At 47.3% G+C, this 101,345-nt stretch overlaps 1 protein-coding gene and 2 pseudogenes across 1 annotated transcript; 1 reads left to right on the top strand and 2 right to left on the bottom strand.

The window, feature by feature from the left end:
• The first annotated feature begins 5,509 nt into the window (after positions 1 to 5,509).
• LOC144175395 (peroxiredoxin-6-like) lies at positions 5,510 to 70,572 on the top strand. The gene is made up of 6 exons (XM_077704477.1): positions 5,510 to 5,717; positions 46,720 to 46,876; positions 57,815 to 57,958; positions 63,047 to 63,120; positions 67,545 to 67,617; positions 70,291 to 70,572. The coding sequence occupies exons 1-6, from the start codon at positions 5,626 to 5,628 to the stop codon at positions 70,414 to 70,416; spliced, it is 666 nt and encodes a 221-aa protein (XP_077560603.1). The 5' UTR covers positions 5,510 to 5,625; the 3' UTR covers positions 70,417 to 70,572.
• A 7,286-nt stretch (positions 70,573 to 77,858) lies between these two features.
• Positions 77,859 to 79,662, bottom strand: LOC144156556 (uncharacterized; annotated as a pseudogene).
• Positions 79,663 to 99,114: 19,452 nt separating this feature from the next.
• On the bottom strand, positions 99,115 to 99,826 carry LOC144156396 (uncharacterized; annotated as a pseudogene).
• Positions 99,827 to 101,345: the final 1,519 nt, after the last annotated feature.

Below are 101,345 nucleotides of genomic sequence, written 5' to 3'. Positions count from 1 at the left end.
AGTACGAACATTCCTCCACATAATCGAGGTGTGCGACTTCAGCCCTGAGCACCCTCCTCTCTTTCCGTCGACTTCCCAACAAGAGAAATGGTAGATGCTGCTGTCTAGCCCTTGTCTGCCTACCCAGGTTCAGTTGGGAGACAGGGCACAGGCGCCGTGGACTGCATATGGGCTCCAGTGAAGAAACAACCACTCCCCTGGGACGCACTCTGGGTCGTTCAGAATTCTCAATAGAAGTACTTCTTCCTCCTCCGTCTCCTCCTCCACCTCCTCCTTCTCCTCTACCATCTAGGCTGCCGATCTCGCCGCCTCCGTCCGCGGCGGCAGAGATGGAGAAGTGAGATCGTCTAACACCGGGGTTGAGCGTCCTTTAATTTAAAAAAAATGCTTCAACTCATGTGCTACAGCAATACAACTCAACCAACCACCGTTCATGCATCATCATTCATTTACCCTTACCAAGAATATCTCTTTAAAGTAATAGAGGGTGTGGTTAAGTGCATTTCACTTCTCTCTGGTTTCACTATTTGTAGAGCGACGTGACGGAATTTAAAGACGTCGGGTGGGTAATCTTTGTGGGTGCCTTTTACAGCTTTGCTTTCCGACCACATTCACAGGGTGGATGGGCGCAGTTTTTTCGTTTGTTTTTTTTTTTCTTTTATCTGGTTGTGTTTGTTTTTGTATGCTACTTTGACACATGCGGCCTTGTTTGCCTTTGGTATAAATGTTTGCGCCGGGTTTACAATAAAGTCAGTTGAGAGTCAGCGCTTGTCCTGTGGTTATTCCTCCGTCCCGCCTTTTGCGCTGTGATTAAGTATGAACAGCTACGAACTCGCCCAACTTGCAACTGCCCAACATAAAAGAATAGATACGCTCTGGGGAGCACTCGGCAAGCACCCACAAATGATGAAAAGTAAGTTACCTCTGTCACTCAAATAAATAAAAACAAATGGACTTGGGGTGGCCCTGTAGTGAAACGAACCGACAACCGGTGGACAGTTAGGGTAACATAGTGGATACCAAGAGATGGGGCAAGAAGAAGGGGACGGCCAATAACACAATGGAGGGATGAAATGCGGAACTTTGGGGGTAAACGGTGGACTCGAGTGGCGCAGGACAGGAGCGGTTGGAGGTCAATCAGAGAGGCATTCGTCCTGCCGTGTACCTGAGTAGGCTGGCGATGACGATGATTATTATGATGATGATGATGAAAGTAACGAAGATAGGCGGAACAGCGTTACGTCGGCCCTTAATCCTGTGAACAGCCTCTACCTCTTCATGGCGGGAAACCGGCCGTCTCAGCAACCGGCCGTCTTAACTAACCGGCCGTCTCAGGAAACCGGCCGTCTTAACTAACGATCCCAGAATATTATTCGAAGGTGTTCACTGTCGATTTCTTTAATGCTATAAATCTCCACGTTATAGTTTCGGGAGTTATAGTTATATGTTCAACCCTATCCACTTCATTCTCAAAGAAACAGATTCGGGCGCTTTGGGCAGCAACTATGATTACAAAGTCATGTGTTTGCTTCGTTATGTCTTTTACTTCCTCTTTCTGTCTTTCAAGCGAGCGTTTCAAAGCTCGCTTGCATGTTCCGGATTGTGTCTGCCTGCGTAGCGATAGCACCGTTCATGGCTTGGTGTTTTGCTACTTGGTCTTCCTGATGTCTTTCAAGCGCGTTTAATCACTGAAGAACAGTATCTAGTTTATCCATCCCGCCAGACAAAGTAGGTTCGTCATCACTGCCGGCTGAGTAGGCGGAAGCTCTGGAGCCAGCCCCTTCCCTCCCCAGCCCCCCCCCCCCCCCCCCCCCCCGTGCAGATGTGATTGAAGCTCACGGGAAGTGCGAGTTGGGCATGACCACGTACGTTCCAGGCACTTCCGCTGACATTGCTTTTAAACCCTTCTTTGGGACACCAGAGCATTTACATGCATGGTAGGGATTCCCGCACGGCATACAAAAAAGACACTGACCGTTTGGATCGACAGGCTTCATACAAGCAAGGCAAATAACATCGTCCGACATAGTCAACAAATGGCGCAGTCCCGCAGAGCAACAGGCAAATAATAGAAATGAGGCGTTTTTTTTTTCGAAATAAGCCAGATCCAGAAAACGAAACTAAGTCGGATAAAACTGCAATGGCAAGAAAAACTCGGCAACTTTCCCCTAAAAAAGGTGGCACGGAAATAGGTAAGATAACGCCCTAAAAACGTGTACGTAGATCGTAGTTAGTATCAGAAATGAGCCAGGTGTGCTGTTTCACGGATCAAAATGAACGTTATCCATTTGTCCAAAGGGAGTTCGCTTTTGGCTTGACTGTTCAGACTGTTTCGGGGGTGTTATCGGAATATTTTTTTTTTACTCTTCCGAGCTGGCTTATTAAGAATACAGACGGCAATTACGAAATCGGCGAAACATCTGTCCACAGATGAATTGAACGGAAGAAGAAGTGAACGAAAGGAAACTGACAGATGTAAAACAGTGATTTCATTTCGTCATCCCGTCCCTACGAAATAACTCTGGTTGAATTTATTTAGTTTGCTACCATATTTATCATTATAGTACTTACCTAAATAGCAGCCACTTACAAGCCCTGGCAAATCTCCCCCTACTCCCTCTCTGAGAGTAGGAACCACTTCATTTGGGTGAAGGAGAAGATATCTGCCGCCGTCTCTGCCACGTTTTGGAAATTCCAGGCAAAGCAATGAAGAGCTTGCTTACTTAGCGACTGCCTCCAGGCGTTCCCAAGAAAAGTATCCTGGGGAAGAATTTGAAAAGAGCTGATAATGGTGCCAACAGGACTCACCTGCTCTCGATGTATAGTTCTACTGTTCATCAAACCCTGTTGCATATTTTTAATGCCTTTTATACCAAAACTGAAAACCATGTTTTAAAGTCGCTATAAATAAAGTTTTCATAAGAATGCCGCATCATCTTGGGCATTTTAATTCAATATGAGCTAAATACAAACTTATCACCCCATATTGCTCAAATTTACGACATAATTTTTATTTACTTCTCGCCATAAACTTCCCCGAGCTGACATGTAGAATATATCGTATAGTAGCCTTGACGGCGTTGCATCTAGGTCGACTAATAAACTTCTGCTTGTTTCTCCAATTCGCCTTAGGTGGATCTCGCTCATGTCGAAAAAAAAAACACCTCAAATATGTCACAGCCCCTAAACTAGGCGAGAAAACAAACGACATTTAGCATGGTTCCCCCGCTCCACCGGACTACAGGCGCAGGTCAGTAAGCGACGATTTTAAACCTTGAATGCCTGGTGGCTTGCGCTGACTGGTTGACATCCGGCTGACGTAAGCGCAGATAGCGTGGTGCACGCGGGCGCTTGAATTGGCGATTCCGTGACAAAGTTTCCGACGGCGACAGCAACGAAGGGGGATCCCAGACGAAGAAACAAAATACGTCTACAGAGTAAAGTCATCAAAGTACTAGCCAATACTACAATGGACCACACAGTTTCTCCTTTGCTGAAACAATTTGTATTGATCGAGGCACAAAAGCTGTTCGACTATTGTCTCTATAAAACATTAATAAACAAGTGCCTCCATAAAAGCAATGCACTAGTTAACTTGGCGAATTTGACCCGAAATAATTCCGTGTACAGCATGAGAACTCTCGAACACTGGTTTGTACCCACCAGCCGGGCTAACCATGGGACTAAGATGTTGGGCTCAGTAATACCGAGCTTACTGAACACTCGACACCCAAATGGTGTCGATATAGAAAATGCAACCCCCTAAGAGCCTACCAGCAGCGTTTCTTCAGTGATGTTCACCTTACTGGTGCTTCTGTTGCTTGCACTGCACCCTCACTGTATTTTGTATAGTATACTGTTTTTCATTGTTATATGTGTATACAGTTGTGTCGCTTTTTCATAGTACTGCGATGGTTCCATTGTGTATTGCGCTGCTATTTAATGTTTTTCAGATGTAAATCATGTTACCTGCTCGTATTAAATGCTGCAGTCGAATGGTGTACATGAAGATGTCTGCTCTTGTCGACGCAACCTCTCGACGTAAACGGTTGTCGACGTAACTGCTAGGTGAAAACTTTGTCAAACTGACGTACTGCAGCTTCTTTCCAATCTCATCATGTACTTGCACATGAAATCAACTGAATATCAACCTGAACTATCGTGAAACACCGGCATTAACCATGCGCTTGAGAAATCCCCAAAACTGCTGAAGGAAGCAATGTCGCGATTAACGAAACATGGCACATGACCATCCCAAGTAATAAACTGTCTTTCTGTATACCTAATGTGCAAGACAGGCAGTTGAAGTGTACCGAAGCCTCGCTAAAAAAAGTTAAACTGTGGCCTACCGCGTTTTGCACAGGGAGCATATCTCATGAGAAAACAATGGGCGCGAGGTATTGTTATGCGAAGCAAGGAGTCGAACGCTCATAATGGAACGGGAAGGAAATGAGTGGAAATCTTGTCTACAAAAAAGCACAAAAAGGCACCTTGTCTCCCGAATTTGTGTCAAACGCGACAAAATCATACCACATTTCATACCGGAACAGGGCTCGTAGACAGCCAACCATCTAATTTAAAATCACAAACAAGGAAGTAGCAATAGCTGAGACACATGGCCGTTATCCTGAGTACGTGATGACAGGAACCTAAGCCGCTTGGCAATGCGAGAATTGTGGATGGTATTTCAGGCTGCTCTAGTTTCACGATTTCCCTGCAATCATATTTCTGGCAACGCTGGCATAGACTTTGGACAGGTCGTTGCGCAAGCTGTTGCCATCCGCTTTCAAGCTTCCTTTTTGACTCGCAACCGCTAGCGGGAGCCTACCACCAGTTTTACAACTAAGAGGGGCAAAGATGCTCGATAATATGAATGAAAGTTAGGTCCAGGCTACAAAAAATTGCCCGAAGTAGCCGTATATATAATCGACAGCGCAAAAAAATTCTATACGCTGCTGCAACTTTGCAGCGAAGCGGAGCCTATTTACCACTAGTATTTACTATTGAGAAATGACGGCGCCTTGGAATCACTTCACACGAGTGTTTAGTAGTGCATCCTATGTGTTATAAAGGTGCACGCGAACCGTCTTGAAGCCTATCCAGGCACATAAGAGGATCCTCCTAGCTGCTATGTATTGCACCACGCCAGACCGAGATACCGAGATGAGACTGGCGACGTCTGGGCTCGCAAAAAGCACAAGTATAGCTAGAGGAGGGTAATTACAATTCACCGTGTGAAAAGCGGTTCAAGTTAGGAAGAGGCTCCGTTAAATGGAGTTGCCATGTAGGCGACCGGCACAGCGAGCCACGTTCGCCGAAGAGCCAGCCAAGCCACTTAGCTCCCCTCGGCTCTTTTTCTCTCTGCGTTGTTGCCGTCCCTCTCTCGAATTCCTCTGGAGAGAATGAAAAGCGCCCGACGCATCCGCTCCAAGTGCGCACGCGCGCGCCAACGTGCACGTCCCTGCTCTGCACGGCGCATGCGTCGTCGGGAGCGCAAGAAAAGGGCGTCTGCTCCTGCCTGTGTCTGCCAGTTGTGCGTACCGCCCTTGCGCGCTCGGCTGCAGTGAGCTCGCTTTAACGACGGTGTTCTTTCACGCTTTTTAAAACTATCCAGGCGCAAAGAAGATGCCTCCCTTGAACCTCGGCGACCCCTTCCCCAACTTCACGTGCGAGACAACTGTCGGCACGATCGACTTTCACCAGTGGCTGGGAGACTCGTGAGTGAACGCCCTTTCACATCCTGGCAAACGATTGAATGCGCGGGCCCGGCGGCGGCTGTGCCAACACAGCCTGCATGCTGGCTGGGAGAGCAAGATACGGCGGGAGAGCCGCCGCTGACGCCGGGGGCGCCATGTGGCCCGGTCGCGCTGGTTTTCAGAGGCGGTTTTCTTTATTGTCGTGTTCTAATTGTCCGCACTTCATGTGGGTCAGCGTAAACATGGTGTACCGGCACCGTATTTACGCGTGACATTTTGAGAAGCATTTCGGATCTGGTCTATTTTACCGTTGCGGTATCTGTATTTGGTGAATACCGCTGTGTTGCACGGTAATTATGGTTAGTTTACTTGGAGTTATTGTAAGAGGTCCTGTATTGCAGGCATATAGGCCTCCTGCGCTGCCCAGGGGGCGCTGCGCAAGCGGCTTCCGGGCAGTACTTCCGGGTAGTACAAAGCTGCGCGGGTCCCATAGGATCCCGGGTTGACAGAAGCAAAATGAGTTCGACGCTCCCGAATATTTTGCTACGTGGTCACCAGCTCATCCCCGACGCGTCCGATCTATTTTAGCGACCAACTTGGCATTAGGGGAAAAAGCTTGGCAGCGCTAAACACGTTTACAGCGCCGACGAAAGTGCCGGGACCGTGACGGCGTCTGCTACTCGCAGGTTCACCGATCGATGGTCGTGCAAAGTGAAATTTTGAGTGAAGTTTCTAGTTTAGACTAATACTTTAGGTGACAAAGACTTCTCAAAAACAGCCGATCAAAAAAGTAGAGTGACGCAATCGACGATGATCGCGCTTTAAAAAGCCAGCGAGTCCGGCGTACCGCAGGCTCGCCTGCTGCGGTGCGCCGCTCTTTTGCGTACCTGCACACTATGCGTGCACTTTCATTAAACAGTGCTCGTTTGCGTCTCCGTTACGAATACATGGTGCAGCGTTAGGTTGCCATTTTGTTACGTGTCTGATCAGTGACAAAATGCCGCGACCGTCAGAAGCGTGAAATCTGTTTTGCGATTCCGAAATACATTCCCAGTTCGCACTTAATAGCCTAAAATGAGGGTCAGCAACGGCCGAGTTCCATGCAGCCGACACGGCGGAGGGCTGGACGGCAAATCGGGTGGGAGGAGGAGGAGGGGGGCTTTGAATTCCAAAGAGAAAAAATTCAGCGAATTTCTAATAATATTTGACAATAATCTGGCGAAGTGTGAAGATGGGGAGGGCGGGGGGCAATTCAACTGGAGGACGCCAATTCTCAGTTCTTGTCTCGCTGTATAACTCCATTTGAAGTCAAAACTGGCGTGTCGGCGTTCAAATTCGACGACCCCTGCACTAGAAAACCAACACAGTCGGTGATGATCGTATGTAAATATCCGGGGCCCCGCGCCGTATATGCGGCTGTGTTATGTGATGTTATAGAAGTACACATCTCTGCAGGCAGCGGGCGTGTAATTTCGTGGATGTTTTGCGTCCTTTAATAGCGCATAATTTGTTTATTTGGCGCGCCCCATTTGCTCGTTAGTATACATGTACCCTGCCGTTCGTAAATCGTGCGGCGTAAAACGTTACGCAAGAATCACTTAGTTTGCGAAAATACAAAACAAAATTTCTACTCGTTTCAAAGGCGGTGCCAGGCCAGCAGTATCAGCTGAGTCGGCTGCGCAATTCTTGGGTTCGCTTGCATGCTCCCGCTGAAGCAACCTTTTGCAGTTACCTCAGGATATAGGATGAGCAGCGTTCCGTGTTTATGCTACTCGTGAACTTCCCCTTGTCGACCGCACGCAAGAAAAAACTGCAACTGTCGTCAAACAGTTAAACCACCCGACCTTTCGATACTGTCCCACGCCGCGACCACCACGACAGCTCGCTCAAAAGAAAACCGACAAATCGGCTTCTTTTTGCGGATATTATTTTGTTTAGCCTGTGCAACTACTTTAAGAGCTATTTCATACAGTATGCAGTCATTTAAACGCGCCACAAACCGCCACAACCAACTTTCCCTCTGGCTTGTAATTGAAAACACATGGAGGGCGGTGAGGGTCGTCTGCTTTTGTACTATCCATAGGCGTCGGCCGCTAGGGGCGCTGCATGTCGCCAAAACTCCAGCGCAGTACGCCTATATGTATGTATTAGTTACCAACAGGATTGGGGACATGATCATTCGTTAAAGGGGTCGTGAAGAGAAAATGTATTTGTCTTTGCTTAATTTTGTCTGCTTGAACGACCTTTTAGAACATAAATCCCAAATATTTTCACAATTCATTGCTTCTAGAATTTAGGAGGCGCCGTTGAAATTGTCGTTTTGAGGCGCATCACAAGCGACCATGCGCGCACCGTTGGTCGGCAGCGCAAGTAGAATGACGTCACGTCAAGTACATTCGAGAGTTCAATGCAGTTCAATGTTCTTTGTGTATAATGTTCTGCAAAGCTGCAAACCCGATATTTTAAAAACAATGCACCCTTTATTCGTTGCCAAAAAAACAGTTTTCTATCCACGTGAGCGGTGTCGTGACCGCTTCAGTTGTCTGGCAACCATTGCAGCAGAACTCAGACCTACGGGTGTTTGTACAGTTTGTAGCCAGTTTCCCTGCCTAATTTCACGTTGTTTTGCCGAATTATATTCGGAATCAAGCATTTTTTGTATGAAGTGCCACAAAACCGCTCAAGAAAAAAAAAAAAGTGCCCCGTGTGCGATTCGAACTTGCTGCCTCCGGGCCAGCACGTTATGGCCAGCCTAATCGGACACTTTATCCACTACACTACCGACATGAGAAGCGCGCGCGGAGAAAAACTGCTGCATAAAAGCCTCTTCGCATTTGTAACCCCGACGTCTGCCGTGTTTTCATAAATTCTGATCAACCCAGAGCTTTAATCGCCTACTTACTGTTGAGCGCTTCAGCAGTCAGCCATAGCGGAGCGTATACAATCAACGTCATCGTTAACATCATTGTTTATTCCAGGAAACAGGAAAGCAATCGTCGAACTGCGTGATGTTGGGACGGCGACTCGGCGCTGTATCGCTGCTTCTCGCTAGTTATTTTTGCGCTTGATGAGTGAATGATGGATGAGTTTTAAATTCGGACTACTCGAAGTTCCTTCGATGAACGTTTTTACGTAATAAATTCTCATTTTAAGCGTTTAGTCATTTACCTCGTCAGGTCAGAAGTTTCACGCTCGCGCAACTCACATTACAGGCTACGTGAGACCGACGTCTGCAAACTTGTGCAAGAATATCGGCTGGCAAAACGACAGTTTAGACTCGTGCGAAACAGCGTAAACAGTTTACGAATGCCCAGTTTAGATTAAATGTGGTTTCTTCTGCCTGCGCCACTCGCCGGCGTCGTTGACTGAAAGCTCGACCATGTTGATCAGTCGTATCAGAGATCAGACATCTCCCGTTTAGTTGCAGGGCGAGTTTCATCATGGCGCCGATGCTGTAGCTTTATCTGACCCTTCGCAAGCCCGCTCTATGCCGACATATTGTGCAGACGAGGGAGAACTGTGATTGGCTTCTTACTGACTTACTGAAACGTCACTTCACGAGTTCAGGAGGAAAGCCTCGGTGAAACCGTAACTGCGTTTGTTTTCCTATTTGCCGATATCGGGCAACGAAACGGGTATGCATTGTTTGTTTATCAAGGTTCCACTGTTATATACGCACCAACAGCACAGTTTTTTTTAAATCTCTTCACGACCCCTTTATAGAAAAATACGAAACTGCATTAACTAATGGCGTTCGGGGACTGCTCAAAAGTCGAGAACATAGGAAATGTCCGCACTTGCACCGACATCGCGTTTAACTCTATTCCCCACGCGGCTCCCCTATGCGGGAAGCGCATGTTTGTGCGTGATTGGGGGATTACTTACGGCATCATGGGAGGCCAAATGTAAGAACCTGAAAGTATCAAGTACGGCAGATAAGATTCAACTAGCCGAGATGTCGAAACTGATTAACAGAAGTAAAACAAACGACCTTCGTGCATACAACATTGCAGTCATCGAGGAAACGCTGCAAATAAGGGGAGTGAGCAAAAACTTTATTAGGGGAAGCTTGAAAGCAACTAAGCGAAAGCTAGTCGTTGGCAAAGACAGGATGTGCGCACTTAGAGACGAGCAGGATAACGTAACGCATAACGATTCTACACAGGCTGTATGCCAGTGATGTTATACCGAGGGGAACTGCTGAGACTACGAGCTTGCGATGTCCCACTAGTAACTAAATGACGTAGGAAAGGCCATCAAAGGCATGGAAATGTTGAAGGGGGAAGAGATATTGTTCTCGAAAACTCTCTGTTCTATTTCTGAAATGCTTGAAGACCCACAGTGCCCATAGCGTGGAAAAACGCGAACATTATTCTGATTCATAAGACGGGAGATCCCCAAGTGCCTCAGAAATTACAGACCTATCAGCCGGCTCTCTGTTGTGTACAAGCTTTTTGCCAAAGTTATAGTTAGCCGCATAGGTGATAGCCTGGATTTCCCACCCAGAGAGCAGGCTGTGTATAGGAAAGGGTATTCAACCATGGATCACATTCATGATGTCAATCAAGTGATAGAAAAATCCGCAGAATACTCTAAACCTCTTTACATGGCATTTATAGCATTTTAGAAAGCATTTGATTCCGTACTAACCACAGCCGTTCTGAAGCACTAAAAGACCGGAGAATAGAGAAGACTTCATAAGTCTTCTAGAAGACATATATAAAGAATGCACGGGCATGATAACCCTCCACAAGCAAAGCGATAAGTTCCCGAACCAGAAGAGAGTGAGACGTGGCGATTCCATCTCGCCAACACTATTCACAGCATGTCTGAAGGGAGTGTTTAGAAAGCTTGACTGGGAAAACATAGATAGGATAAAATATATCGGGAAATACTTTAGCCATTTGAGGTTTGAGAATAGGTGTTTGTTGGCGAGCACTCCCAAATAATGAAAAGTAAGCTACCTCTTTCATTCAAAAGAAAAATCTACAACCACTGCCTACTGCCGGTTATGATGTATGTAGTTGAAACTTTGCGCCTTACTAAACTAGAAAGCAAACATAGGTCGGCTCGACGGGACATGGAAAGAGAAATGTTAGGACTAACACTCGGCGACAGGAAACGAGCTACCTGGATCAGAGAACAAACTAAGATGACGCAACACAGGGGGCTAAGAAGAAATCATAGTTGAAATTTAGAAAAAATAAATGGGCTTGGGCTGGCGATCTAGGGAGACGAACAGACAACCGGTGTACAATTAGAGTAACAGAGTGGATACCAAGAGATGGGTCTAAAAGAAGGGGAAGTGCAGTAAACCGTTGGAGGGATGAAATAAGGAAAATCGAGGGTAACTGTGGACTCGAGAAGTGCAGGAAAGGAACAGTTGGAGGTCAATGCGAAAGGCCTTCGTCCTGCAGTGGACCTGTGCAGGATGATGATGATGATGATAATCACGGCATCAGTGGCACAGCCACCGTTCGTCTAAACTCGATCCGAACGATTATGTTATATGTACGGAAGGGGGCAATTACGTCGACGAAAGCCAGACAGAAGAAACCACTTTCCCGGTTTTTCGTCGACGGCTTCGAGATGTATGATATGTAACCCACCGGCCTGTGGTGCTTCGGTCAACATGTTCATTGTCTTTGGGGTGGTCAGGACGGTTATAGTACAACTTTTTTTATTTATTGCTATTGCGGACGAAACGTTTTTGATCAGGACAGGTACCCCGGGCTTCCCGTTCCCTTATGTGTTCTCGTGAGCGTTCGGCTGAATGTAAGTGAAGGTTTCGCATTCTCCGTATTTCGTGTGTTGTTCAGATATCTCTGCCACTGTGGTCTTCCGTGAGGTGGTTACGCCTCCGCTTCCTGACCTTGTGTTCCCTGGTTTCAATGTCTCTGGAGTTTTTTTTCTGTTATTTTGTTTTGTGGCCGTGGCAAGCGTTTTTCGTCCGCTTTTAACTGACGCGGGGACAATTGTTTGTCGTGATTTTTACTCAAATCGCCGAGCCGGTGCCCCTCATTGAAGAGGTAGCGATTCCGTGTGGACGGAATAGTACGGACAGCTGGGCGCCGGCTTTGTGTGTGGATGCAACGTCAGTTATAACTATCGTTCCGTCTGGACAGAATGCTATCTACGGCCATTTCGTGTACTCTTGGTCTGATTCTCTTCCGAGCAGTTGCGAGAACTGTTATAAAACAAGGACATAGGGAATGCTTTGTACGGTAGCCTTGTAATTTGCTACAGTTGGCACCGCCTCATAATGTAATAATCACACAAGGAAATGCAGTCTCAGCAGTCTACTTATCTGCGAAAGCATTGTTACCGTAGCAAACAGGATTTCACCGTTCTTTATAATTTATTTATAAGTCAGCCTTCGCTTCAGGTTCATAACAGCGTGGAGGGGAAACACGGAGCATACACACACAAAAAATAACAAGGCAATCACGAATAGATACCCACAAGAAAGCAGCGTTCGCAGCACCTCAATAGAAACTGAAATGAGCATCAAATTTAGTCTCTAATGCTTGCACATTTGTACTAACAACATTCGTATTCATCAACAATGAAGGCTGTTCTAGTGTGAAAAAGGAAATGAAAACGCTGCCCGGGACGGCATGGAACCTGCGTCTTGTTTGTTGCGAAGCCGATGCTTTACCACTATGTAAGGCTCTTGTTCTCAATGAGCAAAGTTTTTGGCGCGTTGATAGAAACCCTGCCACCCTCCTGTGCGGAACGATGCCCGGTTGCCTAAATGGGTCAAAGAAATAGGAAGGGAATCGGAATTGGCACCTGAAATTGTCCAAACAGAGATTTATCGCACCAGACGCCTGACCACACAAAGGGGGTTCGATTCCCGGCCGCGGCGGCCGCTTTTCTGATGGAGGCGAAAAGCAACAACGCCCGTCTGTACGAGATTTCCGCGCACGTTAAAGATCCCCAGGTGGTCAAAATTAATCCGGAGCCCTCCACTACGGAGCGCGCCTGCGTTGCGTCGGCGCGTTAAACCCTACAATCAATCAATCAATCAATCAATCAATCAATCAATCAATCAATCAATCAATCAATCAATCAATCAATCAATCAATCAATCAGTCAATCAATCAATCAATCAATCAATCAATCTGACCTCACAAACGGCTCATTTCCCCACAGCAGATTGACCGAGAAGGGTATACCTGATGTCGGCAAGGGCATCAGTGTTTAAAAACATACCCTCGTACGAACATGCCATATGGCTGCACTGAAACAACATCGCGACTGCAAAGCAACCCGCTGCGGTGGCTCAGTGGTAAAGGCGTTGCGCTGCTGAGCACGAGAACGCTGGTTCGATTCCCGGCCGCGGCGGCCGCTTTTCTGATGGAGGCGAAAAGCAAAAACGCCCGTGTGTACGAGATGTTGGCGCACGTTAAATATCCCTAGGTGGTCAAAATTAATCCGGAGTCCTCGACTCCGGCGCACCTCATCGCCTCCGTTGCGTCGGCGCGTCGAATCCTACAATCAATGAAAAATCAATCAGCGACTGCAAAGCAATCAATAGTAACAAATGGAACTGCGGCCTAGCAATGCCTAACTTGGTGCGAAAAAATGGCTGATTTGGTCCAATAAAATAAGCATTCGCGCGACATTCCGTAGCTGGCGCAGCCAAACAGCGTGCCATTACTTTTCTTTAAGTTCTTGCGTCACTGTTGTCGAGGTGTTTCTCGTAGTACAAGTCACAATCTTCTCACGTTTCTGGAACGCTTTGGCAGCTTGGTTGTGGTATAACGGGTTTCCGTTCCCTTCATCATGTCGTGTTTTATATCTCCGGTCGTGGCTACCTAGGGGTTCGCAGCTGAGCGAGCTTTGGCCACATGCCACTTCGGATGATTTATTTACTCAGAACCACGGAGTAAGAATATTCTTGCTCCGTGCTCAGGACGCACGTGCAGAAATTTTGCCGGCGCATGCGGCGTAACGACGTGTTATGGTCATCACGTCCGAACGATGTGCGGCCGGCCGCAGCTTTTCGGGTCGCATCTCTCCGGCTGGTCAATCCACATGCTGTCGCATCTCCGGTTACTCAAGCTTTATATTCACCGAAATGAAAATTTTGGCGTGAAGCAATCAAAAGAATCAGGCCGAAGAAGCCCCGCAATACTGCGCATAACTGAGCCTAAGATTTAGCGAACAACAATAATGCAGAAACTCAGCCCACAGACTTTATGCAGGTTTACATAAATAACCCTGTAACGACCGTGCCAGTTTGGCACTCTATTTACCGTTTGTTAGCTTTTATACGAAAGCTTTCGTTGTAGGACGATGGCTTTCTTCTGTAAAAAAAACTAATGCATTTTCCCATAGACGGTTTGGTCGACCGAAAAGCTCTGGTAAAATATTTGGACACGCGGCACTTGCGTGAAACCGGGCTTCATTCTGTCAAAGCGGTTATTTAAAAATCGCGAAAAAAGGCACGGTCCTAGATAAGACAACACACGCATCGATCTTCACGAAAGAGTACAACAGTTTACCTTTATCTCATGACCCGCGTGTCGGTATACATTTAGAAGGATCGTAGACGCGTTTATTTGGTGCGGGAAAAGTCGTCGCATGGGTTCGTTCTTCGTTTTCGATTTGGGTCTTTGCAGTTTTGACGATCGATTAGACGCACTTTCAGCGAAGGTTTCGATGCAAGGAAGCTTTCGCGCTTCTTAACTTCCTTTAGAAAAGGTTGGTAAACTTTTTATCTTGTCGAACCATTTAAAGATTGGAGTGCCTGGGGCACTTTATTGAGAAGTTCAAAATACTTGCTGCTTGTCTCACACCCCTTTGATATGCAGAGCTGGCCTTCCGTAGCGCCTTTTGACACTTTCGGAAGTAAAATTGAAGTACCGTCCCACCCGACATTGAAGCCTAATTCAATTTTGTCCTTTTCATAGCACTATTGAAATAATGGATTTAAAATTCGTACTTAGGTGCTCTTCAATCAAAGAGGCAGCAAGAAAAGTTACGGGGGATCCGTAGAACCATCTAAAGCCCGATCTACATGGTGCGTTTTTTGTGTGCCAATTCGGTGGAACGAAGTTCGCAATGCCTGGAAATGTCTACAGGGTCTGCGAACGTCGGGATTTTCTTATTTTGGAAGCGCATTGTTTGCAGACCGAATTAAGCCTCCTACTCGCAAAGCCAGTATTGTGATTGTAAAAAGTAGGTTTTATTTTTCTTTCTAGTCAACTTGTTTCAGACTGTTTTGCAGTAAATATGAGTTCATTTGCGGTTTTATATACGAATCGCCAATAATTTACCAATATACGCGCACATAGCAGAGAAAACAAACACAGCAAGTAACTCTGGGTTCACTTGTTGTGTGCGCCTAGTACACCTTTGGTATACCTCGCACAGTTGTTCTTGGGTTCTTCCGTATTCCACAGAGAGGACCTTTTTTCCACTTCAGCGATTAAGCATTCGTTGAACACGGCGCGCGACATCGAGTTGTGAATGCACGGGCTACGGAGCAAGGTACGTGCGTTTGCTTGGGTGCGTGCCGCGTTTAAACCGTGCCTATACAAGCAACGCGATGTGGTTTCCAAGCGTGCAGATGGTGGTGCCGTAGCTTTCACCTAGTTTCCATCGAGTGGCCGTGACCTAGGGCTGTTCCTGTTGGCCGCACGTCCGGCCCTTCCACGCCGTACGAGCGGCGTTCGCGGAGGATACTCGACCGTTCCAAACATTTGACACTTTGCCGCCGCAACGCAAAAAGGTCTTTTTGCCGCACAAGCGGCGCCGCATCTGCGATTTCGCAGGGAACGTTGCGCCATGTAGAACGGGCGTAAAGGAGTACGGACACGAAATTCTTGTTACGTTTTTTTTTACGTGGCTATTGGTCCCTACGAACCCATTCATCATGAAATGATACATTATATTGTCGAACGCAGCACAAATATTTCTTCTTGTCGGTTTCGGTTTCGATGAAGTGAACACCGAGAGCCGCCATGACAGGAACGGGCATTTGATGTCACTGTTCTCGTCGCACCACAGCCGATGGCGGTTAGGGCAGGGGAGTGAAACTTCCTATACCTTGCATGGGACGCGAAATTCGCTCGCAGCGCCAAACAAACCCCTGGTGTTTGGGGGCGGTACAAAAACATGGTGGCACGTGGCAGACATCCACCGTGAGACGCCATCTTAATTAGGACTGAAAAGCCGAGCGAGAGGGGGGCAATTTAGTGCCAAATTCAATTGGGACGCACATGCAAGGTAAATTGAGCAAGTCGAAGGTATTCAGATGGCCAGCGCACGACCTTGTTTCTGTTGCGCATGCTCTGATTGATGAAGTTTTGCGCGTCCACTTCTTTTTGCACCACTTTTTCTAAGTACGACATTGTTTTGGTTTATTGGTACACACAATCTAGACAAGAATAAAGAGTAGAGTAATTTTAATTTTTATTGCCTAAATTTACCATTCATACAGTAAAAACACAAATTGGTTATTTTGCGCTTTCAGCGGCAAACAAAAGTGTATGGCACATGGCCGCATGCTAATAATAGGTATCCAGCCAGTGCATATGTGTCCTGTGCCTTGTCTGTCCAAGGTCCGCGTAGTCTCTGGTGGTGAAATGGCCAGGACACAGCCGGTAGCTGCTGTAGATCTATCGAGGTGGTAAATGAGCCAGGTCCTGCCTTCTCGCATACTGGAGCCAAACGCGAGATCTGGAACATCAACAAGCACGTTTGTATATTTGGGTTAGAATGAATACTAGCTTTAATAGCTTTAAATAAATACTAGCTTTAAGATGATGATGAATACTAACTTTAATGCTGCGTTCAGACGCACATAGTTTTGAGGGAAATCTGGCATCTGTATCCGAAATAAGCGTTATCTGATATATTGGGAATCTTTCTTTCTTAAATTGATTTTGGCTACAAAGATGACTTGTGACAACACCAATCGTAAGGGCAAATTTTAAATTAAAATCACTCTTTATTATTAAGAGACGCGGATACGCTTTTCTATTTGTGTGATCATAATGGTCGGTGGCAACGACCCACCTTTACTCCTAATCCAAAATACATTTCTGCAGACAAAAGCAGCCGTCCCACACCAGAATCGCTAAGCAATTATTCATGCATATACTTTCACGCACTATGTATTCCTCAGTTATTTCTCGGGCCATGCAGTAAAGTGCTTATAAAGACCTTATTGAAAAACTTCTAAACAATTACTAGCAAAGGTTAAGCTTGCATTGTCTAAGTATTTATCGGCTTATAGCTGTGACTGAGTTTTTTTTAATATATCGTTCTTGTACTTAAAGCTGAAACTCGAAGCACGGAACTGAAGCGTAAATTATAAATTATAAGTGGCGGTATCATAGTTGATTGTATTATAAGCATATACAGTAATTGCTTAGTTTGTACATTTATTGCTACAAATTCATTCTGCTATGTTTCATTGATTCACGTGAAGAGAAAATGCAGAACACACAATTAAAACGCAATAAAATAACTTACGTAGTCACTAATTAGTTAACCTAGTGCTAACAACACAATATGAACCTGCGGACCCACCATTTCAGCCATAAGTGTATGGGAGATGCCTTCCTCCAGCTGTAGACCCAAATAGGCTGATAATAAAAACGATAAAAATACTGAAAATATTTATAATATTCACAATAATATTAATAATATAAAAACAACAACAATCCATGCTACGAAAACAAACTAAACGTAGGCAATCAAAAGCTAATAAAAAGAGTGCAGATAGGCTCACACTGTTAGTTATTGTATATGTTGCCTCACATACATATTGCTGCATACCGTGCATTCACTTGCGCTAAAACGCAAAACACGCATTTGAAACGCATCAAATAATAGCCCACGTATAAACAAACGTGTGTAGCTAATGTAGACATTGGATTAATTACCAGATGCTCTGTCGCGCATTTCATGGTCAATTAAAAGTCAAAGAAGACAATCAGAATGTAATAAATAAATAGTGCACGTGTATGCTCACTTAAATTATAAAGCTACTGCTGCAACCGCATCCTGCTTTCTCGTGCAAGCGTAGAAAAGAAAAACGAGTAGCATGCAGATCGTACCTTTCGTCCGCCGGGATCCAAAAGAATTTTATGCGGCCTGGCGTGAAGAATTTTGACACCACTCAGAACAGCACAATCTTTGATGACGGCGCGAATCTATTCATATGTCTGTTTCGATGGAACGAACTTTACGGTGGTAAAAACGGCCCTCTGAACACTGTGGATCGCAGCAGATCTGTGGGCGCGACAAGAAACGCCCCTTTCCAGCGCGGTGCGAAGCAGAAAGGCGCGGTTCCGGTTTTCTACTCCGGGTGGCGCTCGTATTTTCGCAGTATCGAACTTCAACTTTTCAATTCACTTGTATATTAAAAAAATCCGTAATTAATAAGTAATCTGGTAATAAATATAAAATACAACAACAACGTTCATTTATGCTCGTATGTATGTATGTCCCCAAACGTTAGGATCTCTGCAGTCACGGGACAGAAAAACGGCGGAGTGTCATCCCCCTGGTTAGGGTGCGCGCGCGCCAGACGAGCCCGACCGGCCATAGTCACACGTGACGTCAGTCCCAAAAACAGTGACGTGTGCGCAAGGCGGAAAAGCGCCTGCCAACGGCACCGCGGCCGCCTCGACAAGTCACGCACGGGAGCCCCGACGTTGCCCGGTTGCGTTGAAGTGCAGATGACGTCATGAGCGCGCTCGGTGGCGCGGATGAGCTTTCGCGTGCGCTAACGGATTAAAATACCTTTAAGATTTGTTCTCGATTTTGATTGCAGGGTTTAACACGCCAACGCAACGCACGCAATGATGCGAGCCGTGGTGGAGGGCTCCGGATTTATTATGACCACCTGGGCATCTTTAACGTACGGCGCAATCTCGTACACACGGGCGTTTTTGCTTTTCGCCTCCATCAAAAAAGCGGCCGTGTCCATTTAAAATGGGTTCTACATAAGGGTTACCGTTTACACATCCCGGTGGGCATCTTCATATACAAAGGAAGCTATTTACATAATTATCTCAGCTTTGCAATTTCGTCTCAGTACTCCTGTAAGAGTGCGAAAGCGAGAGCCTAGTTGGACCTTCTGTTGATCTGCTCTTGAACGTTCCGGTATACTTGTGGCCGCGACCGTCACCCCTAGACCGGCCCCATGAACTGAGAGCCTGGACAGCGCCCTCCTAAGCTCCTTCCGCTCGCTAGCCGTCGCCTGGAACCGCCTGTTCACCCTGTCGCTACCCTTTCCCCAGCTCGTATTGCACGTGCGCCGGGGCCTTCCCTCCCTTGGCGCAGCGGTTTCCCTTTCCCGGCGCACGGTGTCGCCCTTTTTAGGAGCCCTCCTTCGACCTTCCTCCTGCACTACTGTTTCCCTTTCCTGGCGGGCTACCCGCTGCTCGCGGTTCCCGGCTCGCAAAACCTATCAAGTTTTTTTTTTTTTTTTTTTTTTTTTTTTGCAGTGAAGCTGTTAGCCTCTAGTTGGTCGGAAAATCTCGTGTCGTAAACAAAAATACCCGCGCAGGACCCAGCAGTCTTGCACAAGACGCCGAGCGCATTCGTCGGGCTAGGCAGGCGTGAAGCATAAAGCTCAGTATTCGTGTATAGAAAAAAAAAAAAAACACAAAGCTGGCATCAAAACTGCACGACGGATAAGGCGCCGTTGAATAATTGGAACCCCCTCCCCCCACCCCCTATGTATTCTGGTAAAGATTAGGTTTGCACCTGCTCTCAAAAAGAGAGGATGTTTTACGTAATTCGACGGCTTGCGCATGCGTCAGGCTCAGCAGGACTAAGCAGTTATCGCTCAAGGCGCCGAGCGCATGCGTGAGAACCCAGAATTTGCCGCCAGAGAAGCCGAGTGCAAGTTACAGGTCGGCTGAGACAACGAGGAATATATTATGCCCTCTATCATCAGCATGCGTAGTGGTTTGCAACAGCTGCGCTGGGCATCCACTTTCGCAGGGCGGGATGGCGCCCATTTCTTTGGAGACGATTCTGTGTACCTTACAACTTTTTTTTGTTTGATACGTTCCATGAACAATAGCAATTTAAGGCTTTCGCCTTTGAAAAAAAGTGAGGCTGGAAATGAACCCATATAGTGTCTACCATATGACCGATTCCGTGTGGCGGACGTAGTATCGGCGTCAAATGAAACGCCAACACGAAAATATGAGCCTGAACACACAAATAGCGCGATTTGTTTCCACGCAAGCTAAAATGACGCGTGGCTTAGTTACAAAAACAAAGTTGGGAAGTGTATTTCCAAACATACCAATACCAAGCCATTATATGAACTCTACGAAGAGTATTTTTCAATTTTGCACATTCTGGTTCATATTTTCGTGTTCTCGTTTCATTTGACGCCGATAGCACGTCTACGCCACTGGCTATTTTTACATGGTACTGGTTAGTGTAAGGCACTGCTATTTTCATACGTGCGGGATTGCAAATTTTTGTTCATTGTTTCTTTAGTTTGTGCCATAATACCGCCTGCAGTATTTTAGACCTATGCTTTGTATAATAAATGGGAAATGAATTAATGACTGCTTTTGTGCTACTGTACTATTATGATTGTGCTATTATGATAAAATGTGTTTAAATGTGTGAACATCACTTATATGGCGTACACTGTTAATCGGGTGGCAGAGGCCTCTGTAAAGCCACATGACCGGCTTTAGTCTCAGCCTCCCTTTGGTTTTGCCAAGAAATAAAAATAAAATGAAATATGCCGTACCACCGGGAACTTTTCTTTCGTTCTCCCTTGGCTCAATGAAAATCATCGTAAGATGAACATACGTACTCATTCATTAAGACGAACTTTCACAGTCATCGCCATCCTTGGCGATTCCGCGAAGAAATATCAAAATATCGGTGGAGAATAATTGAGACCAAACGTGAGCGCAAAAAAGACAGACAGAACCGCCCTGCAGCGATTATTGCTGTCTTGGCGGCATCTATTTCTTAGCAAATGTAGGTGTCTTTAAAGATACTTTTGACAAGAACCAGAACTTTAGTATGGAGCTTACAAGCACCGATGACGTTTGACGCAGCAGATGATTATTTCAATTCTTTAACGGACATCTTTCACCAGTGCAAAGGCAGTTTTTACGGTCCCGTCAATGTTATCTCAGCTGGCTTTCTGTATGTAGAAATAACGATGCTTTAAGTACGAGGTGCAATTACCAAGCCTAAAACCAAACCCTAAAAAGAAAGTACATTCCACGTCTGACCAGCGGTGGACAGAGTGTATTGGGGTGTCGTTTAGATAATAGCTGTATCTCATGTGATTGACCGTTTCACTAAGATGGATGTTTGGGTGAAACCGTTGACTCCAGGTGCCCATCTAACATTGGGGCTTTCCATTTAAGGAAAAAAAAACATTTCAAAATGCCGAGCCGCTTTTCAGCAATAAAAAAATTCTTAATTACGATTCTATCCGAGTCTGCTCTAGAGGAGGGATCATTGGTTTGGATTTTTGCCCGATACAAAGGCCATTCATTTTGGCATGTTGTAGACGTTCAAATTATGACCTTAGAGTCAGCAAGAAGGCCTTCTTCGCTCCGAGTCATTGGAGTGGTGTCAGCTACCATCCCCTAAGCGCTGTTAACACTCCCATAGTTCACATAAATTTACCACTAAGAGGAGGTCTATACAGGCACTCTGTTTCTATTACTTTTGATTTACATTGGACGCGAAAACGCGCCGGAGGCACGAAAAGCCCACTGAGCTAGCCGCGCGGTCGCTGTGCAGGCGGCCGCCACGGCCGCGAAGTGGCCCAGGCCGGCGCCGGTAGCTCGAGTGATAGCTTGTTACAGCTGCACAAAATTGCACCCAAGTCCCAACCACGGCAGTTTATATGAGAAAGGAGTTAATGATGCGATGGCGGGTTGCGTTAAAAATTGTCATCTGCACCGCTTACGAGAACGGCAATGGAATATCCGCCGCAGTGCTAAGCCGAACATATCTGTAGGCGGACCTGTAGGCAGGCCGCACGGCTGCTCCCAGCGCGCGTCGTTCTCTAGCCGCGGCAGCATTTGCACTCGCAGCGCCTGCGTCACGTCCACGGTCGCTTTTTAATTAAGCGGCTCACGAGATCAGTACGTGGGGGCATTGGCAGAAACTGCCGGCGACACGGATTCGACAGGGCTACGGCAGCTTTTCTCTGTGATATCCCTCCGATGGTCAAGTGGTCAGCATTGCTCACACAAAATCCATCGTTTCGCGGCACCCGCTGAAACCGAAACTCCGACTGGCCGTATTGAAAATGCCTCTAATTAAACAACGGTTGCACGCTGAAGCAAATGAGGTTTCTACAGGTGATAAGTAGGTCACTAGCTACTTATCGCAACAAGAAAAACAAGATGCAAAATTTTTGTGTCAGTGCCCCTTTAACGTGTCGAACTTCATTTTACCGATATAAGACTCTTTATGGAATAATTCGCTCTGTGGCTTGCCTACTTATGTCAATTGTTAAAACGCGTTCAAAACCATGCACCCGCTTTGTGTCGGGTGATAACAATTTCTGCTCCATTACATTACTCAAAAAACAGCGTAACGGGAACCCCTGAGAGAACACAGGCAGCATATAAAATTCAATTTGCTTTATCGTATCTATTTTCATTGATTGATTGTAGGGATTAACGCGCCGACGCTGCAGCGCAGGCGATGAGGAGTAGTGGAGGGCTGCGGATTAATTTTGTCCACCTTGGGATCTTTAACGTGCGCCGAAATCTCGTTCACACGGGCGTTGTTTTTCGCATCCATCAGAAAATCGGCCGCCGTGGCCGGGAATCGAACCCGTGACCTCGTGCTCAGCAGCGCAGCGCCTTAGCCACTTAGGCACCGCGGCTGAGCCTGTTGTATCAGTTTACAGAAACTGGCATGAATTCTAACACCTTTTTGTTTACGGCACATTTTATACGAGGACGATGTGAGCATAGGTGGAAAATTTGTAAAATATCTTCTCGGGCAAACGTTTTTAAGGACGCGGTTTTTTCCTCACTCCATTAGATGTGGAATAAGCTGCCCAGTGGTGTAGTCGACTGTACCTCTGACGCGCTTTTTAGGAAATTTCTGTCAGACTCGTACTTTTTAAAATTTTTTCTGTGCGCGTGTGTAATGGTATTAGTGATGTATTTTTTATGTCTGCCATTTACAGCTACTATGAATAGTTCAAAAATTCCCCCGTGCTGTAATGCCTTCTTGGCGCCCCAAATACTATAAATAAATAAATAAATAAATAAATAAATAAATAAATAAATAAATAAATAAATAAAACCAGCAAACAACGCTGTCAGTTCAGTTGTGAGGGTAGAATGTACACGTGGTGTGCTCCACTTTTCTGGGCTGATAGCAACGCGGGCTCGTACAACCAGACCAAGTGGGGGGTGTGCACGGAGCTTAGGGGAGCAACTCACGAGCTCGACGTATCGTTTTACGAGCTCTTGGCCTTTGGCGCTATCGAAGTGTTTTCTAACTGTGTGGCTTTATTCTTATCGCAAAGTGTTCGCGCTCGCCATGTGTTTGAACTCCTAATCTTTTGCAGCGCCGCCGCGTTAGTAGAAGAGCCGACTTCATCTTGCGACTTCAAGGTCCGCGCTGAGTAGTCGGGCCAGTGGGAAGGTGTTGTGAAGATGTAATTCCTTGTTCAGTTTGAGGCTTCGCCCCTCCGCTCCCCCCTCTTCCTTTCCTGGGGTTAACGTGTTGAGGGTCCTGTTTTTTACGAAGTGTGCCTGCCGTTCTATCCATTCTGTTCGTGGCACTTTTATGATACTGCTACTGTTGTTCGCTGTTCAGCCAGTTTATTGTATCAGGTGGCTGAGAGAGTTTCACGTACGCAACATAATTAACTAGCAATTTGCCAAGCGTAGTTGTAATCATGCAGTTATTCCCTTCATATCCCCTTTCGACGGTTTCCCTGCTGTGAATACAAATCACGCGCGAGTAAAGTAGCATTCACGTGACCTGCCCAGCCTGCCACTTTACTGGCACTAGACGTGGCAAAGGCATTTCACTCGAAATAGCAATGGCACGCGCGTGTGCGCGTTTCATTCGTGGCGTACGTTGGGGTGCCTTATAAAAGCATCTCCAGCAGAATGCAACTTTGTTCGGTTTGCCTGAATGCTTGGAATAGCACAGCGGACTCCCCTGCCTTGCAACGTTTGTAGAACCATTATATTCCTCTCGCGTATTGTCAGAATTGCTCGTGGCCTTATTATGCTCTGCGGCATATATTTTTAAATTTCCTTAAACCTACCCAGCTTTCTCGCTCAAAATTCCGACCTCTCAGGCACCTAGCAAAACCACTTCAGGAAAGTGATGTTTGGCATAAAGCAAGAAGCCAACGTGAAGATAAATACACTAAAAGAACTTTCCAGAGATCTAAATATTTTTTGTGTAATTCGCTGTCGAATCTTACTCCCCATGCATTTCTATGGGATAGTGTCCATGGCTCAGGAACTTTGTTGAGCAACGTGCGAGACTTGAAACTGTGCACCAAGCAAGATTTCACACCCAATATTAGCTGCGCAAGAACTTTCCATTTCCCAAGAAAACAACAGAGTAATCACTGTTGAAAGGACTGCCAGGAGCGGGAAAGCTGCAAATGTGGGAAAGGAGTGCTCCTTTACCGCCACAATTTTTTCTAACTTGAGAATAAAAAGAGGAACGCGAACACCAGGAACTGCCTTACCGGATTGAGCGTCAGTTCCACTTGAAGGAGTGCTCTTTCTCTGAACACGCGTCACCAAGGCAGGCCAAGGGCCTGCTGATAAGGGCAAGTGTGCTAGCGTAGCTTCTTACCCCAGCGGGGACTTATCCGCGGAGTGGAGAAGTGTATTCTTTGATTAAGTTTTTTTTCTCTTTGATGTTGTTGAAGGAAGGGGGGGGGGGCAAGGGGGGCGTGAAAGTTCATCTGTGAAAAACGTGCACCATGCCCTGAGTTCAGGGAATTCCCTGCAGATATGACTGTTTCCTCTACCTCCATTCTTGGGAGGAGTTTTGAGGGCCTCTTCGATGAGATGTGGCTACGTGCGAGAGCTATGCGGCATGTGTGCCCTCACGTTCGTTTCAATCGAGCCTGAAACGCCGCCGCAGCGGCCACTCGACGTAGCAGGATAACACAGCTGGGTGGGAAACAGGGCGGAGAGCTCAGCCTGATCCGCAAGTGCGCTTAAGCGGCCGTTTTACAAGTGCCGCCAAGTGTTGCCATTCTACGGCTTGTTGCGAGGTTGGCCAGACTGCGGACCGGTGACGATGAAAAGAACGTTTATTTTGTCCTACATCCTAACCAAGGAGGCCCCAGGCCTTTCGTCGTTCGGACGAGCGTTCGGTGAACAGCTGTTCTCTACCGCTGCCCAAAGACGACTCCCCCGCTTCTCTCTCCTCCGGGGGTCCCGAGTCGCTGGCCCCGCGGTTTCGAGAAGCCGGCCTTCGGTCTCCTCTGAAGCCGCGACCCGCTGTCCCCCCGATTCCGCCGGAGCCCACACGTGTTCCTATTTTACGACCGGACACCCAGCCGACGGTCTAAACACTTGCTTCTGTTCGGCCTTGGCTCCCCTCCCAATGTCTCTCCGACGCGACAGGGATGCGCAGGCGCGCCCGAGTTTATGGCCGCAGAGGTACCCCCTCAGAGTCCCGCACGCAACAGACTCCTCCCCCCAATAAAGTCCTTCGCCGAGGCTGCGTCCCCCGATGCAGGGTCGAGCGAAGAATGTTCACGGGTCGCACCAAACACTCTCGGGCCCACACCGCACGCACACACGCACAAAAACAACGCCAGCCAGCAGTGCCCGAGCGACGCCGCTGCCAGACAATTCACAGAAGCACTTCCTTGCCTATCCCCTTTTGTATTCAGCTCTCGCCAAGCAGGGCAGCGTCGATACAAAGTAAAAAGTCACTACTGAAAAAAAAAAATACTACCTAAAGTAAACAAACACTCGTAAAACACTCCCTTTTTAGAAGCCTCTACTCAGGCCATCCGCATTCTTGTTTCCTGCCCCTTTCCTGTATTTAACCTCAAATGTATACTCTTGGAGAATGAGGCTCCATCGCAAGAGCCTACCATTCTTATCAGACATTTGCTTCGGCCACGAAAGGGGACAATGGTCGGTTTCTACGGTGAATTTGGTTCCCTGAATATAACAGGCTAGCTTTTGGACGCCCCAGACGATACACAAACATACTTTCTCGGAGGTGCTGTAGGCTTCCTCACGGGTGGTCAATTTTCGACTGAGGTACAGCACGGGGTGTTCCTCACCATTTTGATCAATCTGTGATAGAACGAAACCTAGCCCACGGTTGCTCGCGTCGCGCTGAAATACAAATTCACGGTCGAAATCCGGTGAAGCTAACACTGGTCCCGAAGCCAAAGCTTCCTTCAGAGGTTGAAACGCTGCTTCTTTGGCCGCCGTCCAAGTTACAACCTCAGGTTCTAGCTTACGCAAACTATCAGTTAAGGGACTGGCCACGTCCGAGTAGTTCGGGATGTAGTGCTGATAATAGCTACACTACATCCCGAAATTCCCAGAAAAGACCTCACATCCTTCTTTGTCAACGGCTTGGGAAATTCACGGATGGCAGCAACCTTCGTTGCCATAGGCTCACGCTTTCCCCGGCCTATCGTGTGTCCCAGATAGGTGACACACGCCCTTCCCAACTGACATTTTTCCGCCTTCACAGTTAGGCCCGCAGTTCGGAATCGTTCCAGTACCTGTCGTATATGCCCCAATGCGTCGGCCAGTCATCCGAGAAAACTGCCACCTCATCGAGATATGGCAGTGCATATTCACTCAACCCTTCCAGGACCCGATCCATCAGCCTTGAAAAACAAAAGGGCGCATTTTTCAGGCCAAAGCTCGTGGTGACGGGCTGAAACACTCCGAACGGCGTGATGAACGCGGCGTACCGGCTAGTTCGTTCCGTTGGAGGCACGTGCCAGTACCCGCGCACCAAGTCAAAGGTGGAGATGAACCTTGCTCCACTAACGAGCTCTACCCTCTCCTCAATATTAGGCAAGGGGTAAACTTGATCTTTGGTTATGGCGTTTATTCTCCTGTAGTCGACGCAAGGTCGGGACTCTTTCCCAGGCACTTCGACCAACATGAAAGGGGAGCAATATTCGCTGTAACCTTCCCTTATCACACCCATCTCCAACATGTGGTTGATCCCCGCTTTCATAATCTTCGACTGCTTGGGAGACACCCTATAGGCTTTTGACCGGAAAGGCGCTTCGGAGGTGAGCTCGATGTCATGCATGATCAAATGGGTTTTCCCTGGCTGTGCCGCAAAACATTCGAGGAATTCCCGAACACCTTCTAAATCCCGCACCTGGTTATCGTCTAAGTCACTTTTGTCGACAGCGCGAAACACAATTTTCTCTACTGACGGATTATTTTTGCCCCCACAACTGGGAACCTCGACCGAAATTTCCGGTAGGGTGTTCAAAGCGATGCTCACGATTTCCGTTCTTTCAAAGAATGGTTTCATCAGATTCACATGGTAAACTCTCTCTTCACGTCTCCGCCCTGGTAGTCTCACTGAGTAGTTCACGTCAGAGATGCGTCGGATAACTTCCGCTGGCCCATCCCAGTGGACCTCGAGACGATTCTGCCTATTCGGTCGCAGGATCATCACCTTGTCTTCCTCTGCGAACGACGTGCTCTTCGCATTTCGGTCATAATAGCGCTTTGAGACTTTTTGCGCCGCTTCCAAATTTTCTCTCACCAATTTACGAGCATGACTCATCCTTTGCAGTAGTTCTACTACATACTCTACCACAGTCCGGTCAACCCTTTGATCCTCCCAAAGCTCCCGATTCAGTCTTAGGGGGCCCCGAAGATTTCTCCCAACACTAACTCGGCAGGAGCGAACCCTGTTCCCTCGTGCAGCACCATTCGCAAGGCAAACAAAGTGCCCGGAAGGCAACAGTCCCAGTCCGCTTTCCTTTCGTGACACAAAGCCTTCAACACTTTCTTGTGCACAGCGTGCCATCATTCCACGCTGTTGCTCTGCGGGTGATAAGCTGAGCTGCGATACATCCGGATTCCACATTTTTCGAGGAAAGTGGTGGTTAGCGCACTCGTAAAAGTCGTGCCCTGGTCTGATTGTATTTCCGCAGGAAATGCCAACCGCGAAAATCTCCCAAGCAAAGCATCGACCACTTCGACGGAAGTCGCTTCCTTCAACGGTATGGCCTCCGGAAACTTGGTTGCCGGGCACAGTAGCGTCAGTAGGTACCTGTATTCCGACTTTCCACCACATCAACTACCACTCGGTGGAATGGCTCGGAAATGATAGAAACACTCACCATTGTGGCCTTGAGCCTATCGTTCGACTTTCCCACCCTTTGGCAGGTCTCGCAAGTTCGCACGAACTGCTGCATGTCTCGAAAACACCCTGGCCAATAAAATTCCTGTAGTAACCTTTGTTTGGTCTTGTTTATTCCCAAATGGCCTGCCCACGCGTGATCGTGGCACAGAGCGAGCAAACCTTTTCGATACCTATCCGGCACCACTAATTGATCGTATTTTCTTCCGCGCTTGTCTTCGTACTTGCGATACAGAAGTCCCTGTCTGTCTTGGAATGTCATATTCTTAGACGCAACACCTTCCTCTGAGTTAACTGCCAGAACCTGCAGTGACGGATCACTTTTCTGCTCCGCTATAAAAGCTTTGCGGTCAGTATTCAGCAACTGTTCGTAAATGGGCGCAGTGGGCGTTAACACTGTTGTCTGAAGCTCCCCCTCGCTTACCCTTTCTGACAGGCCCCCTTCCGGAGCCTGGGATGCCCCTGAGTCACCGTCGTACGTTTCTGTTATCTCGGGAACAGAAGCATTAGATTCTGGTTGCGCAACCATCTCGGCCAAACTCTCCGACTCGTCTACTTCCACCTCACTTGGCTCACGGCTGTAACATAGCTCATGCTCAAGTTTCCGCGCCTTAGATCGTGTCAGTGCCATTACTTGCGTTTCTGTGAAGGCGCATCCCCTTTCGTTTAGCAACGCCTCGGCGCTGTTCGAGAACAGGTACGGATAGCTTTCCGGCAGCTCCTTTGAAACAGCGGCAATAGTGTCCAGGACCCCGAACGGTCCTTCGATTTTCACCTTCGCTGTAGGTAAACATACTTTATCCTCACTGACTGCCTGTCTTATCCACGCACACCCTGACACGTAGTCTTCCACTCTCACGTAACTCGGGTGGACCACGTCCATGGTAGCTGCCGAATCCCTAAGCACCCTGCATTTCTGCCCATTTACCATGACTTCCTTAGTTTACGGTTTCAGCAGGTCATGGTTGTTTGGATGGCTGCTCACGCACGCAAAAGCTGGCCCCTCATTTCGGCAATTTCGAGCAAAGTGTCCCGGCTGTTTGCAGTTGTAACACATTACATGTCGCCTGACATCAAAATTTCTCGGCGGGTCTTCGGGCTCTCTGACGACTTTTTTCGGTATCGTGTTCGGTGCACCATTGCTCCCCTGCTGTCCTTTAGCCTCCATGAAACGGTTCTGTGGCGCCGGAAAGAAATTTCACTTTCTCAACTGGTCCTGGCGCGCATCCTGACTGACTCCACCTTCTTTGATGTTTCGGCTAGCCACGTATTCATCCGCCAGCTGGGCTGCCTTCACGCATACGCCAACCTGCCGGTCCTTAACCCACAGGCGCATGCTTTCCGGCAAGGTCTCGTAAAACCCCTCTAAACACATGAGGTCTTTCAATTTAGAAAAATCCCCATCGGCGTCAGGGCCTTTCACCCATTCTGTGAAGTTATCACTCAGTCCGCAAGCAAACTCAACGAAGCTTTCATTTGGCTTCTTTTTGTCTTGCCGAAACCTCCTTCAAAACTCCTCTGCCGAAATCTTGTACTTCGAGAGCAGGCTCGACATCACCAAATTGTAGTCTTCTGCATTGCCAGCACTTAGGCGTGCCACAACCTGCGATGCTTCCCCCGGAAGCAACGACAACAACCTCTGTGGCCAGGTATCGCGGCTAAATGATTGCCTCTCACACAATCTTTCAAAATTTACTAGGTAGAGACCGATGTCATGTCCCGTCTTAAATGGCTGAAGCAAATTTGTCATCTTAACTGCGCCTCCTTGGGCGACTGAGGAATCCCCATTTGCCAGCCTAGCTTGCTGAAGCTTTATTTCCTCAAGCTTAATCTGTGCATCTCTGGCATCTTTCTCTTCCTGCCTCTTCCGTTCCTCATCCTGCCTCTTTCGCTCCTCTACCTTTTCCTTTTCCACTCGGCAAATTTTGGCCCACGCATCTGAAATTTCGTCCTCCTCAAAATTCACCTCCTGAATGACGCTGCGAATTTCCGGTTTTCTCATTCTTGCATTCACCTCTAGCCCCAACTCCGCTGCTAGCAGCAGCAACTCATCTTTCGTGCACTTTGCTATGTCCATGCTTGGCGAGAGCTTTCTGCCCGCAAACAAATTAACTTCACACCCGGTGGCAGTCAATTTAGTGCCTGATTTGAACCCTGTTCAAAATCGTCTGGAAAAGCGTAGTCGCTCAAGCACTTACCAGCGTGGGGTGCCTGTGTCTCCCGGAGCCACGTTGCGCCGGTCGATCCCGGATCGCCGTTGCCGCACCTTCTCTACACGTCAGGAAGGCCTCGTTGTCTTCCTCCTCGAGTCTTCCGTCCGCTCTTAACTCGAACCTTCCTCGTCGCTCGTGTCTCCCGGAGGCCACGATGATGAATCCGCGCTGATCCCGGATCAGGTGGTTCTTCTGCACGAAGTTCTTTCGTCCGCCTTGGCTTATCCCGCCGCTGCCAACCAGTTTGTTGCGAGGTAGGCCAGACTGCGAACCGGTGACTATGAAAAGGACGTTTATTTTGTCCTACATCCTAACGAAGGAGGCCCCAGGCCTTTCGTCGTTCGGACGAGCGTTCGGTGGACAGCCGTTCTCTACCGCTGACCAAAGACGACTCCCCCGCTTCTCTCTCCTCCGGAGGTCCTGAGTCGCTGGCACCGCCCTGGCCCCGCGGTTTCGAGAAGCCGGCCTTCGGTCTCCTCTGAAGCCGCGACCCGCGGTCCCCCTGATTCCGCCGATTCCGAGTCAAGAGGTCCAATGAGTCAAGAGGTCCAACGCGTCAAAAGGTCCAATATTGGATCTGTTGACTCGTTTAACCTCTTGTCCCGTTATACCTTTATACCTCTTGACTCCCCGTGGACCTCTTGACGCGGCTGAGGCAAGTCAAAAGGTCCAACGAGTCGAGAGGTCCAAGCTGTAACAAATCACCGCTACAAATCTCCGCCACGTTTGGGCTTCAAGTCGCTGTGTTATTACGAAGAGTTGAATGTATAACGCATCGGTGTATATAAGTTTTGTACGTAAATAATAGTGTATCAGTTAGAATTTTAACGCCTCTGTGTATTAAAGTTTTGTTCGCATGCAATTGTGTATAGGTTGTGTATATATTGCCGCGAGCATGTCTTGCCTTTATTTGCCAGCGTCTAGCCGCGGCAGGCTATTTTAGCTTTTTAGAGCGGAGCCGAGGTTTCCTCTGTTTATTGGGTGCCGCGACGGACGACCTGGTTTAATATGAAGATGGTTTCCCCCTTTCGATACTTTTGTCTATCAAACGTCTCTTTGACGAACAATGTTTCCGATCCAGTTCGATTGTTCGGGATTTAATAACGCTGAAAACTAGATGCTCACCGGGCAAGCACCGCTACATTTTAGTCGACGACGCTCGACCGTGCACGTCACTTTGTAGGGCGCTTCTTCAACGATTGAGTTTACTTGATTGTTCCGGACGTGTCATTCCATTTTAATATCATTCAAATGTTCAATAAATGGTTCCTGTAACTATGCGTTTCTGTTTCAATAAACCAAGGCCGGTCTAGAGCGGTGGCCCGCGCTGTGTTGATACCAACATGCGCATGCCGCTGCTCTAGCCCGGCCGTGAATAAATATTTCTCATTAACCTTTCTTGAGTAAAATATAATTAGCATAGCGCTTAAAGTGTAGCTAATTGAAAGGGTGTGTCGGCGTTGGGAACTTGATAGATTGAAGCTGAAATATTTTTCTTGACAAGGATGAAGAAACGCGTATATCGTGCTGCGCGTTGAAAGAAGATTAATTCGGTTTTGGGGACTACAGCATTCGGCAACCTTTCAGAAGAGCCCCGATTGCTAGTCACGATTAAAAAAAACAGAACACACCAGAACCCGGGACTGGTTAAAGTTACGCAAGGAAGTAGTACTGACGATTACGAGTACTGAGATACTAACAGGGAAGGCTCTACGTAAGATGCTAAAGTTCATTTCTATAAAATTGGTATAGTATGTTTCGTAGAACGGGTAGACTGGGACACCGACCCTACATTTTAAAACTCCAAAATATGTCACTCAGGCAGTCGGTAACCGTCCCCAGGAGCCGTTATTAGCAATATAACCGTGCAATCCGGAAAACAGTCTGTCTACTGTTCGCCAATAACCATATAGTAGTCGTATAGTACAGAATCATCAAAATAGCGAGAACAGTCAGCAGCCATCACAAGCAGCCATTAATGGCAATCTAGACCCGCATAACTCAAAGGAGTACTGACACGAAATTTTCGTGTTACGACGTTTTTTCGCTGCTATGTTTACCTATTAGCTCACATTAGACGGTCGATAGCAGCCTAAACAATCATTTACGGCGTCGGTTATTCATGTAAGTTTCGGTTTCACAAAACGAATGACGAGTGGCCCCGTGGCAGGAAATACCACTTGACGTCACCATTCTTGTCGCACCACTGCGGGTCTGGACGCGCGCGCGAGCGACCTCACGCAATCGCCCAGACCGGCCGAGCTCTTCACCATCTCCGCACGCCCTGGCAGCAGGACCTCCGTCCCAAAACCATGACCTGTGCACACGGTCTGGCAGCGCGCGCCAACCGCAGCCAGTGCGTCGGCTACGTCACGGGAGCCCCGACGTCGGCAGTTTGGGGCAAGTAGCAGATGATGTCATGCTGGCCCGCTTTGAGCTTTCTCGTGCGGGCAGAGATTAAAATGGATTTAAAATATGTTATACGGAACGGCTACCGCTGGAAGTTGCTGGGAGATGTTTCCTGATAAAAAAGAAGCAATTTACATAGTCATCTCCGCTTTGAAATTTCGTGTCCCTACTTCTCTAAACGCCCAAATATTACTACGACATTTTATTGGATCCAGCCATTTTATAAACTGAGCTGACGGGTTAATGTTTTAAGAACGGCTGAGGGCAAATTATAAATGGAGAAGACAAAACAAAAGCAAGGCTTGTTGGACCTTTTGACTCGTTGGACCTCTTGACGCGTTGGACCTTTCGACGCGTTGGACCTCTTGACGCGTTGTACCTCTTGAACCAAATTGGACCTTTTGACTCGTACTTCTTGACTCGGCTGTCACGTGACTATTGGACCTCTTGTCTCATTGGACCTCTTGACTCATTGGACCTCTTGACTAGAAGCGGATTCCGCCGGAGCGCACACGTGTTCCTATTTTACGACCGGACACCCAGCCGACGGTCTAAACACTTGCTTCTGTTCGGCCTTGGCTCCCCTCCCTATGTCTTTCCGACGCGACAGGGATGCGCAGGCGCGCCCGAGTTTATGGCCGTAGAGGTACCCCCTCAGAGTCCCGCACGCAACAGGCTCCTCATTTTTACTGGTGGTTCCGGAATTTTCGGGTTACATTAATAATTTTCACTGAGACGCTTGTTTTTATTTAAAACTGTTGTCGTTATAACGCTTGTTTTTAGTTATAACACTACTACACTGTTGGACACGGGCCATTTCGCTTCTACCCCCCCCCCCCCCCTCTAAAAAGCAACCACCGCGGCTGGAATCGAACCCGTGTCCTTGGGCTCAGCAAGCAGCACAGTTCTTTAGTCACTGAAACTCCGCGGTGGGTAATCATTATAAACTAACTGTTCATGCAGGCAAGTACTCGCTGCCAAGTTTCATTTTCAACTCCGAGCCGATTTCTTAGGTTCGCTTGTTTCGAATCTTGTGCTGTCGAGAATGTGGGGATTTACGAGGGGAGGATTTATGGCCTATCTCAATGGGCCAGGTTACTTCAAGACGACCCTCCGAAATCGCGGCGTCTGAAATAGATGATCGGCTTGACCGCATGGCGCCGGCACCGTGGGTGCTAACAATTTTTTTTGTATATCACTCAGTGTTAGGGAGAAATCAATGTTCCTTCTAGAATACACTTTTGAAATGTTTACCTACAAGATTAGTATTCCTATTTTTTTAGTGTCGCGGGATTGTTAACATCATTTAGGAAAAGATTATGGACAATTGTTAAGTTCGGGCTCATTTAATTAATGACAGCCGCCGGTGGCTCACATATCAGCGTTGCCTCTGCTCGTAGCTGTCATGCAGCCTTCTTTTCATGCAAGCGCAGGGACGCGAAGTTGGGGCCCGCTGAGACCATGCTTTGTGTTCCTTCCGTTTGTGTGGCCAAAGATGGGGGTGCTTAGCCCGACTACCTCTGTTGCGTTGGTATGCGGTAAGCTCGACCGGGCGGTCTCAGTGAACGACGGATGGGTACACAGCAGTGAAAACAGTTCCAGCGCGGGGTTCCCTCTCGGACAGCGCGCACGCCGCTGTTATAGCTTGTCGACATTGGGAAGTGGCTGCGTCGTTCTTCAAGGTTGACGAGCTGACGGGAAGCCCCGGATACATGGAGTCGACGAGAAAGGGTCGAGTCGACTGGCGGGTTCAGCTACCTCGACCCCTCGCGAGTTAATATGAACCCCGTTCAAAGATTCGAGGTAAGGGGAGCGGAGTGGTTCCCGGAAAAAGAGTTAACGTATTTTCATGATTCTAATGCGCACTCTCTTTTGCAAAAAGGTAGCCTAAATATTTTGTGTGCGCGTTATAATCGGGCTCAAAACTGAAATAGGCTTTAAAGCTGCCAGCAACATTGCCATGCGGTGGACACGAAGCCCCCCCAAGATCCAACTCAATCCAATAAAAACAATCCGTCAACCCCATGTGAATGAATTTCGGCGTACTAATTCCTCAGTGGCATGCCGCGTACCTTGGTAAGCTGCTTTTTGTTGTGCTTCTGAAATTAGCCCGTAACACATAGAATTATGAAGATCAGAACACCTGAAATCGTAAACAGCTTGAATGCTCCCCGGTATAACTTTATTTCCATCAGGAGCTCTTTGAGCAATCTTATGAAGCACAATCATTTTTGGCTTCCACAGCTGCATACGCCAAATAAAATCTCCCTCTTCCAGGTACGTGGTGTCATGTCTTTTTCATCTGCGCAGCACCGTCACTGTGAAATTATTTTTGTTTTTCGAATTTTCCTTCGCGAACTTACCGCGCGTTACGATGGGTGGGGGGAGGCGTTAGAATCGCGCAAATACGGTATTCGGCTCCCGCGGCCCGTCGACTCAGCCCGAGAAGGAGCCAACCCACCCCCTGCCTCCGGGTCGACTGGACTCGCCGCGACAGCTCTCCGAACCAACCCCTGTCGAGTTCCAAAAAACCTGTTTATTTCAACTCAACGCGCCCTCGTCGGTTCAATACCCCCGTTTACATTGACCCGACGAGGGCGCGTTGAGTCGAAATAAGCAGGTTTTTTGGACTCGACACCCCCATGTATAAGCGGACGGGGTGGGTCAGAGAGCCGTCGCGGCGAGTCCAGTCAACTCGGAGGCAGGGGGTGGGTTAGCTCGCTCGTCGGGCTGAGTCGGCGGGCCGCGGGGAGCAGAATACCGTATTTGCGCGGTTCTAACGCGCCCCCAATCGTAACGCGCGGGTAACCTCGCGCAGGAAAATTCGAAAAAAAAAAAATGTGACACTGACGGTACTGCGAAGATGGAAAAGACACGACACCACGTACCTGGAAGAGGGAGATTTTATTTGGCGTATGCAGCTCTGGAAGCCCAAAATGAATTGTGCTTCACAAGGTTGCTTATCCAGCTGCTGCTGGAAATAAAGTTATAGCGGGGAACACTGAAGTTGCTTGCGATTTCAAGTGCCTTGATCTTCATAATTCTAAGCGTTAGGGGCTAAGCAGAAGCACAAAAAAATTTGCAACAGCTGACCAGGGTATGCGGCATGCCAGTGAGGAATCAGTGCGCCGAAATTAACTTTTATTGGATTGTTTTTATTGGGTTGAGTTGGATTCGTCGGGTACTTCGTGTCCGTTGCGCATGGCAATGCTGCTGGTCGCTTTAAAGCCTATTTCGGTTTTGAGCCCGATTGTAACACGCACACAAATATTAAGCTACCTTTTAGCAAAAGAGGGTGCGCGTTAGAATCGTGAAAATACGGTAGCCCCTTTTCCGTGAACCCCGCCGCTCCCCTCACCTCGATTCTTTGGACGGGGTTCATATAAACTCACCCCGCCCCGGTCGCGTCCATGTACACGGGGCTAATGTAACCGGGTATTTGGTGACGAAAAGGCGCGCGGCGTAGCATTTGAGGATTTGCGAAGCCGGCGTTGGTGCTGTTCGTTTATGGGCCATTCGCCTCGAGAATGCTCGCCTAGGTTTGGGGCAGCTCTTCCCGCCAGTCCTGCTGTGGGCGTGGCGTCCCTTAGTATGGGGAAGGGGTTAGCCCACGACTCCTTCATTGTGCTAGCGCGCGCGGGGACAAATGCGAGGCGGCAAGGCGAGGATACTGTAAGATGTTAGCCGCGCGAAGACCGCTCTAAGCGTTCGGCTTTGGCTTTGAGCAGGTGCCGCCCGGTTAACGTAATGGTTCGACCAGTCCGCGCGGTCAGTGACTTTAGGTAGCAGATGTCTTGCCTTGAATGTTGGTTGCAATAACGTGCGCGGGAAACTTACTAGGAGTTGCATAAGTGTTGGGTCATGGGACCGCAGGTGGGGACATGTTTAGGATTGCTTGGTTCTTGTGGCCAATCTGTGCTCCATATGAATCATGTTGAAAAGGGCTTTTCGCTCTTTCTTAAACGCCCCCTTTGGAGGCGTGGTTTTTGGGATCAAAACCATAGTTTCCGGCTTTGTCCAGTATCGGTCGGTCGAGATGGATCTAGTTCAATCAATCAATCAATCAATCAATCAATCAATCAATCAATCAATCAATCAATCAATCAATCAATCAATCAATCGATCGATCGATCGATCGATCGATCGATCTTTATTTCAACAACATCTGTATAGATCACGGCCGAACAGGCTAGTGCGGGCAGAGTGACAAAGTAACCGTCATTCTGTCCTGATGTAAATACTGCGAGTAATGAAAATAGTGTAAATAAACCTAATAAACAGCAAGAAAAGTAGTCCTCATCTTTCACCTGCTTCAAGCATCGCACGTCGGTCATCGGAGCGAGTCGAGATCGTCCCCTCAGCTCAAGCATAAAAAGAACCTAATTATTTCGTCTTCATCGTTCACCAAGAAGATGGAGAGGCGAAATCTGACTACTATTGTCATTAGAAATGCCTATATGCTGAAGCAAAAGTATTAGCCCCGCCAGAAATATTTTCTTCGACCCATAAAAAGCGGCCAATTTTCTGGCCGTTACGAAAGAGGGAATTCGGACGCCACATGTGTACAGAGGTATAAACATGCTCCTTGCAGCAGCAAAAAAACGAAATGGAAATTCCAGGACACCTGACCACTCCCCGTGATGTAGTGAATGTGGAAGCCTATACGCCGGTATTGTGAGCGCCGCCGTGTTTAACAGCTGCTCTTGATGTAGGGGGTTGAGAGTTTGTCGCCGCATACAGCGAACCAGTCAAATTTTGTTACGTGGAAGGCAGCGCGTTAATTCTATGCGGGGTAATGACGCGGCGCGTGCAGTGGCACGTGTCAAGCGGTGCGCATCTGCCCTCTCATTATCATCACCACCTATTTTCCATTTGCGACGTTTTCTTCTTCTTTCGGTTACAATATGACTGATGGGCTTAGGCAATCGCGTTTGTTAGGCCTACGTACTTACCAAAATCACAGAACGTGTATTACTCACCTGACTATCACCATGCTAAAATTTCTCCCGCGAGTACGTGCTTCTAATGCCCGTTTCTAAGTCAAAGGCCACAATCCTTTAGCTACGCTCACCTTTATTCAGCTGGAATCATCCAGTCTAGAAGTGTTGCTGGTCTCGGTACACCGCAAACCCCGATTCGCACCCCACCCGGCGCAAATTTGTTGATACGAGCTTTCCTGCGAAATGAGGCGTCGTTCCTAGCATTCGTTGGCCTATTCTATATCTATATGAAAGCTGCCGGCCATAGATTGTGTGCCGTGCGTTAGCCATATTGGTACCACCTGTCGACCATTCTGTGTGTAATTAGCGCCGGATTTTCGATCAACATGGTGAACAATACTTTACTTTTCTTAGTACATATAGAACAAACCAGCCGGTGCAAGCAGCGTTTTCAGTCGCTGCTAGCTTCACAAGTATTCTCCGCAGCTTGTACTAAATTAGGCTGGCAGGTGCGGATGCAACGCCGACAAGACTCCTTTATTTCGAGCGAGCACATTCTATGCTCACGAGCGTCGCTTGCTCCTCCTACGCCGGTAAAAAAGCCTCAGGGGGATGTGGCCGGACCCTGCCCAAGGCTGCGTCAATTAAAGGGGACGAGGGGCGTGCCTGCCACCAGACTCGTCTTTGTTCGTCGCTCAACGCCGGCAGTTGCCACGTTCGCCGCCGACCGACGACTTTTATTGACGGCCAAACCACGCCCTTTTCCTCTCTACGCTTCAGGGCTTAGCGCTGACAAATAGGGTTCTCGCAGAGCGGCACGCTGAGCTCCTTTGTTTATAGCCCCGGCAGACCGCAGTTCATGCTGGCGGCCCACGTAGTAGGGGGACGGACATTGTTTCCAGCGAGCAGAGGGAATGCGGATGTAACACTCGCGAACAATGACCGAGCACAACTGCTACAGCGGGAGCGAAAGGTAGTCGCCGGGATTGATGCCAGGTTCTCCTTTTCACGCCAGGCTTCTAGCACTGCTGCAACGTTGCAACACCGTGCAGTTTGGTTAATGTGTGAAATACTCGGCAATTTCATTGGGGAATGAGTATGCCGGTATTAATTGTATGCGCCGCCGTGTTGTAGTGTGGATAATGTCATGCGTGTGTGGTACGCCTTCTACGCCTTGCTCGCCATCCGTTAGGGCAGCGCCTTGCGATTTCAATTGTTGCACAGCTCTGTTGAGGTGGGTGCCTCGTAGACCATCGCAGCAGTTTCAGCCTTTCGGTGTCGCACTTCCTGGTTCTCCCTTCCCGCCGTCTGCGCTGCTCCATAGGTGGTATTCAACGTGTATTCACTGAAAAGTTAGGCGGTAAATTTCTTCGCTTGGCAACACTGCAAGCGGCCATGTCTGTGCCTTACAGACATGGCGCGGCTTGTGTCAGTGCGCCCGCACCTCGCAGAAAAAAAGGCGTGCGTCAACTGCCCTCAACGCGATTCTGCGCGGTGGTGTCAACACATATGTTATTAATGGCACTCACGTTGGCGTCGAGGCATTACTTTGCGCTCGGTGGGGGACAGTTTGAAACATCAAACCACGACCGCCTTTATAGATACATATAGCCGGTCGTGCATCAAACACGCGTTGTGTGCGTACCACGGACATGTACCCCCATCTCGCGGAGCCCGGAGTAACCAGGGACGGCGCACACACATGGTTGCCCGCATGCGTACCACCCCAGTATATACGACCTGACTGATTTCACGTTCCTGCGCGCTGAGTTCCCTGCTGGTTTGGCCCTCTTCGCCGCGTTGCGCCACTCGCACTCCTCTTTAACGCCACTTTACCGCGGCCTACCACGTTTCACAGCAGCTGTTGGCGTACGCGGCTCAGAAATTAGGTGTCGCGTGGAAGGTAGCGCGCTCATTTAATGAACAGTCGTTAGGTGGTCCTTACAGCCTGGGCGGCTCGTGTCCAGTGATGCGGCTCTGTCCTCTCGTTATTACCACCATCGTTTCCCTCTGCGTCTTCGTTCTTCTCTTTGTTAGTGCGGCAGATGGGCTAGGCCAGTCGCGCTTGCTTGCCCCACTAGCGGGAACGTGCTTTGCCAGCCTACCAATGGCTGCTTCTGCAATAACACGCCCAAATTACTCCTGTATGTCGCAGCGGGTATATCTCTAATGCGCGTTTATAAATATGAGGCCACAACTCATTCAATATGTCCACCTTTAGTCAGCTAAAACCATCTACCTGTTTAGGGATTTCGTGATCGTCTCGCATTGTGGACGACCCTGGATGTAATACCGTCGGGAACGAAATTTACCCAATTTTCTTCTCCACTCAAACTTTTACTTTTTATTATTAATTTCTGGCATTCAGTGACCCGGCTTTTCCATTTTGAGCAGTATATTGTGCACCATTTGCCAGGGATTTTGTGTGCTAGGTGCGCCGTAATTTCGCCCTATGCAGTTAATGCTGTTGCATCATACAAAACACATCTCAGGCCGTGCTTCCTCGACGCGACGTACGTCACTTGTTCAAAGGCTGTTCTTGTTACTTCACGCCTCGATTTGGGTGTGAGGACCAGTCACTCGTTGGGTACTTTAATGCAAAGAAATTCCAGCTGAATTGTTCGCATGCGGTACCTTATAAATAAAAATACAACTTAAGAGGCAACATTTAGGGTAGTTGTGCTTGCGCTGTCCTTGTGGTGCGTGGTCCCGCAGAATACTAGTCTGACCAGCAGTGGTATACAGACTATACGAACCAACCGCGCAGTGGCCTAAGCGAGGAATATTTGGCCTTTCATATGGGCGCTAACTTCCGTGATAAGTAGTCTCCGATATATTGTAACGACGAAATTTGGTCAACGCCTGCCGCTACGGTAGCATGATGAACGCAATGAAGAACTCGAGACGTCGAAGTTTTAAAGTTAACTGACTTACTTTACTGATGGCATTTACTGATCTTTAGCACTCACAAATTTGAACGAATACACATATTAAATCAAATGAGAAAAACAGACAGGAGAACAAGAGTACTCAACGGGACATGGCTGACTGGGTCGCTGTCTCCCGGCGAAAGCGCCCGACGACGGGCGGCAGAGCTTCTGAAGTGAGTACAAGCTGCGGTCATCCAGCTGGCGGAAGACGCCGCCAGGGTCCATGGGCTCCTGGCCGCCGTCTGACGAAGCGCCCACCCGGAACCTCCCTCTCGGGTGGTTACGCTCAGCAAAGATGACAAATAAAGTTTTATCTCTCTCTCTCTCTCTCTCTCTGAAGTGAGTTCTAGTGCAGGTCACCCGCCACGTGAACTCAGCGGAGAGGGTTTATATTCGCTTCATGCGGACTCGTGGGAAAAAAAGCGCACTCTGGCCCCACTTTCTGCAGCCAATCGGGGAGACGCTTGTAAGCACCAATCAGCCAAATTGAAAATGACTAATCAAACACAGACACAAGGTTTGAACCCGAAAACGCACGCGTGGAGAATTATTGACGTAGAGAAAGTAATTCAGACAGTGTAAAAGGCAGAAAGGTTGTCTGAAGTACACTGAGGACCCGGAGCCCGAAAGCGACCATCGCACATGCCACGGGGGCTATGGAATTCCGCGGCCGCGCCGAAACCCAAGCTGGGCCTGGTCCCCATTAACAGCCGCGTCTTTCGATGGGTCGGTACGCCCGCCTGATGGTTTTCTTAGAAAAAATAAGGCTTGGCGACCTAAGAAGGATGGTACAAAGTAGAAAAAGCAAACTGAACGGCGGATTCGCGACTATATTGATTCCGTCTCGATCGAGTTTGTGTTCTTTTTGTAGTTAGAAATTGTCGAAGTATCCTGGGACCGTTCTAGGATTTTTTTTATCCGTAGAATCTCACTTGGCGAATTCCTTTCGGGTGACTGTGCTAATGAGGGAAAACTACGACAAAAGGCATTCACTGAAACAAGCGTGCGAACGTGTATACGCGCCTTTCCGCTTGTTAGGCAAAGCTACCACAGACCGACGAAACTTGCGGCTTCTCCCTTTCGTCTGTACCGGAAAACAAAATCTTCGGCGCCGGAAAACCGTCAAGGAAACAATGGATCTTCCCTCCGCTGGGCGGCAGGCAACTGGAAAGCGCCCTTTTCAAGTGTCGCATGGTGTTCTTTGGTTGCCCCAACAAGGCATTCTTCGCGATGTCGTTTGAATGAGCTGGAGGCATGTGGCTGTCACAATGCGTTCTGTGTATTCTTTAGTCGAAGCACGTCGCGCGCACCTAACTATGAATTTCTATTTGGTTTTCGCGAGCGCTGGTGTTTAGTTAAATAGACTGTGTCAGTGATTTTGCCTGAAATAACTGAGGAGCACCAATTGAAACAGCAACCCCACATTCTAGGGTAACGCGGTATTCAGCATAACATCCTGGAAACTTGTGCGCTCATACCTGTATGATAACAGTTTTCGTACACTGGCAATTTAAGCACTGTATCCATTGCACTAGTGCGTCTGAAACATTCTACTGTATCCCAGGTAACAACATTCTGCTTTGAAATGCAGGGATTTATCCACATCCCCAAGCCCCCCCCCCCTCCGCTCCCCGGAGGATTTCGACATCGTCCCCTCAAAGGAAGGTTACACAACGATGAGCACCCCGCCCAGGGATTTATACACCCCCCCCCCCAAACGCTTATGGTCAAAAGATCCAAAGAGTCAAAAGGTCCAAAGAGTCAAAAGATCCAATAATCACGTGACAGGCGAGTCAAAAGATCCAACGGGTCAAAAGGTCCAATGTGGGTCAAAAGGTCCAAAGAGTCAGAAGATCCAATGAGTCAAAAGGTCCAAAGCGAGTCAAAAGATCCAACGAGTCTGGAGATCCAAGGGGTCAAAAGGTCCAATAATTCCGAAACCGCGTCAGAAGGTCCGACGAATCATGAGAACCTTCGGAGCCATGGCTAGGGTGTGCAATTTATAGACTGCGTCATTTTATTGTATTTTTAGTGTTATTTTCGCTCCCATACTTGAACTTTCACTTCTAAATGTAGAAGATATGCACGTGGCGCGCCGAATGAAGCCGTGGCTAATTTGAACGCTATGAACAACACCATTCATCAAGCTTGTTTTTATTTCTGATTATTTTCCAAGGTTCTCGTTTCTCGCTCCTGTGTCATTTGATACTATTACATTAGAATATTTTGGTAGTTATTGCTTGCGTAGAATGTGAGCTTCAGCGATGTCGACGAGCCACGACCACATGTCGCTCATGTTCGGCTACGCTGCGCTGACATGTATGATTGCTGCTGAAAATATTCCGGACAAATGTTCTTGCATCTCGTTTATCAAAGTCAATATCCGTCAAATAAATGACCCTTATATGGTTCATTATTACATCCACAGAAAAATCAAGAGTTCGAATAGCAGTGCTACATTGCTACCCTTTGGGAAGCTGGTTACTAGGTTTCCAGGTGACCTGAGTTGAAGTACGTCATGATAACCTGAAGCCGCTAGTTGCAGTCTACGTGTCTCTTTTTTTACACTCTCGATAGTGTAGTACCAACACCTGCTTGTGTTACTTCGCTTCCATTTTCCATTTTGTGCAGCTAGAGAGCTACAGGCGGTGGGGAGCTGATGCTGACATTGGTCTCGGATAAGAACAAAGCCACGACCAAAGTATGGCCAGTATGCTTTGAGGAAGAACGCCGAAAATGACAAATGACCTCTTCTTTCTGCAAATTAAATCTATGTATGTTCCAGAAAGCATTAACAATGCCTTTGGGCATTCCAAACCACAAACACACTAAACACACCGATTTCCTGGAAATGGGGGTGACGCCGAGACAGAAACGTCCGGTAAGGTAGAGAAGGTGCCCTTGGTAACGCATCCGTAATAAGAAATTATGCGCGTTGTGTTACCAGCAAACAGAAGAGCACATGGATGCAAAATGCCAAAAAATTACAAGTTGTTTGTGATTGAGTTAGAAAGCGACTGGTTCCTGACCCCTAGCGAAGGCGATCAATTACGCAGCTTTATCACAGGTACTCGAAAGTGGAAAAAAATTGTTAGCGTCACTGATTTTTAAACAAAGATATGGTGATAATAAGTCGCTAAAAAGAAAGCGACATACGTAACAATAATATTATCTCAAAGCTACAGTTATTACGGCAACAAGTCCGCAGATAAATAGTGCTTCATTTGGGAAGGCCGCATGACCTTTTCACTACGTTAAAATAACGCAGAATTATGAGCAAGAACACGAGTAATAAATAAGTACGATTTTGTGTCTACAACTGCTACGACGCACACATCTTGCTGCCTACAACGCGCGCTTGAATTGGTTTTTGTGCCAAAAGCTCCGTGTACCGAAAGGCCCCGAAACCGAAACGCCCTATACTGAAAAGACCGGAGCCGGTAAATGGCATTGTTAAAGTTCGCTTAAACACTGAAATAATTTCCCATGCCCGTGACGCAAACGTATTTTTGTATGAGAGCAACATGCATATACTTGAAAGAAAAACTAGCATATATGGCTCGGAAATTGGTGCTTAGAACGAATGAACACGCTCCTTGTAGGGAAAACGAAGAGGCAACGGAGTTATAATCTTGGCCCTTAGCAAACAAAAGTACGCCAAGGTGAGGCTCATAAAGAGACTAGATTACTTGATTGGCCTTAGCCCCGTCAAAAGATAGAAGTCAGAATGTCTAATATTGGACCTCCTGACTCGTTGGACCTTTTGACTCGCCTTAGCCGCGTCAAAAGGTCCAATACGAGTCAAAAGATCCACCGAGTCAAAAGATCCAACGGGTCGAAAGGTCCACAGTGAGTCAAAAGATCCAACGAGTCAAAAGATCCAACGTGTCAAAACATCCAATATTGGACCTTTTGACTCTTTGGATCTTTTGACTCTTTGGATCTCTTGACTCGGAATCCCCCCCAAACAGCCCCCCCCCCCCACACCTCTCTAGGAGGGTTTCAAACCTCCCCAATTGGAATTCTGGATAAACCCCCGATGAGATGGGCACTTTCGGTGCGATGCCGAACGTTGATTGAAAGCGCTGATATGCCGTGTACCGCCCCAAAACCGACCTAAAGGATAAGAAGGCCCTCGCATTTGCGGAAAGAATGCGCAGAATTGGGTGAAAAGAGCACTTGAAAGTAAAAAAAACGGGCGGGCGCGTTGTAGGCGTTGTGAAATCGCCCCCCTACCAGAGACTGTTAATTCCGTGCAGTGCGCCTGGCAGCTATTGTGCTCGCGAGCCATCTGCCGCAGTCGCGACCGTCCTCCTGGCGGCCCGAAGACGAGCGTCATGTCTTGGGACTGTACTCCACCGACCCACGCAACAGACACAACGAAGTTACCCTGGATCGATTACGGGGAGGCCACACACGTGCAACACACTCCTACCTACTCACGGGATCTCTAAGGCCCCTGTGTAGCAGGTGTGGAGACGGCCTAAACATCATCATCATCAGACGAGCGTCGTGATACGCCTGCCGTACTCGTGAAGCTGGGCAACGAAGTCAGGAGCCGTGAAATTGTCGTACTCGCTCGCCAACGTGCTCCGACAGCGTACGCGTCTACTGGGTGCTGGCGGAGTTGTGATAGAAGAAAAGTAGTGAAGAGATCAGAACGCAGGAGGTGTAGTTAAACACATGAGAATTTAGAAAGTGTAGGGGGCAGAAAATAATAGCCAAAAGGGCAGGAAACGGCGAGAGAGTTCGGGCCCCGCGCCGACGAGCCAGTACGGCAATTTCACGACGCTTGACATTGTTGCCGAGCTTCATGAGTATGCCACGCTTATCACTACGGTCGTCTCAGAGTTCACGTCGAGTTCATAGAGGTATATAGTTCACATACGTGGAAATTTAACATGGAATGCGCGCGTATGGCCTCGCAGCGAATTAACATAGTCTTGGGGGGGGGGATTTCACAACGTCTACGATGCGCCTGCCAAAAATCGTAGGGTATTTGGGGAAGAAATTGGCATGGCTGTACCTCGAACCCAAGCTGTTCGCACCAAAACACGTTACTTTTTCGCTGTTCAGCCTTAGTTTCGTCGAGGTTGCTGAAAAGAATACGAGGAGTGTTCCAAGTGAACAAGGAGATGGCGCTAAGTGCGTATGGAAATACCTGGTTTGACACCAGCTGCCAACATATGTCGCCATATGGTGTAACCGCGCATTCCATTGTGTGGCCGGCATATTTAAGAGGGGGAGGGGGAAGGAAGTGAATGCCAACCTTTAGATAGGCACCAAGCAGCCGAAATTAGGGTGGGCCGAATTCGGCATGCCTTATGCTCCTGTATTTAGGTTTTTAAAGGTACATTGCGAACTGGAGATTTGCGTTTGAAGTGCGCACTCGAGCTGCGCTCCTTCGGAAGTTGAAGATGCACTTTTGGGGGCTAAATCAGATGTTGGCTTTGCCCCTTGCACTTCTGTCATGTCATTCAGTGCATTGACTTCCAATATGATTTCATTTCAATAGCAGCCCGGCACTTTCCGTACGAACCCTTTGGGGGGTTAACCCCATTTGCTAGGCGCATGCAGGAGCGTCGGGTGCTGATTTTCATTCCTTGTGGGGAGAGGACATCCTCGCGCGTGTCCCTCTCCCTTAAAGTGGGCTGAGGTTGACCTTTGCTGTGTGATGTGAAGCGAGTCCGGTACTTTTAGTCGAATGGTTTGCACCTATTGCGAACTTTGCAGGCGTCAACATTACAGGCAAGAGCACCTGGAGTAGCCTGGGTATAATGCTGCTGAAGCGGGCCTTTGAGAGCTTTCGGAGAGTGCGCAAAGTAAATAATGCGCAGTCACGTCAAGAGCTTCCCAGGATTTCTTTTTTTTTTTGTCACCTTAGTGTCAATCACCAAGGTAGACGTTCTTTCAGTGGTCTATGCTTCTGAACCACAGCGAGTGCGGTGCTATAGCGTAAAAATCCCCTTAAAACTTATTCCTTTTCGTCAATAAGTTCCAGTGTCAATCGCATCGTGCTTAAGAATTGGAATAGAGTTACATTTTACGCACACTTCAACGGGAAGAAATGAACCCTGAAATAATAGCAGCTCTGAAAATGCAGAAAACAAATGCAGAGTATGCGGAAGCGTAGCGAAAAGTTGCTTTCCGGTCTCATGGTGTGCTGTGCTTTGTTTTCTGCCTTACCCTGCTGTAGATGGGGCATCCTGTTCTCTCACCCGGCTGACTACACTCCAGTGTGCACTACCGAGCTCGCCCGAGCCGCGCAGCTGGCGCATGTCTTCGCGCAGAAGGGCGTCAAAATTATCGCCCTCTCATGCGACAGCGTCGACAGCCACCACGGTTGGATCAAGGTACGTAGTGTGCACCGAATTCCTGGCCCATTCAGTACGCATCTTGAATATCCGCTTCTCGTTGTGTGAACCCTGCCAATCAAGGGCGCGTGCCATGGGAAAATGAATGTGCCGGTGTTACGTATACCCACATCGTAGCAGATATTCACTTATGTGACGCTGTGCAAAACTGGTAAACTCAACTATTTGAGACAATAAATCAACCAATTTCACTGGGTGTAAGCCGTGGGGAATATAAGGTTTTTATTTTTCACAAATTTTTATGTGTACAAGTGCTGTGAGTAGCATCTGGATCCATAGCTCCAAGGCTAGTTTTCGATCCATTCAAAAAATTTCACATTTTTAAAAATCCAAATCAAGAACTCTGTGAGCAACACAAGGAAGATTTCAGGGGTACAATACGTGTAACAACAAAATGTATTGATACAACAACACGAAAATAAAAGACAAGATTTGATCAAGAATAAAAGTACAAAAACTTGCGAACTATACAAGTTATCAGGGGAAAATAGGGATTAAGTACTGCAGAGCAAAGTTTCAACTGGGTGAACTCTATGTGTCAGACGTTATGTAGGTTTTTATTGACTTTTCATTTTGTGCCATACATTTTATTGTTGGTGGTAGGCTATTCCATATATTCGTGCCAATGAAAGGAAGGCTTCGGCACCCATATACATTTGATATCTTGGATAGGTCCACGTTATTATGGTTAGCAAGCCTAGTATTTTTACTAGGAAAGCTTAGAATAGATCAGTGGTATGGAGTATTAGTTCTTCTGACCCTCTTGACCAGTATTGCTGTTTCGTAATCTGGAGCTTGATTGAAGTGCATGATGTTCAGCTCTCTAAAAATTCAAGGTTTTGCAGTTCTCGCTGCTGATGCTATAATGCGCACGGCAATCTTCTGCAATATATTGATAGGTCTGCAGTATGATGTGTAAGGGTAGCCCCATGACTCTACACAGTAGTTTAAATGTGAGTGAAAAATACTGAAGTAAATTTGGCGCAGTGTTGTCTCGGTGAAGAGTTTCCGTGCTTGGATCAGGGTAAAGCATCCAAAAGACAGCTTTCTGCAAACTTTTTTGTGTTAATATGCTAGTGAAAGGATATGCCAGTATTTGAAGCCATTGACGTGCATCCGCGGCAGGGGGGGGGGGGGGGGGGGGACGTCTTTTCGTCTGTCGGGGTGGGAAGCAGGTGGGACTACTGTACCAATGGCGCCATTGTGCTAGAATTACGTTTTCATAAAAAAACCCTAAAAAGTCAGAAAACTGCACCAGTACAACTTAAAGGCGAATTATCTTGTCGCTTACGAGTTTCAGTGTCGACTATCCGAGTTAGCTGCACGCATTTGCTCTGTCAGCGGTGGAATGAGGTAGCTGCTTCAGCATCATTTGCTGCTGCGCGTGTGCGTGTGAGCTCACTGCATTTTTCTGTCATCGGCGCTCAGAAGAAAAGATATTCCAGACTTCGCTTTACACAAACGTCTTTGCTGGCTCCCCCTCACGTCGGTAGGCAGTAATTGTCTTCCGCTCACCTGTGCGGTGCTTATCTCCCCCCGTTTAATCACGTATTGTTCGCTTGCCTTGCGTGTCCCGATTTTGCAAGCGAAGCGTGTATTCAGTCACTTGTATCGTGGAAGCTTTTGTGATGGGTGTTCCAAAAAAGACTCTTTTCGTTGTAGAAATTGAACCTGAGTCCTACGCGTTATGGAGCCGACGTCAATCCGATTGCGCCATTCGGACACGGTATCATATGCAAAACGTTAGAGGTGATCCTTGCGCTGCGTCCTTGCCACGGACACAGCCGTTGCTAGGCCGCACTGCACGCCGAGAGATGAGTGGCTGATTTGAAAGTTCCCGAGAACTCTAGCGGGACACCCGTCACGCCAGCGGAAGTGAATCTGTATGTGATGAGGTGATTCATGTGATGAGAGTGATTCTTATGTACTGTGTGTGGGGTATGGTTTTTTCTATGATTGGGTCAAGCTCAGCCCTTGTTTGGGCTGGGTCACGGGTTGGGTTTGGGTATGGTTAAGGGTTAACATTCAGCTTCAGGTAATGAGTTTTGGTTTGGTTTATACTGACTGCCTTGTGACAAGCTTCGCTCGCACCGGTTAGTTTTTATTGATTTTTTTTGCAACGGAGCTGTTAGAGGCGAACGGGACCCGTTTTCTTTTTGCGTGTGTTTACCGAGAAAGCCGCTACACAGTGTTGTACACGTTTCTCTAAAATACGAACGAAAGCTCGTTCCTCGTTCCTTCCATTATAGGAATTTGTAACGAGTTGCCGTTACAAGTTCCTATATTGAGAAAGGAACGCGTTCCAGTTATATTTCGAACATTGTAACGAGTGGTTACATTAACGTTACGTTTGATGTTTACATTAAAACGCAGTGTCGGATAATCCTGAGGCGAAATAACGTGAGCAATCCTACACATCCATCGAACTACGTATATTATAGGAATACGAACACCACCGGCAACATGTTATCTGGAGATAAAAAGAATCAAACGAAGCTCTCCTAGACTATTCTTTTTCAGGCAGCAGCGGACATATTCCAGACATGCTTAAAAGCAACTGTGGTGCTCGTCTATAACAAGTGCAACATATATGGCGCAAATTTCCACTTTAGTCTTCAGATGGGCAGTCATAACACTGCGTTTCACATGTGAAAAAATAATTTACTCACATGCACGAACATAAATATCTTGATAAACGCATAAAAAAACGCATCGAAAGGAACAATACATATGCCTTTAATGAGTGCTGATTCAATATTGCAGTATGAGTGGGGGGAAAATGTCTAGAACACATTTTCGGAACTTAGAAGTGTCCTTTGTTTGAAGTCGGCAAGAGTTGCATCTCGATGTTGGTGTCGAACAGACAAACCCGTTTTTTTTTTCGTCAACAGGTCGTTGGCAATGTTGGAGAGCCGTTTCTCCAAAGCTCTTGAGGGTACCTCCGTCTTGTAATTGAGGATAAGTTCGTTCAGTCCCTCAGGCTCAGGAGGCCGCCTCCGCTTGTGTCATAGGCGGGTGATAGCATGCAACCCGCCGCTCCAGGGACAGTGGTTTGTTCGCGTATATTAGATGCGACGCTGAGAGGAGCATCTCTTGCCGACGGCCCTGTCCTTCCTGCGTCATTGTCTTCCGCGTCCGCACAGCTGCGTCTCTCCTCCGCTCGCCTCCTCTGCTCTCTCCGATAGCGCCGATAGCGAACACTCTCTCCCAACAACTGCGCGCGGCGCTGCGCGCGGCGCAAGCGCGCTGTTCGCATGTGCAGCGCCCTCTCACTTCGCGGTCTCCTCTCCTTCGGGCGCGCTGCACTCAGCAGCGCGATGCACTCTGCCGTGCTCCGGCTGGTCTCTCAGTCGACGGTCGTCCGCGCTGCACTTGCTCTCCCTCTCTCTCTCTCTCTCTCTCTCTCTCTCTCTCTCTCTCTCTCTCTCTCTCTCTCTCTCTCTCTCTCTCTCTCTCTCTCTCTCGCATTACCCGACGATTGTTCACGCAATTCGAATAATCGACCCAACGGAAACGCACAATGCAACCCCCTTCAGCGTCGCATCACACCAGGGTTCCCGCGAGGGGAGGTGGGCGTAATTTTTTTTTTGTTTGACGGCCGTTTGCGTAACTTTGATTGTTGTGGTTTGCTCGTTAAATTTTCCCAAGCGCGAGCATCGGTGCCTCAAAAAGAGAGCTTCGGAGTATTGCTCTGCCAAATTGATAATTCGTGTTGCCTTTTTGTCGCAGCCTTCTCTGCTGTAAATTTATGCTACAATTTTAAGCTGGCCTCTGGCTTCTCTCGGTCTAAACAAAGAAACTCTGCGCACGGCAGCAACCATTCGCTATGCTACCACGACTCGGCTCGCCATCGGTGCCCGGCTGAAGCCCTGATCGGAACCGGTCCGTTACAGTACACCACAGTCCGTCCGTAACAATACACCACTGCCATGATGCTAAGGAAAGTTGGCACAACTCCCACCAAAATTCGCAAACAAATCGTCATAGTACACCTGCAGCATCCTGAAACCGAAAGTTCGCTTAGTGCGCGAGAAAGTTCACGGCGGCGCGTTCGAGCGCCATGTCCGTCCCTTGGGGCGATGGAACGTCCGAGGTCAGATTCGAATTGCAGATATCAGGATGGTTGCTGTTGCGTATGAGATGTAGCTGTCGTCTCGCTTTGGGTGGCAGCGGCAATATTTCAAGAATCCGATGCTGGGAACTTGATGCATTGTCTTTGCACTCGGTAAGCGCAACGCTGGCGACCCAGCAGAGAAGTCTCGTATGGCCCCTTCGGCTAGCTCGGCAGCCTGTACTGTAGAGAACGCGCGTACAATAGACCGGTGCAGACACGTCTTCTCCTGCTCAGCCTTCACGTTCCACTCTCATGTACAAAACAAAAAGCCGAGGCAGAAGACGAATCAAAGGGGCACCGAAGCACCTATCTCATGCGCATATGCAGACGACGTAGCGACATGGTCGTGCGCACCCGGCGCAACCTGCCCGACAGCCTGCGGTGCGCCGCGTGGTCATTCTTCTGCCTTTGACTTTCGAGGAAGGACGTTCTGCAGAATGGCAGGCACATTGGCCTGTGGCTTTTTACTAGATTCAGCCCTAAATCCTTGGCATCAAAATAGTAAAACCTTAGCGATGGAACGTTTACAGAAGGAACGACGTTCCCTCGGCCGTTCCTTCATAAACGTAACGAGTTACCGTTACAGTTCCACACACCCTAAATGGAACGGTGGCGTTCCTCCGTTTCTCCCAAAAGGAACTAGTTCCAGGAACCCCGTTCCTTGGAACGCTGTTGCGTACAACACTGCCGCTACACTCTTCCCTATTCGGTTTACCTTTAGCCTTCGGCCCCCTCTTCACCCCCGACACTTCATATTTTGATATCAGACGGCGTGTGTGGCCCGTGGAAAAAGTGTCTTCCCAGCAATCCATACGGATTTAGTATTGAAGCGAATTTGAGCAGATCGGTGTAAGTTTGGCCCTGGTATGCTGGCTTTCCAACCTTGAGAGTTTCTCCCTACAGCATACCCATCAGGAAAAAAAATCGCGGTTATAGGGGCGAACACGGCGCAAGGAGGCGACCGACGAGCATCGGGCCGCGGGCGCCAAGCGTAAGCGCGATGCCCGTCGGGACCTCGAATACTGCCCCCGGAACGCTTCCCTCTCTCGACGGCGCAGTTGTAGTGGGAGTTTGTGGCCAACCAATAACCCACAACCAGCTCCGCTAGTCATCCACCTCCACGAAATGGGATTACACCGTGATTTTCCGCGTTCAGTGCTACACCCCAAAGAGGGCTGGTGCGCAAATTTACATGGTGAGTGTAGTATTGGGCTAGTTGGTGATTCATCTTTACAATACAGCGCAACAGAATCAAAGGCTTAAGCTGAGGCACACAGGACAGCGCTCGTCCTGTGTGCCTCAGCTTAAGTCTTTCTTTCTGTTGCGCTGTATTGCTAAGATTTACATGGCGATAAGCGGGTAACATTGGATTTGGAACAGGCGGCCGCAGGGGGTAATGGAGAATAGCTCAGCAACCTCAGATTTGCTGGTGACGTTTCCCTGCTAAGTAACTCGGTGGAGGAATTGCAAAGCATGATTACCGCGCTGGACAAGCAGAGTAGAATCGTGGGCCTGAAAATTAAAGGAGTACTGACACAAAATTTTGACGCCTAAAAAATTATATAATTGGCTTCAGTAGTTTGTACAGATGCCTCACAGAAATTTTTGCAGCGATCCGAGGCCGCAATCACATCTAAAATCGATTTTGATTGTCCTGGCCGCAAGCTTCCAGAAATCGGCAGCACTAGCAAAATCGCTTTCGGCGTGACGAAACATCGGCCTGCGTGTCTGGCCGGTTCAGGGTGACGTCATATAGTCGTTTTCGGAACCGGAAACGATATCCTGCGCTGCTGTTGTCGGTGGTATTCGTTTGGGCAGGAGACGTGGGCGTAGCTGTGTGAGCAATGCTTGTAAACTTTGCGTGTTCGATGTCTTTGCTCTTCAGTTCGTGGCCGGCGCATGGTGTTCCCTTGCACTGGTGCCAAAAACTGCGCGGTGCCGGCACCGCGGCGACGCCGCGGTGCGCGTCGCCGAGCTCGCCCAAGTTGGGCTATGGCAAGCTCGCGGAATGCGAAGTACTGCTCGTGGAAGCCTGTCCGAGCAAATCGACGACGACGCCAACATGCATTATTTTCCACGCGACGACATGCAGCGCTAAACGTGGACTAAGTTCGTGCGCGGCGGCGGCCGCTAGAACTGTCGCCCCAGCCAGCGGGCTCGGGGTTGCTCGGGTCACCTTGGGTGTTGGGAAGTTTAGGCTTAGTATCGTGGCGACTATTTGATCGCTGGTATCTGTACAACTGCGAATGACCACCCCTTACACAACATTTCACCACACTATCATCCCCTTTTTCCCATATGAAGCTTTATTTTGGCGATAAGTTCCGTTTCAGCGATCGGTGACCAAGACATCTGCCGCGGCCTGTTTTGATTCTAGCGCGCAGGTGGCGCCATCTTTCGGCCGCTCGCCGCACCGCGGTGCCGGCAGTGCTGGGTCGGAGCGCCGAACCTCCGCTGCCGGTCAGCGTAGGTTTACCATCGCGGCAAATATCTGAACGCCACTTTTAAATTCAGCGCTGATAACAACCCCTAGCACAATTTTTCAACACAGTAACATCTACTTTCTCGCATGTGGAACTTCTTTTTCGCGATCAGATTGATTAAAAGAGGGGCGACAAGCTGTTGCTATCACGGTCTGCGCCGGTTCGAGCCGCAGCGATATTAAAAAACGGACGCCGGTGAACACATCGCCGGCCTAATCGCCTGGTCAAATAAAGTTGTTCTGTCTGCCGGGTGGCAGCGACTCATCCGAGTCCGAGGATTCAGACGACATGTCGACTGCGCGGGTGAGTGCGGAGCATGTGGAATCGTAGCAGACGATGCGGCGAACGTCGACTTCACGGGTGAGACCGTGACGTAAGGCTGGCCCGCTTGCAGGCTGGCCTTTGAACGGCCATTTTCCCGCGCGGCGACCAAATTTGAAACTGTTTGCAATAAACGTGCTATATTTAATTCTGTGTTGGCGGCTGACGGCCTTCGGCTCGATTTTCGTAATTACTGGGCCAATAGGTATTCTCTACAGCATAAAAACTGAAAGCGAGAAATTTCGTGTCAGTACTCCTTTAAGATGCAGAAAACTAAAATAATGCTTAATAACCTCGGGAGACCACGGCGATTTGAAATAGGTGGCGAGGCAGTGGAAGAGGTAAGCGAATATATCTACTTAGGCCAAGTTGTGAACACGGATTGTAACCCTGAGGCAGAGATAATGAGTAGAATAAGACTGGAGGGGAGTGCAATCGGCAGGCATTCTCAGATAATGACTGGCAGCATACCATTGTCCCTGAAGAGGAAAGTGTATAACAGCTGCATCTTACCGGTACTCACCTACGGGCCAGAAACTTGGAGGCTCACTAAAAGGGTTAAACTTAAATTGAGGACGACTAAGCGAGGCCGAACCGAAGATGATAGGTGTAACATTAAGGGGCAAGAAGAGAGCGGAATGGGTCAGGGAACAAACGTGCGTTAAGGACATATTAGTAGAACTTAAGAAGAAGAAATGGGCGTGGGCAGGGCATGCAATGCGAAAGCAAGATAACCGTTGGTCTTTAGGGGTAACACAGTGGATCTCTATACAAGGCAAGCGTGGCAGCACGTGGCAGAAAGTTATGTGGCCAGATGAGATCAAGAAGTTTGCGGGGATAAATTGGTCGCAGTTAGCACAGGACCCGGGTGATTGCAGATCTATGGGAGAGGCCTTTGCCCTGCGTGGACAGGCTGATGATGAAGCGGGTAACAAGCATGCCTGTTGGGTTGTGGTCAGTCAGTATTAGCCAGTGCATTTCTGAAAAGATTGAAGACAGGCGTAGATTTGCGTTGAACCTGCCCTCCTCTTGTCCGCCAACTTAATTTCCATTAGCAATACGACACTCCACTGGACATTGCATTTATACACGAGTGTCCGTTGCCTGGCTGCTCCAGTCGACAAAGTGGCGAGATTGTTTTTCTGCTTCGCCGGTGTTTTGGTCTTCTTTCGCTGCTATCGCGCGCTCAGTGGAAGAGGATGTTGCGGGATTTCCACTGGGGAATCTTTGCCGGATACTCGGGAGTATTTTTCCGCCATATAATCTACAAAAACCCAAAGCAATAACATGAAACGCGGCATTTTTTATGCTTATTGGAAGCTTCTGCGTAAAAAAGATGGAACTGCGGTGAAGATAAGCCATTGCAAACTCTGCACAATGTAGTACCCAGAATTATAAATTAATTTTCCTAGTGGTATTTATTCTTATCCTAGTGTTAGTATTCTCTTTTCCTAGTGTTATTCATTTTCCTATTGTTATTCAACAAGTGTTAGGTATTCTTCTTATCACGACATTTTTATGAACCTAGTTTGGAGTTTTTTGTTCCGATGTTTCATGTGCTGTCGTACAAGTTACAGCCAGTTTTCAAGAGTAAACGTTCAGAACTCCTCTAAACAATTTAAACCGTAATTGCCTGCTTGTTTTTTGTTGATATCCCCTAAGCTTCCTCAAAATGTCTTTTTCCCCCACGTCACCAAATCATTTCATTTCTTCAGCCTCTAAATTTGATATTTCGTGCCATTTAATGCTTCATATAGGTTATTATGCTCGAAACCGCCAAAACTAAGCTTTCTATGCACTCCCCTTTGCGCCTCCGCCCCCGACACATGTCCCAAGTCCTGTTTCATCTGGCCTACCTTTGATAAAAGGGAAGCATACCGCCCGCGCGCGAGAGAGAGTAAACTTTATTCAGTTTGCCAGCTGTCTTGCTTAGTCGTCGGCCGTGAGCCCTTGGGCTCTGGCAGCGTCCTCAGCCAGCTGGACGGCTCAGAGTTGATCTTCCGGGCTGAAGCTGAGCAGCACGCTCTCCCACTCCTCAATGCTAGTGATTGTGCGGCCATATGTGATCGCCTGCGGACGTTGCGCGATATGAAGGGCCGAGCGGACGGCACTTCATACCGCGCGAACAAAAACATTTTACTCGGCCATGCGCGAGATGTGTGGTGCTTCCAGCGGCACCGTTAAAGCGAGTTGTCTGTTACCGTGCATAATCAACGAGCGCTACCACCCTCATTCACCATAATGGAATGACTTCCACTTGAGCTAGACCCTACTTGAGCGTATACGCCGTTACATCGAAGATTTTTTCTGTGAATAATACTGTGGCTGAATGTCATTCTTTTTTTTTATGTTTTATGTCTGAGTGCTTTTTGTTACTCGCATGATAACGCCCATGCTTGTTTTATTGGTGCCGCCTTCCAGGCGTCGCAAAGCGTTGTCTGAAAGCGTTGAGTCATTGTCCAGCTCTGACCGCGTGTATTCCTTTCCGTGAGTGTTCCATTTTTATGTATAATTTGAGCTGTTGCTCGCTTCAGCCCCGAGAAATATTGTTTCAACTTGATAACCTGCTTTCGAGTGGAACTTTTTGTCCTTCCACCCTGTAACGGCCCACTTCTGGGCTAACAGTATTAATAAATGAAATGGAATGAAATGAATTCGCGCCATGGGTCCACAAAGCGCGGGGATAAAAGGTGGCACACTGCTCCATGCACGAAATTAGCGGCGCACCTCTCACCGTGGTTTCGTAGTTGCGCTTTCTTCAACTAGGCTAAAGGATAAGGAAACAATTAGACAAACCATAACACGAAAAATTCCTTAAACAACACGGGCAAATATTAAACGACGACACAAATGAGACTATCCTCCATGAAACACAGGTTCTTTTTATGGAGCAACCCTCTGGCGTTTTTTTAATGGGAGCTGCCTCTCACTAGAGCACTAGGGTAAACCCAGTAAACCGTCCGCTGTTAAGAAGCAGAAACACTTCCTCAGCGTGGAGTGTGCATGCGAAACAGAAACCGACTGGAAGGGACTCCAAGTCAGAAAGTAAACAAAAGGAACGTCGGTGTCTCTCACGGCGAAACGCATCATGGCTATGTGCTTGTGAAGTTATTGGCGAGCCACAGAATAAATGAGAACGCTCTCGCAGTGAATCGCTCGTTGGTACAAGATCTGACACCGCGAGCAGCGGCAGTGAGAGAACGATCACGCAGCCGTGCCGGTCCGGCTGCCCGGGAAGCAGAACAGGGCCGCGTCGCCGAGCGCAACTGTCAACGTCGCGCCGATCCAACGGCGGGGTGCGGTAGGCAGAGCGCGCCCGCGCGGCCGAACGCAAGAGACAGCATCGAGACGGGGTCGGCGCTGCGGCCAGACAAATCATCATTGAAATAATATTCTCATTGTAGTCGTACTGTCGTACCGTCGTGTCACCAGTGCAGCTGGTATTGAAGAACTGTGTTGCGGGTGGCTGCACCAGATTATACTCTCTGAAATCCTTCTGATGCTGGGAGAGTTTGCTTCTGTATGAGGTTGCTGTTTTAAAGTGAAGTATTGGATGCCTCACTGATGGTGCTGTGCGTCCGAGCAAGACGCACTGCAGCAAGGCGAACTTTAAACCCACTGCAGGGAAACGACGATGATGATGAAATACAGTGCCGGAAGGCCAACTTTAAACACACTGCAGCAAAGCGATGATTATAATGAAATAAATTTTGTAAGGAATTTGTCTAATTGTCTAAATATTTGTCTAATTGCGGTTTGGCTTCATACTTTGGTGGTGTGGGATTGGACGCTAGCTGTGGACTTTAACAGAATTGAAGTGGAATTTGTAAGTTTGGATTTTGGACTTGGGAGGGTGGATTTTGGGCTTTGACTTTGACTTAGGTTGCAAGGGAGCAAGCTTCCCATTTTAACCATCTCTCTCATAGGAAACGGGCTTTGATTTTTAAAGTAAACGCGTACAGTGATCTGACTGCTGCATTTGGTGTTGCCTTCTCGCAGGACATCGAAGCCTTTGGTGAGCTTCCAGACGGGCCCTTCCCTTATCCAATCATTGCCGACGAGAAGCGCGAGATCGCCGTTAAGCTGGGTATGTTGGACCCTGTCGAGAAGGACAAGGAGGGGCTTCCCCTCACGTGCCGTGCGGTGAGTTATGCGCCCCAACTCCAATTTCTGTCAGGGAAGGGAGGGAGCATTTATCACAACGTATCTGTATCTGTAGAGCGCACCTTGGTGGCTCTCCCTCTCATCGAAGGTGTGACATAACCAATTGTGAGTTCGTAAATGGACAATGTTATGTGCTGACGCCATGGCATAAGAATGTGCGCCACCTGAAATGCGATTGTGATTGTGGTACTATGGCGTGGAAGCGCCTTGTGAAACGGACTTTATACCATCATGTTCTTAGACCACCCGACTCCATTGTCTGCAAAGACGCTCCAACTTTTCCGCATTTAGTATGGCTTTCCCTCGATAAATCCAGTCCCCTCACTCCGTAAGCAACACTGCAACGCCCTGCACCTTGTATCACATGGTGTGGGAGTGCCAGCTTAACCCCTCACTTTCCCCGATATCTAATCCCTCGATTGAGCAGTGGGAGGAGCCTCGAAGAGCAGCTTCGGCTGATCCACCGAGCTGAGGCGGCTGGACGCTCCAACGGGGTCCTGAACTGAGGAAACCGCCCGCTTGACTCCTCTCATTAAATAAAGTTTATTCTCTCTCCAAGCCAGGGTGCAAAAGCTCAGCTCAATCGAACATCAACGGATGATAAAAAAAGTACGGATTCCACGTCGAAGCTACACCTGAGGTGTGAGGGGAGGTGCTGTGGGGGGGCTACATATTAATTTAGGCAGCCTGGGGAATCCTTTAAGTGCTTCGAAATCGCGACCACAATGAGGAAAATGGCGATCGCGGCCGGGATTGAAACCACATATAAGGCTATGCAAAGTGTCTGAGCCATTGAGCCAGCCTGGTGGGGGTAAATGCCTGATTAGCTGACCTGCAAACAAAAACGAGATTTTTCGTTTGAAAAAGTAACATTTCCTGATTTTCTACTCGTAGTGTGAATCGGCACTCGGCACTTGCTGAAAGTAGTCATCTCTTCGAGTATTTCGTTGCATAGGCTGAAGGGGGAACTTTTTTCATATATCTATTTCCATTACTTGGAACTTCATGTTTATTTTTAACCTTGCGACTAAGCTTTCTGAGTACAGTTCCTGAAGCATTTACAGCTCTTTTCGCAGATCAGGACAGGGCGATGTCATCTATAAATCTGAAGGGGCTCACATATTCTCTATTCACTTGTATCCCTGATTTCTCCCAAACAAGCTTCCTAAAGAGCCGCTCTGAACATGCTGTAAATAGCCTCCATGAGAGGTGTCTCCTTGTATGACCTAATCTTAGGTTTACCACGTGAAACAAAGCGAAGTTTACAGTGAAGCTGTACACAGCTACACTCCGGTAGTGGTCGATGTCCGTCCATCTACGTGTCGTGTGGACACGGAAAATATTTGTTTCCAGTTTCTCGGGAATGCAGTGTAGCTCTCCGTCTAATGCAGTTGTCTTGGGAAAAACACACCTAAAGCTAAAATTGGTCGCTAAGACGACTCTATTATTAACTTGTCACAATTATTTCACAGTGAAGTTGTAGGCGTTGCACAATTCTCATCTGCTGTCAATACATGGCCTTCTATGGAGGAAGCATGGTTACATAAAATGTCAGTAAGTCTGGTTTTATCGAACGTTCCTGAGACTAATTACGGTATATGACAATTACCCTGTAACGTATTCACAAAGGATATCAAGTAAAACACCACGCCGACCACGCCTCCCCCCCCCCCCCCCGAAACAGCGACGTCACAGCGTGGCGTCACCTCCTCTTCGTGCGCAACTTCATGAGACGTGGATTTTTTTTTCCTCGTTTTAGGCGGCGGCCGATGGTTTCGCTCCGTGCGCGAGGCTGGGCATGCGGCGCTGGGGAGCTGACGCATATGTGGTAGAAGTTAAAGGCCCAACCATATGCAGCGCACTTTCGGGGTTTTCTCGCGTGGCGACGCGAGCTGACGCGCGAGCAACGCCGATGTCTACGCTCGCCAGATATCGGCGTCGACGCAGCGCGAGAAAGCAGCGGAAAGCGGGCAGCAGCGGTCGGGATTCACGTCCTTCTTGTGCTTTGGGGTCGGATCCTTTCAGCAGAAGAGAATCAATTTCTTCTAAACTTGCGGTTATCGGCTGCCTTGAGGCAAATTACAAGCTATTTCTGTTCAAAAGCGCTCATTCATTTGTAGCTTAATTGTTTGGCTTTCATCGGGGAGATCGGGTATTTGCGACAGCTTTTTTTAGTTAAATAAGGGAGCTCTGGCTACGCCCCGTGTAATATTAGCATGATAGGGCTTGGCTGCAAGATTCGTGCGTGACGACCAAGCCTTATCAACTCGAGAATGCTAGCGGCGCATGCCATTCTATTCGTTGCTACCATGGCTTGTGTAGGGGAGACCGAGGTTTTGCGATGGCTTTTCTTGACTCAAATAAGGGGGCTGTGGTTAGATCGCTTGTAGTAATAGCATAACTGTTCTCGGATCTAAGATGGGTGCGTAAGAAACAAGCGTTTCCACGGCTCAAATCTCTCAAATACAACCAAAGCAAATTGCTCTACAATATTCGTTGGCAGCCTCTGTTAGGGTACCAAATTCTTGGGGCCCGCCTCGTCTTCTGGCGTGGTCGAGCTTTTTGTTCTTTATTGCCGGTCATTTATAAATAAACACACACGCTACAGACAAGAAAAGGTACCAGCAACGAAACCTGGTACAAAACATACAATGCATAAGCGGTGGGGCGCTTGGGTGCTGGCGTTTTGTTTTTAAAGTCCATGGTTCGAATCTTGGCGAAACGTCGTTTTTTTTTTTCATCGGCTTTTTTTTTTCAAGTGAAACAAAGGGGCCTAGAGTACCTTGCCGTTTCACCTACAAGTGACGTTCGACGGTAACCTCAGTATCAAGGCAGCCCCGAAATTTGCTTTGCTCACACTTTGAATTCATGAAGCTGCTGTCGGTATATAACATGAAGGTTAAATCAAGTAGTAAGTAAAGTTGTGCTAAGTGCGTCTTCGTTCAACATCCTATCATATTTTGTTCATATTTGACGGTAATGACACAATTATAAAAACGGATCAATACTCTCGCTGATGTTAACAACAGATGAACGACCGCCGCACGCGTGTGCTTTCGACCGATTGGGAGCAAACGCTTTGCGCTTCGGTACGGAATGCAAAAGACCACCCAAGATCAAAAAAACATTTTCGTCTTCACTGTAATGATCGAGAGTGTTCGCTTTCAGGAACGTAAACAATAACCACATGTACGTGAAATAGCGTCCGCCTGCGGGCGCACATAGATCGAGCACCGCGCCCAGCGCTAGCTTAACTTGGAACAGGATGGAAGACGAGCATCTGCAGGCGCAAAGAAGTGCGGTGAGGGAGAAGCGAGAACAGGTATGCAAAGGTTTACTTCGTGCTTCAGCTTCATCGACTGCCGCAAAGCAGCGCGACCACGAAACACCAAAACAAATTTTTGTCTTCACTTTCATGAGAGTGTTTGCTTTCCGAAACGTATAGGTACGAAATGTTAAAGCCCTTACCACATTGACGCGAAAGCACGCGTCGCGCGAGCGTCGGCGTCGTGCGGCGGCAGCGCGCAGACACGCAGGCCCAGGGCGAGTAACCTCATGATACCGGCGAAGTCACGCGCCATCCACCGCGTCGGTGCGCTGCTGGACACGTTTATATTAAACATGCCATTAGTTGAAGTCCTTTACGAGCAGTTATTGTCGATTGTTGTACTGCGATGTTATCAAGACCCTAGCCTTATGAAAAGAAATATTTGCGGCCAAATGTTGACATCCTGCGAAATGTAGTTCAAGCCATTACCGTCAAATCTGAACAAAATAAGATAGTATGATGAACGAACACGCACTTATCACAACTTTACTTGCTACTTGATTTAACCTTGATGTTATGTACCGACTTTAAAAGGGTTGAGAGTTGGGCGAGTTGGTAATGACGCATCTCGAAAAACAAACTCCGCGCAAATTAACGGGGACAAGGACAAATGAAGACGGCACAAGCGCAGCGCGCAAATTAACAGAAACAAGAACACATGAAGACGGCGCAAGCGCAGCTTGTGCCGTCTTCATGTGTTTTTGCCTTGTTGCCCCGTTCATGTGTTGCCCCACTGCAACCAAAAGGGAATCGGGTTAACAGTCCCGAACCCGGCTACGGAGATCGGTCCTTCGGGACCCAGTGCGGCAACGCAAACCAGCTCGTAGACGCCGATGGGAGCCCCGGGAAGAGTTTTCTTTTCTCTGTAGGGAGATCGAGTCGCTGAAATGGGTTCACCCCGAGATAGGGGCGGTGGCTCCGTAGAGCAGTGCGGCTCTTGCGCTGTCCGGAGCGCTCCTGTCGGCCCTCGAAAACCCGAGTGAGGGAGTGTGATTTTCGTGCCGGACCGTACCCACATCCGCAGCAGGTCTCCAAGGTGAACAGCCTCTAGTCGATAGACTAATGTAGGTAAGGGAAGTCGGCAAAACGGATCCGTAACCTTGGGAAAAGGATTGGCTCTGAGGGCTGAGCCGGTCGGGCTGGGGTCCAGAAGCAGGACGGGCACTGCACCCGGACCGGCGTGGTCGGCGTGGTCTTTTACGGGATATGCTTTGTGAATACGCTACCCGGTAAGGTGGCCCTACATTGCACAGTTTCATCTACTTTTCGTAGTTACATTGTTCACAGGGAAGTTGTATATATTGAGGAGTTTTCATCTGCTTTTAATACTTGTTCTTCTCAGGGAGGGGAACATAGAGACCCATGTTTGTCCCCTAGAATGAAACTCTGGTTGTTTTATGTTTCACTGTGCCAATTAACTAGCAAGTATGCTCAACAGCAAATAAAATGCAGACGTGCTTTATTTGATGCATAGATGCGTCGATTGAAGTGAAACATAACAGAGCTTCACTGCTGACCCATTTTTTTATATTGGAGCGTCCTTTTTAAAAGAGGACAGAATATAGGTATATACATCATGTTCATTGTAGTAAGAGCATCTGTTCAAGGGGTGTATGCACTCACATTATGGTCCTCTTTAATTTTGTACTATCCTAACTCTCAATGTGGTAATTTCTGCAAAATTTGTGCTGTATACCGGACGGTGTTTCCTTTGTAAATAATAATGCGTGTCTCTGCAGGTGTTTATCATTGGCCCTGACAAGAAGATGAAGCTCTCCATGCTGTACCCTGCTACAACTGGACGGAACTTCGAGTAAGTATGCTGTGCCATTAAAGTATCTGCGTACTCTTATCTGTAACTGTGTTAAACACTTCAACCTCTGGCATATTTCATTATGAAATTTATAATGTCTACGTTTTGCTCATTTGTGGTGGTGCAATGTGTGTTTGGTGAATTTTTGTAAATTATCACATTAAAGGGTACAAAAAAACTGCGCTTCCAGGACAAGACCACTGCAAAAGGGACAGGACCAGAGCAGCTCCTGTCCTGTTTTCAGTGATCTTGTCTTTTTTGAGCTATTTTTTCTACTCTTAAAATGCAGTACCAACTAGCCCAACAAGATACTGTACTAAGCTTTATCCCATTAAACATGTTTTTGGTTATCTCTTAGCTTTGTTATCTGCATCCAGCACTACCAGTGTCGCGTTGTATAGCCAGAAATACGTAAACATTTTACAGCCAATTGGGAAGCTTCTGTGCAATCGCCGAAACCTTTAATTAGCGTGCGGGAGCAGTGACTTTTTCGTGCTTCAGTGTCATATAACGGAGCCAAGGTACGAACAGGTGGAGGCTAATTGCATGCTCAGAAAGTTCAGGCGGGAATTATTGTCTGCTAGACTGTTCCTTTCTAAGAACGTCACTTCGTATGAGCACACTGCAAACGAGCTGGGAGCGTGAGTTGCAGCAACCAATCGAGGAAATGAAATTTAAAAAAGACGCCAATTATACCCGGTCTTGCAACTATCTGAAGAACAATGATTGCTCATTTGTTACTTCCTCGCGGAAATGTATTTTCATGAGTAGACGGGGCACTTATGAACCATATGAGCTGAAATATTGATCATCGGAACATAATACATGAGTAAAACCTTTCCCTCACTCACACTGCCTGTTCGTTTTGAGTGTGCTCATATGGGATGACGTTTTTAGGAAGGAATAGCCTAGCGGATGATAATCGCAGCTAAGCGGGCTTTCTGAGCATGCGACTAGCCTCAACTTGTTCGCAACTTGGATCTCTCATTTCGCGCTGGCGTACCGAAAAGTCACGGCTCCCGCACCCTAGTTTAAGATTTGGGCGGCTGTACAAGATGTCGCATACATGTAAGATCTCCTGAAGTACAGGATAGCCCCTGTATACAGAGAACACCTGGCATCATTCTCAGCCGTGAGGCATGCGGATTTGAAGTTTAGTTTTATGCTGTCTCAGACTTCTGACACTTAGCGTGGTTCCTGTTATATCATTTGTTGTTATTCTTTCTTTTATACCTGCAGTGCTTTCATTGCTAATATGTGGACTTGGATTGTCGTCTCTCCTAATCCAGCGAGGATTGTGGTGAAAGGAAAATTGAATTTTTGAAGCATTGTTATGCGAAAATTATCTGTAATGGAGTAGAAGAAACGTGTTGAGATTGTAAATATTAACGTGTTGGATTAAGCAAATCTGTCTGCAATCTGCATTTACCTTGCCGACCCATTTATTGGTGTAGAGCTTTGGATGAGTGCAGTGTGTAGACCAGTCTGCTGCTTTACCTCTCCCATTTGTAATGTCTGCTGTTGGTGTGCCTCTTCGCCGATTGCCTGTAGGAGCGACAGGAGGGGTGGAAGTGCAGGGGTTTTTGGGTTTCAGCAATACTGATGTTCGCCAACAGCTATGCAAGGAATGCTTTGCAGATCAACGCTGCTTATTACGCTCAATGCATGTTTACTTGCCTCACTCTTGTTATTTTGGAGCCATGTCGTGTGTCGTACCACTGCGCTCAGTTGTGGCCACGATGGCTCATCAGGGTGTTGATATCTTTGACGGCGAGAGCCATATTGGCAATGCTTTTCTGTATCCTCAATAACAGTGGTACAGGTTCCAGCGCTCTCCTTTGCGGCAAAGGAAATGAGGGGAGGGAGCTGCTCGTCATAAACCTACATGTTCGGGCGGGTCCGGTAGAGCTGCAAAATGGCTGCCTTGTCTACAGACCATGTGCACTCGCTATGTGAGGGCCGCGTGATAATGTGGCATACTACTTACAAAAATAAGCATTAGTAATATTTTATGATTATTACAGTGCACAAAAATGTGCAGGCAGAGGTTCCAAAGTGAACCCTGTAATTTACATTGTGTTGACATGATGACCACGTAACCGGGAATGTAGCGACTGCTAGGCCGAAAGCTTAGTCGGCTGTATGTTCATATCACTGCACAAACTTATGGATCTCTGCTTAGGGTGTAATTGCCAAATGTGATTGGCACTCTTGCGATTACCTTGAACATGCAGCTTACAGTACCAAAGGCATAGTGTAATAGGCTCATTGTGATGTGGGGAACGTTTTATATTTAGCTCATGCGAATGTAAAAAAAAATTCTATCAGGCTTGCCTTTAACAATGGAATTAAAGATCTTTTGCATGGACACAGCACCGTTAGCAATACAAGCTTTTCAAATTCTTGCGAATCAATGAGTCCTTTGTTGAATGTTAAAAGCTCGACCGAGGTGTAAAAAAAGAACCTTCTTGGGCCTGATTTGCTTGTATAGACCTTTATGACCAAGCGGGGCACCCATGGGTGGAATTGTGGCAAGCGATGGGGCACGGTGCACAATTTGAATAAAATTATTCCCACTTATAGTATCGCTGATTGGAAAATGTTGCGTTCGCATCGCCTAATGCCACAGCACCTACAATACTCAAATCGCATGACAAACCTCACCATAGACTGACTTTGCCCCCTTGATGGGGGTAATAGGATATTAATGCAGATTGGGGGTGAGAAAATGGCAGCGGCTGCTTTAAAGGGGCCATTGAAGGGAATGTCTCACTTCTGCTCGTGTCTGTATTCCACACATCGCCTCAAATAAACGTACTTTTTGTCATGTATCTAAACTGATGAAGCAGGATTTTAATTTGTAATGCTGGATAGAAAAAATATCATGCGTAGTCTGCTATGGGCACAACAACCACAGCAGTGAAGTAGAACTAGGCTCAAAGTGCTGGCAATGTGCTTGGACGATGTCCAAGATTTAATAGTTCATTTTTTGGCAACTTACAGTTGTACGTCTTATTTTTCTTCAAGGGAGACTGTTAGCTATACTGGCAACGAGCATATGTGCTGGGATGTAGTTCCTATCATTTTTTTAGGATTGTCCACAGCAATTTCGGTTTCGCCTCCTTGCAACAACATGCTTGGCTTCCGACGTTATCTTTCGTCGGGCATTCTTATGTTGCCGGATGAAGATGGGTCGGATCAACTTGGAAGCACGGCGTAATGTAACAAATCTTGTGTGAAGGAAAGTTTGACATCCACCTAAATGCAGCCATGCGGCTACAAATGAAAGCTATACAGCTTTCTCTGAAACTTCGCAGTTGGAGAAGAATTCGTCCTGGTCCAGGATGAACTTTCCTTCACAGAAACCTACTCCACCTTGGGGATTTCCCCTAAATCTGGTCGTGTAACAAATATTGCACCATTCAGTGCGAAATGATGAACTAATATCACATATTGGCCGAATGCCTTTTACGTCACTAGGGACACTGAACTACAAGGTGTTTTGTCAGCACATTCGGAGCTCTCCTGGCTCGTCTCTAGTGCGTAACAGCACTACAGCGTTGCAATAAAACTCGTATGCGGAAAAGTGTGTGAAAGCCGTATGGAAAACAGTACCTCAATAAAGAAAAAAAGAACTGATCACAAAGTAAAAAAAAACTCCGCCCAGGATTCAAACGTGCATACGGCTCTAAATCACTGAGCCACAAGAACAGTGGGGCTGCCATGGAAAAACCGGTATATCAAGCTGAGGCCACCCTTCAAGTGGTACACTGCTGTTTACTTATTGGATTGTAGCATAATGCTTTGGCAGCAAGCTACGCTCTAGCTTCCAGAAAAAGCTAATCACCAACTATGTTACACAAGGGGCAAAAAACGATTGAAAACGTGTGCTTGTCCGGCATACCGCAAGTTTACCATGCGCAAAGTGTGCTTCTGGTATCTTGGTTTTACGTTTGAATTTCTTATTACCTACATAAACTTCAGAAACTATTTTCCTGCCCTTCGCGTACACCCAAGGAAGTAGTCTTTCGTTGTGAATCAATGTACCTACGTTCTTTGCAGGATGCAGTCATTGTAGTGGCCAGAAAAGGTTTCTGTTCTTAGCGGCGAGGTGCTTCTGTATCTATTATTATTAGCAGAAAACGGGAATCTGGGAAACAAATTGGTGGTGCTTCAAAAGCAGCATGGACTGCATATATGCGGGCTAGAATCTCCGGGAACGATAATATTGAATGAAGTCTAGTGCGCTACGTTTTGCAGTGAGAGTAGACAGTGTTCTCATTGGGGTTGTAGAACGTGTTTTTGGATGCCCTTCACGCTGGTGTCTGCCTGCGCTATGGTTATCACGAGCATCAAGAGTTACATTATTACACGCAGTATTCCACAGCTAAACACTAACCCATTTTTAATATTTCGCAATCCAGCGAGGTCCTCCGTGCTACTGACTCCCTCCTGGTGACAGAGACCAGGAAGGTGGCAACTCCCGCTGGTTGGAAGGTAAGTGTGCCTGAGGCTCTTTTTTCTTAAAACAGCTAACCTGTTGTTCTGTTACGCTTACCTTGGTGAGAAAAATAAATGGGTTAGTAAAATAAATGAAGTCCTCAATTATCGAAATTTTTGTAATGAGGGCTGGTCTGTCACGGTGTGCTCAAGTCACGATTCTGCTATTAAACGATTGTTGTGACATGTTTGGTTTGTCTTGTCCAACTGAGGATGTGCTATTTATGACTGGTGACAATTCCAATGGTATGTTATTAAATCTGATTTAATGGATGGAGTGTGATTTGGTACAAGTATTAGAATGCTTTGCATTACCCGTGTTGTATTTTGTTATAAAGGGTCGTGGAGGATTTGGGTGGCTGGAAGGAAGTTGTGTATAGCCCTTTTGCATTGTCAAATACTGCTTGTGTTCTAATGTGTACACGAGCGGGCAGTGTCATAAGGCTCTAGCGTGACAAGGTCAAGAAAATATCGGTGGGCTTTGAATCTTTAGTATAGTGATGCTGCCAACTTGGAAAGGGCCACCGACTTAGCTAAGCTAAAAGGAGAATTCATTTATTTTAGACTTATGGTTGAGCTACGTTACGGCTACCCTTTAGTGGTTGCTTTGTTGTATTTTGTCGTGTACACATCTCTGCACCTTATGACATAACGTTGAAACATAACATTGAAAAAGAGACACATCTCTGCACCTTATGACATAACGTTGAAACATAACATTGAAAAAGAGATGAGAGTTGTAAACTTTGTCTAGTTGCTTTACAAGATTGAAGCCTACACTTCACAGGCACATCTAAGTGTTTCCCACCCGCATACCAGGGATTTTTGAACGAGAAAAGGGAATTGGACAGTGTTATTAACTTCGTACTGTTCTCCCTGCTTATTTGCCGACATCGGCTATGATACCCGCATTTCCGCGCCCAGAGGGCTAAATTTAGCGGGCTGCTAGCATGTGTGACTTAAACTGTGGACTCACAAAATTTCACTATCAGTTGTGAAATTGGTGAAAATCACGTTTTGTACTCTGCGATATCACGCAACATATTGCCAATCAGTATGACGTCATTACGGTAGTTGGTATGACTGCCGTGAATATCTGATGGTGTTTTTCCCCTGCTGATTGTTAGAAACTAAGGTGCTACTCTTCTGCCCAATAGTGGAATTATATATTATATAAGTCAGGGGTATGTATCGGCTCCAGAGTGGCGCCTGTGCTTAGTAACATTTTTCTGGGTTGGCTTGACAGAGCCTTGGAACAAGACTTTGAGGGGATCGCACAACATGTATTCAGATATGTGGATGACTATTTAGTGTTCGTGGACCGTGCGCATTTTCTCCGGACTATGATCGATGTATCCAAACTGTTTGAACAAAGGGGAAAAGGCTTGACTTTCACATCTGAAGTTCCAAAAAGGATGTATTGCAATCTATATACCTGTCTTTGCAGTTTCAGAAGGACCATGTTTGCTGGTCTTATCTCCCGCGATCTATAAAACCGTTGTTAAATTTTCATTCTGCACACTGAAAAATTCTAAAAACGGGTTGGCCACTTCCTATCTCCGCGTAGCAATAAACAAGTCATGTGCGCATGTCGTGCAAGCAGCTTTTCTGCGCCAAGTTGCCAGATTGGAAGCGGCAGGCTTTCCGCGCCTGGCTCTTGCTTCTGTGCCGCAAAGACTATTTCATCGCTTGAAGCGAGAACAAAACACTGGCCAGGAGGCGGGAGCACCACTTTCAGTTAGGAGAAAACGGTTCGCCGTAATTCCCTATCTACATGCTGTTTCGCACCGCCTCAAAAATATTGCCGGGCAGCACGACGTGAATGTCGTCTTTCACGCGTCAGGCTGGGCAGTGTGTGTGCCAGCTTTGATAGAAAGGTGCAGGGTGGAGGAGCGGCCCGTGGTGATTAGTACTCCATGAAGCACGAAAAGTGGTTCATAAATGCATCTGCGGAGTTGTGTACGCCATCCCGTTGCTTCCATGCGGGGGCCAGTATATAGGCCAGACGGGGCGGTGCTTAAATGTCCGATTGAGAGAACATGCTGGATCTCAAGGGAGTGCCGTCCTCACACCTGTCCCGACACTGCAAGGAATGCGGTTGTGCTCCCGACTTTGAAAAACGGTCGTGGTGATGACAAGCAGAAGCCAGCGCACGAGGAAAACTGCGGAAGCGTACAGAATTATAAAAAGCGGTGACACGTGCGTGAGCCACCCATCTATCGCACTAATAGATGAGGAAGTAGATTTCCTAGACAAGTCGTATGTGTAACTGCGTACGTGATATGTGTGTGACCCGTGTATGATTTCATAATTGTTTAATATCTTCTTAGTTGCTTAAATAACACGTGTTCTTCCAATAAAATTTCAGTTGCTAGACAGCGCGTGCGTCGTCTATACTTTTCTTCGTGTGTTGTTTCCAGTCACACTGACCACCATGAACTGACAGTATTGGTTTGTCGAACGACATTAGGGTGTATTTCCCCATGCGCTGAATAATTTAAAGGACTTCGCTTGATAAGGTTGTGGATCTTCTATTGATTTTTTTCTATACATTTCGCAGAGTAAATTTAATTTCCTTCCCGCTATCGTAATCTTTAATGAAAATTTGAAGGTAATCATGGCTGCAGTTTCTTACATTTTGTCGAACTGCCTTACTTGCACATTTTGCAGAAAGGGACTCCCTGCATGGTCCTGCCATCAGTTACAGAGGAGGAAATTCCCAAGCTGTTCCCCACGGGTATCAAGCAGTACGATGTACCTTCCGGGAAGAAGTACCTTCGCACCACCATGGATTGAGCAATGGCTGTGCGAAGACACACCAGGTGGCGGCTTTATCCCGGATCCCTGTGCTTCCTACATGCAGCTCACATGCTTATGACGGTGCGGCAGTTTCCTGTTTAAATGAAACGTTTATTATGTATACTTTAATAAAGTACATTTTTTGACCACTGCTCTCAATCTGCAGATTGCGATGGGTCAGTTCTGAATTAGAAATCCGGCTCGAAATTTGATTTTATAATTGAGCAGAAAATGAGTTTTTGTGAGGTGGAGATTCTATCTCTTGAAGCAGAAGGACACTTTTCTGCTTAAAAAGGGGGTGGGCTTCATAGCTTTGGTGTAAATCTTGCAGAAAAGTGATATGCTTGTCGTGTTCATACTTGGCTTTGGTCTCTCTACTGCGGCGCTCACCTCGACACTCCATTTTGCCAGATAAGGCTGCTGAGGTCTTTTCTATAAAGGGTGATCCGTGTGCTGAAGAATTACAACACGGCCAGGTAGGCCCTACCTACAGGCCTGCTAGGTAGGGTCTAAATTGAAGACTTTAAGTTCCTTCCCCACAGTGAGCTTGTCCTGGCATCAAAGTACTTGAGGTCACGCAGGGAGTCTACATATGTCTTTCCCCCGAATATTCATTCCCACGATTGAAATGTCTGCAGACCACGGCGGGGATGTGGTGGCCGAGGTGTTGTGCCCAAGGATGTGGTTTCGATCCCGGCTGTGGTGGCTGCTTTTGTGATGAAGGCGAAAAGGAAAAACGCCCCTGTGTAAGAGATTTCGGCGCACATTAAAGATCCCTAGCAGGCCAAAATTAATTCTGAGCCCTCCACTACGGTGCGTCTCATCTCCGGCGTTGCATCGGCGCATTAAACCCTACCATCAGTCAGTCAAACCACGGCCGCTCGATGGAAACTACTTCGACCTTGTCGGAATGGCGCAGCCGGATTGACGTTGGCTTCATAACGCGTGGGAGCCAAGTTCGATTCTGACCACAGCAAGTGTTTTTTCTTAAGTCGCTTGATGTGCCTTCGCTTATAGCAATCATATTGTGAAAACTATTGTGTAAAGTTGCATTTTCCGCAGTGCGTTCTTGTGACGGAATCAGGTCGCATTCAGTGAGGTATAGAAAGCGACGCCTTAAAAATTGTGCAATCACCGCGGTTTGGCCCAACAACACCAGGTGGCGTCTATATAAAGAATCACGAAGACAACACTGCTCACATGAGGAATTTCGAAATCAATGTTTTATTTTATGCTATATGGCCGTCTGTACCTAAGCATCGGTCTGTCCTGGTTCTGCTGCGACAATGTCTACGTCACCAGAGGACTGTAAGCGTGGTGTTAGGTACGCTGTCTGGTCCCGCATACGAAAACTTTGGCAGTCTTAAGAGGGGCAACAACATAGACTTCTAGCCATTAAAGAAAGGAAGCTGTGTAGATCCACGCCGATGTGTTGAAAGATGAGGCATTTAAACTACGGGGGATGGCTGTCGAGGAGAGCCCGCATAGATGTCATTTTCAAACCACTGCGAAACGTAAAATTAAGGGATGCTGATAACTTCTGCTGCTTCCTAGTCATGTAGTCTCGGAGAAAACTAACCCATCCAACCAGCAAATTAGCACTGTCAAAGTTCATCGAGTCTGGTTGGTATGGACTGGAAACACGCTCTTGGTGTATAACATGCTCACTGAACTACCCAAGGATATTGAAGCAGACTACGTTGCAAGATTTAAAATATATAATACCACACCGCAGCCTGCACAACTTGCCGGTCGACATCTCTGAAATAGAATTCATAAATGAAAGTGACTCGTCTTTCTTGATTGCACGCGTGCGTGCTCAAGGCGTAACCACTGTCACAAGATGCGTTCATGGGTCGGAGCAAAGAAGCTGAAACCAAGCACTTGATAAACAATTTCACTGAACTACCTGAGCCAGTTATGTAGGACCGTGCATCATAAACCGACGTCACTGCTTTAAACTTGAAAGGTAGTACAGTGGGACCTGTAGCAGCGGACGGACATTTAATTTCATTTATTTCAACCTTAAAGACCCGGCGGCATTACATAAGGGAGGGAAACTGACGAGGTACAGTGCAATGTTCAATATAACGCACAAAAAAAGCAAAAGGAAGCGACTCTGCAAATATACCACGAAAGAAGGTAGCGCCCATGCAGGCGATTTCAGTGTCTAATAAACGTAGCAAGGGAAGTTATACGAACGCTAAATGAGTGAACTACGATGGCCGAACAGTATTCTTTTTTTTTCAAGGCCGCTATACCAAACTGCCGAGCCATGATGTACTATACCACAGAACAGATACCTTTTCAAGATGCTTCGGGAAAGAAAACAACGCGGGCACGGCGTCCGGCTGTAGCCGAGTTTCTGCGCCCATTCTGTCAAAACAGTTGTCAGTTAAATGGTCACTGCGGAGCCTGCTGCCTGGGGATGGAGCCCATTTTTCCCTTCTTAAGTTTGCCACCCAACTACCCAACGCCGGTATAAATCAGGCTTAATGGGAGGGAATCCGCGTAACAAGAGCCACAAGTTAAAAACGACACTGATATGACATTTGCGTTTCGCTGCATATCACGCACGTCATACAGAATATTGTAATAATTCCAAGTGGAACGTCTTCTCAGACGACTTCTCTGGCCTGCTTGTGCAGTTGACGGCGCAACAAGCAAGCATTTTTGGCGAAATGCGCGCGAAACAGGCCAAACGTAGCATGCGCTATGCTGGACTTTCGGCCATTTTCCTGACTTCCGGTACGAGCGCTCGAACTTCCGGCGGCCGCGCGCCGGAGAACTCGAAGCGCAATCCAGCAACTCTAGTGGAGATCAGTGGGCCCCTCGCCGCGGAAGGGTGAGGGGGAGGAGGATATGTAAGTAAATCCTACACTATGTAAGTGAACACTACACAGCGCACGCTGCTTCTGAACATTCTGCACTTGTTCCGTCTTCATTTGACGGCCAACGAGCTTCTACGCAATGTAAGTAAACTCTACACAGCACATGCAGCTTCTGAACCTTCAGTTTTCTTGAAGTAACGCCATTGCTCTTTTTAAAAACCTTCGTGCATGAGAGTTAGGGCACCATATAGAGCTGCGCCTAAAAGAATTATGATTGTATTGATTACCGCCTGATACTAAGTTACAAGTCATGTTGCACTTGTGCACGATTGCTGCCACAGCGCTGCGCCAAACATTTCAGAATGTTGGGAGTAGCGGTAGAGAGAGAGAAAGAATGAGATAAACTTTACTGAAACGCCTGCAGAGCGGTTAGGGTACCCCTGCAAGGACGTCGGCCACCGTGACGTGGCCTGGACATCGTTGCGACTGCGTCCTGTGGGCCAATTCCGGGTTCCGCCCATGGGGCCACGGAGGCTTGCGCCCTCCTCCACCGCGGCTTCTCCCGGTCGCTGCCTCTCGAGGGCCGCCGCGACCTGCTGGATGGCCTGGAGTTTTAGTCCGTAGTGATAGCTCCTTGTTGCCGCATCCAGCTATGGTGGGATCGTTGTCTTCTCGCTTGCCTCACTTGGGTTCCCCTCACAGTTCCACAGGATGTGAGCTGCCGTAGCTCGCTCCTTCGCGGACAACCTACATACGTCACTCTCATACACACTGGGACAAATGTACTTAGCAAGCACCGGAGTCATCAGGGATCCAGTCAGCAGCTGTCGGTAAAGCACTGCCTCCGCGCGGGTGAGTCCCGGGTGCGGGGGTGGCGTAGTTCTCCTACTCAGCCGATAGCACTTCAGGATATCGTTGAAGCTTGTCATTGTATCCTAGCTGATGTCGAACGGTCTCCACTCCGGTTCGGCCTGCCTGGCTGCCGCGTGGTTGGCGAGTCCTCGCTCGACTGCATTGGTTGTGTCGTGGTTGTCGTTCACCCTGCTCGAGACGTGTGGGGCCATGTTGCCTGGGAACCATTTGATTGATACCGTTGTCGTGTTGTGTTCCGTCTTGCGTAGAATATCCGCCGCTGCCCTGCACACGTTGTCCTTGGCATAGTTCAGCACTGCTGTGCGGGAGTCATACAGCACCGTCGCACAGGCCGGGTCCGCGATAGCCAGGGCGATGGTCACCTCCTCTGCTTGATGTACCTTCTTAGTATAAATGCTCCCGACTGTCTGGGTCTCCCCAGTCGAGGCCGTAACAACCACGGCCACGTAGGCTCCAGGGGTGTCTTGATATTCTGCCGCGTCCACGTACACGGCACCGTTGTCGGTCGCGTGTCTCGTGTAGGTCGATGAGGGCCTTGGCTCTGGCTAGTCGCCGTTCCTGATTGTGCTCAGGGTTCATGTATCTGGGCACCGGACATATGTTCAGTCGGCGGCTGACAGCATCCGACAACGTGACTGCGCTATCTTGTAGGTCTGCCGTGGGGACTAGCCGCAGGTGCTGCAAGATGTGCCATCCGGTCCTCGTTCAGGACAGGCGTTCCAACTGGGCCGTCCGTTGTGCTTCTGCAATTCCGTCCAGTGTATTGTGGACGCCGTCCAGTGTATTGTGTGTGTGTATGACAGCTGCATCTTACCGGTACTCACCTACGAGGCAGAAACCTGGAGGCTCACTAAGAGGGTTCACCTTAAATTGAGATCGACTCAGCGGGCAATGGAGCGGAAATGATAGGTGTAACATTAAGGGACAAGAAGAGAGCGGAGTGGGTCAAGGAGCAAACTGGTGTTAAAGACATATTAGTAGAAATTAAGAAGAAGAAATGGACGTGGGCAGGGCATGTAATGTGAAGGCAAGATAACCGCTGGTCATTAAGGGTAACAGAGTGGATCCCTAGAGAAGGCAAGCGTTGCAGGGGGCGGCAGAAAGTTAAATGGGCAGATGAGATCAAAAAGTTCGCGGGGATAAATTGGTCACAGTTGCCACAGGACCGAGGTAATTGGAAAATAATGGGAGAGGCCTTTGCCCTGCAGTGGGCGTAGATAGGCTGGTGATGATGATGATGATGACTGTGGACGCCCAGGGCCATGAACGTTTCGGTGCTCGTGCTTCCGAGGAGCCCCAGGGCCGTCTTGTACGTCTTGCGGATAGTCGCATCAATCTTTGCTCGCTCGCAGGGCCGCCAGTTGTGGAAGGCAGCCACATACGCAATGTGGCTGATTGCAAAGGAGTCGACGACGTGGGTGAGGCTCTCCTCCTTCATCCCTGCTCTTCTTGTGGATATGCGCCGAATGTGGCGCACTGCCGCCGCGGCTTTCGTTGCCAACTTAGTGACTGTCGCTCCGTTGACTCAGTTGGGTTCAAGTAGCAGGCCCAGGACTCGAATCTTGTCCACTTCGGGTATCACTTGACCTCTTCCATGCAGACCGTTATCCGCGCCGTTTCCGTATACTTCTTTCCTCTGCCCTTTGGCGGGATCCCGAGCAGCTCCAACTTGGATAGGTAGCAGATGACCCCATCAGTAGTAGATGGTCCTCGATGGCTTCCGTGGCCTCTTGGAGCGTTGTCTCTATATGCCCATCGCTTCCTCCTTTTACCCACAGGGTCGCGGCGTCAGCGTATATTGTGTGCTGGACATTCTCTACTTCCTCGGGATGGTTGGCCAAGCCAATCATCACCAAGTTGAATAGAAGCGGGGATATCACCGACCCTTGGGGGGTGCCGACGCTGCCGAGCTATTTCTCCGGTAGTTGCAGGTCGCCCGCGCAAATCTTTGTGATTCGGTCCGTGCAGATGTCCCCTGATGTATGCGTAGCTTCCGCCGGCCCATGTTCAGTCGAGAGATTTGTGCAAAGATGACGGAGTTACAGACTTTGTCAAAGGCACTATGGAGATCGAGACCCAGCACGGCTCTGTTGTCTCGAGTACCCACTGCGTCGTCGACAATCTCGTGCTTCAACAAGAGCATGGTGTCCTGCGTCCCGAGGTTCTCCTGGAATCCTATGATGGGGTTTGGACAAAGCGCAGAGTCTTCCAAGTATCGCTGCCGTCGCTTCATGAGGACGTGCTCGAGGACCTTCCCCACGCACGATGTGAGTGAGATTGGCCTGAGATGCTCTATGCTGGGCGGCTTGCCCGGTTTCGGAATGAGGATCGTCTTGGCCGTCTTACATTGCCGAGGGAACTGTCCTGCGCACCAGTATCTGTTGAAGAAATGCGTGAGTGCTTCTATCGCCGCGTTGTTCACATTCTTAAGAGCCTTCTTGGTCACCTTGTCAGGGCCTGCCGCAGAGGGTCTGCAAGCCCGCCGGGCATCCCACACCTCGATGTCTCTGTCCAGTATCTCATTGTCAGCACCTGCGTAATCCCGATGCAGCTCCGTCGGGGTAGTCGGCAAGTACTTGGCATCTAGACACCTGCGCACCTCTTCCTCCCCTTGGTCTCGGATTACCCTGTGAATGGTCTTGAAGAGGTTGATGTGATGGCAGCCCTTCGTCTTGGTCTCGTCTAGCAAATGCCATACCTTGTTCCATGTCCTACCCTTGTGCATCTGTCCGTTGGCCTCGCTACAGACCGCGTGGCCCTGCTGTGCGCAGAACACTCTGCAGTGGGTCTCTGCTTGTTGAGCTCAGCGACCTTCTTTCTCAGGCGCCGGTTAGTCCGTTGCCTCTTCCATCGCTCTTGGATGCACTGTTTGGCTTCTAAGAGATGCGCGAGCCGACTGTCTACCCTGTAGATACTCGCATCTGTTTCGAGCTCTGTAGTCTTGTGCGCTGTAGTCTTCAAGTGTACAGAGGCGTCCACGGCTCAATGTTCGTGATTTCAGGCTGTTCCGCCAGGAGAGTTCGGCGGAAGGCATCCCAGTCAATGAGATGGTGCTTCCGTGTTGCAGTAGCGCTGCTGGGGCCAGCGAGTGGTACGACGACTTCCACGATGTAGTGGTCGCTGCCTAAGTCGCGGCCTGTGTTTTGCCACCGAGTGCCTCGGGAGTTCTCCCCAGTCCTGAGGAATGTAAGGTCTGTGGTAGTGTCCCGTGAAACTGACGTCCCGATTCTAGTGGGAAAGGCGGGTCCGTGAGTAGGTGCAGCCCAGCGTCCGTACCGTCTTCAATGAGGTCTCGTCCCTTGACCGTCGTCCTTGGGTAGCGGCACTCCTGATTCGGAGCATTAAAGTCTCCACAGATCAGCAGCGTACTCCCTCCAGCTACCCGGGTATCCTTGTGCATGATTGCCCAAAACTTTTGTTGCCCGATGCGCAGGGTTGCTGTACACATTCACCATAAACGCGCTGGCATTCTGCCTCATGCCAGTGATGCTTTCCACCGCGCAGTACTCTATTGCGCTGTTGTCAATCAGGTCGTGCTCTACAAAGGGGAGTCTTTTGCGTACAATGGTGCGCACCCCACGTCCCTCTCCTTTGGCCGTGCCCCGTGCGCTTGATGGGCTGGCGCGCGCACGGTAGCCAGGGAGCCTCGGTGTAGTCTCACTGTGGGTGTCTTGGACCATAATGACGTCGGATGCGCGGGCGACCTGCTGTTGATGCTGTTGTAACACTTCTCTCTTACTCGGATATCCGTTGCAGTTCCAGTACAAGACCAGGTCTCTCACTGAGGTAGGTGCTGTGGGGCTGTCCGATCCATGGCTGGTGCATTTTCGGCGTGTTCTGGGGTTCAGCACTTGGTATGGGTGGTCCGAGGAGCGTGTGAAGTTGCGCTTGCATTTGTATCATCATCGCTTGGGTGCCCTGCATGGTCGCGGTAATCTGCTGGCACGTTTGCTCTAGTTCTGTGAGGCGTCCGTTGGTGATTTTCGCAGAGGCTTTTAGTTTGTGGAGGCGGTCGTCTTGATTTTCTATCCGTGCAATCAGTTTGCGGTCCTTGGAACCTTCGAGGGCTTGTCTCTTGGGGGTCGGCTCCATCGCTTTGTTTGCTCGCGGATCTATCTCAGGTACCGGCTCATCCTCCACGGGCTCCTCTCGTCTATTCGCAACCTGCGGTGGCTGTTGACGTTGCTGTTGTAAAGCGAGGAGTTGCGTAAGCTTCTCGCTAATGTCTTTGATGGTGGCATCTTGGTCGGCTATCTTTTGCTTTAGCTTCTCGTTTCCGGCCCGCAGTGCAGCTACCGCAGGACTCTGCTCAGGCTGTTGCTTTGCGGGGGCGTTAGGTGTCTTGACAGCGTCTGCCCAGGCAACCCGCTCCCTCAACTGCGATAGCTGTTGGTGGCAGCTAGCGCTTCGCTTGCTATTTGATCTCCGTCTGCTGCTGCTGCGTTGTTGCGACCGTCCGCGTTGCCCGTCAGTCAATGCCCGGTGTAGCGGATGGAAGCTCTCAATGCCCGGAGGTTATTGCTGCCGCTGCTGGCACAGAGCGGCAGCAGCGTTCCCACTGCCTCGTCTTCACGACGTAGGGTATCTTATATCGGTTCGTTCACTCCTTGGCTCCGGTCGGGTGTTGGCCCCCTCACAGCTTGCACTGGGGTTTGAAGTCGCGCTCGTGGTCCGCACTCGGGTTTGCAGCTCCGCAGGCGAAGCAAACTTTCGTGTTGGGGTACGGGTACACGTCGCTCCGACGTCCAACCTTGCCACACTGCCTGCACACCTCAAAGTGTTTCCGATAAAGCTCGCATCTGAAGAGGATGGAGCCGTACTTTACGTAGTTGGGGACCTTCTGCCCTGCAAAGAGGACAATCACCGTTGTCGAGTTGCCGAATCTGTGCGGCTCCACCGCAAGTGGGTTGGAGGATTTCATAATGTTGTGGTCGACTTCCGCCGGGGACTCTTCGACGGCAATGCCTCAGATGACTCCCTTGACCGGGCCGTCCGGTGCCGTTCGGTGGGCGCTAACTTCAAACGCAGTGCCCCCGATGACTAGGGCCCGAACTCTTGAATACTGCCCCGTGCGGCGTTCGTCTGGGGTGCTGACCACAATGATGTTTTGCGCTGCGTTTGTGCAGATGGTGACTTCTCTAGCTTCCTCCCTCGTTACGCATGCCGCCGTCATGATGACCGACATGATTATCGAGGCCTCCGTCCTGGCAATATTGAGGCCGCCACGTGGCCTCATGAAAATAATAATGTCCTCCTTTGGCATGATCGACGGCATGCGCGCCGCCTTCGTAACCGTTGCATCTACGCGCTTGGCGAAGCTGGCTCGATCACTCGGTCTGGAGTGACGCGTGGCAGCAGGAGGCTCACCGAAGTCTTTGCCGGTGGCTAGCTGCTTGACGCGCTTGGAGGAGGCAGCCCACCCCTCCGTGTGTTCGGGTGTAATGTCTTCCTCTTGTACCTCGATACACGTTCTCCCACCGGGGCTGCCAATGTGCAGCATCGACCTCTTATATTCCTCCATTAGCATACCCACATACATCGTGGTCGCCATCGTTGTAGTCCTGAGCGGGCAAACCCGGTGCAGAGACCGTGTTTGTCCTAGCTGCGGCAAGCACTGTGACCCACCTTCATGGTGACAAAACGAGGGCTATCCAATTGTTGATACTTGTACAGGTGGTGAACAGGTGCTTCTAACGATGACGGAACACGAAGTCGTGGCCCTAGGTTTGATAATAATAATACTAATACTAATATTAATAATAATAATAATAATAATAACAATAATAATAATAAGCTTCATTCAATGTTTTATATACATAATATATTTACTGCCACACCTAAGCACGCAGTGGTTTGAGTGGGCAGGCAGATTAGAGGCGCAGCGATCGTGCGATCATGCAAAGAAGTTTAAATAAAAGAAAACAAGGAAAAAGTAATAATAAAGAATGCAAATACATCCATGTATGCCCTTAAACAGCATTACATCCCTTAGAAAACACTGCTAGCTAGTGAAACAAAATCAGCAACAAGAACAGTAATGCCGAAAACGATTACGCAATACCAATATCACAAATACACAGCGGCGTATGACACAATTGACGCATATCAATGTATGCTGCACTAAGAGCAGAAAACATAACGTCATAGCTGCAAACAAACAAAGAAGACAATTTTTGCATAAAGAATGAACTAGGACGGAAAAGAAAGAAAGGGTAGGCAAGAATTCGCGAAAATATGCGAGGGAGGGAGAGAAGAAAAAAACGTTACAACAGAGATATACTGACCTGAATACAGGTAATTGCCATGATGCACAAAAATGCCACACTGATGAAAATGTAGATCACAATTTGTGCAACCCAACCGCGACAACCACGATGCGTTGAAATGGGCCGCGAAGTTCTTTTTTCCAATATAGTTCTACTTAAAAATCTAGACACCAGTTTTTCAATTGATTTTTTACATACTTAAGACTGCTTAAATTAAGAAGTTCTGCTGGGACCGAGTTAAACATAGATGGAACATAATATTGTCTATTCCTTTTCCCATAATTCGTAAAAATTCTAGGTATGTGGAATCGTTCTGTCTGCCTTAACGTTGAAGCTTTAGCTACAGGCATTTTGAATTCTACGAGATGGTAGCGCGTAATAAAGACGGTATCACGAAACAACTGACCAAAATTTAATATGCCCATTTCATTCATTATGTATGTTGTTTTCTTTTCATGCAGGCGTGTAGCATATACAATGTACCTGACGATTCGGCGAACAAGCCCCAAATATGCATACCTTCCGTGCAGAGTTTTGCCGTAGCGAAGAGTCGTTTCCGGAAGTGACTGGTAAACACGATATCGTGTTTCTATATTAGTGCCGTCTCGGAGTTTATACATGTAGGCACATATTGGCCTCAGTTTTTTACAAACGTGATGTATGCGTTCATTTCAGTTACAAAACTCGTCTATGCACAAACCTAGATATTTTACACTTTGACTGTACTCTAAAGTCGAGCAAGAACAATCATTACAGTTTTCTAAGTGTAGAAATACTTTTCTGTTCAATTGAATTTGCTTAATGGGCTTGAATACAAATACGTTTTGTTTTAGTTTTATTAACGTGTATGTAGTTCTCAAGCATCCAATGAAGTACTTTGCTTATATCCTTTTGAAGAGCTTCGACGCCCTGTTCGAACGAGTGTTCAAAAACTAATGCTGTGTCATCAGCATACTGATTCAGTCTGGACAAAAGAGAAAAATTGTTAATGTCGTTCGTATAAATATTAAAAAGCAAAGGGCCAATTGAAGAGCCCTGTGGAACCCCATTTTTAATAAGTAATTTTCCGCTCATGGCATTTCCTAATCGAGCAGATTGGTACCTGTCTGTAAAGTAGTTTTTGAATAATTGGCTATATTTTCCTCTGAATCCCATGTGTGCTAATTTCTGTAACAATATTTCAACAGTATCACAACCCTTAGAAATATCCAGAAACAGAGATAGCACTATTTTATTGCTATCTAACGCTTCAGTGATAGAATCATTGAAGTCTTCTACAAGTTTCATCTTCGTTGGTAAAAACGCGTAGCGAAACACATCGAGACACTCGTTTTCCAACGCCTCGCACTAAAACGCTCCGTGCGTAACGACACTTCTACAGCAAAGTACCTCTATCCCCAACGCTTTTATCTCCGTGGGGGAAAATGCTCAAGGGGGGAAGAATATACTTATACACTGCATGCTTCGCCACCGGCTTCACGTCGGCGGAGATGGCCCGGGACATTATTGCTGGGCGAGCAAGGTAGGCTCGCTAAGCAGCAACTGAATAGTAACTCTAATTTTGGAATTGAGATGGGGGGCCCCAAATATGCATACCATTGTTCGACAGGTAGGGGCCCCAACTCGAAGACTTCGGATGTTGCGAAAATGTTACAATTTAACGCACTTCATAGAAACCTTGTACCAAATCATAAATTTCTGTGGTACAAAAATTGCTAATCAAACGCAAAGTTTTACCAAAATTGCAAAACTTTTTTATGCGTTTTAATTCGGTAAGTAAGGAACACAAAAATGGCATATTCCTAATAGTTAGAATTTAAATACGTATGTTGTGTTTTTCATATTAAAAAAAATCTGGTTAATTTTAAACTTTATTATCAAAACTTTTAAGCATATGCCGGAGGACGCTGCACGTTTGAGTCAGAAACAGTGCAAGGCAACGGTGTAAAGAGACTTCTGGGGTGCTAATGCAGCGCAGAGGCATGCTTTTGCGGTTTTGTGCATGACGGCTGCACCCATAAAATTTCATCCTAATAAACATAAAAGGAAGTGTAGCGCTGCAATCGTGGGCCGCCGTGGGAGGCCCCATTGCAACTAGCGACGTTCCTGGCCTACTTGGCTAGGATTCGAGGTGTAAAGACCAGCCTCCAAAGGCTGGCGCTAAAACGCGTTCCTGCCGCACGTCTACGCTGCGGGCAGGGGCACCGTCGTTGCTTGCGGTACTTGCATACCTTCGCGCGGGGAAATATCTGTAGCACTTAGTTTTTCCGCTTGAATATTCTTTCGATGATGACGACTACATATAGTTTTAACAGCACAGCTGTTTAGGCCGAGCTGTGTCCGTCCGTCCCACGAAAATACCTCGATGCCTCAAGAACAAAAATTTGGTTAGGCAGGTCTCGGTAGCCAAACCCGGGACCAGTATTGTACACTTTGAACAGTGTTGTACAATTTTGAATCGAGTTCCCGTTACAAGTTCCTTTATTGCGAAAGGAACGCGTTCCAGTTCCGCTTCAAACTTTGGAACGTGTCGTTACATTAACGTTACATTTCATTTTCAAAAATAAAATATGGGGTAGGGTAATACTGAGGCGAAATAAAATTAGAAAATTAAAACTCACATCGAACTACGTATATTACACGAATCTGAAAACCGCTGGCAGGAGATTATCTGCAGATAAAAAGAATACACAGAAACGCTCCTAGACGATTTTTTTCAGGGAGCACCGGAAAACTCCAGACATGTCTACTGCGCCCCTGCTATACAAGTTCACATAAAAATACAGAGAAATGCTTAAATTATTTCATCTATACATATTTAACTTACGAGGGGCTCCTCGTTCACTCTCGTTTGGTCAACTGACCGGACTCAAGCTTCCCTAAATCGACTTTTTCGCTCCGCTCTGAATGTTCAAGAACACCAAACACTTCGGTTTTATTACTGAAAACCACGCTTCGAGGACCTACAAACTAACACACACTGGGCCGCTGATTGGCCAGCTCAACAAAACCCAAAGATTTGTGCACAAACAATCATGTGATCCACACTCTCACTCTCACTCCCAGGTATTCATCAAAGCACAAGTAAAACAGAGGTTGAAACTGACCCAGTAAAGCAACACAGAACGCTGGCCGTCGACCTTCGGCCTGCCTCTCTCAGGCATTGTCCATATGGCGCACGACGGAATTATGACCAACAATGACGAAATTCCTGTCCTTTGTCAACACGACGCGTCCGGAACTGGCACTCCCGTCCACCCATTCTCGCCAGAACGGCGATAGACCCCGCCGTGACGAACTGCGCGCGTACTCTGTAACTTCGAGCAGTACAACATCCCAAGATACTGCAGCGCGCCCATGGCGCTATTGATAGTCGGTGATCCTTCGAATGACCTCACAGTGAGCGCACCTCCTCCGACAACAAGGCACTCCGCCTTGTGCGCACTAATGCGGTGATTACCCCTGAAAATATACAGATACGGTGGTTTTACAAGGAACCTGCACCGTCGCTCGGACTTAGACAGCCTTTACCCGGCAGCGAACTATTCTATCGGCTAGACGCGCATCCTGGCCTCCCCAGACAAACGATGAAAGGTGAAAAGCATTCTCCCGAGTAACCACGTTCCGCAGTAGGCTGGACAACTTGGGCAGCTTATAGAAAGAGAAACAGAGTAGCGACCTGTGGATTTTCGTACTCGAAACTTGGCATCAGAAACAGCCAAATCCTAGCGATGTAACGTTTGCAGAAGCAACGCTGTTCCTTCATAAACATAACCAGTTACCATCACAGTTCCACCCACTCTTAATGCAACGCTGGCGTTCTTCCGTTTTTCCCAAAAGGAACTAGTTCCAGGAACGCCGTTCCTTGGAACACCGTTCCGTACAACACTGCCCGGGACCTTTACGCCGTGAAACCTCCAATCAAACCACTGGGCCACCCAAAAACCCCGAAGCGTATAGGGTTAGTAGCGGCGAGGAACGATAACATGTGCAGCCGATTGGAGAGAAAGAAAACGCTTCGCGTGGTCGAAATCCAAACTGAGTACTCGCTTTGAGAAACCAGCGTGGATCCGATTGAGCTATCTTTTTTGCTTCGTTGAATGGGAGAATACGATCGAATATGAAAGTACGAAAGCAGTAAATAATCAAGAAAGCCGGAGAATTCACTAAGGTTATTAAGAGCACGAATACATCAAAAATCAGGCGAAAGCACACAATCGTTCAAAAATTCCCCCGCATTTCCCCTAAGGGGAAGAATGTGAAAGTGCGAATGCACGGTTGTCGGCCCGCTTGCGGCGCTTGCGCTCGGCCCCCGCAGCCCATCGCCTCGCCGCCTTCTCTTCCATCTCTTCCATCGGGTTTGTAGTATCACGTGTACACCACGCAGTTATCAAGCCGCTATAACGCCGCTGAGTCGCCAACGCACGCCGCTGACGACGTAGTTTGAATGCGTTAAAGATATAAGGCGCGTTACTGACACCGATATCAGCGTCGCGTCCGGGGCTTATTCGGTAGAGCGTCGGGCTGCGGCCCGCAAAGTCCTCGGATCGAAACCTGGCGCCGGATGCTGTTTCTTTTTTAAAGGAGCCTTGAAGAGAAAACACAAGTTTGGTTCATTCGAAAGATTGCCTCGTTAGAACCATAACGACACCACTTATAACGCAAACTTCGCTCAAATAAGCTACATAATTAGGAAAAACGGGAATGGTCATGCGACCCACCAGCTCATTTCCCGCAACAGAACCTATGCCGTCACATGGGCTAAGCTCTGCGATTGGCGGAGGCCGGCAAAAGCAAACGCATGTTAGGCAGGGCTTACAGCTTGCATAGCGAGCTAAATGCCCGTGAAACATACTGCACATTCTTTTTATGACAAAGAACGGTGGAGTAAACGGTTGAAGGTCCGAACGAACTCGCAAGCGTGTGCGCCAATGCGTACGAAACTAGCGTGCCGGCCGAGCTCGACATCTCGCCGTCGCGCAGACGAATTTTCGGGTTCGAGGCTCTTCGGGGCCAACGAACCGTTCCAGCACGCACAGCCGCGACCTTGCTTCGTATCGTAATCCCTTCACAGGAGGTTGGCCGTCATATCGCCAACCAGCAAAGGTAAAAATAGAAACGGGGGGCGTAAGGAACAGCAAGAAGCGACGAGATAGTGCCAGTCGTCGCGTAAGTTTCGAATGGTGTTGGTTTGCTGCTGTCGTTACGAGCTCGTTTCCAGTTTACAACCACGGAAAACTTCAGTTTGTTCAGTTACGGCAGGGACCCTTACGTTAGCTCACTCCTGGAACATGCTGGCGCTCGTTGCCGACTTCGTCAAATCGCTCTGACCTTGGGGAAAAATATGCCGTATACACCGCGCATTGACGCTCGTATCTTTCTGGTCGAAGCAGAGAGCTCGCGCGAACGGCTTTCCATACACGACACCGGCCAACTGGCATAAGTGATACTGCTACTGAAATTGAACTATTATTAACCGTAATCAAAATACGGCACATACGTACCAGTCTATATTCGTCCGTCGCGACGGGGCTGACGAGGCAGCGGTGCCGACGGCTGGGCGTTCGTCTGTTGTGGCTATCGCGGAATGGTCGCTTTCACGTCCACCGCTTTTCCCACAACTCTTGCCGCTCGTGCACTTAGAAGCATTGAGCGTTTTTGTGGTGTGAGGTTGTTAAATGCAAGCCCGAGCTCCTCGGCGAGGGTTTTGTTCTCCGGATCAGGCGATTCCATGACTAGGGCTGCGGGTGCACTAGGTTTTACTAGTATTTTTCAAATGGCCGCCGTCTCGATCGACTCCCGCGTGTGGGTGCTATATGGAGTCGACATACTAAGTATCTGTTTCATGGACCGGCTCTATGACGCCATTGTACACGTCACGGAATGTTCAATTTTAGCGGGAGATTTAAAATTTTGGCTTAAATTGCCTTATTTATCAGTGAATAAAGCATCATTTGCTTCCGGGAAAGCGCTTGGGGTACTATGAAACACCTAATCTTTCGAATAAAACAAACTTTTGTTTTCTCTTCATGGCTCCTTTAAATATAGAGGAGCACTGCGGACGCCGCCGCCGCCGCCGCCGCCGGCGGTGGATGGTTTGGGGTCGCTTATAAAGTGCATTCGCACTTAAAAGAGGGAACCAGAAAGGTGGTTGGTCGAAAGAATTATACCCAATACAAAAATGCCTTATGGGCGTCTATTGAAAAATGTATGGTGAGCTATGGCCGCCTATGGGTCTCTATGGTCACCCATAAAAAGGCATAAATTAGGCTATAGCCAGCTATTGAAGTTTTTATAGATCCTGCACTAAAGACTGTAAACCATACAATTCTCTTTAGACGACTATAGAACATCCTAATGTGTTTAGTCTATAGAGTCACAGCTATTCAGGTAACTGTAGCCAGCTAAAGAAATATGTATGGCTTTAGTTCTATAGACCAGCTGCGGCAAAGCTCTTTTGGCTGGCTATAGTCCATTTTTTAGCTTGAAGTCTACCGACTCAAAACCATTCAGCTGTCTTTTGCCACCTATTGAAAAGAGTTCGTCCTAAAGCTATAGAGAGAAAGCCATAAAAGCTCATTCGGCTGGCTATAGGCCGTTGTTTCGCTCTAAGTATGCAGACTTCAAGCCATTCAGCTGTCTTTTGCCAGCTATTGAAAAGAGTTCGTCCTAAAGCTATAGAGAGAAAGCCATAAAAGCTCATTTGGCTGGCTATGGGCCGTTGTTTAGCTCTAAGTCTACAAACTTGGAACCATACAGATGTCTTCTGCCAGCTATTGGAGAGAATTTGCTTTAAAGCTAAAGTGAGGCAGCCATAAAAGCTTCTGCTGCTGGGTACAGTACAATATATAACTGTAAACCTTTAGATGTGTGATAATTAAGCAACATTTTGCCGGCATTAAGAAAGCGTTTGGCGCAGAACTGACAAGCCTGCATCCATAAAGACTTCTTTAACTAACTACATAGTAACATACGGCTCCAAGTTTCCAGCCGCTAATCGAAAAGTGTTCGCCTATAAAGGTATAATTCGAGCAACCATTAAATCCTATTCTGCTGGTTTCATTATGACTTATGACGCGAAATTCATATACTCATGATTTACCTAGCTACATCTACAACACAGATTGGATAACGATGATGAGGTTGATCGGCCGGTTATATGAACGTATTTGTTCAATAAGGTTAGGTACTTATTAGACCAACAATACGGGAAAAGTACAATTAAAAGAAGCTACTGATTAAAGCTCAAATTCAGGTTGCAACTTTGGATACTGCGCGTCCGCAAAGCTTGCAAATGAACGTTGACCGAAAGACGTATAATTTCGTAGAATTATTCCTCTGTGGCCCTTCGCTGCCGCGGTCAAGTGAAAAAGCGGGCTTCTCTGAAAACGGCCCTCACAGCGTCGAAGCAGATTGGAAATAACTTTCGCGGCCCAGGGTACGCTCTCTCAGAAATATGGTGGAAGCTGCGAACAACCGCATTCTTTCTCCCGCGGACCCCACTTTCAGATTAGTCATTGAGAAAGGGGGAGAGCGACCCACGCCGGGCGAAGGAGGCGCGGTGAAGAAATTCTGGGAAGCGATGAAAGGGTAGAGGGGACACCCCTGTTTCCTGTTTTATTTTCTTTTGTTTGTTTGACATACTGGTTTTGGCGATGGGTACCGAAGGACACGGCCGTGCGGCCCGCGCTGTGTTAGTATTCCTGCGCGCAGCAATGCTAGTGACAGACAATGTTCCCTGAGTACTGAGAACAGATACAACTTTTTCCGGATGAAGAAAACAAAACGTTAAGCGATCTTGTACTTACCAAAAAAAAAATTACCAGCAAACAAGTCAGAAAAAGATCGAAAGATGGGCATGTATCTCCGCACTATTTGCTATCGCGATGGACCTGCTTATACCTGGATGTACTCAGTCAGCCACATTTCGTCTCCTTGTTCATGTGCGCGGGCATGGCACTTGTTGCCTGGTGCTGGGAATTTCGACTCGACGGCAATGTGCTCGTGTAGATGGTGTGATGCCAAGCAAATGTGTCGCTTTTTGGTGTCGTGAATTTCGGTGTTTACGGTGACAGTGTTACGATTAATTGAACATCAACTTCAGGTCATGCGAAAATGGATACCTGCGATACTGTGACAGGTATTTCATCGTACGCAAAACTCTAGGGTGAGTGATCTTACGAACTGAAGAGACTCTATAGTGCGAGAAATGCGGGACTTTTTTTGGTGTTCACGAATACTTTTCTAAACTACCCTGCACCACATGGGCACTGCAACGTAGACAGAAGTGAAGATTTGGCCGCGGTGATGTGACAAAAATAATTTTTTCGTGAACTGAGAAAACTTACTAGGAACTAATTGAGTGAACTTGGAAAAACGTTTTTTTTTATCATTGCATTGTGTGCGACCATCTTCATTGTTTTATTGAGAGTGCATTTCCATTTTAGCCACCGAACTTGCAGCTGTGTGCGTTGAGTGCTGAGTGTAATGAACGACTTCTGAGTGCTTTCTTTTCTATGGACTACCCAGCACCTGTAGGTATTTGTGCCTCGGCGGACGTTCGCGGGGAATGTGCCGCGTAGTGTGGCTGTCGAGCGAGTCACTTAATCGTGAGCCAGGGTGTTGGAATGCGTGTGCTGTGTTTTTCGATCGGTGTATGTGAACAACTGTTTACTGGTGGTGAAGTAGGGTAGATAGTAGCCATTTATGTGATGAATGGAATGAATAAACCCCTTGATTTTGCTTTCCTTGAATGGCTGTGTTTAAGCCTTTTGTGAATGAAAACTGGTGAAGTGTTTGCAATCGCAACCTCGCGCTCCCCCTATATTGCTGAAGTGTTCACGGAGCATATATTACAGAATGCACGTAAGTGCCACAGGACAAGTTCTAGAGATCTGCAAGGCTCTATGCCGGCATGGCAGCGTGCTAATAATTTCTCAGCGGTTCCTGCTGTCGCTGTGTTTCAAGTAGTGGTGATTCTCTTCTGGCTGCAGCTCATGCAAAAATATTGTATGGTCGGCTATTGACAAACCTTCTTATGGTTGTCTTTAGCTATTTGGCCCAATTATCTTTAGACATTTCTATGGCTGTCTTTAGCCATTCCTATCGACATTCCTATGGGTGTCTTTAGATTCTTCTATAGCCATAGCGACATCCAAAGAAGACCTAAGACAGCCATACAACCGGCTATAGAAGCAGCTAAAGACACCCATTGGGATTTCAATACGAATAGCTAAAGACAACCATACAACCGGCTATAGAAGAACCTAAAGACACCCATAGGAATGTCGATAAGAATAGCTAAAGACTGCCGTAGAACCGGTTAGAGAAGAAGCTAAAGACACCCATAGGAATGGCGATACCAGTCGCTAAAGACAGCCATAGAAAAGTCTAAAGATTATTGGGCCAAATAGCTAAAGACGACCATAAAAAGGATTTTCTATAGCCGACCATACAATATTTTTGTATGGGATGCACTACGTACAAACGACAGTTTCTAGGATATATGACTTTGTTCATCTAGTAGGCTCAGCATGCTTGTCCCGTAAGCGACGTCGCCCCAGGCTGTACAAACCACTTACACCAAACCCGTCATAGGGTACGCTCCCTAGGATAGCCAAATGGCAAAAAGCGGATTGATAATAGCGTGGTATCTATATATTTTCTGAACGTTCGCTTTAAAAATGCCTTAGACAAAGACAATCTCTGCAACCTACAAAACAGCGCCGAGAACCGAGGCGGAAATCTGTCGACCAAGCTATAAACAAACTCCGGTCTTTCATTCAAGTTTTCGTTTCATTTTCATTTCATTTCATTTCCATTTCTTCAAACATGGGTTTACAGAAGACTTGAGAGATCATCTGGGCCCTTAGGAATAATGCTAGTACCATGCACCTGCAGTTAATACATTTATAAAATTGCAAGCACTCAGTTACACTACATCTTGAAACGAAAGAATACAAAGAAAACAAGCAGAATATAGCATATGCAAAATATATGGTTTATAGCAGGACATATAAACAAAACATCTCGTCAACAAAATGAAACAATATGTGCGTACAGACTTTATCAGATATTAAACACAGGAATTATACCAGAAAACACATAATTGAAAACACGTTATGAACAATAAATGATTTCTTGCGTACACAGCTGAATATGAAGTAAAGTTTTGGTGATTAAATGAGCGATGTAAGCTCCTTACATTGTACGTACTTTTCGAGTGTACCGGAAAAATTTTGACACTGACGTGAAGTGGTATAATATTCCATATTTCAGTTCCGACCTATTCCAGAGTTCGTTTCCATAACATTTATGTAGCGGGGAAATGTTGAAAATGGGATCCGATGGATTCTTGTATTTCTGACGGGTGTAATTAGTTTTGATGACAGTAGGGGGTTATTGTTTGATATGATGTTCCGTGTAAAACAAGCTAGTTTGAAATCGCGTGCAAGTAGAAAAAGCATTATTTCGAGCTGTTTGAAGAGTTGTGCCGAATGAGCCTTGAATGTGGAAACCGCCTTAATCCGTAGCGCGCGTTTTTGCGATATGATAACCGGTTCATGATACGAATGGTAAGTATCGCCCCATGTTTCGACGAGTAGGTCATGTGGAAGTGAAAAGTACCGAAAAAAAAGGCTTTTAACGTTGATAGAGGGAAATTATAGCGTGCCTGATAGAGGGCTAAACAAGCACGGCTCAATTTGCTGCAATTTGCTCAATTTCTTCTCCGCCTATCTTTAGTGTTATGATTTATTGATTCGTTTAGCTGAGGACGAAAACACGACGTAGTTAGTTTTCTTTACATTAGGCGTTATCTGGAGTTGTAAAACCATTGTCCAATGTTTGGAAGTTGTCCTTGGCGGTTTGTTCTAATTTGTGAATATCCGACTGCAGTTAATAGAACCGCAGTGTCGTAAGCGTAAATTATGGTTTGCCCTTCATCTATGGAGTTAGGTAGATCGTTGACGTATAGTGCAAATAAAATTGGCACCAAAACGGATTCTTGCGGTATACCGTGCGTTGCCGGTGGGAATTCACTCACTGTATTTTCTATATGCACTCCCTGCGTACGCTCGTTCAAATAGCTTCGGAAAAAGTTAATTGAAGGACCTTGAAAACCAAAACAATGTAGCTTTTGAAGAAGTATACTGTGGTCAACCGCATCGAAGGCTTTTTTTACGTCCAGAAATAGCCCAATGACATGTTTGCCGTTGTTCAAAGAGGTGTTTATTATATTTGTAACGGTTGCTACAGCCGTGGTAGTGGACACACTGGCACGGAAGGCATGCTGGTGAGGCGCTAAGATGTCGTATTTTATTAGGAATGCTAAGACTCGTTTAGCTATAAGTTTTTCGCACAACGTGTTAATAGCACTGAGTACGGAAATAGGCCTATAGTTTTCTAAAACGTTGTAGTCGCCACTTTTATGCACAGGGGTCACTGTAGCATTTTTAACAAGTGAAAGTATACCCCAGCATAAACTGCTGCGTTAAATATTTTCTCTAGATATGTACTAAGCACCTCTGCATTTCATTTTGACATTTTCCCCATTACCGTAACATATCCCGCTGTTTTGCCAGTACAAAACGATTACATGGTTGAGCTTATCTCGGCCGCAGGGATGTCAATGAAAGCAAACGAATTAGCAGTTGCAGGTGGCAGTCTAAGATTGGTTAGAAACTGCCAGCTGGGAGAGTAGCAGCGTGCAGTTTAAAGAGAAATGTTTTACCAAGTAGAGGAACTCACATTTCACACATTGTGTTGAGGACGTCCTGGCGTCATTCGGGGGGCACAGCATTTTCTTTGGGTTCTAAGCACGGTCATCTGCTTTGGAGTTTGCCGTTGGTGCTAAGCATGTGGTAACGAGTGTGCACTTTGCGAGAGATGTGAAAGCTTGCGGGTGAAGCAATCCAGGCCTGCCAGTCATGAAGAACTTTCAGCGGCAAATTCGCAAATAAATGTGAGGTGACACAGAAGGGCCTCAGAAGAAGGGAGTGGGGCCACCAGCTCTGCTGTTCTTCTAGTCTTGCACCATGTGCAATCTGCGGCAATGTTTTTGGCATATCAGATGCTTGGAGAATTTAAAGAGTGTTGGAGATTTATTCGGCGTAGAAAGTAAACAGCACCGGCTCCACGAAGGCCATCCCTTAGGGTCAACCATGAATGGGTCCCCCGCACATTAGTAGCGTATTTGCGATTATAATAGCATCCTAAAGGAGGAAAAGGTAACTCATCGTATCAAAAATACAGTAAAAAATTCTCAACTCAAGACTACGAAACGGTGTCGCTTAATACTAATTTTCTGCTATAGCACACTCATTGCAGGCCATCATATTTAAAAAAAAACACAGCGTTTATGGGAGTGGTGCCTGTGCTACACGAGCATTTGAAAGGACATTTCAGTCGAATTACCTTCGAAATTTCAAATGCTATTCGAACTGAGCGGAGTTCCGCCGATCTACGCGACAATTCTCAAAAGCATTTGAAAGTTTTCGCAATCGCCCGCCATTGCTGCCGCCACTGCTGCCGTTTCGTTATTGAGAATAATTTAATTCTAAAGTTAAAATGAGCAAAAACAGTTATTAACGATCAAATCTATAACATTGTACAAGCGTTCACAAAACAAGTGCTGACAGCCCTTTTTTTCACAGCGCCGGTGTTGAGAGTACCAAGTTACCCTGTGATCGTAGACCGAGTGATACAAAACAAAAACAAGTGAGATATTATTAAAATTATGCACTTTAAACCCCAATTTTTACTCGTAAATAATTGTTTTTGTAATTACGGCATGCAGAAACTGCTCCCGAGAGTACGACCGTTCGCATTTCGAAGGCCTTTGAGAATTTCAAAGGTCATTTGTCGTGCTCCTTCGACTCAAATGGCATTTCAGTCAAATGCCTTTCAAAAATTACACCATCTTCCCGTAGGGGAACTCTGAGTAGTATGCAAAGCAGCCATGGGGTCGATTCAAGTGCCCATTAGTTTTCAGTTCGTCGTTTCCGTTAGGTGCTGCCATTAGATTTACATTTGGTTTCCATTTTAACTGCCACACTTTTCACCTACCGGAACTACGAAATGGGAAATTCCGCTGAGCCCATGGCTGTTTCGCATACTACTCAGGGTTCCCCTACGGGAAGATGGTGTAATTTTATTAGATGCGACGGGGCTATGTCCCTCCCTTGCCGTTGTTTCGCCGTCCACACCCCTACTGCGCATGTTCGGCTTGCTGAACGCCCAGTTGTGTTTTACCCTTTCATGGCTCCTGGAGCGGCACTGTTACCGGTGTCTTCCTGGTCCGGCCCGAGATGACCCAAGCATGCGCAGTGTGGGTGTGGTCGGCGCCACAATAAGGGAGGGACATAGCCCCGACCATGAGATGCTGGAGCGACAGTGTTGCCGGTGTCTTTCCTGGCCGGCACGAGACGAGCACGCTTCTCCTTAATGGAGCCATGAAGACAAAATTGATTGATTCTGGGGTTTAACGCGCCGACGCAACGCAGGCGATGAGGCGCGCCGTAGTGGAGGCCTCCGGATTAATTTTGACCACCTGGGGATCTTTATCGTGCGCCGAAATCTCGTACACACGGGCGTTTTTGCTTTTCGCCTCCATCAGAAAAGCGGCCGCCGCGGCCGGGAATCGAACCCGCGACCTCGTGCTCAGCAGCGCAACGCCTTAGCCACTGAGCAACCGCGGCGGGTCCATGAAGACAAAATACAAGTTGGGTTTATTAGAAAGACTGCTTAGTCCCGATACACTGATACCAATATCAGCGCTATCTTCGAACAAATAACGGAGAAATTAAAGAAAACGTGTGAAGCAGTCGCGACCCCCTAGCCAATTTCCCGCAACTTTTCTATGACGTCACGGAACCTTGTTTGTGCGATTGGCGGCCTCCTAACTGACCTGTCGCGACGACACATGACTGAACGTCTGTAATGGGGCCTCTAGTTCCATTTGACCGCATCACTTGAATGCTAACGTGCAGTTAACGCACTGAAAATTGTGTTTTATTGTTGGCCCGTATGACGTCATTCTTGCTCATAACACGTCACTGTGGCGCAAAATTTGAAACTTTTTAAATACTTCTTGCTTTTTTTCGTTAACAAAACATCTTTTGTGGCTGTAATGGAGCTGAGTGAGATACTGAATCCTAGTTCTTTCCAATTAAACGAAGTTGTATTTTCTCTTCATGGCTCCTTTAAAGGGCTCATGGAGCGGCAGTGTTGCCGGTGTCCTCCTGGGCCGGCGGATGGATGGACGACGGACGAGGAACGACTGAGCCGAAAGCAAGAGATGCTTTGCATCTAAAACGTCGTGTAGCAGCTGAAAGGAGTCATTTGAGTCGCATAACCTTCGACTCAAAGGCCTTTGAAAAGGTCGTGTACCACAGGTATGACAGACTTATTTCATCCTTTAGGCAATAGGTGATCCCGCGTGATCCAGTAAAACCTAGCCATTCATCCTGTTAGAGCAGCTGAATGTCCGCAAATTTCCCACGTGCCAACTTTTGCAGGCCGGCGTGTGGACGTGTGACACTTCTCCGCACGACTTGTAGTCGCAACCCGGCACAAAACGCCACCTCGGCTTATGAGTTGGGAAGCCAATATGAACTCGGCCTGTCGGCGACTCCTGTCGTCGTCGTCGCTTCAAGTGTTCAAGGTAATAAAGCACCATGTCACTCGTTTTCGAACGCCTGACGCCAGAACATAACGCGCACTAAAACAACTTACTGGGACACTCGTTCTCGAACGCCTCACGCTAGAACGCTTCGGGCTTCGAAGACACGGGGCTTACAGAAAAGCTGGATATATATATCACGGCCTCAGCGATCGGCTGCCGGCGGCGCGCCGTTGCTCCGACCGTCCCATTCGGAGCGTCCCCCAGCAAAAACATGTATTTCGGCTAATTCCGCAACGCGCCCCGAGGTGGCGGTGTTAGCCGATGGTTCGGCAGCTTGCACCGACTCCCCTTGCCGGCTTTGTGGGGTCTGAGTTGCTGCGTGCTTGCATGGCCGGAATTCGCGTAACTATGTTGCAGCTTTATTTTTGTGTAGCTGACAAACCGAACTACCGAGTCATGAAGTCCGCTTGTCTGAGAAGCTTCGAGGAACAGCGCTGAAGAGTTAATCGCGCTGTGATTGGTGCGCTTGATCGGTGCAGGACATTTCCGTGTACATTTCCGTGCGGACATTCAGGTGCGCGGATATTTGGGTGCGGAAACTTCTCGGCTACAGAATTATCGGGTGCTTGCTTGTTGGAACAGCAGTTATTTTTTTATTTCCGCATAGCGTGGGTTATGGACAACAATCGAGCGCAGTGGTTGCATTTGAATTGAATTGAATTGCTTTATTTTCATAAAATATATAGTGGATTTGTTGGGAAAAAGGCGATCACGCTTCTCGACAAGCCCTAAAATTTATTGACAGAGGGCAGCAGCAGGGGTGGAGTGAGAAAGAAAAGAAACACAAAGAACGAAACCTTTTCGAAAACAAAGGAAAATGAAAAAAAAAACAACAGAAAGAGAAGAGGGACTCCTCCTCTCAAAATGAAGAAACATCAACAACTACTAGTAGTACTACTAGAATGACAACAAATACACAAAAAGAAGAAAAGAAGAAGAAACCGGCGCTAGAGATGTACAAGTCAAGGCATAAGGTAATTCAATTCGATGTCACAAGTATAACGGCTAGAGCGGGACAGTGTTTAAGTTAGTGACAAGTAGAACGCTAATTCTTGGGGCAATGCAGAATGAAGGGGACAACCACTAGTAGAGGAACAAGAAGAGTGCAGCTTACAGTCATCAAACATCACATGATACACAAGGCGCATTACTAGAGAACTCAAAGACAAATGTGGTTTTGGCGTGGTGGGCGAAAAAGATATCAAATGATATGAGCGTCAAAGAAGAAAATGGGTTCTTGCGCTAAAGAAACGCATTCCAAATTTCAGGCAGGCATGAAAAAGGAAAGCGTGTCACTACAGAAAGTACGTACGAAGAGCTGTTAAGGATGTGGATGTGACGGCTATACTACTTGAGTGAAGTTTATTCAGTAAGGTGGGAAGAGTAAAGCTTAGCGTTTGAGTACCGTAGTTTGTTCTTAGGCAGGGTACGTGCAAAAGTTCCTTTGACCGTGCGTTGTAGGTTAGGGCGTTTGCTTTCAGATTTGCCAGGGAAGCGATAAAATTGGTGCCACTTTTTACTATTTTGCGATACGCAGATACTAGTCGGTGGTTTACCAGATTATGTACTTTCATCAGGGACAGCTCTTGGAATAAGGGCTCAGACGGTTAGCGGTAAGGCATATTAGAAATTATGCGCGCGCATTTTTTCTGCAGAAGAAACAACTGATGCAAGTTTGTAGCGGAAGTGCTTCCCCAAACACAAGAACAATAATTTATGTGACCTAAAAAGAGAGCGTTATAAATCAGAACTTTTACTCTACGAGGGAGATTTTTAACTGAATACAAAAGTCCGAGTGCTTTGTAAAGTTTGCTTATTAAAACTGTGATATGTTCATTCCATGACAAGCGATAGTCGAAGAGAACTCCCAATGTTTTAGCACATTGTACGAGCTCAATATTAGAGGAAGAAAACAGAATATCGCTACCCACAGATAAGTATTTGTTTTTCGGTTGGAACAAAATTGCTTTCGTTTTTTCGGCGTTATCTTTAAGACCGTTATCGATGCACCACAAGCGCAGTTTCTCTAAAACTTCATTCGAGGTCGAGGCAAGATCATGAGCATCATTTGCTGCGAATAGTAACGTGGTGTCGTCTGCGTAAATTTTTATTATGGCGCCGTGTTTGGTTTTGCCAGGTATTTTTAGAAGTTGAACATTTGCATATTCTTGCTTGATACCTCGTCCAAGGAACAGCTGTTATGCAGCCTATTGATTATATTCTTACACACATGCCTTTTTTTAATTTACAAGATTTCAATTTATATTCGCTTTTTGCGGCGTGCAACTCAGGTAACAATTAGCCGCCGTTTACGATGGTGTTATTCCTTCTTTATGCAGTTTTCTCTAAACGAAAGACACACTGTCACTATCTAAAAAAGCATAATTATAAATATTCGGTTGCCCCCCAAAACGCATAATCTTAAGAGGAGTTTTATGCAGGTTGTGCGCTGTCACACTAAAATGATTTTGCAAATACGTGTCGCCACCTTTTTGTTTCCATACGGACACGTCTCGCATATTTTCATGGGGAAGAACGGGCCTCTGAAAACAGCTGCAGTGTGTATATGTCCAAAGCTAACATGAAACCTGTCATCATTGCTTTACACATGGATGGGCTTCGATATCAGTAATTGAAAATTTAAATGTCTTTAGTCTTGGGTCCAAAATAGGGAAATTGGGCTTGCCTGTGGTCACCGAAATACGTTTAAGAATACAATGAAATCGGGGTGCCTCTTACTTCAACTTGTTTTATTTGTTGCGACTGAAATTGAAACTGTAACTTGCTTAACGCACATGTGTAGAACAGATTGCCATATCTTTGAGGCTATCGCTTAACGTAATACCCTTTAAACGTGTTAATCCTAAAAATATGACGGGTGCTTCCACCCAACAGGCATTAATTCGAAGGCCAGATAAGAGCGCAACCATCCGTCGTGCGTATGACGCGATCACGCCCCGCGCCCTACTGAACTCCATTGACCATGCAGATTATATAAAGTAGGTAAGCCTGGATAAAAAATACCTTAAAAATAATCACCTTTTAGCGAACCGAATGTTAGTTAAGCACCACAAATTTTCCATTTGTAGTAGGAAATATTGTCCGTGTGTCGAAGGCGTCATGCGGCACATGGTAAAGAAGTCACATAGCTGCAATCGTAGGTAAAATAAATTCATTATTATCAGGTTCTATGAGTCGCTTTGCATCCATAACATCAACTATGCTTTCTTTTTATTGCGATACCAAGCGCAAAAGTTGACGAAACGCCATTTCGAGAAGCATTGCAGCATACCCGGCTTTCGTTTCAACCATCGGCTCCGCGCGCCGCGGTGCGGCCGAAAACGGCGAAACGGCCTCTTCGGAATTACGCTCTCTCCGGGGGATTGGGACGGCCAGAGCAATGGCGCGCCGCCGGCAGCCGATCGCAGAGGCCGTATATATATATATATATATATATATATATATATATACATATATATATATATATATATATATATATATATATATATATATAACACAGAAATAAGAGTTGGCAGTCAAGAAAACCTCGGAAAGCAATGGGGAGGATGTGGTAGGTCATTGAAACAGATAAAGAATTTGGAAAGAAAAAAACAAAGTGCATAAAAAATGCCCCTCAGGTGGGATCCGAACCCACGGCCTCCAGGCGGGCATTTTTTTTTTTTGCACTTCATTTCCAAATTCTTTATCTCTTTCAATGACCTACCACGTCCTCCCCATTGCTTTCCGAGGTTTTTTTGACTGCCAACTCTTATTTCTGTGTTATTTTCAACGAGCCCCTCATTTTTTATTCTAATTCGCTATATTTTTTTTTATTCAAATACCCTAAAGGCCCTTGCACGCATTACATAGGGGGGTTAAAAAACAGCTCAAACATCTCCACACAGTTGCTCAAAATAAACAGCAAGCGTAATTTTGAACATCGAGTAGGGGTTAGACAACACTAACAAAAGGAATACAAGAATGAAAAATCACCGAATACAAAGCACATAGTGAATTTTGTTAAAAGCACAACACTACTTTCCTAAACAAGCATGTTTAAACTGCCTTTCAAATGGTTCACAAACGAGTCGTGATCTTTAATACATGCAATTTGTTGCGGGAGCTTATTCCAATGATAAATGGCAAGAAATAGCGGTGACTGTCGAAGAAGATTTGTGCGTGCAAACATGGGGCGGACTTTGAACGGATGATCGAGTCGAGGAAAAATGAGATTCGCGGGCTTGATATGGGATGCTGTAAAGGATGATTGGGTGTGATACAGTCTGTGGAAGTGAGAGAGCAGTGCCATCAGTCGTCGTTTTTCTAGAGAGGGTAATTGGAGGAATGCTTTGATAGCTGTGATGCTGGATGTCGTGGAGTAATTTTTAGTGACAAAGCGTGCTGCTTTGTTCTGTAAGCATTCCAGTTTGTTTATTAGGTATGTCTGATTTGGATTCCAAATTAAAGAGGCATATTCCATCTTCGAACGAACTAAGGCTGTGTAAGCTAAAAGTTTGGTCGATTGATTTGCTAAATACAAATGTCGTCTAATGAAGCCAAGAGTTCTACTTGCTTTTGAAATTACATCGTCAATATGATCATTCCCATGTAAGGCTAGAGGATAGGTGAACGCCCAAATACTTTAATGCAGACACATTTTCTATGCACTTGTTGTCCATATAATATGAGCTGAGTTGAACGTTGCTAGCCCTAGTAAATGACATAGTTTTTGTTTTCGAAAGGTTTATTTCCATCTGCCATTGCTCGCACCAGAGGAAAATTTTGTTTAGATCTGCCTGCAAAATGTTAGTATCTTGAGGGGTAATAATTTGTCTGTATAGAACGCAATCATCCGCAAACAATCTAACTGTTGAATGTAGGTTGGTACTGATATCATTAATGTAAATAAGGAATAAAATTGGTCCGAGTACGGAACCCTGCGGAACACCAGATTTAACTTGTGCTAAGGCGGAATACTGGTCATTTACGGAAACGAACTGGTAGCGATTGGTTAAAAAACTTGAAACCCAGTTAATAATTTTGCTATGTAAGTTGAGCCGACCTAGTTTCATCAGTAGGCCAGTGTGAGGAACTTTATCGAACGCTTTTTTGAAGTCAATAAATACGGCATCAATTTTTACCGAGTCGTGAACAGCTTGGTGAAGGTCTGTAACGAGTTCAAATAATTGTGTTTCACAAGAACGTCCCCGTTGAAATCCATGTTGATTAATAAAGAAAAAATTATGCTGATCTAAATATTTCATAACTGAAGAACTTATTATATGTTCAAGTAATTTGCCAGGAATGCTAGTCAAGGAAATTGGTCTGTAATTTGAGGGCAGTGATCGGTCACCTGATTTGTATATAGGAGTGATGCGACCAATCTTCCAGTCCTCCGGTACGATTCCCGTATCGAGTGACTGCTGAAAGAGTGCCGCTAGTATGATAGATATTACAGGCTTTGTCATTTTAAGTATTTTTGGACAGATGCCATCTGGACCGGGTGCTGAGTTGTTTGAAAGACGATCAATGGCACGTTCTATACCCTCCGGTGTGATTATGACGTCATCCATAGATGAGATAATCGATGGAAACACAAGATCATGCGGTAATGGGTTTTCTTTTGTGAATACTGAGATGAAAACTGAGTTTAATGCCGTCGCAGCTTCAGATGGTGAGAGCAGCACACCGTTATTGACTATTGGAATTGTGGATTGCGATATATATATATATATATATATATATATATATATATATATATATATATATATATATATATATATATATATATATATATATATAGTTTGAAAATGAGGGGCTCGTTAGGAAATACAAAAAGAAATGCCGGCAGTCTACAACGCCAAAGAAGGCATAGGGAACAGTTCGACGATTTATTACTTTTTATTTTTATTATTAATTACGTGGGAAAGAAAGAAAGAAAAACACGCGCCCAGAGGGACCGAACCCACGCCTTTCGATTAGATCTCGAATGCCTTACCAATTCGGCTATCTGGGCGACTGTGTTCTGCTTCGCTTTCTGGGGTATTTATATTTACTACAACTGTATCTGACGCTTGAGGGTGGTAGCCAGCGCCACTCAGACTACACGGGGAGAAGGGGACCTTCTTTTTAACCCCCGGGGCGTGACGCGAAGGTCTACAGCCTGTCATAAGCAGGTAACTGGCGGGAAACCCTCTTATGCTACGTTGGCATCAAGGCTGCCAGAACCGAGGCCCTCATTAAGCTTTGCGCAAGATAATATGGTTTGGAAAT

Source organism: Haemaphysalis longicornis, unplaced genomic scaffold (genome assembly GCF_048455015.1).
Source record: "Haemaphysalis longicornis isolate Haplotype H1 unplaced genomic scaffold, Haemaphysalis longicornis Haplotype H1 scaffold_1, whole genome shotgun sequence".
NCBI classification, from domain to species: Eukaryota; Metazoa; Arthropoda; class Arachnida; order Ixodida; family Ixodidae; genus Haemaphysalis; species Haemaphysalis longicornis.
The sequence above is the reverse complement of the archived record's forward strand: the minus strand, read 5'-3'. Positions and strand labels throughout refer to the sequence as shown.

Excerpts from the sequence above, each read along its gene's own strand:
- LOC144175395 (XM_077704477.1), top strand. The coding sequence starts at position 5,626 with ATGCCTCCCTTGAACCTCGGCGACCCCTTCCCCAACTTCACGTGCGAG. Across the intron at positions 5,718-46,719 it reads CACCAGTGGCTGGGAGACTC|ATGGGGCATCCTGTTCTCTC; the intron begins GTGAGTGAACGC and ends ACCCTGCTGTAG. Across the intron at positions 63,121-67,544 it reads ACAACTGGACGGAACTTCGA|CGAGGTCCTCCGTGCTACTG; the intron begins GTAAGTATGCTG and ends TTCGCAATCCAG.